Below are 118,065 nucleotides of genomic sequence, written 5' to 3'. Positions count from 1 at the left end.
AACTGTATATCACGAGTCACATTTATCATTTATTGATTTAAAGTTTATTCCTTTAAATAAAGTTCTATCTTTCGAAAGTGCTTAGATTTATCATGCGTTTTTTTTTTTCAAATATCCAATAATTCAACACTAATATCATATTTTGTTTTTTGAAATAAGATTTTAGTTTATATAACCTATGATATTGAACCTTATACAGAATAACTTGAACTAAAAATAACACTACACGTATCTTTTAGTACTTACAATAAAGCTACTAAGGTTATCTGCTGCCGTCTTTAATTTTGAACTAGTGTTTAGAGAAATGGTTGGCAGATAGACGAACATTACCACTCGCTTATAACGGTAAGAAACTATCACTTCCATAGCGCATCCACAGCGTAAAGCACGAGAAACATTTCGTAGCATTGCACGGATTCGAACGCAGCTCAACTCATCCCATGAAACTATTTTTGTACTGATATTCTTCTTTAGAACTTATGAATATTATACAATAGCTTGTTATTATTTAGTGTTAAGCACAAAGCTACTTTATAGGACTCTGTTTTGTCCACCGCGGGAATCGAACCTATACATTCCGAGAGGATCTCCATCGTCCAAGTTATTTTTATTCTCCATAATTAGCCGCATTTTTATATCAGTATTAAATTGTTTAATATGTCTAAAACTTTCTCATATTGGTCGTAAGTTTAATTATTTTGTAATTAATATCAAATGATATATTTAGTCAAACCATCATTTTTATATCAATAACTTAAAAGCTTTTTTGAGAAACCATTTATCTATATATGTTTGCAGCTTTATCTACAATGAACACAGAATAACTTGTATTATCTAAACACAGATGTACTTTGTAATGATCTTATTGGGATTAAGTTTGGTCCTATTTTTGCATATATTTTTGTGATTATTTGTAAAATAATAATATTTACTATTGTATTTTGAAAGTTCTGAGTCTTTGCATTTTTTATAGGGTGTCTTAAATGGAAGTTTTTCTTTTTGAATAATGTATTGAACTACGTTTAGAAGTAAGTGTATAAAACGAAATCATATCAAAGATTTTTTATATAATATTAATACTTACATTTTTTATTGCTGTATTGTTGTGTCGCCTCACAGTGAAAGACTGTGAGTAGGAGTTGTTCGTTATTAAAAACAAAAAAAAGAAAGTTAGCGTTTTTAATATTACTTGCTATTAAATATATATCTATATGAATATCCTAGCAAATGCAAAAGATGACTAAAATATTCTTAGTAACTTTGTAACTAAATGTCCAACAATTACTGCATTAAAAAGAAATGAAAAATTGAATTCACCCACCTGTCCATGCCGGGCCGCAAAGAATGCTACACCTACTTTTTGTAACCAAGCGGTTAGGGAGCGCAACACGTAATCTGAGGGATGCGGGTTCGATGACCTAATCACACCAAATATGCTCGTCTTCTCAGCCAAGGGGACGTTATAATGTAACGGTCAATTCCACTATTCGTTGGTAAAATAGTAGCCCAAGAGTTTGCGGTGGGTAGTGAAGACTAGCTGCCATCCCTCTAGTCTTACATTGCTGAACTAGGGACGGGTAACACAGATAACCCTCGTTTAGCTTTGCACGAAATTCAAAACATACCGACCTACCTTTTGTATCCAGTGAATTATCGGATTATAATTAACAATTCATGTAAGTTTAAATCATAGACACATTTGTGCTTATACCTGTTTACATGAAAATAAAGTAATATATGAAATATATATATTGTTAGGTATTTTACGAATTAAATATATCCCTTGTGTAGGAATTTTTTTCATGATATTTCACTCATACTTCGAACAGATACACTTTAATAAGATATAATTTACACAAAAGTTTTGGAAACTAAATTTCGTCGTGTAACAATAACAGACTTTCTCTGATAACTCAAAAACTAACTGTGATGACTGAATCAAGCTATTCAAAACATTGTTTAAGTCGAAAAAGGAATTTAAGGAACGTATATTGACACTTTTCAAATGCAAAAGTGTTATATTTACCATGACCTCCGCAAGGGGAAACGAGGATATTGCAATCGGGTTCGTGTGGGCGTTTCTGTCTTACTGTCTATCTGTGTTTTCCGCGCGTATCTCAAAAAACAAATAGACAAACATATAAGAAAATTTTACACAGTTTGGGAAGTTAGTATGATACGGTACTTCCCAATTTTTGGATCACTTTCAAACCTCTTTAACAATGTGGAATCGGGCATTTTCGCGGTTTGGGGCTAATACCTCATTAAATTGTGATCAGATGTGTACAATTTCATGGACACACTAAAGTTAAGACTCCTCATCACAGTACAGGAAATGATCTGGATTATTGGTCATTCTGGGTTTGAGAAAGTTGTTCTCAACTTTCGCAGGTGAAATTGTATCTAATCCAATATAAACTCATGAAGTCTCGAAATAAAGTCGCTGGGTGAGAGTATGTAATCTCTCTCATTGCTTTTCTTTTATTTTTTACCATTTTCCGTATTTTAGTTTATACACAAATTATAAGTATTTATAAGAAATTCAGAATAACAAAGGCAGTCAACATAAAAATAACCATAAAATAGTTATATGTTGTATAATTTTGGGCAAGTCTGTTAACATTTCTCGATATCCAATTTAACAAATACAAAAAATATGTATATCGTGCAGATCTGCTTTTGCGTTAGCGCCCTCTGTAAATATTTGAAAAGAGTCTTCAGCAGAGATCGGGATTATGTACGAAAATTGTAGTACAGTTTGATAAAAATTACAGTGATAGTATTTTATTATACTTGATACTTAATTTGACCTAATAATATGAAACATTTTTACATTATATCAATTATTTATTTATCAAACCAGCAGAACAGCAGTTGAAAAGGGTAAGAAAATATTTAAATTTAAATACGATTTCATTATCAATACTTAAATCATTGTTAATGTTATTGCGTTACCACTATTTTGCTTTATTATGATTGTACGAGTTAATTTGTTGAAATATGTGTAAATAATTAAAGCTCCAGTTGTATAACAATTATAAGTTTTATAATAATCATTTGTACTAATCTAACTTAACATTTATTTCGGCCGTTATGTAGTCTTTAGTGCGTAACTCCTAAGTTTAACGAATTCGGAATTGTATATCAGATAAGTACCCTAACTCTGTGAGAATGAGCAACACATTGACACTTTTTATCATTTGAGGTATATAATGTTTGTTTGTTGTAATATTAAATATTAATTACACCCTTGTAACAAAACAGAGAATATTTGTTTCAAAATTCCTTACAAATGTGAGAGATCAGAATGTTTATTCCATATCCTGTCCTGTAGTTATTACAAATTTTACACTTTTCCTTTCAAACATCTCACATGCGATTAATACAAAATTATTAAGAAACGGTATGTTATATTCTCGCCCAGAGTCAACAGAATTGTTAGTTGGCAAAATTCAAACATTTTAAGTAACCAAGACTACATGTGGTCTAGAAATTAGAATGTTGGATCTTGAATCAGAAAGGTATGTGCTACTGAACATATTTTAATGCTACCCTTGTTTGGTCAACAGTTTTAAATTAGCGTTGACTATACCTGAACCTGAGGGGTTGAGTATTAAGCAGGATTTGAAAACTATTCATTCAAACGTTTTAAAGTAGTGACTTTCAAAACAGTTTCTGTTATCAGTGTTCCATAAATCTAATCATGTTTAAGTAATTTTCACTGGTGTTTAACTCATGTATTTTTGCTCATAATGTTTCTAGCATTAGGTGAATAGCAAGTAAACATATTCTTGAATTGAATGTAATTAATTATCTTTAAATGTTACAGATTTATCTTTAAAAGTATTTCATTTTCCATGCTCAAAATCTTATATTTACAGACTCATTGTTTGCCACAGCTATTTAATCAGTTTCTTTATTTGTAATTTCCCAAACTTCTCTACCACTGTGCAAGCTTAATTTAACTGTCTTTAACCCTTAAACAGCATCTATCATCAATTGATGCTGCTACCTACAACATTCCTGCCATGTAAGGCACTTGACTCATAATCCGAGGGTCGTTGGTTCTAATCCCCATCACACCAAACATACTTGCCCTTTCAGCCATGGGTGTGTTATAATGTTATGGTCAGTCCCACTATTCATTGGCAAAAAAGTAGCCTAAGATTTGTTGATGGATGGTGATGACTAGCTGTCTTCCCTCTAGTTTTACACTGCTAATTTATGGAAAGCTAGTGCAGATAGCCCTCATGTAGCTTTGTGCAAAATTTAAAAACTAACAGACCTGCTGTTTAAGGGTTAGTGAATATCTTTAGAGTAATGGTTCTCAAAATATTTATGTTCATGGATCACCAGAATGGAATATATTTATATACTATGTTGCTATTTTCTTTTAATAATCATGGAACCATTCCATGGACCACAGATTGAGAACTAATGCTCTAGAGTTTCCTAAATTTCTAATATGTAATTCACTCTTACCCTGTAAATTATCTCAAAGGTCCATTTAGTCTGCCTGTTTTTTTTGGGTTTTTTGTGCTCTAAACACAATTAACATTTGTGTTTATATTTATATCCTCTAAGCATATTCCAGATAATACTTCATTTAAACAGTGGATAGTGATTAGTAATTCATTCCCAATCTAGCCTGAGGGAGCACCTCTGAAAAAACTGTACATCTATTTTCTATCCTTAAACAATGAAGAAGTTTTATATATTTAAGATTTATAGTTTTAAAGTAATTTCCTTCTGAAGCATAATGCTCTTTAGTACCAATTACTATAATGCCAACATATTATAATGCCCTATACCTTAGTAGCTGGCAATCAACTTCTAGTTTTAGTCTTTCTATGCTCTAGACTAAAAATTAATATTAGTATACTTGATGGGAGTAGTGCCACTATCTAAAACAGATGTCCATTTTATATCTCATTAGATACTGGTACCTGATTACTAACCAAAGGTGTCTATGTAATCTTAACATTTTTTTCTCAAATGTTAACCTTCAGACAAGATGTAGAAGTGAATTACTTAAAGAAAATGAGGTATATACATAGGGAAAAAGGTAGGCCAATTGGAATTGGGTGGGGCAGTATGTTTTACAAAAATAAAATTCACAGGTGACTGGACATTTTGAGGTTGTCTCTAAGCTCCCTTCTAAGTTGCCCCTGGAAATCATACATGGGGACTCAGTTGATGAGTAAGTGGTGTGGCAGGATTTGTGTTTTTTTATGAAATTCAAAAAATTGTCCTAATAGACTCTGAAAAACACAAAAACAAAATGGTGATTATTTAACTTCATTTTAGCACTGTTTATTGTTTTCAAATATTTTTGTAAATATGTTAGAAGTTGTTGCTTAAAAGCTTCAGAAACAGTGAAAGTTCCATAGTTAAAGAAGTTTTTTGTTGGGTACATCCTCATAAGGTCTGGAGGGCTCATCAACACCCCCAAAATGGAAGTGTGGGATATTTTTCAGAGTGAGGGTGAATTTTATGCAAGTGAAGGACTGGTCAGTAGTATGTTTCACGTAGCTTTTAAAATACTTGTTTAATTTTAAGGCAGTATTTAGTTGCAGAAAGGAGTTTGGGTAATTGAAAATAAACATATTGATTGGATAGATAAATTGGTAAAAGGGTATTTAAAGTATAACAAGTGTAATAGTTTTAAAAATAGTAATAGAAAATTCAATAATAAACTTATTTGTTATTATTCTAATGATATAAGTATCAGAAACAAAATGGATGAGTTAAGAGCTCAAAATAAAATGGAAGAATATCATAGAATATGAATTATTAAAACTTGGCAAGGCTAGAGACCATTCATTGAGAGTAAAAGTTATTTTTAAATGCTAAGTTACAAGTTATCTAATAAAGATAGGCTTTTAAAAGAAATGGCTGTTTGGCCTAAAGATGTAAGAACTTGTGGTAAAAAGATTGGTTTCTATATTTACAATTAGGGTTTTAAAATAATTATGTTTTTAAATACCAATAATTTATAGGACACTTAAGTTGATGATTTTAATAAGAAATTGTGTAATGAAATTACAGTATTGACAGGAGGCCTTAATTTTAGACATATTGATTTTGTGGAATTATCAATCCAATGAAAGCAATCACTTACTTGGATCTAAAATAAAAATGAGCCCACTAAAGTGTATTACTAATTTAATGGACTATTTTTAAGTTAGTACTCTATGTAGATTGGAAAGCATTGTTTTATCAGTTGGATGCTTTTGCTGCTAACAATATTTTTGGCCATAAATAGTAAGGGAGAGATTTTTTTTATTTGATTGAGGATGGGTTTTATACCAAATAGTCAGGGTGCTGGCCACTGGATGAAATTTTAGACTTAATAGGTAAATGAAGATTTAGTTTTAAGTATAACATTGTATAACATTTGGGAAATGACCACTGCATAAGTAGAATTGATTTTTTTTTTACTTGTTGAGATATTAGATCCAAATTATCAGTGAACCAATTTTGAGGTTAGGAAACAAATTTTATCAATATTGAATTTGGATAATGTGGTGATGTAGTGCAGAACTGAGAAATTTTAAGCAATTGATTTCTTATATTTCAAAGTATTTCTGTATGTAAAACAAAGAAATATGTAACCCAACTGTTTACTAAAACTTCAAGGAAAAAATTTAGGATAAATACCATAGGTTTAAGAACATTAAGAGATAGGATTGAAAACTTACATGAAATGTGGGGTTTTGGTTAGAAAAGGAATTAAAAAGTCAGTGATGGCCTGTGAGAAACATTTGGCTTATGATAATGAAACTAACAGCAAAGATTATTTTCAGTATATTATGGGATGGCAAAATGTTAAAGTTGATATCATGCTTGTATGCCAGTGGTATACGTTTTGTTGAAGATTATGAGATGACTTAGCTTTTAAATGTTTTCTTTTCTTTTAGTTTTTCAAGAGAAGGTATAATTGATATTTATGGCTTTTGATATTCTGTGGAAAATAGAACTGATTTGAGCCATGTAAACATTAATCCATTGGTAGTAAGTAAAAAGACGAAGAGATCAAAAATAGATAAAGCACCAGTAACAGAAAATATTTTCCCCAGAGTTTTGAAGAAGACCAAGTATTTGAGCCTCTCTTTAAATTTTGGTTGTTCAGTAGACATTTTGCAGATTCCTGAGGATTGGAGAATTTTTTTGTCCTATTTTTAAATGGAATGATGAGAGTTTTTTTTTAAAATTATAGGCCAGTTAAACTTATAACTGTAGAGGGATGAATTACAGAGACTATTTAATAAAAAAAGGTTTGACAAAATCATTTAGTGAAATGATATTAGAAACACCCAACATGGAAATTTGCCATATATTTTTTTAATTAGCTTTTTTTTCTCTCATGGTACTTGTTATTTTGATGATGGAAAGGGTGCAGATTTGGTGCACAAGTGAGTGTATTGCTGTGAATTGGAATTTGGTTTCATTTTTTGCTGGTCAAATTTCTTTATTGTTGATGTTTTATTTCTTCTTCCTTGTAGAACACTGTAGGCATTATTCTTTGAATTATTTTGATCTTCAGACTCTATTTAATCATATTCATACATGAATATTCTTTCTTGGAAAAACTTGTCACAACTTTCTTCAGCCACAGATCGTCTTATGATGACATAAGCATTACTGAGTATTTGAAATTGCAATAATGTACATTACTTTCACTCATATAAATAGCTATTCTGATTCAATGTTACCTTCTATATCCAAAAAATTTTGAATGGCACAAGTCTTTAATCTTCCACCCATCTTTGAATTGAGTGATTCAAATGCATTTCGCACACATATCATCATGAAAAACCCTCTGCCACCACACTCTCCTGACTTATGTGACACTCTCTATTCACTTCTACTGAACTATCACTTTTTGTTTCACAGTGTACATAAATTTATACTTTTTACCACTAATTTCATTTCTGAGGATTGCTGTGGGCCAGGACCCATCCTACTTGCTCCCAATATTCCTTGCTTTCCTTCTATAAAGGCAGAACCCATTTTTGGATAACCTAGATTTTGTCAGTTTCCTCCACCTTATCATGGACTGCCTGCCTTCCAGGTCTCTCCTACAGAATTTGCTAGGCCTGCCTCACTATTTTTAGACATATTTTAGCATATATTTTCAAAAGTTTAAAGGAGCAGTTCTAGCCAATGGTTTTGTTTGTAGACCATTGTGATATAGGTGATTTTACCTATAAATTTTCAGATAAAAGACAAAATTGTTGTTCATATATGTGACACATATTCATAAACATATCTCTCATGTCAAAATATTCATTCTTAAGATGTAAAACCAGTGCATTATCCTGGTACCTCATAAAAGTACAGTTTGTGCATGTTTACAGCTTGAAATATTTTGTATATATCTTTATTTTTCATATTATCACTTTCTCCTTTATTAGGATGGGCCAGACATTGATACGAGCAGCGAAATGGACATCAGCTCGAGAAGGTGACAGAGGAAAACTTGAATTTTCTCCACATAATGAAACCATTCTAAATTTGATTTCTCAGATGGTTGAAACTTTCAACACTGAATTTCCACAAGAATCAATGGTGGTTTTTCAGTCACCTCTTATATGGTCCACAAATCTCTGTCCTTCTCATTTTCCTGATGATGGTTACATTAAAACGTAAGTACTTGTGTTGTTGTTTTTAGTCTACATCATATTTAAAAATATGGAGTTATGTGTAGATATGTGTTATCTGTATGTCTGAAGTTTTAAAATAACTTTGTACTATATGTATGTTATGCCATGTACTAGCACAAACAAAATATATAATTTTCAGTACAACAAGAAATACTGGGCTACCAGTTAGTGACTTTCTACCATAATGGGGCTGGAAACCTAACTTCAAGAGGTTTTTAACTTACTTACCTCCAAATGGTAGTACTTTATTTTTCTTATTTTTATGTTTATTTTTCAGTTATTTTTTCTTTACTTTGGAGAGCAATCAACTTCCCACAACTCTCTGCAGGCAGTGAAGGGTAATATAGATGTGGGATGTTGTGGGCTTGAGCACCCACATCTCACCCTCCTAATTTCTATTTCTATATCTATTGCTGCTCTTTTATTTTATTTCTTTATGTGAGACTGACAAACAGAGGTTAAGACTGATAGATGGTGTATCCCTACACCAATGTAGGTCCTACTTTGCAATCACCTATGAAACTTAGGGTACATTTTATACCCCACACTACAGCTTGTTACCCTTGGATCTTTTCAATTAGTGCAACACTTTTTTGTTTATTATTTTTAATTTATTTTTGTTTTGGCTTGTTTTTATGTTATAACAAACTAATATAATTAGTAAGAGATTTGGATTTGCTGTTTTTAATGCAGTCCTTCCTTTTGATTTTGTTTACTTAACTTTATTATTAATTTTTTCTAAAATTTATATATACATATAATGTCTGCTTCTCAGGCTGACATGATAATTCTACCTACTATCTTCCAGATATGGTTCCTGGGAGGTCAGGTTTTGGTCAGAGGTGGTCCAGTTAAGTAAGTCCTCACTTGCATCCCATGTTTGTGGTACCTCTTTCTGTCAGATGCTTGTGTCAATTCCTGGTGGATCTGATGTTAGTAGTAGCTGGATACAGCACGTGTATTTCCACCTGTGTTGGGTTAGACATTCTCCTTCCACTGTGGACTGGAAGAAACCCACTAAATGCTGCCTGGGTTTGGACTGGAGATGCCATCTCACCATGGCTTTCCACCTGCTTACCATTTACTGGGTTTTGCTTCATAGTAGATCAGGTGCTGCTTCAGTTGGAAATATGTGCAAGAGGAGATGGATTTTAATACAGAAGCTTGTCTTCCCTTCCACTTCCTGTTTCCAGGTGAAGAGCTAGGCGATCTTTTGCATACTGGAAAACTGATGGACATTTTCAGATGTTGGATGAGGTGTCATGTGGTCTGTCACACCCTAGCTGTTTGACATTTAGGTGTTCTATGATGTTCATGATGCAGTTATAAAGAGCAAAGAGTACACCTTGATCAGATGTAGTGTGGTTTCCCACTGATGTGTAATATTAGTGTGGTTTCCCACTGATGTGTAATATTAGTGTGGTTTCCCACTGATGTGTAATATTAGTGTGGTTTCCCACTGATGTGTAATATTAGTGTGGTTTCCCACTGATGTGTAATATTAGTGTGGTTTCCCACTGATGTGTAATATTAGTGTGGTTTCCCACTGATGTGTAATATTTTCTCTTTTGGTTCCACATCTCATGGTCTCTCTTTGGCCACCTCCTAAAGGATAGTCAGTTTTTCTCTTCTGTGATTCTAGATATTTTATGAGAGGGCAGTATAAGTATTTTAGCAGAAGTTAACATTTCTCCTAAGTTGAAAATGTATTTCCACCCAGCCTTCCCTCTTGTGGTAATATGTAGTGTAAGTCTTGTGACTAATTTTGAAATAATTGAGAAGTGCAGATGTGGAGAGGGCACTGGTTACAGAAGGGACTGTGTCACATTCATAGTGATGGAGAGCTGTTGCATAATCATTAACATGTGTATGTGTAGAAGTGTGATGTTGCAGGCTAGTGGTAAACATTGAAAATTTTCACCAATAGAGAGCAGCACCATTCAGGAAAAGCTATTTTGTAAGAGGAGATTAAGTATGTCTCAGAAATACATTGTTAATATAGGGAAATGTTAATTTTGCATTGATAGTAAAAATATTAATAATGTTTTAAACCCATATTTAACTCTCTAATAAGCAACTTTAGTAAGGGGACTGAATAATACATTTTAACTATCCTTTTTCCTATGGGGTACTAACTTTCATTAGGCCTTTTATTTAATACTTTCCTTCTTAATCCTTTCATAATGCCATATGTATTAAAATTTCCCAGAATTATGATTTTTATTACTATTATTCTCAGTGGATAGCTGTGAAAATTTTTTGGAATTATGGGTTTTATTAATATTATTAGTACCAGTTATGTATGAAAGTTTTCCAGTATTCTGGTTTTAATTGTTATTATTATCATCAGTTTCATTTGCTAGTGTGGACAAAATTTAGCACTCACTGTAATCCCATTACAATACAACATGTTATATTTAGCAGAGTAAATGTTGTATTAATATTCAAAAATTTCTGAAATACTATCAGGCACTGCTCTTACTAAAACTCCCTAATGGACCAGGTAACAATTAAGTAAATAGAATTATTAGTTTTAATTAATTTCAGCAAATGTATTATCTTTATTTAAAAAAAAATTAATTTGCCATTTTAGGCAGTATATGACAAAATGTAAGATTGTTAAATGGATATAGATTCCGTACTATTGACATTTGGTATATATTCTGTACATCTGTTTATTTCTTATTTATGTTAGAACATAATTTGAAAAAGCTAGAATTTTTGTGCAGAGATAAAAAATAACTAATTTCATTAATTTTTTCTAGTAATACTAGAAATAAATTGCATATATATTACTGAATCGAAATTTTATTTCTCTGGTTATATATTATGCTTTATTGAGCTTTTTGTGCATGCAATTATGTAATAATTTGCCATCTAGCTGAACTATAATATAAAGTTTACACTACATGATAAGTGGCTTTTTAATTAATTAATTATGGAATTCGTGTACACATTCAATGTGTAATTGAAATTACTTGTTAAAGATAAAGTAATGGATATATTAATAACTAAAAACATAATCTCACTTTATTTGCAAAAGATTGATAATTTAATTATTTTAATCCTGTGTTTATGGGCTTGGCCAAATTGACCAACATTGTTTTCGATATGCTACTTCCCTCTTCTCACAAGATTAGCTTTTCCCATTTTGTGCTGTCCTCTGTATGTGAACATTTTTTAAAAATGCATGCGATAAGCCTTTCACATCAACCTACTGAAATCAAAGATTCAAACATATCTCTCATGCAAATCATAATGCATTATCTCTCCACTAAAAGGACAGCACTACTATCACATGATGCATGTGACTCCCTCTATGTGCCACAACTGAACCATCACTTCACCGGCAGTTAGCCTGTCATACTTCTCAGCTTTTTCTCAGAGTTTATCAGATTGGAGAATCCTTCCTTCGTCCTATCTAGTATCTCATTCGTTTGGGTGTTTTCTTCAATACCCATATCAGTTGGGCCCCTCCTCCTTTTTAAGCTTTTTTCTGTGGAACTGGCTGTTTAGAACACTCTCTTTTCTTTTTGCTTTATGCTTACAAGGTTTTATTGCTGTTGGGAATGTGGTCTTCTAGGACATCTTTCATATCCCTTGGCTGGATTTGTGATCACTTCAATGGAACTTTACTTGGGATCTCGTAAATGCTCCTATAACCCTTCCTTCCTATATTGTGGACAGTCTCATACATTGGTGGGTGTCCTGCTTCCTCTTCTGCAGCCAAATTTACATCTTTTTATGGATGCATACATTCAGGGCTATGGTGCAAGAGTCAATCACCAGAAGGATTTGGGTTGTTTAGTCTATTGGGGAATATTCTCTTCATATCAACATTCTCAAGCTCCTAGCTGTACATTAGTCTTTGGATCACTTTCTTCTCATCTCCAGAGATTGTTTTGTCATGATTCATTTTGACAATTGAATATTGGTAGTTCACATCAATCACCAAGATGTTATCGGGTCAAGATCTCTGTATTTTTTAATCTTGGATTTTCTCCTTTGGACTCGCAATCATGACATTCATTTAATGGTGTGACACATATCAGGTGTTTTCAACCTTCTTGTGAACCTTTTTTTTTCTAAACTTTGTGATTGGTGGAGTATTCCTTATATCAGTGCATTTGCCACCATTCTTAGTCACCAGTTACCTTTATTTTGACATCCAGTTACCCGTACTTGGGCTTTGGCTGTAGATATCTTCAGACAGGATTGGTCAAACAAGTTCCTTTATGTTTATCCCTCCATCTTCTTTCATTTCCTCATCCGTACCACTTTGTTCAAAGTCCTTCTGATTGCTCCTTACTGCTCCACTCAACCTTGGTTTCCCTGATTATTCCATTTAAAGTTCTACCTTTCCATCCCTCTTCCTTTAGTCCCAAACCCCAGTTGCCAGTTCTGCATCACATCATGTTTTCTGTTTTTTTCCTGTTCCTGGAGAGGAGATCTGGTTTCTAATTTCAGGTGGCATTTCATTTAGCTCATTCTGTTTGTCATTCACCTACAGCTATGTATCAATGTAAATAGAATGTGTTTATGCCATGTGCCCTGGCTCTGGGTAACCCAGTTTCTTGGCTTATGGTTGCCGATATCTGTGAGTTTCTTATGTATCTTCTTGGGAAGGGGTCTTTAGTCTTCTTGAAATTGGGTAACCATATCTCATACTTCCTGTTTTATTTTAGTTACTACAGGGTCATTTTTTCTGTCCTTGCCATTTTGATCTTTTCCTTCCAGAAATGTTGGCTGCCTAGGCATCTAATACATTTGGATTATAATATTAATGTGCTAATATGTTCCCTTACTTTTTACTGTTTGAGCCCATTGCCTTTTGCTTTTTGTTTTACCTATAACTTATGGCATATTTCCTTCTTTTCTTGGCCCTTGGGCACATTAATTGGATAGGTTTGCTATCAATGTCACTCAAACACCCCTCAGTGTGGATTCCTGTATGTGGTGAGGGGACGTCCCAGGGAAGTTTCTGTTCTTTCAGTTTATCTCCTCTGGGATCTAACCATAACCATCCACCCACGTGCTTTCCGTGCGTGGTGACTCGTGAAGGGGAGGAGAGGATCCTGGTGGTTAAGGGGTCCAATTCTAACACACTACTTTGGCCTTAAATTCCTGTAGATGGGCGGCCTTGGGGTGGCCCCCTTGGGTCAATCAGCTGGTCCACTTGGGCTAGGGTCAACCAAGTACTAGTGTTGGATGTTCTCAACGGGTGTTGTGGACATTATATCTGATGCTGGTGTTTGGATATAGTGATCACGAAACCCTGGCGTTGTTGCAGTGTCCTTGTTTGACATTGTACTGCGTCCCCTCGTAGGGCTCCATGGTGGATGAGGTCAGTGGGCACCGAAATTTCCCTCCCTTTATTATGGATACTCCAATTAAAAATCTTAATAAAATTGTGAAAAAACAGTTCATTGGTAAAGGACCACGTCTTGAAGATTCTGAGCAGCAATCTCCACTATCTGTACCACCTGTTGTACCTCATTTTCTTATATTGCACTCACTTTCAGACAAACATTTGGGGCAAATATCTCCTTTTTCATTCAGAAGGGGCTAGAGGGACTTGCTGACTCTCCAAAGTCAGTAAAGAAGCTTCAATTTGGTGACATATTGGTGGAAACATCCAAACCTCAACACAGTGAACTCCTCTTTCATTCAAAGGTGATAAGGGATATACCTATTGAGGTTACACCTCATGTTACTTTGAATTCTTCACAAGGAGTTATTGTTGAGAGGATTTGAAGAATACTTCCAGTGTCAGCAGTTTGGTCACCCGAAGACGTCGTGTCATGGTTCTTTGGTGTGTGCTCGTTGCAGTTGCAAGGACCATGATGCCTACGAGTGTGAAATGGACCCTCATTGCATCAATTGCAATGGCTTTCACCCATCCTACTTTCATTCTTGCTCTAAATGGTTGGAAGAAAAAGAGGTGCAGTTTTTGAAAATGATTCATAACGTTGCTTATCTTGAGATTCGAAAGTTGCTGTCCACCTCTTCATCTCGAATGTATGCTACTGCACTTCGTTCCACTACTACAGTGGGAGTGCAGACAGATCTCTCTGTGCCTCTAAAAGAATCATTTTCAAACCAAATGAAAATACTTCTGACCTCTATGGTTAAAAAGTTGATGAATCAACTTCACACACAACTCTGTCCCTTATATATATTCCAACAAATCCCAAGATCCACTTCCTTTGGTTCCAGATACAGGCATTTCTTTGGATACATCTTCTTCTTCCACTCAAAGATGCAAAATGATCATTCATTTACATCCTCAGTCACTAGAATTCTTTTCCAACAGCAAAGACTTGCCCAGTCGACCCAGGACAGGATCCATGGAGGTTGATAGATCTCCCTCGAATAAGAAAAGCAAGGAAAAAAGATGTGGTCACAAACAGAAGGTTCTCTACCCAATTTGCCTGCACATAAATAAAAATGGCCACCCTGATACAATGGAACTGTTGAGGTTTACATTCTTATCTGAATGACATCAAAACACTGATTGCTTCCTATCATCCTGTTTGTCTTTCCTTACAGGAAACATTTCTGAAACCTGCTGATACAGTCATCATTTGGTGGTTTTCTTTATACAGAAATGACAGGCTATGTGATGGATGAGTGCATGGAGGGGTGGCACTGTTGGTTGATCAGCATGTGCCCACCCTGTCTTTGCCACTTGACACACCCTTGGAGGCTGTAACCATCCGTATTTCCTTGGGTCATACCATCACTGTCTGTTCTCTCTACCTGTCACCTAGAGAGACATACGATCAATCAGATCTTGATGCTCTCATTGAACAGTTGCCGTCTCCCTTTTTAATCCGGGGGGACTTTAATGGACATCATCCACTCTAGGGAAGTGCTGTTATTGATTGGAGGGGTCATTCTGTAGAGTGTATGCTCTCTGATCACAACCTTTCTCTTTTCAGTACAGGTTCTTCTACTAATTTCCATGTGCCTAGTGTCAGTCCTTTACTGCTATTGATCTCTCAATTTGCTCCCCTTCATTATTTTCCCATTTCTCATGGAGGGTTGACAATAATCCGCAAGGCAGTGATCATTTTACTATAATCTTGAGAGAGACTGGCTGTGGTTGATGCCACCCGACCCATGTGTTCTGGTGGAAGCTGAATCAGGCAAACTGGCCCTCTTTCACTGCTCTCACAGAACTTGATTCTGCCATTGTCTGTAAGCCATCAATAGACGACTGTGTGGCAGCAGTAACTGACTGTATTATACAAGCAGCTGCTCAATGTATTCCTAAAACCTTGATATGTTTTCCACTATATCCTTGTCTGTGGTGAAATCCTGCCTGTCATATGGCACAGAAAGCTCAAAAATGAGCCTGAGATACTTTCCGTAGATATCCCACACTCTCGAACTGCATCACTTTCCAGCGGGCCTGTGCACATGCTCAATGAGTAAGATGTAAAAGCCAGAAGGAACCTTGGATTAAGTTCACAACCAGCATATCTTCTACCACCAGTTCCAAAGTCATATGGGACAAGATTCAAAAGGTCAGTAGGCAATGTAACTCTGTCCCCTCTTGATCTTACTCTCTGATGGCCAGGAAGTGGCTGATACCCAGAGCATACTGAAAGCTTTTGCTAGGTATTTTGGCACTTCTACTTCTTTCATCCCCCTTCTTAGCCCTCATGTAAGACCTTAGAGAGGATGGTTAATGCTCATCTTGTTTGGTTCTTCGAATCAAACAACCTCTCTCCCCATCCATTATGGGTTCTGATGACAGAGCTCCACTATGGACTACCTGATTTGACTTGAAACATCAATCAGAGAAGCCTTTCTCAAACGACAACATCTTGTATAAATATTCTTTGACATTGACTAGGCCTATGATACAACATGTTGGTATGGCATTTTGTGAGACCTCCATATATATGGGTTACATGCCCATTTGCCCATTTTTATTAAAAAATTTTTAATGGACAAGAGATTCTGAGTTTGTGTGGATTCGACACTTTCCTGTTCTTTCCACAGGAACTTGGAGTCCCTCAGGGCTGTATTCTGAGTGTCACACTTTTCAGTATAAAAATTAATGCCATCACTGAACAACTCCCTCTCACTGTTGCAAATCGGCTCTATTTCGACAACTTTCACATCTCATGTCAGTTGTCAAACATGAGGTATATTGAGCGACAGCTACAGACTGCCCTCAATTGTTTACTGAAGTGGACCACAGCAAACAGATTTACTTTCTCTCTCTCTAAAACTGTTTGCATGCACTTTTGCTGCCAACAGGGTATTCACACTGATCCTGAACTCTGTATCGGTGAAGTTGTACTGCCTGTGGTCTTTGAGACTAAGTTCTTGGGGCTTATCTTTGACTATAAGCTGACCTTCATACCACACATCAAGCAGCTATGGGTCAAGTGTACAACAGCACTGAATATCCTCTGTATCCTCTCTTTCACCATTTGCAGAGCAGATCGATGTTCTGTGCTAAAGATATATCATGCTCTTATTTGATCGAAACTTGACTATGGATCACTGGTCTATGGCTCTGCCAGACTATTGGCCTTAAAGATGCTGGACCCTATTCATCATCAAGGACTTTGGCTTTGCACTGGGGCTTTCTGCACTTCCCCAGTTCAGAGCTTATACATAGGGTCTCATGAACCTTCTTTACACCTACAACGTTTGCAACTGTCTTTACAATATGCATCAAATCTTTGATCCTTACCAAAGCATCCACCTGGGGTTGTGTTTTCCTTCCTCGATGGGCCATGCTTTTTCAGACCAGATGATCTGCCTTTGCTCCTTTTGGTTTTCGTATCCAGGCACAGTTGGATAAATTGGGTCTATCCTTGGATAACATTGCTGTATCCACTGGTCGGCTCATCTCACCATGGCTTCTTACAGTCCCCAATTGTGACCTATCTTTAAGTGATCTGAGAAAAGTAGACACTCCCAATTGGAAATACTGTCTGCTATTTGCTGAACATCTTTTGAACCATCCTTCTATTCCTATTTATACAGATAGTTGAAAATCAGGTGACTGTGAGAGCTCTGCTATGGTTTGTTGTGGTTAGGTGTTTGTGCGCAAAATCCCCTTTACAGTTTCTGTGTTCACTGCTGAACTGTATGCCATTTCTCTCACCCTGGATCACATGGAAGCTAAGCAGTATTCAAACTGCATGATTTATACTGACTCGCTTAGTTCTCTACTTTCCCTGGAATTGCTTACGTTGGTTCACACCCTGTTCTCGCTGATATTCAAAACTGACTGGCCCATCTCTCTTTAACATCTACTTCTATTCAGTTTTTCTGGATAGTGGGCCATGTTGGTATTTGTGGGAATGAGCTCGCCAACACTGCATCTAAGTCTATCTGCTCTGGCACTATCACTGCTATGCCTGTTCCATACATGGACTATGGTCCTATATTAAAGGCTCAGTTCTATGCCAGCTGGCAGTCGACTTGGAGCGAGCAATGCGAAAACAAGCTTTTCCAAATAAACCCTGTATTGGACTTTGGCCGTCTTGCTTCTGTAAGGATCGGAAAGTGGAAGTTGTTCTAACTAGACTATGTATTGGCCACAGTTTTTTAACTTATCATTTTCTTTTATCTGGAACTGATGTACAGTGTACCAGTGTGTGGTTTGTATGACACTCAGATTACAATAAGCCACATTTTATTTTCTTATCATTGTTACGATTCACAACAACGCCACCATTTTCACCATATTCTGTCCCAAGGTTTGTCCATGACATTAGGCAGTGTTATTGGTGATGGTGACACTGTCCACCTTGGTAATGTTTTTAGTTTTTTTAAAGGCCATTAATCTTTTTGATGCCATTAAAGTTTTTTAATTTACACTTTACACATTTTAATGTGGCTTCCATTTAAAAATCACAGTTCATCTAGTTCGATTTGAAATTAGAAACTGGCCATAACATTAAATAATTCAAAACCAGGACTGGAAAGGCCAACTTCAGGTGACTGACATTGGTTTTTGTACTTACCTGTTAGTCTTCCTGACAAGTTATGATTATTACAGTTATGCTTCAGAAATCTCCTTTACAACTTGAATTACTTTAGTTTTTCTCCTGACATTGTAGACTAGATGTAAACATTGGTTTTATGCTATTTATGTTTTTTTGAAACTTTGTTTTGTTTTAAATTTCATTTTTTGAATTTTACTAAATTTACTTTTAACTTTTTACCAGACATTTGGTGCAGATAGCCTAGCTGCTTTGTACCATAAAACACTAAATCAACCAACCAACCACTAAAACACAGTACCATCAAACCCATATAGCTGGTGTGTATCCTTTATTGTTATATTGCTTGCATGGCTTCTTTTCAGGGTTTTCATTTCTTTATTTTGTGGCAACCAGTTGAGTTCATTGTTTAATTCAGTTGGCTTATCCCTCTTTGTCCCCTTCTCAATGCACTTTGTTCCATGTTACCTCTTATCAGATTTGGCACCTCACTTTTTCCTTTGCTTCTTGTCTTCGTTAGCCTTTGAAGAAGATTTTGTAGTTTGGCATGTGGACCACACATCTGAAATTTATTTGCTATTACCTATATCAAGTCATGGTTTCTGCTTCCTAGGGATATTGCATACCATCTGTGGCTATACTTTAGACTTTGGTGCAACTAGGACACTGGGTAAGCCTTTATTAATGCTTAGGTATCCTACTAAAGAAGAGATACACAGTATAATTAATAACAACTCCATTCAGTTTAGATTAGGGAGGTGTTTTGCTTGTGCAGGTGACAGATATCGTTAAAAAGATGTTCCATCTTTGCATGGCTTATCTGGTGAGATGATGTTAGCTTTTGAGTGAACCATTGTAGTGATTTGAACCATTCATTCTACTCCTGCATGTAATTCAGTTTTCAGCAGTGTTGTTTTGGATTTAGAGGTAAACCAATTGCCCACACTCATATCATGACAATTGGGATCCCTCATCCTACTCCAACATAGATATTTGTTTTTGGAGGTTGATTTTTGGATTTAGAGCTGAATCAGTTGACATGATGTACTCACACATATGTTGTTCCAGTATATATGAAGTTCCTTCCTTTGAATGGGATTACTTATCTTAGCCTTACATAGAAGTCAGTTCCCAGCATTGAGTTTTGAATTTAGACCTGAACCAATCACTGTACATCCTTGCACATATGTTCAGAGGGTGCCTGGTACCTCATTCATTTTACCTTGAGTGTACTGCCCTAATGATTTTAGGTCATGGTGGGTGAACTTGCTTTTTGCTCTGCTTCTTCCACTTAAACTAATCTTCAATGCCTTTATGCTTAGGATGTTTGAGATGGCCTAGTCTGTTTGATTTGAGGGAGGTATGTTTGTATTTTGTTTTGCTAACTTGTGCTCTGTTTCCCAGTCAGTGAAGGTGGGATGATCCTCTTTCCTACTGCTGAATTAAATATCAGTTCCTGGCAGTTGAGTTTTGAATTGTAGTTACTTACTGACAGTATGATCCTCATCCTGCTCCCTCATGAATGCCCCTTCCTGGCAATTGAGTTTTGGATGCAGTTACCTTGCCCTCTATGGTCCGTTGTGATGTAGCCACGTTATGCTTTGGCACACATATATTCTATTCATCAGGGTGATTGAAATTATAATATATTGTGGTTCCGATCCCTCTCCAACTGTTCATTGGGATGTGCTCTTCCCAATTTTTTGTTTGGATCTGTTACACCTTTTCTACATCTGGATAAAGAGTATACCTGGTATAGAATAATAATATATAAAATGTAATTTTGTTATTAGAGAGTTCCCTTATGAGGGTTTCCTTTGGATACTTTCAAAGGATGCTTCTATTTCCTCCCTTACACCAACCCCTCCATCTATTCAATGTGGAATTTTAGCTGTGCATGTGAGCAAAAGTAAGGCACCTTGTCCACAGTTATAATTTTACTGCACTGATTATATATTTCCATTAGGTTTTAACTTTCACTCACACTTTCAACCCTTTCTTCCCACTGCCAACCAGTGCTTAGGTTTCTTCGTAAACTCAAAGAAATAGTTAAATGGAATAGCAAATGGGAATCACCAGAGTAACGTGTGTGTGTGTGTGGGTCTTTGGTGAAGATTTGTTACATGATAATTTCCATGTGAAATTCACTTAAAACATGAACCAAGTGGGAGTGAAAGGCCTGTGGTGTTTGAAAATAATTATTCAGATAGATGACAGCACTTAACAAGAATAACAAAGTGTGAGAACAGAAGTAAGTACCTGTCAGAAATATATTTTCAATGTAGGCAAATTACAACATTATGTCATTTATTTATTATTTTAAAAGCAAATAAAATGTATAAATAAGAAACTTATTATATTGCATAAGAAAACATAATTAAAAAAAATTAAATGAAAAATTCTCAGCAAGTTATCCTTGTGAGGTGTGCATACATTATGTTACTCAAAATTCTCAGCAAGTTATCCTTGTGAGGTGTGCATACATTATGTAACTCAAAATTCTCAACAAGTTATCCTTGTGAGGTGTGCATACATCATGTAACTCAAAATTCTCAGCAAATTATCCTTGTGAGGTGTACATACATTATGTAACTCAAAATTCTCAACAAGTTATCCTTGTGAGGTGTGCATACATTATGTAACTCAAAACTCTCAACAAGTTATATTTGTGGAGTGTGCATACATCATGTAACTCAAACTCTCAGCAAGTTATCCTTGTGAGATGTGCATACATTATGTAACTCAAAACTCTCAACAAGTTATATTTGTGAAGTGTGCATACATTATGCAACTCAAAATTCTCAACAAATTATATTTGTGAGGTGTGCATACATTATGTAACTCAAAATTCTCAGCAAGTTATCCTTGTGAGGTGTGCATACATTATGTAACTCAAACTTTTCAGCAAGTTATCCTTGTGAGGTGTGCATACATCATGTAACTCAAACTTCTCAGCAAGTTATCCTTGTGAGATGTGCATACATTGTAACTCAAAATTCTCAGCAAGTTATCCTTGTGAGGTGTGCATACATTATGCAACTCAAAATTCTCAGCAAGTTATCCTTGTGAGGTGTGCATACATTATGCAACTCAAAACTCTCAGCAAGTTATCCTTGTGAGGTGTGCATACATTATGTAACTCAAACTTCTCAGCAAGTTATCCTTGTGAGATGTGCATACATTATGTAACTCAAACTTCTCAGCAAGTTATCCTTGTGAGATGTGCATACATTATGTAACTCAAACTTCTCAGCAAGTTATCCTTGTGAGATGTGCATACATCATGTAACTCAAACTTCTCAGCAAGTTATCCTTGTGAGATGTGCATACATCATGTAACTCAAAATTCTCAGCAAGTTATCCTTGTGAGGTGTGCATACATTATGTAACTCAAAATTCTCAGCAAGTTATCCTTGTGAGGTGTGCATACATTATGCAACTCAAAACTCTCAACAAGTTATATTTGTGAAGTGTGCATACATTATGTAACTCAGTATTCTCAGCAAGTTATCCTTGTGAGGTGTGCATACATTATGTAACTCAAACTTCTCAGCAAGTTATCCTTGTGAGATGTGCATACATTATGTAACTCAAACTTCTCAGCAAGTTATCCTTGTGAGATGTGCATACATCATGTAACTCAAACTTCTCAGCAAGTTATCCTTGTGAGATGTGCATACATCATGTAACTCAAACTTCTCAGCAAGTTATCCTTGTGAGGTGTGCATACATTATGTAACTCAAAATTCTCAGCAAGTTATCCTTGTGAGGTGTGCATACATTATGCAACTCAGTATTCTCAGCAAGTTATCCTTGTGAGGTGTACATACATTATGTAACTCAAAATTCTCAGCAAATTATCCTTGTGAGATGTGCATACATTATCTAATTCAGTATTTATAAATTAAGGAATTGAAAAATAGATAATGCATAATTTGAATTATAAACTATGTTTTTATGCCAAATGTAACACTTTAAAATAGTCATGACATTCAAGATAGCTGGGTCCATGTACAAAAGAAATTAATTACTTTGAATATGTTCAGCTCTAGTATATAGTTCTTTCTCTAAACTGAAAGGAGAACTATTCAGTTTTTTCTGCTTTGGTCACTACTTATCTATAGGTAATTAAAACTTTGTGACAAAGAGAGGAGCTACAGTAAAATGTGAAGCTCATTACATTAGTCAGAAATTAATCTGTCTTGAAATGCTTGTATATGTTTATAGTTTTTGTATCCACCAGCTTTAAATATTTTGCCAGTTTATTTCATTTTTTTAATTAATAGAAAAAATCCACTATTCAGTTCACTGCAATTCTGTGAATTTTATATTACCTTAGAGAGACAACAGTAGAGTCTGAAATCAGAGGGAAACAAGCAAGTGTTCCACTACTTCATCTGAGTCTCACTAGTGCTGACAAATACATACTAAAGGTGTCATCATTTGAATATCTTTCATATGTTATGAAACTTGCAGGATGTAATAAAATCAAGGAAGCTAGAGCATGTCTTGAAGGTAAGTCAGTTTATAGTGAAATCTCTTTTTCACTGACTCAATGAAATTGGCCAACTCTATTTTCATGAAGATATATATATATATTAATAATGTTAGCTGTAGCTCTGATCTTCCTTTATGTATCTTCAACAAATTTGGCAACTTTTAGTGAATATTACAAATCTGTTGTAAACAAAATCAGATTTGTCAATATTTTTTTCACTAAAAATTGTCTATGATGTTATTAACCTTTTATCTAATTAATCTGAGTGAAAGGCCATCTTTTAGTTAAAAATAAAGACACGTTTTTCAACTTACAGTTTTTAAAATTTTATTTGCATAATTTCTAGAAACTTCTAAATAAATATTAAAATTTTATCTTTTATTTTCTTTACCACAACACTAACTGTAGAAAAATCAGTAGTGTATAATGAAGTAAAACAAGATAAAAATATGAATAAATATTTTTTGCTTAGGCAACCATAAAATTAACCAGAAAATTCCAAATTTCTTATACTAACAGTTTTAATTTTTAACCTTTTTACATCTGCTTCCATTTAATTTTATGGTTTTCTTGGACCAATTTCTCCATTTGAAAAGCAATAAATAACAGTGAGGGCCATTACTTTACTAAAGACTTGTTATGCTAAACTGAGAAATTTTTCATTTTTATATTTTAGTGTCTTTTCTCTAAACATATATAAAAATATGCTCAACCAAAGACTTGTAATATTTACTCTGTAATCAAGCAAGTTTACATCAGCTTTATACGTCTCACAACTCTAGATGTCCCAAAACTTATTCCTCTCACTTTCAAATGTACATTTTAGGACACAAATATATATCAATCACTGGATCTGAATTTTTCAAAACAATTGCAATTTACGTAGCTTTCTAAGTAAGCCATAAACAGGTTTTAAAAAAATATCTCCAGATATTTGGACTGGGAAAACAATGTATACAAAGGAACTGTTATTCACTGTTATACTGTGAGTGCCAAAATCAAATAACTGTAATGACACTTATACAGAGGAAATACTATTCTTTCTCCTGGTTATAAACATGTCCATTTGCCATATAATGTTGGTGAGCAAACAATCTCAAAAGTCAAAGATGGATTTGACAAATTTATTGATGTCTTGGCAAATCAAAAAGGTAGGAGGCTAAAATTTTATATTTCAGCTTGAAATTATGTAAAATTTGTTTCTAATTTATTTTAAACTGTATAGGTGTATTATTATAGTCACCGAGTTCTGAAGCTGAAAAACTGAACCTCAGACATATTACATGACAGAGAAAAAATGAAGATAGACAATTTTCATCCCAAGTTTAATCTTATGCATTTAAGAAGTGTTTCATTGAATTTTTAATGTAATGCTGAACAAGGTTGTGACATCCACCAAAGAACTAAGCTCATGTGCAAAGGGTTAAGAAGATAAAACATAACTTTGACCCAGTTTGTGTAAAACAAACTAATAAATTGCCTTCTTGGTTAAAAGCACTTTGCACTCAAATTTAAAACTGAGAATAATTAGATACAACACAGATATAGTGTGAATTTATTCTGTCCTAAGGAAAATGTGTTTAAGAGACAGTAGTTGTAATTTTTGCAATTTTCTAAAAAGTCTAAGTAATTTCAGCAGTCAATAACTTTGTACACAACAGTGCACAAAAACGTTGCAAAGCTTTATAGATTTTCTCAATATTTTACTGTATTTCTAGTGTTGAAAAAGTTAACCTGTTTTGGAAATTTTCTGACTTTCAAATAGAGCTGGGTGATCTTCTGGACTGTGATGTTACTGTGGGTCTCCATCACCTCACTTTGACTCTGTTCGATCCACTTTTCATGTGTTTCTTGTTTTGTATTTCCCTTAAAACTTATTTCCATTTCCTATTAGCCTGTGGACATTAGCGGTCTGATTTATTTGTCATCAGTGTTTTTTCATGTTCTCTTTATCTTTCTACATATCTTCTCATTTATCTGTATTATTCTTTCCTTCCCAAAACCTCAGCTGCTTGGGAGGGTAACTCCTCCTTTTTACTAATTTCCCTTCCTTCCATTTCCAACCTTTATTCTGATCCTGATCCATATAGACTTCTGTGTCCTGTATGTTCTTTCTGATGTTATATTCCCTGCATGGCTTCCATCCATGGTACACATTCTTGCTTCTTTATTCAATGGCAACCACCATCTGTTCATGAGTTTTCTCTTTTCACCATTGCCAGTTGGGTTTTTTTTAATCCTCTCTTTCATCATCATTCTCTACTTTTTTCCAAGTGTCTTCTCATCAAATCTGACTCTTTACATTTTCTCTGCCATCTCTTCTTCATTATCCACTGGATGAACTTCTTCAGTCACGTGTGTGGACAACTACTAATACATTTGTCTCTCACTGTTTTTATAGGATCACAGTTTCTTCCTCTTCAGGCTATCATCTTGTGCCTGTAGTCATTCTTCAGACTTCCTTGTGACTCTGACAATGTAAGGTAATTTTGATCTTTAATATTTTTCATGGATTTTATTTCCTTTTTCATGATAAGTACACATTATGTGAATCCCATACTGGTGAGTGGTGCCTGACCAGGTATATTTTAACCTTTAAAGTCTGCACTGTTCAACCGTTTGACTTGCTTATTATGTTCCACGGCTATGCAGTGCACACTGTTGAGATGGGGTGTTCTATAAGATTGCTTGAAGGTTATTGTTGTGATGGAATTGCTTCATAAATATTCCTATCCCAGACTGTAACACTCATGGACTTCATGGGTAAAGCAGTTGTCGATACCTGCTCATCCTTTCTGTATTTTGTACTAAATAAATTATTATGGTCTGCTTTTCAAGGTAGGATTTTGCAGTCACTCATTGCACTGCCTCAGGTGTTGATGTTCTTCCTCGCTCTCCAATACATTTCAACTCTCTTTTCTTCTAGTGGAGTTTCAGAGTTCTTGTCACTTTCCAGTTCCCAGCTGCTGGGATGATGTACTGTGGAGGCATCCTCTTGAATGTCTTAATAAAGTTGAAAATCAGTTCAACAGTACCATCAAGTAAGAGTAGGGTATTGGTGTTCCTCTGGTGTATATGGTGTAATAACCTGAACTATAAAATATACAAAAACCAAATGAGTGAGATGTCAAATTGCAGTTCACACCAAATATTGGGATCCCTTATTGTATCCCCATGTAGATTTCAGTTTCCAGTAGCTGGTTTTTAGATTTAGAATAGAATCAATCAATACAAGTCCTCACATGTACTACATATGTCTGTCTTCCTCCCTCGGTAATACTCCTTCTCTGTTGTGGATAACAATGAAGGTATTTGTTATTGTTATGGTTCTTTCCTTTCTGCTCTCCCTTGATGTATCTTACTCTGAGGATGTTATTGAGCTTGGGTTGGTTCTGGCTAGTTTCACTGTTGAGGAGTGGATTTCTGTATTGAAGACATTTTTTCAATACTGGATTTTGGATTTCCAGATTGATGTATCATTTTATATTCTTAATATGTGCTCTTCTGGAGTCAGAATGTTTTGAGATCCCCTTTGGTCTTTTGAACTAGAGGTGAAGATGGTGTGACCCTCATCTTACTGCCTTGTGAATGTTGGTTCCCAGCACTATGAGCCTTAGATGTAGTTGAATAACTAAGTTCAGTCTTTGCATCCAAGCCACTCTACACATGTGTGCAATTCCATTGTTTATTTTCTCACTCACACCTCTTAGATGTGCTACTCTGTTTTTCCACCCATGAGTGGTGAATATTCCTTGTTTATATGTGGTGTGGGCTCCCACATCAGATCTTTGAGTCTTAACTTTCTCGTCTCTGTAGTTAGAGACAATGGATGCTTTTTTTTTTCCTTCACACTGATCTCTCCACTTATTAAGTGTGGGATTCCAGCTATTTATATGAGGGAAGGTAATATACCATATTGGAAGTTATAATTTTCCTACACTGAAAAGGTATTTCTGATAGGTACTTACTTCTACTCACTTTTGCCAAAACTCAAAGTGATAGTGGGGTAGAATTGAAGAGAGGGAGTCACATGTATTAACAAGAGTGTATGGTACTCTCATTGGTGGAGGGTTGTCACTTCATTTGCATGAGATACACATTTGAATTATTCATTTCCAATGGAAAGAAGACAGAAAACTTGCGGCATATGTGAAAAAGTTTTTACATATAGACTGCAGCACTGATTGCAAGTCTCTCTGCAATCACTACATCACTTCGATGATTAGTTGAGATCATTGTTAGCATCTACCTTAGTTTGATTGTAAGCTTCTGCACTTTTTCTAGTCTCCTTGCTGGTATGTTAAGATTTGTTGTTTAAAGATGAATTGTTGGAGGACATTTGTATACCTGCTTTAGCCCTCTGCAAGTTGTGTGAGGCTCTTTTCTCCAACCCTTGATTTTTTTGGGCATTCCAGAGGTTTTGGATTTAAGGGTTGATGTTGCTCATTTGCATTCATTTTTGTTATTGTTGGTTTTTTGACTTTCATCTTCTACAAATGGTCATAGTTCTCCCATATTTGAGTGTTCTGACCCCTACCCCAAGAGCAGTCTAGTGGTACCCAGAATAAGATTATGTCCATATCTATGAGATTTGTCTTCTTTGTTATAATGCTGCCAGGAGCAATGGTGATTATAACTTTGCAGCCTGTGGGAGTTAGGCTCTGAGAATTTTGAAATGTGTGGAGAACGTTTGCTACAGATTCATGGGCACTACAAGTCCATGCATCAAGATTACTCATTCAGTTTACATCATCACTATTATTCCTCCAACCTGTAGTGTTTCTGCTTTTCACTGAACCTTATATTTCACACCTGTAAAGGAGGCAGTGGATAGAGAGTGTTACAATTCTTCTTAGGTTTTATTCTCATCTGTTTGCTCTGTTCACAAAGACAGGAGTTTGGCATTTGGTCATCACCCTTTCTCATCACCCATCACCCATTTGCATGAATGGATTAACAAGATTCCCACTGTCCCTATCTACTATCTAGCGAAACCACAGCCAAGGGAATGGGCTTGGAGATGCATATACCATCTTAATCTAGATGGTGGGATATTCCTAGATCTTCCAGAGTCTTTCCTCATTCTGCATTAATATTTTATACACAAAGACAGGAGTTTGGCATTTGGTCATCACCCTTTCTCATCTGAATCAGTTCCTAGATCTTTCAGAGTCTTTCCTCATTCTGCATTAATATTTTATACCAGGACTTTGGATGACTACGATCAATGCCACCAACACCTATTTGCATGTTCCCACAGCAGAATTGTCCTGCACTTTCTGCACAAATTTCTGGTGCTGCAGTTCAAGGCTTTGCTCTTTAGAATAGCATCAGTTCCATGTGTGTCCTGCCAAGCTGTGCAGACCTTTTCTTATCTCAGTTCCCTGTCCACACACCATTCCATGGACATCCAGTTACTGTTTGCATGAACTCACCATTTGGCAGAACGTCACACCCGGATACTGTTTTCTGAGGCAACCAAGGCGGGATTGTTTTATTGGCGGTGGGATATTCCTTCTCATTCCAACACAATATTTCATCTATCTGGATCAGTTTCTCAACACACATATCTCAGTTGGATTGTGTTGATTTCCATCTGGCTCCATATTATTATGTACATCTTGTTTGGGGATTTAGAAATCATTCACTAGTGTTTAACTTCTAAGGTTACCATGTGCCTGTTTTAGCTTATATATTTTCTCACAATGGTCATTTATCAACAGAAATTGCACTCATATGAACAATGGTGTATTTTGCGGAGGTTGAGCATACCTTGTCCAGACATGCCAATTATAGCTTGGTTTTTGACTTGGATCTTTGACAAGAATTTTGCATCTTCAACAATCACTCTATGTGAGGCAGCCTTATTGGCTACCTGTAGATACTCAAAAAGATGGTAGTTCTTAAGTTCCCTTTACTCTGTAGCTTCCTCAAGTCATTTTGGGTTCTTCCTCCCAAATTACCATTTCAGTTACCTAACTGGGATATAAAGGTGGTATTACATGCTCTTTTTCAACATCTGTCTGAGCCTTTCACCTAATATACCATGTATCACCTTTCCTTTAAAGTTTATTTTGTGTTGCTGCTGGCTGGCAGACATCTTTTGATGGAGTTGTTTGCAATACACATGCACAGGATACTTTATCATTCTACTTATGCCCTTCTGTACCCAAACAGGTCCTTTTTACCTTAGACATTGGCAGTAAAGGAAGGAGATAAATACCTTTTTCCAGTTCATTTGACCATTATTTCTCCCCTCTGTGATTTATCAGATCCCCATCTTTTATATCCAATGACGGCTTTGAGGTGTTAGGCTTACAATACTAAAGCTTTCAGTGATGCTGGAAATGTCCTTTTCTTCATTGTGATCCTTAATTTTTCTGTGATTTATCTCCAGTTACCTTGAGAGGGTGGGTATGTAGATTGATCCATTTTAGTTATTCTTGGGTTTCTTTGGAGGTGAGGAGACTTTTTTTAAGTAACATCTAATCAGATTTGTCACATTTCTATGTCCTTAGCAGTCTGGTTTAATTGATTGCTGGAGGACATTGCCCAAGCTGATGTGTGGACCTCCTCCAGTATTTTTATCTCATATTATTTGCATGATCTGGCAATATCTTCCTGTGAGGATTTTTGACTAACCTCTGTAACTATATTAACCACATTTGCTATATTGTAAGAAGGAGCGAGTACATTCATTACTAATTTTGTCTCTGTGTTTTTTTCATTTCCAGAGCCCCTCTCCTCTTTTCAGAGAATCTCATTCTGTGGTAAGTGTTGCTTAGTCAGATGTAATTTTATCAAATCAAGTCTGCACTAACAACCAAAACATAGTGTATTTTATTTATAATGCAACAAACTGTGTAGAAATGATGCAGGCCTGCTAGAAGCACAGCAGTATGTTTGTGAACTCGCACTGCTAAAAACCAGGTTTTGATACCCATGGTAGGCAGAGCACAGATAGCCCCTTGTGTAGCTTTGTGCTTAATTCTACACAAACACAAAATGATGCAGTATTATTCTACTATAATTGACTGCCTCCCATGGACTAGCATGAGTAAAGCATAAGAGAGATCATACCCACTCTTTCTGTTCTTTACCTCAAAATTACAAGAACTGACACACAATTTAAAACAGAAATCCACTGAAAAATCACCCATACTGGACTATACATTTCTTGGGACTCAGCACATGAAACAAAACAAAAACTCAATATACTAAGAAACCAAATAAACACAGCCATAAAACTCTGCTCACCAGATAAAATTAACAATGAATTAGACAAAATAAAACAATACTTCATCAACATCAATAAGTTTGCTCCACATACTGTAGAAAACATTATACGCACACACCTAGACAAAAAGCAAATTCAACCAACAAAAGTAAATGTACCCCACGATTTAAAAAAATCACGAAACCCTACATGGCTGCATATCATATATTCTTGACATTAGCAGAAAAATAACTGACATTTGGCAAAACCTAGTAACAAAATATGACATTCCAGTTAATACCAAATTTATTCAAAAAACAGTCACAAAACTAAGGTCTAAACAATGTAAAAACTACACTGACAAACACCACACCAACATTATTTATAAAATACAATGTGATAACTGCCACGACTTCTATATTGAAGGAACAAGTAGAAAAATGGAAACCAGATTCAAAGAACATGAAAAGTCATCTTCACACGTTTTTGAACACTGCAAATCAAATGAACACAACACAACCATAGAAAACAGCCAAATACTAAATAAAGAAACAAACATAAACAAACACAAAATGAAAGAAGCCTTTCTAATACAACAACTCAAGCCCAAAATAAACCAATACAAAGGAACACATTTATACCTGTATTAATAAATGTAATCAGACATCTAAGTACACCCTCTACATTCCTACACTCAATTACACAACTGCCTTCAAACATGTGGTCAGCTATCAGTCAATTACCCCTTTCTTTCTTTGTGAACCTGACAATGACCAAAGAAGGTCGAAACGTTGTTCTCTTCTTACATAGAGTTTTCTTTATCCACACCAGCCATTTATATATATATATATATTTTTTTTTCTCAGGATTGGTTTGGTTTTCAAAAATTTATGAAATTAGTTCACCTATTTCATTGTTTCCAAAGCATTATTCCTGAGGACTCTCCAACATGCATTACCCCAACCACCCTTACTATACTAGTGAAGCTAGGCAGTCTTTACCACTTCAAGTTTCCAGTTACTGGATTGATACCAGAGTGTATTCCTCTGAAGTGTTTGAATGACTTTCTTTCTTTACTCTTGGATTCTACTTGGGATACCGAGTGTTATTTCCCAGATGTTAGTAGGAGCAGCACCAGCCTATTTGAGAGCCTAATCATATGCTGGTTTTGATTTCAAATGGAATGATAATAAAATACAAGTTTTGGTGTGTATATGGTAGAGATCAGTTGGATGTGGAGCAGTTTCATTTCATAGAAGATTGCCTGAATCAGGGTCTGAATGTGATAAAGAGTTTCATATATTTACATTGTTTGTTTCTGGTCTGTCTTACAGTGAACCTTGATCTGATGAAAAGTATGGCTATCAAAATATAGCAATGAAATATTTTGTAGTTTACTACTGATGTGTCTGATATTGTAAATGCTACATGTTAACATTTGCTCTGTCTTACCAAATAATACATACACATGCACACATTTATATATATGATAAATGAATATAATATTTTTTCAGGTAATTAATATTATTACATGACCATATTTTATATATTTAATATTATTAGCCAATCCTGATCCAGTGGCTAAAATACTTGGAGACGCTTTTGCTACAGTGGAAAAGGCAGAAGATAAAGGATTGTTACGATATGTTGATATGGTCATAAAAGTTAGTATTTCTTATTTTATATTTCTGTGTAGAATTACAAATGTGTTAATGGAGTGAAATTAATTACATAATGTGAAGAAAAATGATGTTTACTTTTAAGTTAAATTAATCATTAATGTACACAAAGTTATTTCTTTCTACTTTCCTTAGAACTTAACAATATTGGCAAATACTTCATTTTTTATCATAAAACCAGTAGCATTAAATCATCTGAATTACATACAGTTTTATTTTGTATTTTTTATTTAAAAAACACTAAGTTCACAAGATTTACCTTGTACCATCAGGCATGTATATTTGAATAACAGAAAAAAAGATTATCTGTTAAAGTATCAACAGTAATATAAATAGAAGAAAAAAAATAAAAGAAGTTCTCTTCATTAAAAAACAAAACTCTGGTTCTAACCAGTATTGAGGTGTAAAGTTATTTTAATTGTTCACTTGCTTTTATTTTATAGCTTAATAATGTAATACTGCTATTGATACTGCAACACATGGTAGTTTTGTTTGACTTTTCAAAGATATTCATCGATAAAAATGTAGTTTTTTAAAAATAAAATAAAAAATAGCTTACTAAAACATAATTATCTGTTCTATTTGTAACTAAAATAAACTTTAGTTTTCAACTAATTTGTTTTGAGATTGCCAAGTAACATACAAACTTATTGATAAAAAAAAATCATTTATTGACCATGTATTAAAAGTTATGTTATATAGTCAGAAAAACACAGCTTCAAAAAATGTCGACACAAAGTAATTAAAAGTTGTGGTAACTCGTTATTGTAATTAAAGTTTTCAAAATCAGCTTTGTACCAGGTGCTTTTATGCAGTTATTATTGTTATAGATACAAATTAATAATTTACAAAACAAATTCTCAAAATTTCTTTTCACATTTTCTTGTAAAACATCTTTTAATGATTCAAACTAAATGAGAGAACTGATGGTTTTTATAATGATGCTGATATTGGGCTCACTTCAGTGTCTATAATACTTGCAGAGTACACTATGCATTATTTGGGTGGTGTTTACAAATATGGCACAGGGAAAAATGCTTTTTTTTTTTTTTACTTTTTCAGCTTCGAAACAGTAAGTTAAAGGTGTTTAGGATTATGGAGATTATTAATTATATTTTGATAATATTGGCTACTAACTAATTTTAATCAAGTTTTATGATCAGTTTGTGTTGTTAAGGTGGTTTTTTATCCACAAATGTTAGAAGTATATTGAACCTCCAGATTAATGTGTCTAATTTGGCCATTCCAGTGTGATTTTAACTCTTCAACAATAATTTTGTTATACAGAACAAACATGGAAATATGTTTCTGTGACATTTAATTTGACCTTTTCTCATGACATAATTATATATCCTGCAGAAGTATCATGAATATTTGAAGGATTTAATTATATTTATACATAGTTCTGTAGAGAAAAATGTATTACTATGTGTAAGTGTGAATAAATGGGTGTAAAAGTCATTGGATGCTTCCTCTACTAGTGTATTCCATAATAGTTTCTCTGTAAAGATGTGTGAGATCTTTTTCTTGTTGGAAATTTTAATTTATCTTAATGGTTGTGGCAAGTGGCATTAACAATGTAAATGAACTTACATACAACTTCAGTGGAGATTTGGCAATTGCCAACTAGAATTGTGGTTTTTTAATACTGTTTCCACTGCAGCGCATAGTCTGACTTATCAAAAAGTAACAATTCATTCACTTATTATTTTGTATATACACAATACTGGTTTTTATTTCCATATGATTTAAGCATTAACTAAAACCTGGAATTCATGATGACGAAACCCATAAAAATGTATTCTCAAGACAGCTGTTATGGGTTTTAAAACTTTTATTAAAATAAAGTATAGAACAGTGTTTTGACCTTCTTAGGTAATTTTCAGGTTATCAAAGAGAGTTTGAAACTGACCATTGCTTGGCACGTCTTGGGGACGAGAGTATAAATGGGTACAGGATTGTAGGGGTCATTGCAGTTTGATGTTAGGTTGTTAATTAGTATAGGTATAAAGGTGTTCCTTTACATTGGTTTAATTCTGGTTTGAGTTGTTGTATAAGTAGGGCTTTTTTAATTATGCATTTGTTTCCCTACTTAGTATCTGGGTGTTTTCTATGGTTATGTTATGTTCATTTGACTTGCAGTGTTCAAAAACGTGTGAAGGTGTTTTTTTGTCTTCTTTGAATCTGGTTTCCAATTTTCTGCTTATTTCTTCAATATAGAAGTCATGGCAGTTGTTGCATTGTATTTAATAAATAATGTTTGTGTTGTGTTTGTCAGTATAGTTTTCACATAGTGTGGACTTTAGTTACATACATGGGTTTTTAATAAATTTGTTGTTTACTGGAATGTTGGGTTTTGTTAAGTTTTTTTCCTAATGTTGGTTATTTTTTCCCTGATATTGGGGAAAAATGGTATGCAGCAGTGTAAGGTTTTGTAGTTTGTTGTATCTTGGGATTTATTAATGTTTGTTTGTTGTTGATTGTGTTGTTAATCTAGGTGTGGGTGTATAATTTTTCAACAGGTTTTGGAGGAAATTTGTTTATGTTGATGAAGTGTTGTTTTATTTTGTTGATTTCATCATTACCTATATCAGTTAAGCATAGTTTTGTGGCTGTGTTTATTTGGTTTCTTAGTATGTTTAGTTTTTGTTTGTTTCTATGCTGAGTCCAAGAGAATGTATAGTTCAGTGTGGGTGATTCTTCTGTGTATTTCTGTTTGGAATTGTGTATCAGTTCTTGTGATCTTGAGGTTGAGAAATGCTAGTTAGTTATTTTTTTCCTATTCACAGGTGAACTTATTGTTTGGGTGTATAGAGTTAACATGGTTGAAAAAACTAAATGTGTTTTCTATAGATGTGAATCCAGCAATTGTATCATCAACATATCTGTACCAGAATAGTGGTGGGTGTAAGGCTGAATTGGTCGCTTGAGATTCAGTTTGTGTCGTGAAATTATTGGTTAGAGCTGGTGACACAGGATTGCTCGTACTTAGGCAAATTATTTGTAGGTAGTTTTAATTATTGAACATAAAGTTAGTTTTGGTGGTAGTGAATTCTATAAGGGTTGCTAATTGGTTGTTGGGTATATCTTGGATATAAAGTTCTAAAGCTGTTAACATATTTCATCTAAAAACCATTGAAAAAATTATATGCACACACCTGGATCAACAACACAACAGCAATATTATTTATAAAATACAATGCAACAACTGCCACAACTTCTGTATTGGAGAAACAAGGAGAAAAATGGAAACCAGATTCAAAGAACAAAAATTAAACCACCTTCACACATGTTTGAACACTGCAAATCAAATAAACACAACATAATCCCTGATACTAAATAGGGAAACAAATATAAACAAATGCAAAATAAAATAACCCTACTTATACAGCAACTAAAACCAATATAAAGGAACACCTTTATACCTATACTAATTAGTAACCTAACATCCAACTACAACGCCCCCTACAATCCTGTACTGGTTTATACTCTCGTCCCTAAGACGTGTCCAGCATTGGTTAGTTGCAAACTCTCTTTGATAACCTGAAGATGACCTAAGAAGCTCAAAACATTGCTTTGTACTCTATTTTAATTAAAGTTTTAATACCCATACTAACTGTCTTGAGAATGCATTAAAACATGGAATAATAAATACAAGTTAATCAAAAGGCATAAAGTATTTAGATTTTTTCTTGCTTTGTTTCATTTATTGTGCTCTGCCCTCCAGAACGTGTAATGTTTCACATTGGATTATCAGGAAGAAGCTGACAGAAAATTGAAGCTGATGGAAACTGAAAAAGAAGAGAAAAGTCCTCAAGGAGACTTAGTGTCAGCAGGCCTAAATTCTTCTAGCCTGAGGCTATTCATGTTGATGCAGCAGCTCGACATTACATTGATGAAGGAAACAGTGAAAAGGATGGCAGAGTGAGCATACCTATGGACCTTAGCACTTATATATACATTGTCATCAAAGTAGAATATGCATAGGTGGATAACATTTAATATTCATTGTAAAACACACACACACACACACACACACATATAAAATAAATGTATGTATAAAATATTAAAATGATTTTTAATAAGTGATTGTTTTATTATGATTTGCAGCTGTTGATGAAAGAGTTATCCATTGATTTTCCTAGTTATTTTCAAAATACCCGTAGAGGTGAGAACATAATGTATATAGGTTTCTCAAAGTTTTCCCAGTTTTTGGTTGATAGTAAAAATATTTAATGACATTAAGTACATAAATGTGAAAAAAACTGTAGACTAGTGGAATATTTTACAAGAAACAATTCTTAAATTATAACACTTCAAATTAGTTTTCATAATCCAGAAGGCTGAAAAATAAAACAATTCACTGTGCTACTAGAAGTAGGGCTAAACAAGCTAGACATTTGTACAGCTACTTTAATATTTGAATATGATTACTCAGAAAATTGCTACCTTACTGATGTGGGCTCAAGTCATGGGATTTGAACTACAGGGTGGCCCGTAAGTCCCTACCCATCCATATGTCTTATGTATCAAGTGTATCTGTGTGGTGTCATCAGTATTCTTGTGCTCATGTACCCACGTACTTGTCACAATACGCTCTTCAAGTGTAAATGGGCTTACATTGGTCATATTTCTCTGAAAAAAAGAAACAAATGTATAATACATACGTAATTGAATATAACATAATGACATATGGATGGGAAGGTACTTATGGGCCACCCTGTAGAGTCAGATTCAAGTTGCAAACTTTTTTTTGACTTGGGACATGCTCATTTTAACTGGTAACTTGAATTAAATACTTGTTGACATTCTAAGTTAAAAAAAAGAAATACATTTTTGAATATTCCTGCCACAAACCTTGCCAAACAGATTTTGCAGACATGCTACGTGGTATTCAAATAAGGTTCAAGGTGCATGGGTCTTGGAGAGCAAAAAAATACTACTATATATTTGTATGTACCAGCAAATATTTTACAATCTCACTGTCAGGATTAAGAATGCTAAAGATGAATAGGGTCCTAACCCAGAACTTGGCTACCCACAATGCATGTACCTAAGTTATGTGCATCATATTCAAGTTAGAAATGAGACATGAAATTTTGTACTTTTTGGAGGGGTGGTAAATATATTAGAGAAAAGAAAATTAGTAGAGAAAACACATTTCTCACCTAAAGGGAAATTCAGGATGTTTTTTAATGTTGCCTTATAAAATAAGAACTTAACATTTATACATTATTAAAGTATGAATTATTAGCTACAATTTTATACTACACTAAGTGGTATAACATGAACAAAAAGTAGCTTAATTAAATATTAAATGTAAATTTGATAACCATAAACCCACTTTTGTGGAAAATAAAAGTTTGGCAGCAGCTTGACTGGTAATAAAAATACTTTAGTATAAATGTATTAAATTTCTGTAAGATTGTGTCATCCACAGATACAAGTAGTTTGAAAGATACATGAATATACATACAGTATGGAACAAAGGTGCATGACTGAAGAATGCTTCACAATTGAGTATAGTTTTCTTGGGACCCCAGGGTGTTGGTTTTGTGTGAATTTGTTTTGTTCTATTAATAGAGTTTCCTTTATTCATCAATAATTGATGTTTGGTTCATTGTTTGGAATTACTTTCTGTGTTTAGATATACTGAGGCTTTTGAATTGTAATCGTAATAAATTTTGAAAGGTTTTTTGTTACATTTGATGAATTTTGTTTTGTTTTTTTTCTCTCTCTTTTTTTGCCCCAGTGTAAAATTGTGGATAGTTGTTGCACATTATTTTATGAATGATGTTGGTATTGTGTGATTCTACATAAATTTTCTTTAATAGTGAATGAAGGAATACATAGATGGAGAAATCAACTCTTCTGGTTGGTCAACAAGAACAACCCCTTCAGGTTGTTTCCTATGGTAATAAGAGTGCTGGATGTTCCTGCTTCTGGTTTTTCCACTGAATGAGTGTTTAGCCATGAAAGCAGAACTATGTCCTTATAGTGCTAAGTTTAGTGAGAGTCTGCTGTAATTATGTGCCATCATAGAACTAAGTTTAGTGACAATCTGCTATTTCAGCTGATATTTCTAAACTGTAACAATTTGTATAGATAAATTATGTTCTGTTGCTCTCTTCTAGTCAGTGATATCATACACTTGAATTTGCTTGACAAATAATCTTCGAACGTTTGTGCAATCAAGATCACATAGTAAATACACAACATTAAGTGTGCAGTAGAGTGAATACTGAGATGGCAGCACTGTCTGGAGGAATCCAAAAAAGCTGTACAGATGTGTACATGTAGCATCTATGAAGCAATAAGAAAGTCTAAAAAAATGTAAATAGGTGGAGATTGCATTTAATGCTTGTCAAGTTTGAACTGTTGAAGTTTTGCATTTTGTTGAAAAATCTTAAGAACATACAAGTGCACTCACAGTTACTGAAATAAAGCTCATTCTATCATCAGTATGATACATGTGAATCACCAGCTCATATGAAGTGTACACAATATGCAAGTACACTGCTGGAGACCTCAGTATAGTTGGTCCAAAATAAAAGAAAGTTTGTTCTTCCTTTAACAATCTTTGTAACTTAATTGGATTTCCACAGCCATGAAGTTTTGAAAATGAGGCACGAACAGTGTATCATCTGTTTGTTTTGGCATAACATCAGATTCAAATGATGTCCAAATTATTTCATTTATGTATGTTACAAAAGATTCCCTCCAAACAAACTATCACTAAACCTGTGTAGAAACAAACTGAGGGCACATTATTTTGGCCTCCATAATCCACTAACAAAAAGGCATATTACATTTTCTACTTTATATTAACATTTGGCTACTTCACAAACATATTCTATTATTATGATTTAACTTGCAACTTGGACAGAATTGATTTGAGACTTGACTTCAGACTTGGCCTTAATAATTTGCTACTTGTCTTGGACTTTTACCAACTGCAGATGCTGTTGTGTAGACAAGCAGTAGTATATAGCTTCTCTACTTATATAATTATTGTTCGTAATGAATAAATTCCAGCTGTGTGAGAGAAAATTCACAACAGTGAATCTGATGCATTACAATTATGTATATACTGTATTACATAGGAGGTAAAATAGTAGTGTGTCATCTTTGTTCAATATAACGTAGTTTGATTTACAGTCAGTGTATTTACACAAACTGTATTAAAAAAGAAAGTCATATAAACTGATAAACAACTCATTTTTATGAATAGTAAATCAACATGTTTTTACACTTTTACTTCTATGTATTTCGACTTGTTAACTATTTAAAGCTGTATTTGCCAAACACAGACCATAATATTAATACATTCAGTATTGGCAGATAATCACACGTCAGATTTTACAAGTTGCTAACCATTTTTTTTTTTATTGTCACTGACTGTTACATCTCCAACATTTTATGAATGTTGAAAACTTATAATTTTTATTGCATTATGTATAAATCACATTCTTTAATAGATGTATAATCAAAAAGAAACTGTGATGAATGATCGAAGATTATCACTACAATATTTGAAATATGGATGTTTATGTATGATAGTGAAAAGTATGTAAGCCTTGTCGGAAATATTTTTTCTTTAAAGGAAACAAGTGAAATTATTTGATAAAAATGTTACCCTCATACACTTGAAAAAAATCATTATTATATATACTTGGAGTAAATTATGTTTGATTTATAAAAGAAAAATGTCTAAAGTGTATTAAAAAATGCACTTGTGTAATGTTATTCACGTCTATATATCAACTGCTGCATTGTTAAAGGTACGCATATTTTTTAACACTCCTACGAAAAGTGGGGCCATACGAAATTGCCATTTCATTTAATGAAATGAAATCAATAGTCAGTATTTCATTTAAATACAAATTTATTAGCCTAATATTAATAACCTTTCAAGTTGCTCTGGGGCCTATTAGGCTCCACATGGTTGTTAAAGTAATACAGAAACTATGTTTTATGGCACTGAAGGATGTAAGGTGAAACTATCTTGTTTTTCACAATTTTTATTTCTACCATTTTATATAACTGATACACTGTATGCAGTCTTGTTTTTCAACTTCCATTAGCATTGTATTCTTCTGCTCATGAAAAGTAAACATTAATTGTGAAATATGAACATTGACTGTTTTTAATGAATTTTTTAAATTTGCAACATGTACTGCTATTTAAGTATTTAACAGTGAAAGAAAAAACTTTTAAAATCAAAGTATGATTAACAAATTGTTAAGGAAGAAAGTAAGTAACAAAATAATGTCAGATTGAAAAACAAAGTGGAAAATTTAACCATCCATTTGTATATATGTAACAAATTAGGTCATTAGGCTTAACTCAAAAAGTCATTAGGCTTAACTATTTGTAATGTGCTTGTGAACTTCATGTTGGTTTAAAAAATAATTTTATAGTATAACAAAAAAGAGCATTAAACAGGATTTGTATGGGTGCTGAACACCCGGGAAGACCCTGAAAGTTGCTTTAACCAAATCCAGACCTAAGGTAATTTGAAAAATTGGCATTTTATTATAGGGTCATGCAAATCCCTGGATTTTCCTTTTTAATTGGTACTTTTCTTAATATACTTGTTGCATTTTATATTTTTTAAGCCACTACCTTCCCATATGTGTGTTGAGTGTGACCTAACTTAATGTGGAACACTCTCTGTATTTTTGAATTGGCTTTTACCCCCTTGTCAGTTGAATGTATTGTTATGTGAATTCTATGTTCACTATAACTGGTGGGTGAGGCTGTGGCTGTTCATTAATAATGGCTTAGTTAACTGTACATTTAGTTATTGAATGGTTTTGCCAAGATGTTTTATATACAAGCAAGTGTCACTTTAGTGATTATGGTCAAAGATTTTATTTCTGTTAAATATGCTGTAAAATGTAAAAAAAAAAAAAAGCAGTGTTTATCTAAGACATGGAGGTAACAATATCTATTGCTTAAAATTAAGTGCTTTTTTATGATGTACTCTATGAAAAATGTATAAAGCATCCTCATGAAAAAACTAGAATCATATATTCATAATTCATAGGATTGAAACACAATGTATTTGCCTTTAGTTTTCAAATGAGACCCCAAACTTGAGCCCTTTAGAAACCATTACAACTTTTGTCTGAAATCATTTATGCTAACTTCTTAATCATGCTTGCCATTTTCAGCCTGTGGAGGCATTATAATATGATGGTCAATCCCACCATTAGGTGGTTGGGAGTTTGTAATTTGGTAGTGTGGCAGATAGCTTTAGTAGTTTTGCCATGAGGAAACTTTCTTGTTTTCTGTGCATTCATTCTTGAAAACAAAATTTTCAAACTTTGTCAGATAATTATAATTATCAAATGTTTAATTTTATGAACTATATTGATGTTCTAAATTTCTTGTTTAATTTTAAACTTAGGCTTCTTGTAGAATATTCAGAATTCTAGGTTTTTACTTTATCTAAGTATGCATTTGCTAAGTAACTAAAATGAATTACAGTTACTTGATTTGTTTAGCTTAATCTACAAATAAACTTACATGCTGAAATACCATGTTAAAATATTGGGGTTTTATTAAGATTAATGAAACCTTATATTTGGAAATGATACTACTTCCACTCACCCAAAGCTACCTTAACCTTCATTTTCTCTCTGAGCATTGCTCAAATTTTTAACAGCTCACCATTCTTTTATACCTCTATATTTTTTGCATCACTGCAGCAACATATGCTGATCATGTGACAATTCTACACCAACCATATTGTACTAACTGTACCAGCACAGGTTGCTTCTACCATTGTAGCACAATTTTCACTTTTTTGATTAGTATTTTAATGTATAGATATAAGTTTTAACTCATTCATCAACTGAATAGTTTTGATTACAGTTAACTTTAATTTCCACCTTTCTTGTGTGTCTTCTTCAGCTCTGTATGTGTTTTGTAGAATGGTACTCTAGGTCTTTGGACTCACCTTTTCATGTACAAGCATTTTCTCTGGGCTTATGAATGACCAAGATTGGCATCACCAGTGCTTATTTCCACATCCCTATATCACCAGGGTCTAGTTTGGGTTTGTCTGGTCTTGTCGGTTTGTCCATCACAGAATGGTTTATCAGTTTCACATCCTACCCTTTGGCTTGCTTCCACCCTTTATGTCTTTTGTCAGTTGATCAGAGCATTTGCTCTAAGATTGCTTTTCATGCTCTAAGATTGCAATTCCACCATTATTAGGAGGACTGGTTTCTTCTGGCTCCTTCCAAACTGGAGTTAACCAGCCATATCATCAGCTACTTCTAGTGGCTGCTCAGGGTGGCTGGTTAATCAAATTGGAGACATCCTTCATGTGATCTAGCTAGTACCCCTGGTCCAACATTGTCCCTTAAAACTTTGTTCCATGGAACATTTTGTCCACTAATCCCTTTTAGCCCCTTTGTTTTTTTCTTGCAGGGTTTTATTGCTTATGGGGATGTTGTATTCAATGATGTTACTGGTCCCCCTTGGTTGTGCACATATGTACAAAACTGGGCTCCTCAGTATCAGTAGATCCTTGCACAGGAGCTTTTGTCAGCTCCTGTTACTCTTCCTTATATCATGATGGACAATCTACATTGATGTTTGGACAAGGTTTGAATAGAGAGGGCAGCACTAAACAATAATAGCTAACTTAAGAAGGAAGTACCTATCAGAAATATATTTTTGGTGTAGGAAAATTATAACATTTCAACTATAATACCTATTTCTTTTATATATTGTATCAAAAATATTGTTGTTGTTTTTTACAATGTAACAGTTTAAACACCAAAAGCCAATATAGACAAGTTAAAAGGAGTATGGAAAAAAAATGCAGTTTCATGACATTAGTTTTTAGTCCTGGATATTTTAACGTGTGTGATTATGAAAAGCATTTGAAAGTCCTTGATTTTACTTGGAAAAATAGCATGTGAACCCCAACAATTTACTGTGGTATTTAAAAAATTGGGCAGATATTTAATTTTTAGTTGAACGCTGTTTTCTCATGTGTTAGTTAATAAATCAATAATTCATCAAATGTCATGGTTAGTAGTTTATATTGTCATGTCAGTTTACTTACTAATTAGTAAGTTTGCTTTGTTTCAATCACAAGATACTAAGTACTAACTATCACAGTTATTTGATTGCCATTTTGTCACTACCTTTAGGGAAGTCATGGAAATAGTTATTTCTAGTTGTTATCTAAAATTCAGGAAGAAGTTAAATGCAAAGATTCATGGTGTCACCATTTAGCATCTGGTTTATATAACATTACCATTAACAGGTGAAACATTATCAGGTATTAAGAAATCAGCTAACTTTGTTTATAAAGGCAACCATGATAACTTCACAAAACACAATGAAAGAATGGCCACTGTTTCTCAGTGCATCACATTCTTGAGAAAGATCCACTTCTCTATATTAGTGACTAGCTTACTGGATGAAGCAATGATTCTGTTCCAGATGAGAGATTCTGTTTAATCAGCCCAAATCACAAAATGATAAGTTGAAAGCTAGAGCTTTACCATTCTCGAGAGGTCAGGCCAGTTATCACACATGAACCCAATCAAATGTGTGTGGTTCACCCTTGGTCATTTTGTATGAAAGCATCCCAACCAATCACTTCCTGTATATACCTTCATCCAAATTTTTTACTTGAAGTGGGGTACAGTCTTACAGGTCTGTTTCTCAGATCTTGTAAATGTGATGTGGAACTTTATTTCACCTTTAAATATTACAAAGGATAGCTTTATTACACTCTCGTGATAATCTTTGCTTCATGTTTGTTTATGTAATAAAACAGCATTATTTTTGGAATGGGTGTATTTACTTATGGGTAGGTTGTGTATTTGCTTTCTTGAATGATAGTTCATAGTTTTTTCCAAACATAAAACATACTTGTGTACAAGTGGTCTAACAAACTGATGGTGTAATTATGCAGCTTGATATACATTTTATATGTGAAAACTGAATTGAAGTCATAAAATACTGAGAACATTTCCTTTCAGTCAAGACATTGATGAAAATGTAAGGTTAGCATCAACAGTAGTTAATGTATCAAACGGTATTTAAAAAAAATTAAAGAAATGGAAAGAAAATTAAATTTCAGTCTGACAAGCACACATGCACTTCTAACCTCAAATTTTTCTGATTAACATTTTCTTTTAACAGAAAATTAAAATTTTCTGATTTTAAATAATGTAAAGGTAGAAGATGACAACTTAATCTTAGTTTGCTTTAAATTCACTTATCTATTAAAACGTGGATATTTTCTTAATGAATTTGTTTGTGGCATCACTACAGTATTAATTTTGGTCAATGTCTGATATAGGAAGAATGTTTTTAAATATGTGTTCCTGTGAAATGCTGAAACAAAAGTGCAATATTTATCAAAGTTAAGTTGTTCTCATAATAACTAAAGATATATAAAATTTATCAAAAGCACAAGCGTATTTCTCATATGACATTTTTTTCAATGAAATGTAGTTCAGTGTAGGAGAAATATTACTTATAAATTAATTATCATTTAAAGAGAAAGAATGAGACAGATTTTGTTTTAAGATTTACTTAATTTCTAGACTGAATATTGAAAAAGGCTACTGTGTTTGAGATTATGTATGACAAGGGTGACTAAGCCTATTCTTTTGTTATTATTTACTATATAAATATATCTTTAAAATATTCCTTTAAAGTCCATTATTTTGGTTCCAAACAGCCCTTATTTGTGGAACTTAAAGTTGTTCAAATGTTATTAATAATGTGTGTTGTTGTTGTTTTTTTTACTTTAGAGAAGTGCGGCTTACTCCAGAGAGTGCAAGCAAGGAAATTGCTTTGCTACAGTCACTCTGTGGTCCAACAAAAGAAAAACATGCTTTACAGTCACTGTGGTACACATCAGGTATTTTATCTATTTATTAGTTTTTACAGTTAATTCTTATAATGGTTAATAGTAAGTTGTTTAAGAAACTGAAAATATTGGTAAAGCATTTCACCTACTATTTTCAATATTTATCACAAAGTAGAAACCTCGTGTACTTGAATTAAATAACATATTGCATTAAGTTGTCACATGTTTTTGATATTTTTAGTTAAAGAGTATTGTGTTGACTATAACTCCTGTTTGTTCACCAGCTTGATCTCTAAAGTAGGGAATATAAATGAAAACTGACTTACATGTAGTACAATAAAATATTTTAATTATATGCACTAGAATGAAAGTAAAAATCAGATAATTATAGTTTGTAATTTCAGATAAACTGAATCCTAGAAATACCTCTACTTGTTACACAATGTAATATGTTTTGTTCATAATATCAGAAAAACATGTAGGTTCATGAAGTCTTAATATAAAACAATAAAAACTATATAATCCAAATACTTTCAAAAGGTGGATCTTTGAATGAAGCACTTGGGATACAGAGTTTTTATGACAGTAATTTTTTGTAATTTTGTGACTTTTGTATGATTTTACAAGCTATTTTTTACTTTATGAATATCTAACAAAACTTGAAGAATGGTAAATATACAGTGTAGAAGACTGTTGAATCACTCTAAGTCTTCTATGTACAGACATTGAAATGTTTTTATTAGAATAAACCCCTTTTAAATCAACTGAACCTTTAGTTTGTATCATCTTATGTTCGAATATGTTTGGTTACCTACCTAAATTAATTCTGTTACTTGATAAAATAGTTTTCTTTTTCTTTTAGTTTAAAGAGATTAACAGTTCAGTTGATCAAAATATTTAGTTTTATATATTTAAATGATGCATTTGCTGCAGGTATTGTATTTGACATGTAGTTAAGTCACCCATGGTATGTCTAGACTTAATGCCTTGCACCAGATATGTAAATAAAGAGAGTAAATACATACATATCCCATTTTAGTATTTTTGTACTTTTTGGCTGATGGTGTTACAGGAGATCTGTTTTCATCCTGTATCTGGTAGATGTCTGTTTTGTTGCTTCTTCTTTCACTTATGGGATAGTTAATGGTATTGGTAGTCTGTGCACTTTGAAATATAAACCTTACCTACTTGGTGAACCACTGACTTCAATATGACCTTCTGATTGGAAATTTAAAGCAGCAGAAATTCCCTATTGACCTTAAGTAAATATGCACATTGTAAGTCACATACGATGATAATCGGATAAAACTATATTTCACTAGCCAATTTATGTACATTGTCTCAACATAATAAAAAAATGGCATCCAGTGATTAAGAGTTTAAAGCATTGGAATATTTGTTTGTCACCTTCTGTACTTAATAAACCTAAGTGTATCTGATGATTGAAGAAACTCTCTGATGCCTTTATAGACAGTTATAATTTAACATGAACAAAAAGAAACTACAAAAACAAATTTCCAGTTCTGTGCTTTGCTCCTAAGTTTTCAAAACATCTTGTTGAATACCTTTGAGCAATGTCACAGGAACTCTGACTAGCAACTTTCTCAGGAAACAAAAGCACCTTCTCAGGCCACTTTATTTACTCCAATGTGACATCAAAATAATAATTCTTGCTCTATTCAGTGATGTTTAAATTTTTTCATTTGTCTGTTTTAAAAGGTAAAACCATTTGATGTGAACATAGTAAAAGGGTGGTAACCAAGGTAGTATGTACAAAAGTAATAAAGAAAAATTAAGAACTGGATAATATATTCTCAAGGAGTAGTTGTTTCTTAGCATTAAATCTATAAATTTGGATAGGCAGAAAAATTCTGAAAAGATAGGGAAGTGCATTTTTTATAGACAAGACATTTTTACATCTTTTTTCATGAATTATACAAAATAAATGATGAAAAATGGCAAAAAATTGATTCTATCATATTGATAGAATTAAATATCATTGAAATAGAGTTAAGTTGTTATTTCTAATTGAATTTTATATTTTGATGTACAGGTTTTCTTTGCATATTGAAGGTGTTCATTGGTCTGCATAAATTTGAAAGAAAATGAGAAACTTTGCAGTTTGAACTATTCTTAATAAATAGGTATATGTTAAATTGAAAGTTATAGAGTTTTATTTAGTCACAGTAATGTATTTGTACTGATTCACTTATATACTAAAACACGACAGTTTGAAAACATTCTTTATGACGAGAAACCTACTTGAAATAAAAATGTATTTCAGAACAGCTGGTATGGGAAGGTTGAAATGTTGTTCTCTACTTATCAGTAAAAGTGTTAATACTCATACCAGCTGTTCTGAAATACAGTTTGACAACATAAAAAATACTTAAAAATTTGTGTCTAAAAAAATTTAAAAGTGGCAACACATCATTTTGTTTAAAAGAATGAAATCCTCATCACACCAAACATGCTCGCCTTTCAGCCGTGGGGCATTATAATGTGATGGTCAATCCCACTATTCATTGGTTAAAGGGTAGTCCAAGAATTGGCAGTGGGTGGTGATGATTAGCTGCCTTCCCTCTAGTCTTACACTGATAAATTAGGGACAGCTAGCGCAGATAGCCCTTGAGTAGCTTTTCGTAAAATTCAAAACAAACAGAACAAATTATGTATATTTTGTGAAGCAATAATAACTTTTAAATTTTTAAATGGATATATGATTCCATGGTATAATTTTTTTTAAAAATTGTTTGTTAATTTCTTTCAAAAATATTTTATTTTTGGAAACATTAGAAAATAAAAGACAAATTAAATGGTGTACAAAAAGAATATCTCATCTTCGTCATTCATTAGTGATGTAATTATCAAACTTGACGTGTATACTGTTCTGTTACCTTTCAATCATTGAACTCTAACATTGTTTTATTCTTTAGCTTTTGTTAGGCTCACAGTATATGTTAAAAGATATGTAAAAGGAACTTGTTTAGTGATGTAGAGTTATGGTAACAATAAATTTAATGTGGCATTGTTACAATGGTTGAAAAATATGTAAACAAATTAAATATAAAGGAACATTGTTATCATACAAGAGTAATGTCTGTCACTGTCACCAGGTGCATTTGAAATGACTATATTAAAATTAATATATGATTTGTGCCTTACTCAATGTTTGAATAAAATGAAATGAACATTTGGTAAATATACATAAAATAAAACATTACAAATGCAAATTATTAATTAAGAGATCAAGTATGAAATTTCACTGATATCAATGCAAAAGTAAAATCAGTTAATTGCAAAGATGTGGATAAAAAATGGCTGGAGAAATAAAATAGTTTTGAAGGTATTTGAAAGTTCCGTGAATTGGTAGAGTTTGCTTTTCGCATGAACAATATTGTAGTTTTTTTTTAATCTAAAGTTTTTCTTATTTATGTTCATGAGAACAAAAATGGTGTTCAATATGTTTTGAAGTTACTGTAGCCAGAATTAATTGTGATGGAGTTTCTTGGCTAATTTGTACAGCATAAGTTATATGTTTTACTCATTCTAATTTTTTGCCCTTCAGATTTGTAGCATTAATTTTATGGATTTACAATGCTAGAAACAGGGTTTTGATACCCATAATGGGCAGAGCACAGATAGTCCATTGTATAGCTTTGTGTTATACTTCAAAAATAAACAAACAATCTAAGTATTTTTCATTAGTGAAAGTCATTCATTGGAGTAAAGAATTTTCGGTTAACTTTTTTGTTATAGCCTTTATGAGAACATGTAATTGTCAAACAGTAGAATGGGATGAGCATTTGGTATGTAATATCATATTTTGATCACATGTTTTATCTTCCTAGAATATATATCTGATAATGGATGTAGAGCTCCATTATGGAGGCAAGTTCATGGTGATATTTGTTATGTGGTAGTTAAACCTTTTGATGACCCTCCATTCTGTGTCACATTCTCAACAGCTGGTGTATTTCAAAATAAGGTGAGAACTTTGTCATAATTTAGAATTTCAGCCAACAGTTTTTAGTTTTTAAAGTTAATTACATATTTTAATAGGTATTATAATTTGAAGGTAGTTTTGGTTTTATTAGTTTCATTTTTTTATTTATAATATTAACTTAGTTTTTATTGAAATTTTTTTTCATTGGCAGTTGTATGAACTAAACACTTGTAGTTTTGGATTTGATCAGCAAATGGCTTACAAATGTAATTTTGTTGTATTCTGATTATGAAGAACCTACCCTATTCTTAGTATTATTAAGAGGACTAAAGAATTTTAAAGTATTCTTGAAATTTGTAGAGAGATAACTTGTACTGGTTGAAGCAGTGTTGTGTATGCTGCATGTTAGAAATTGTTCTAATCTTAATGAATAACTTGATAATTTCTTTGTGGGAAAACAATATACTATATGTTATATTGTATGTAGTATTTCCCAACATTCTGGTGTTCCATAATTTATAAATTTTTCATTTTTCTGACATTAACAGTAGTAATTATTGACTTAAAAATCCTAGAATTTATTATAATCTTCATACATATGGATCATTATTATGGAAGCTGAAATGCAAACTTGAGGAGAGACAATTTACTCTATTCAGTAAACCAGTTGTAGTAATACTAATCTGTATGTTTAATATTCTTGAATTCCTCCATTTGCTCTTTTGTTAAATAACCTACTTTCCAACTTCTGGCTGCAGGTGGCAAACAATAGCTGTATATATGGAACATTGTTGGCATGAGAATTCAAATATACTGCTTCATTGCAACCTTTAAAAATTGTATTGAAGGTTCAGTCTTTAGTTTTGATTTTATTTCATGTGTGAGACTTACAAATAAAACTTAAATTGGTAGATTGTGTATCCCCATTGTCACATGGGTCTATATGTACTTCTTCAGATACCTCACTAACTGATTTACATTATAAATAATATGATAGTTTAATTCTTCTGTCCATCATGTGAAAAACTTCTTATTTGTGGCCTAATTGTTTAAAAAGAATTTTTTAAAACTTCTTTCAAGGTAAGAATGTTGTATTATACAATGCTGTTTTTCTTTAGATGTCAAAGTTAACATAACTGTCGTGTGCTTATTATAAATAACTAAGAAATATGTAGAGAGTCTCATCAGGTTATTTCAGTGTGTGTGTATATATTTTATGTTTTTATCAAGAAGGTATCACTATTTTGATCATATAACTTTGAAGTATATAACTATCAATTTACTTTCTTTTATGTATAATATACTTTAGCCAGAGTTAATAAACAAAATAATACAGTTAATTTGTTACTAACTTTTTAAGCAACATTAATTGATCTATATTATTATTAACTGAGTACATTAATGTGCTATTTATTATCCTTTGAGAAACAGTGAAGTGTCCGTACTCAGTAGTAGCTGATGATACTATTTCATTTTTTTAAATAAGACAGTGCTCTGTGTATACAGAACTAGTTAGACAAAAACAGTTACTGTTGTAGGAAATAAACGTGGTTAAAGTTACAAGTGCACGAATGTCTTGTTTCTAGTAAAGGGATCAGTACATAGGATTTTAAATTAGTGCTGGTTTTTTGTATTATTGTTACTGATGAATACATACACTTAAACGCATCTCTACTCTTTTACATACCAATCATTTTTAATCATATTTTAAGCCACTAAAAACAGTTCAAAAAAGCAAAAATATCTGAATAAAAACTTTATGAAGGTGTTTTTTTCTGTAACAGGTAATATCAATCCCAAATGTAAATGATTACTAAACCCAGCTTTACAATCTGTGCATTAAATTTCAGAAAGGCTGTAGTGTTTTTTTCAAAGAGGTAACTTATCCAGAAGATATTTTAAGCATACTTCAACAGTCTTTTAGTGTATGCTGGCTGATAAGCATACTTCAACAGTCTTTTAGTGTATGCTGGCTGATTAATTGCTTTACCAGTTCACATAGTTCAAATAATAATCCAGCTGACTGATAAATACTGTTCATGAAAACATTAAATACAAACCTGCAATTCTTGAATTTAATTTACCAAAGTAAAGCACAGCAACGTAAAATCAGAGAAAAAAGTTTAGCTGCCATTATTACGATTAACATATTTTTATATATCTGAACATGTTTTGGTAGTGATGGTTGTTAGAAACTAGTTTTCATGTGTTGTGACTCTGAGCTATAAAGGGTTGACTAACTTTACAAATGTTTTCCAACATGTTATTGAAGCAGTTGTATTTTATATTGTTCAATTTGTTCTGCTTTCACTTGTTGTACATTACACTTATGGTTCACTGTACATGTGCTCAGAAATGTTCTGTAAAACCTAGCCGTCAGCCAACATTTTACTAATCTACCTATTTTACTATTTTACCTGAAAATACTAAAGTAGGTAGAATAGTAAAATAGGTATATCTGCCATATAATAGGAGGTTCAGCAAGTTAAATTGCAAAGTAATTCTGAATTTATGTAAAACTAACTGAGGCTGTACTAAGAAACAAATGAATTTGACACAAGAAACAATGAAACAACAATATTTCACATTAGGCTATAAGAGAAAAAGCCAATGAACGAAAAATGTCTCCAGGACTTCTGATTAAAAAACGTTATGATTTGGTCTTTTTATTTATCCTAACGTAATATGATGATCATATTCATAGTAAAAAGCTTGTTAAGCTAACAGGGGACAGCTTGTACATTTCAAAAGCTTAGTAGTAGAATACTGCTCTGTTAACAAAACATCCTGGGCTGAAGTCTTGGTCTCTGAATTGTTTTTCACTGAAACTATAACATACTCATTTTTTAAAATCTAAAATAAGATATTTGTTTTGTATTTTTGTGAATGCTGTAAAAGTGTTGTGATTTCCTTCATTTTGTACTTTATATAGCTTCCTATGGTTGTCAGCTGTTAGTGTCTTATGTTTATATTTTTTAAAACTTCAGGGCTATGATATTGCATCTGGAAATGTGGAATATGAGAAAGATGGAGAATTATATCGAAATCTCGCCACATTGCTGATAGAAAAGAACTTGCATTTTTCTGAAACAGTCAATCAAAAGGTACAAAAGGGATTTGTTGGTACTTGCGAGTATTACAGTATTAATAATTAGTTGAAAATACCTGTAATTATCTTTGCACTTGATTTTTTTTGTTTTTATTGAAGTAATGGGTATTACTCGTTGAACTTTATATATGTTAGTTATTAAGATCAGTGAAACATTTAAATACATTAATCTACTTCGATTTGTTAAATATTTGTCGTATTATTGTCAGAGTATATATTGTGAGACTATTATGTATATGTATTGAACTATAAATCCAAAAATGAGTTTGATATTCCAAAATGTTATGTGTCTATCACTGATTGCTATTTACAGTTTACTGTATATATAGCATAATTTCTGAAATGCAGAAGTAGCAGCAATTAGAATTTGGGTTTAGCTACAACTGTTATTAAACACTTTTGTTTTATTGACTTAATGTTATGACTTGCACTAATTTTAAATATGTAATATGTTAATATTTCTTTTAGACCCTGGAAATATTGTTTCTAAAAGAGAAAGTTACCATAAAAGATTGTTTTTCTTGTACTGTTATTGCCAGTGATCAAGTGTGTTGCATGTTGTGATCACTTGTATTTTGTAAATTTATGTTTTTCTAATTGTGTTCTGTTTCCATAATGATTAGGCAAATCTTTTTTTTCAACCATTTTTTAACAGTGTTTAACGAGCAGAGAGTTCATTATTGACAGAATACAATTCTATTTCTGCCTAAAGGTTACTAAAGGTTTAGATGAGAACTATTGAAATAATATTAGCAAATGTATTGTTTAGCATAAGGATGTTATCTGAGAAAACTGATTATTTTCAGGTGTGTTTCCTAGATGTTCGTTAACATGTGGAAGGATCAGTGAAGTAATAATCTTTATAATTTAAAATATGTGCAAAAAAACGTGTAAATATAAATTTTGTTCTTCCAATCTTCAAATCCCTAAGACATACACTGTATAGGAGATATAAATGAATGCATATGCTTCCATTAGCCATTCCCCAGAAGCAGTGGGTTTTCTTATGTATGCAGCTCAGCTAATGTTTACCTAGTTTGCTATATTAGCAGGAGTTTTTAAAAATGTATATGTGTAAGACACTATCAGTATAATTACTTCAAGTGTATGCAACCAGAATATATCCTTGTATTCAGTGATTGGTGAAAATGCCACCAGTATATTCAACTAAGCTGTGTAGCATTTTATAACACTTTACATACAGTTAGTTGTACATAGTTCAGTCATTGAACTGTGTGAGCAACTATAGTGGTTAATCAATCAGACAGAAGAAACATTTGTTCTTTGTTATAATGATGTAGGTAGTCCACAAAACCAACTTCACATTAAACTTTCTGATGTAGGTATCTGCTTGTAAGGAAAAACCTAGAACTCTAAACAACAATATAATGTCCATCTCTGAATCTACACAATATACATTTTCCACACTGGTTAAATTGTCTTGGAAGAAAATGTCACTATTGTATGCACTGAGTGTCGGTCGAACGGTTTCTTAACACTCACTCGAAATACTCTTAAGAATTTTTAACGAGGCATTTAAAACTTGTTAAGGCCAAGAAAAGTGTTCTTTATTTTTTGTTATAATGTATTTGGTTAAAGGTGGTACAGTAATAAAGCTTTTTAATATATCTTCTTTCAGAAATCTTTTTAAGGTATGAATTAAACAAATATCATAGTATTAATATACATTTAAAACTTACAGTAATGAAATATCCTGTGGAGAAAACAATCACATAGTTCTTATTTCAAGGTGAAGATTGCTTATTGAATATGAAATCAATATTGATTATAAAAATAATTATAGAAATCATATATGCAAAAACGGCTCGTTTGGGTTGAGAAAATATTTTACATAGAAGAGCGAACAACGTTTCGACCTTCTTCGGTCATCGTCAGGTTCACAAAGAAAGAGGTAACTGACCGGAAGCTGACCACATGTTTGAAAGGGGGTTGTGTAACTGAGTGTCGGAATGTAGAGGGCGTGCTTAGATGTTTGAATATAAAATTTTATATTATTTTTAATATAGGTATAAAGGTGTTCCTTTGTATTGGTTTATTTTGGGTTTAAGTTGTTGTATAAGTAAGGATTCTTTAATTTTGTGTTTGTTTCTTTATTTAGTATTTGAGTGTTTTCTATGGTTATGTTGTGTTTATTTGACTTGCAGTGTTCAAAAACGTGTGAAGGTGACTTTTTATGTTCTTTGAATCTGGTTTACATTTTTCTACTTGTTTCTCCAATATAGAAGTTGTGGCAGTTATCACATTGTATTTTATAAATAATGTTGGTGTCGTGTTTGTCAGTGTAGTTTTTACATAGTATAGACCTCAGTTTTGTGCCTGGTTTTTGAATAAATTTGGTATTAACTGGAATGACATATTTTGTTACTAGTTTTTGCCAAATGTTGGTTATTTGTTTGCTGATGTCAGGAATATATGGTATACAGCAGTATATGGTTTCATGATTTTTTGATTCGTGAGATATATTTACTTTTGTTGGTTGATTTTGCTTTTTGTCTAGGTGTGTGCTTGTAATGTTTTCTACCGTTTGTGGAGGAAACTTATTGATGTTGATGAAGTATTGTTTTATTTTGTCTAATTCATTGTTAATTTTATCTGGTGAGCATAGTTTTATGGCTGTGTTTATTGGTTTCTTAGTATGTTGAGTTTTTCTTTAGCTCATGTGCTGAGTTCCAAGGAATGTATAGTCCAGTATGGGTGATTTTTCGGTGGAATTCTGTTTTAAATTGTGTATTGGTTCTTGTAATTTTGAGGTTAAGAAATGATATTTGATTGCTTTCTTCCTGTTCACATGTGAAGTTAATGTTGGGATGTATAGAGTTAATGTGATTGAAAAAATTAAGTGTGTGTTATGTAGATGTGAGTACCACAACCGTGTCATCTACATATCTGTACCAGTATAGTGGTGGATGTAATGCTGTGTTAATTGCTTGTGTTTCAACTTGTGTCATAAAAATATTGGCTAGAACTGGTGATACTGGGTTGCCCATGCTTAGGCCATTTGTTTGTATATAGTTGTGGTTGTTGAACATGAAGTTTGTCTTTATCGTGGTGAATTCTATGAGGGTTGCTAATTGATTGCTGGGAGTGTTTATTTATGGGTTAGGGTCTCGGACATAGAGTTCTAAGGCTATCTTACAGGCTTCAGTGGGTGGAACTTCTGTAAAGAGGGATATAACATCAAAACTGGCCATTAAGACTTTATGATTAAGTTGATTTAGATTAGACTTGAAATTAAAAGAGTCTTTGATGAATGAGTTGGCTGATGATACATATTTGTAGAATGCCCATGCTATGTATTAACCAAGATTTTAATTAAACGATTCATATATGGACATTATTGGTCTTAATGGACAATCTGGTTTATGAGGTTTGTGGATGCCGTATATTTGTGGTGTGCATCAGTCGGTTTTACGTAAAATAACCAACATTTAGCAAAAACTAGTAACAAAATATGACATTCCAGTTAATACCAAATTTATTCAAAAACCAGGCACAAAACTGAGGTCTATACTATGTAAAAACTACACTGACAAATACCAAACCAACATTATTTATAAAATACAATGTGATTACTGCCACGACTTCTATATTGGAGAAACCGAGCCGTTTTTACATATATATTTCTGTACACACTTTTTGTTTTTAATTTGTTAGACTCAGTTAAGGAGAGATGTTTATTTTTATCATTAATTTGTTAGCTTTTAAAACATTAAAATTGTAATTTATGTTTTTGATGACAAATCAGAGTCTTCCTTATGATGTTTATTTTTATCATTAACTTGTTAGCTTTTAAAACATTAAAATTGTAATTTATGTTTTTGATGACAAATCAGAGTCTTCCTTGTGGTTTGGTGGTAAGTTTGTGTACTGACAGTACACAAATTTGGGGTTCAGTTCTCAAAGACAAAAGAATGCAAATAACCTACTGTGTAGCTTTGCACTAAAATAACTACAGTGATAGCAAAAAAAACATAAGTTGTATGTAGTTGTGTCAGAGTTGTGAAAGAATCATCTGAACATGACCAACTTGTATTTATTGTATTTTGTACAATAAAACATTTATATTTTCTTCAGCATTTTGTAATATAGCTTAAATTTCTCCAGTATGACTTTATATGCTTAACTACTTTATTCACAGTGACTGATTAAATGAAACTCTTAAAGAGAACACAGCCTGCTTATTTTTTTATCAGTTGGCTGTTATTGCAGAATTTAAAAACCTGGCATTCTTTAGAATTATATTATCAAGTACTAGTTGAGCTAGAAATATGAAAGTTGCTAATCATAACATTATTGTAATATATTGCAACATAACATTTTCAAACTTACATGAGAAAGCCACATTTGTATAATCTTATTCAAATTTGTTTGTACTCACAAAATTTAACTAAAACTAGAAGAGATTAATATATAAAAAAATTATTTTTACCATCATTTAAGCTTCATTGTAAGATATTAAGAATTCAACTGGCATTTGCCAGATGTGTGAATAACACATCATACACACACTATTAAAACTAATTACCAGGATAAATATGCAGAAAAATGTGTGTGTGTATATATATATGTGTATATCAAGTAATGGCACAATATTATTATTCATTGTTCTGATATTCTTAATGGTAATGTGGTCCATGTATGTTTTTCATATGCTTTCATGTCAAGAATTCTCATTATATGTTTCAAGTATTGTCATCTTAGGATTTTGCATTGCATTATCAAATAACAAGCAGAGCTGTGAAGCCAGTAGTTGAAGAATTCAGACATGAAGAAAATGATCAAATTGAAGTTGCTGAGAAAGTTATGAATGAAACAGATGAAGAAAACCAGCTTCTGTTGGACAATCCTGACAAGAAGAAGAAAGGTCATAGTTCTGTTTGTAAGGAAGAGAAGGCACCTAGTTACTCTCAAAATGAAGCTAAACTGAAAAGGGTAAAGAATTGTGGTAAAAAGGAAAGGTTAGTAATTTTTTATTTCATTTCGTTTCAATGTGATTAATTATGTAAGTGCTTTGAGAAAAAGGGCGTTAAAATGCCAACTTTTATGGCATTTGGTTAAATCCAACCGATAAAGTGATCAAGAGTAATTATTAATGTTGAGAAAACCCACTTGTAGAGAAAAATATATATGTAAAAACGGCTCATTTGGGTTGAGAAAATATTTTACGTAGAGCAGCGAACAACATTTTGACCTTCTTCGGTCATCGTCAGGTTCACAAAGAAAGAAAGAGGTAACTGACCGGAAGCTGACCACATGTTTGAAAAGGGTTGTGTAACTGAGTGTAGAAATGCAGAGGGCAGTGTTAGATGTTTGAATATATAATTTTATATGATATATTTATTATACATAAAGTGATCAAGAGTTTTATCTGCACATTAAAGAGCAGACTTGTGAGAACTGAGTTGTGCTTTAGAGCATAACAGTTAGAGTTTTTGAGTCTTGGCAGTTTCTGTAAGATATTTTTATGTAAATTGTAACCCTTATGTAGTATTATTGTTTTTGCAACTTGGAATGCTATTATAGCATTATTGTTTTGTGACTTAGAATTGTAAAATACTATTTTTGTAATATGAAACTCTAGTACAGTGCTGTTGTTACCTAGATCTCCAATATAATGTTTCTGTTTTTGTAACTTTGAATGCAAAATAGTGTTGTTTTTATATCTTGAAACAGTAATATGGTGTTATTGTTTTTGAAACTTGGAACCTTATTTTAATGTTATTTTTCCTAATTAGAACCATATTATAGAGTTGTTGTTTTTGTAAGTTGGAATCCTCATGTATACATATATATAGAGAGAGTAAATAATTTTATCACATTACAAAAGTTATGTACCAGTTTTATGATTAATTATTTTTATATATCTAAAATAATTTTATTGTTAACAAAATGATGCATAATTAATTTTTTGAACTTCTGTTACTCGAGAAACAAGTTTCTTTTGCTTAATACAAATGATTATTTGTTAATGTACACAAACATTTTTGGTAAATATCTTCTACAGAACCACAAACAAAAAAAATTCCTATCAGAAAATTAAGAACAGAAGTGAAGATCATCAAAAGATTTTTACCACAAATGAATTATCATTGTCATCAGGTAAAAAAGGGTCTCTGAGCATTTCCTCCAAGATCTCAGGTTCTAAAACAAGGAGTATATCTAGTAAAATCCCTTTCTCAGTAAAAGAACAATGGAGCAGCAGTGATGAAAGTAGCTCCAGTGAAGATGATGAAGATGGTGCTGATGAATCTTGGAAACAGTCAAATATTACAGATCTCCCTTCTGAATACTGGCAGATTCAGAAACTAGTGAAATACATAAAGGTTAGGAAATGCTATTAATTTAATAATAATTTTGTTTTTATGAATAGATGTTAAACAAAGTGTCACACATGTTCATTAATAACATTGGTAGTATGAAAAAATGGTTTTTGTTACATAGTTGTCCAGATTTCACAATGGGATGATAAGTAGTGTTATGGTGAGTTGACACAGAATGCTGAAGTTATGTTATGCAATGATATATTTATATTATATGCCTCTAAAACTAAATATTTTTTCCCAATCATCAAACTGTTTTACAGTTATGACAGAAAATGTTTGTACCCCTGTGTCCTGAGTGGTTTTTTGCTCATAACATAAAAAGTATCAGGAGTAGGCTAATAGAAGTATGGTATATTATAAATATTACACTAACACACAGCTAGATAAATTTCTATATAAATTAAATGAAAAATAAACTGTTTATAAGCAAATAACCAAAATTAGGAGGAGCAGAAAGTGTTTGTATATTTCGGAATGTGTGAAAAAACTGATGTTCCTCGTAAAAATTTTTTTTAGTTTGGTGAATAAACTACATAATACCATTCTAGAACTAGACACTGGGCTCATAATTATTGGAATTCAGCCAGCAAAATAAGTACTTCTGGCAATTTAGGGCCATCTCCGTCATCATCTGCTTGGTCATCATGGCGAACAGGAAACAACTGTCCAGTGATTTAAAAAAAACAAATTAATGTAACATACAAGTCTCGTATGTCTCTTTCCGGTATTGCTATGCAACTTAATGTGCCGAAATCTACTGTTCAAAGCATAATTGCCAAGATTAAACTTATAGGGTCAACTGCTAACCTCCCTCGTTCTGGACGCCCCACCAAAATTCCAGAGAGAACCAAGAGGAAGGTTCTCAGAGAAGTTAGTAGGAACCCTCGTTTAACACGTAATGACATACAGAAACTGGTAAGGGAAACTGGGGTTGAAGTAAGCACCTCTATAGTTATGAACATGTTATGTTCTTCTGGGTTCAAAGAATGCCATCCTCGTAAAATTCCATATTTAAAGCCTGTTCATGATTGAGGTATGCAAGAAAGCATGTAGATAAACCCTTTACCTATTAGAAGAGTATTCTTTGGTCAGACGAGATTAAAATCGAGCTTTTCGGCTACAATGATGTTCGCTATATTTTCGGTAAGAAGGGGTAACGAAATCTTCCGACAAACACCGTCCCTACAGTTAAACGCAGAGGTGGCTCAATCATACTATGGGGTTCTTCCAGCTCTTCTGGTGTAGGCAGCCTTCACTGCATCAACGGAATTATGAAAAAAAGAAGAGTTTGTTGATATATTAGGCACTTATATCAAGAATGATGCTCGGAACTTGTGACTTGGACGTTGTTGGATCTTCCAGCACGACAATGACCCTAAGCACACATCGAAATATGTGCAATCCTGGTTGCAGAGGAATCATATAAGCATTCTGGAGTGGCCATTGCAGTCACCCAATCTCAACCCAATTGAAAACGTTTGGCATGAGTTGAAGACCAGGGTTCATCTGCGTCATCCGAAAAACTTGCAAGAGTTGAAGGCTTTCTGCAAAGAAGAATGGACGAAAATACCAGTCGAGTACTATCAAATGATCATGGAGGGCTATAAGGAGAGATTGCACCAAGTAATTCACCTGAAAGGCTACACAACTGACCATTAAAGTAGATGCACGAACACTTTCTGCCCCTCCTATGTTTGGTTATTTGTTTATAAACAGTTTATTTTTGTTTAATTTACATAAAAATTTATGTAGATTTGTGTTAGTAAAATATTTATAATATACTATATTTTCATTATCCTAATCGTGTTACTTTTTAAGTTGTGAGGAAACTACTACTCAAGATGCAGGGGTACGAACACTTTCTGTCGTAACTGTACATATGTTCATCAGTGTATCACTTCAGTAGAGCTCTAGTTATGTTAGTTTCTAACATTGAATTGCTTAATTTCTTTTATATTTTTTCTTAGAGTTTATAAAATATTCAATTTTATGTTCATGAAATTGTCAGTAGAGCAAAAGGTTTGTAAAACAGCTTTATGTGAAGCTGGTTGGACTCTTTTTCTCCAACAAATTGCTGCAAACTTGAAATTCTTCCAGAACACTGTCAAGTACACCCTAGATTGTGACACCAATTTGACAGGTAAATTTGAAAATAGAAAAGGAAGAGGCAGAACACTTAAACTGTATAATACTGATGTTAAGTATTTTCATTTATGCAGCCTTCAGGCCAGAAGGAAGAATGCCACTGGTCTCAGGCATGAGATAATCGATCATGTACCAAGTGACAGAAAAATGTCCAGGTTTACAGTATCAAGAAGAATCAACAAGAATGAAATATTTGGTTACATAGCAGTAAAAAAAACATTACTTCAATCTTCAAATATTATAAAGATACTGAAATTTGCTACAATTACAAAAAGTGAACTGTTGATTAAAAAGGATGTTATAATGGATGAGTTCAAGTTTGAGATATTTAGTTCTAAAGGCAAGTTGTACTCTAGGCAAAAGAAAGGTGAAAGATATTTACCTCAATCCATAGTACCTACCATGAAGCATGTGGGAGGCAGTTTGATTATTTTAGGGTGTTTTTCTGTTGAGACAACAGGATATATTTGTAAAATAGAAGGAATAATGGACCAGTGCAAGTTCCACCAAATACTGATCCATTATGGTATACTCAGTGGTTTGTATTATTATTGGCAAAGTATACTACTACCAAGAAGATAATGATCTGAAACACTTATCCAAACCTATACAAAAATTATTTACTTAAGAATAAAACAATTGAAGTCATTTCAATGAAGCAATGGTTCCCACAGAATTCTGACCTCAACCAAATTGAGCAGATCTTGGATTTTATTGATCAAAACAAGACAAATCAAAAGTTATTTTATGGGAGTGTATTAAAGATTTTTGGGGCAAAATCCCAAAGGACACTTTGGTTAAGTATGTTGCAACATTGCATGGAAGACTGTCTGCAGTTACGAAAGTAAAAGGGGGACACAAAATATTAACTGCTTGCTGAACATAAGCACTTTCATTAAGTTCATGTTGTACTAAATATGCAGACTAATAAAATTTTGACCTTTCACCTGTGATTTACATTCAATTGCTTTTTGAAAGTAGCCTTAAATCTAAGTTTTGACTTTGCCCTAACACCTTTGCATAGTACTGTGCACAGAACATATTTGTAGTTAACAAAAATGATGGCTCTAGGGTTGCAGTTATGTTCATAATCATAACACAGTGAAGAGAATGTTTCTGATACAGTAATTTACCTCCTTTCACAAGTAGTTTTTCTCAACTTATACTGCCCTTTTAACTTTTCAGTTGCTGCTAGCCTTTACACTCCGATCTACCCTGGGATTCATGTAAGTTGTTTTGGGGATCAGTTACATTTGAGAGTCAGTATTGTGTGAACCCCACTGTACTCTGGAAGACTATGCTTTGGCATATCATCATTTAAGTTTTCCTACATAGGATCACAGTATTTAGAGACACTTGTTCCTTTTGGAGGTTTGTACCCCAATACTTTGATTTCATTCTCCTAGCCCCAGTTTTCCTGAATTTATTTCACACTTTCGTATCTTCTTCATTCCCTATCCCCCCTACATCTGTTCTCCAAGACTTTTCATCATTCTTTTGAGGGGTTCTTGGTGAGAACTAGGAATCTCCTGTTTTGCTCTCTGGTACACCTCTATTCTTTTACCATTTCTTTGAAAAAGTGGCTCTTCTATTGTCTTGCCCTTTTTGGTTGGAATTCCTTTTTATTTAGCATGGATTTGCCTCTCTTTACATTTGTGATTGCCTTTTTTTTTTTTTTTTTCACTAAGAGGTTTTTAAAGGCATTACCTACTCTTTTGAAACCAGAGTTGATTGAGTCAACATAGTTGCATACCTCCCTCTTCTCCTTTGCCTTGCATTTATCCCAACCTCCTGCTGAACCTGTTCCTGTGTCTTGATATCCTCCTTTCTCTCCTTTACTAGTTCTGGCCTCTTGCATTCTCGAGGTTTGCTATCAGTTCTTGAGGCACTGTCTTAGAGGTAACCAACAGTCTCAGTGACTGCATTATGTGTTTGGATCCTGTGTGGGTATGGCTTTTCCACTTTGCTTACATATTGAACACCTTCATCATGGACCTTTATGTTCCCAGAGTTGTCTGAAATGGTCTGGTCTCCATTTCCATTGTCATCCTCCATTGTCCCAGTATCCAGTTCCTTCTCTTTGGGTTGACATTTCTAGCCACCAGGCAGTTCAGGACCTGCTTTGTAAGGGTGTCATTATGGGGAATTTTTCTCATCTGTGTTTTCGTTCCTTGCTATTTGTCCTCACAAAGAATACTGGTGACTGGAGAGTCTTCACTGATTTTTCAGTATAATGTTATGAATGACAGAAAGTCCACTTTAGTTTGTGGCATGATCTTTGCTCTCACCTCTTTATATTATGTATCATCAGTGAAGCAATAAGTAGAAAAACCTAAGTAATTATTAAAACTTTCAAATATGAATTTTAATACAAATTATTAACATAAATTAACTAAAATATAAAATTGGAACTGAAATGTATTGTAATTGCTTATAAAACTAATATGTATAAGGAAAGAAAAACTAGTTAAGTGTTAGGGACCCCACTTTCAAGAATGGGCTGAATTTTATTTTGCCATATTTGTAAATGGATATATATACACATCAGCATTTACTGTTAATTTAAAAACATAATTAGATATTAGTCCAATTAGTCCAATCTTAAAAATGGACTAAGCTGTATTTTGCCATATTTGTAAATGCACACATCAACATTTACTGTTAATTTAGAAACACATTGATTAGTTATTAGCATGCCATTCAATTTAAAATTGGCACTCAGAAACACAGCTTCTACTTTGCAAGTGGACATCATGGATTATCTTAACTAAAGAAAATGTTACTACCATTTCCTGTGGTGGACAATTTCTGGGAATGTACACAACCTTTTATACTGTACACTGAATGTTTTGTCAACAATACATATAGTTGTTTTCTATTCCAATTTTTAAAGTTGAGTATCCTAATGATGACTGAATAATGAAATATCAACACTGAAGTTTTAAATAATGTATTAGCAGATCTTCAAGACCCCTTTTAGTATTTCTCATGATATTTTGCTTCATAACGATATTTGCCCTAGACTGTACACTCAATTACTTACATGAGTAAAGAAGACAAGGATTGCTGTCCATCCCTAATTAAAAATGTACTGTAGGTCACTGGATCAGTTTGCTCTACATATTAGGGGGTTGTGGTGACTCATTGCTCTGTATCTATTTTGCTTGGCCATTCACTGTTGTAAAAGGCATATCAGGCTCATGAATACTGAACAGTTCACCTCTCTTGTTCTTCTCTTTTATTGGATCAGCATGCCTTGGATTTCCATTGAGTGAAAAACCTTTATTTGGACTCTCAGAGGTTAGACCCTCTACTTCCTGTTTGGGGCACTTGACAAGATGCCTCTGTTCATCTTAATGAGTCTCATTTTTCCAGAATTCATCAGTTAGTTACTACATTGTAGGTTTGGCCTGTTTATATTCTTCACTTTCTGCACTGGCTTCCTAACTGCCCCAATGTTCTTCTACAAGATTGCATGCTACATCTTCCATTTGAGTTTCCAGACATCCTGGTTTGGCACCACAATCCATTGGAATACAAAGGCAATTTTGAACATACCAATGGAGGATCCTTCTCCAAGATAGGGTGCAGATTTTGGCATCTGTGATTATCTTATAACATCAGGCCCTATGGGATCTTGTGTCAGTTTGAGAGACATTCCCCACAGGTCAGTGGGTCATTCAAGTACTCAGGAGCAGATTGGTCCTTCATACCTTCTTCTCCTTTGTCTTTTATACCAGTAGGCTTTCCACTTCCCCAAGACTCTTTTGCTTCCAACTGTCAAGCACAAACTGTCCAGGATTTTCCACACAAAAAAAGCTATAAAGCATGTCACATCCTGTCTCATGGGATTTTATTATTCACATTTGGTAGTATCAAAAAGACAAGTAACCATCATCAACCTATTTTCGTCTCCACTGCTTTCTTCAGCCTCCTTGGTTTAAAATGGAGTTATTTCTTTCCCTTAAGTAGTTCTTTTTCACTTGGTCTATGGATGACAAAATTTCATGTTGCATATGCCTATCTTTATATCCTAATTGTCAAATATGTATCTTCTATGTATTTTCCTTCTTTTGCAAACAACAACTAAGTTTTTCAGTTTAGTGCTCTACCATTTGGCCCCACATTTTCTCCATACATTTTTTGCTGAATGTTTGTTTTGCATCGTTTCCACTCATCCCTACATTCACTCTCACTATTATCTGGATGATTAGTTTCTTCTTGCCCCTTTCCATCATTAAACAGAACTGCACACTCAAACTCAATTATCTGAAACTGCAAGAGCTGGTTTTCTTATCAAAAAAGAGAAGTCTTTTCTTACTCCCACACAGTAACTCTTCCATTTAGGTGTGTTTTTCAATTCCATACTTAGCCTGGCCCAATTTTTTTACTCTGCCTTCAAGGCTGTGGAATGGATGATCATTCAATTACTATTGTCTTTTTCTCTGTGAGCTAGCACAGTTCTGTCTCTTTTGGGAATGTGGGGATTCTTGGAATACTTCATTCCTTTAGGTTGGTCCCACATGAGTGTTCTTCAGTGGTTGTTACAGGACCTGTAGTTTGTCTACTAGTAAATTTGCTGGACATTAACTGGTGGTTGAACAGGAACAACACAACAGTAGATGTTCTTCTGCTATCTTCACAGCCAAAAGTACATCTGTTCACAGATATGTCTTTTCAGGGATGAAGTGCTTGTATATAAAATATGGAATTCCCAGGACTTTGGACAATTGAAGAAACTTCTCTCCACATTAAATTTTTTGAATTTGTAGCAGCTCAACAAGTTATGACTCAGAGGCTCAAATTGTTGTGAGGGAAGGTGTTAATGCTTCATTGGGACAATTCTTCAGTATTGTACATTTCAAAGCAATAAGACACTTTAGATCTTTGATTTCAATCAGTGGATCTTCCCTTTTGGATATACAAACACCAAATCATTCTGCTTTGCTTATTATGTCCCAGGGGAAATAAATATATTGGAGAATTAGTTATCTCATCCTAACAGGGCTCTTTTTATGGAATGGGTACTTCATCCTCAAGTTTTGCACTGGATCTACACTTGTCTAGGGACACCATAGGTCAATGCTTTTGCCACACACTAAATGTTAAGTTACTTTGTTTTCAGTATCTCACCCTCTGACTTTGGGAGAAGATTCTCTCAGGATTGGATCTGTCTATACTCCCTCCAATTTGTCTACTCTCCAAGACTCTGACTCTCTCCAGGTCCTGTTGAGTCCTTTGGTTAGTGCAGTATTAGCCAGGACCCCTGGTTTTCACTCTTCCAGTATCTTCAAGAGTGTCAGCCTCTTCCATTTTCTCCCTGGCCATATTTTTTACTTCAGCCTTGGTTGAACATTTTCTATCCAGCAGTCTGTATTAATTCACTTCATGTCTGACTTTTATGCAGCCACATCATAACATCAGGATTTGATGTCTTGAATGGTGTTTTTATTAACATTTTCTGTTTGACATTCTTCTTTGGAAGTTTATCAAAGAAATGGTTTACTTTATGCCTTTGCATCCTACTACTCTATGTCTAAATTTTTGACATGGTAGTTTGAAAAAGGTTTTGTGACTTTGTTTGTTGCCATGTATAAGACTGGGTTATCAACTGCATTTTGTTTTTTAAGAGAAGAAAAATATGTGTTCTTAATTTTGTCATTACTTTTGAAATTGTTTCAGGTTTTTCTTCCTTGTTACCCTTTCCAAGTTCCAAATTGCAGCATCAGAGTGGTTCGTCATACTTTAACACGTCCACCTTTTGGACCCTTGTGTTCATGTTCACTGTATCATCTTTCACTTACAACATATTTTGTTTCTGTTATTAGCTAGATAGCATCAAAATTCAAATGTGTTTGAGCTTCACATTTACAGGACATTGTGCAATTCCAAATAATGTTCTGTTGCATTCAGATAGGTCCATTATACCTAATTACCCTGGTTTGTTGTTGGAGGAGTGGATACTTTTTTGCATCTTTTCTTGTGAATTTTCACATATTTTAATGTGTATGGCATCTTGGTTGAAATACCTGCTGGAGAGAATTGTACAGGCTATGTGAACCACACCTAATACCTTTATATTGCACTATTCACAGAATTTAGCATTCACCTCCTTGGATAGCTCTTGGCTACCTCCCCTTCTCTCCCACCCACCCACCCTCACAACTATTCAACATACCCCTGGTTGATTGAGACAGAGGTGAGTAACTTCTTTCCTTATCAGAGACCGTTTCATCCTTCTCAGTTGGAGTCCACTCAGTGGCAAGTATTGCCTGGTCAGGTATGCTTTTCCAACAAACCCCACACTTACTACTAGTAGACTAATAGCTAAATTTTTAATAGCAAAGAGCTGTGTTCAGTTAGGGTGATTTTGACAAGATTACCTGGGTGCTTTCAGGAAGGAAACAATTTTTCTACACCAAATATAACGTGTAATACTGAACCACCACTCATGGACTCTCATGAGTAAAGTATAAAGGGACTTTGCCCATTGCTGTTAACCCCTAGATTGAACAAATTTGGGTTGGTTTGCTTTTCAAAATAGGGAACATTGTTCACCTGTTGCACTGTCTCTGAAGCTTCATTTTTCAGGACTGTCCAACACAACTTATCCTTTCTCCTGTCTTCTAGCAAGTCAAGGGACTCCTTACCACACTCAGTTTTCAGTTGCTGGAGTGGTGGATATAGGTCTATTCCTGCTCATTGATGTTCCCCCTCTATTACAGTCATGAAGAAGAGGACTTATCCTACTAATTTTAACTGTGGATAGTTTTGTTAGCTGGCTCAGCATACATTGGAACTTCCTTGTACTTCTAGTTCAGAGAAGATGATTCACTATATAGTTAATTCTCTTACGTTCCATGATTATGGATGACAGTCCTTTATTCCAAATAATTCTATACATGAAACATCACGTGTGTGATTTATTTGTTGAACTTCATTTGTTCCACATTCTCCTCATAATTCTGGGGGCAAGAGGTGTTACCTTGCTTCCTAGGTTGAGTTGTTAGGAATTTGGTTTGTAATTCCACACCTGATGATCTCTGTTGAAATTGAGTGAGGTGTGAATTGACACTGTAATTCTGAGTTCAGGTTGTTGTATTTTGAGCTTCTGTGGAGACTTGTCTTGTTGAATGTTGCTTGCCTTCTCTTCATAATTTTCATGGCTTACATGTAACATTCTGTAACTTTCAGAGTGAATACCTGAGTCCATAATTTTAAGCTTGGTTTGTTGCAATTTGTATTTCATGTTGGAGTCAAGATTTGTCTACTAAGGTGTTCTTGTTTCTCTTCATAATTCTGGTAGATTGACATGCAACATTCTGTAAAGTTCAGGTTGGGTTCTCTTCATATCATGTTCCTATTGTACAGTTATATCATATTGAGGTCTCCTATTCGCTAGCCACTACAACCTGGATGTAGCTTTTCTCTACAGCAATATTATTCCAATGTGTACACATAGAACCTTGTCTGTGTGAACAGTGTCGATTCTGTAGAGTGCTTTATCTTAATTTTCCACACCCATTTTGCTTTGCAAACTTTTTTTTTTTTGCATAAATCTTGTCAATGTGGCATTTTAGGTAAAGTGTGAGAAAAGGTGTGTTTCATAAGTTTACATTTTCCTGTACCAGAAATGTATTTATAATAATACTTACCTCCACTAACACTGTTCCAACCTTCTTCCCCATGATAGCCAGTGTTCGGGTTTGCTAAAACCAGTTCTAAAACACTAAATGAGAAACAGTTATGGGGATCTTATATACAGATTGGGTATAGAGGGCACATTGACATAGGTGGAGAGGGTCACAATATTAAAATCACAATGGGTGATATAGAGAGGCATAAAGATTGTAGCAAACAAGGAATGATTCATATCGGTTCTATGATGGGTAGAAAGGAGAACCTTTTATTAGGGTAAAGCTAAAGTGAGCAGAGAGGTAAGTCTTATCATTAATACATTTTCAGTATAGGAAATTGTAAACCTTTATTGATTCACTTTTTTTTGGTATACTGGAGTTTTATATACAGTTTGGTGAATAACTAAAAAGACAGGATGTCTCCATTCAATGATCTTTGGTTGCTATTAGTACGAAGTTTATCATACTACTTTTACAGTCTTCATGATAAATAAAATATGCTAATGAATATACATCCAAATACAATAAATACTAACCACATACATGGAGATGATAAATGGTTGTTTTGAAGGAAAACAATAAATATGATTGAAAACATATTGCTTCATTATGTTGGAAAAGACATTGGTTTGGTAAGAATCTAGTGAGTGTCTTTGTGTTTGTAAAACTTTACCTGTATTTCATAAAAATCAGTGTTTATTATATAATAATAACTGGATGTCATTTATATTGTTTTACATATTTATTACAAAATTTCTTCCTCAAGGCTTTGAAGAGACAATCAAATGTTTTTAAAGGTTACAGAAATTGAGGGATCTTTTTTTTTTCCATTAGTTTTTCTAAGTTACTCATTTTATTTTGTGAAATATTTACATTTTACTTGTATAAAAAAAATAACTGTAATTGATAAATTAAAATAATTTTATCACTTATTTTTTAATTCTAAAGGCAGGAAACCCAACAGCTACTGTATTGGCTCTCTGCATTTTACGAGACTATGACCTGACCCAAGAAACTTCCCAGCTGGCAATAAGGGAGGTTGGAGGACTTGATATCCTCTTAAACTTGTTGGATACCAATGAAATAAAGTGTCAAGTAAGGTTGACATGGATTTATTAGTTCATTGTGGGGAACTGTAATGAAACCTTTTTAAATTTCCAAAAGCTCATTTTTTAGTCTGTTTATTTTGTTTCATGTAGGTATGGAATAAAAACCATTATCCTATTTGCAAAAGAAATTAATACAAAATATGTGGCTAACCCTCAAAAGTATCACTTACACTGTTTTGGCACTTTTTCTTAACATCTCCTCACTTCCTATAAACAAATGAAGAGAGTATTCCATGTGATTTTTGATTATAAACAGTCTGGTGATTAAATGTTTTAATTTATTTTGAAATTCCCTTAAATTTGAAGATGTAGTGGTATAATTATTAGTTCAAAGGGCAGTGAGTAAAAGCAAGAATTTTGCCTTTTAAACTGATGTGATATTTTGTGTTTGACTTGTGCTAATATCAAGGATTGTTTCTTTTGTCTGCTTCCAATGAACGTTAAGTCGTCAAATTCTGTCCGCATTAGCAATGATAGTGAGTGTATTTTGCCACTGGGATAAACTATGGTCACCAGTTGCTGATAACAGCAAGTATAATGCATGATGTACAACTAAATATATATTTCATCATATTGTCAGCAGTATGCACTTTGTGGCCATTCATTGATTTAAGATCTTTAGAATTAAATCTAATGTTTGTAATCTATCTCTGACATTTGTGAACCATTTGCAACCATACTCCTCAATGAATGAATTATAACCAAATATAAAGTAGTACAAATTAAATGCCATACAATAAGTTTAATGCATAGAACAGAAAGTTCTTAAAGCTTTAGGAAGTAATGTTTTATTTAAAGGTATATAAATGAAGCTTCTGTGATTAAAAACCTCTGCAAATTGCACACTAATTGTATGTGAGATGCGAATTCAGAAAGAATGTAATCAGTATATTGGGTTTCATGATTTGTATTTCCTGTGCAGAGCTCTTGGTTAATGAGCCTTTTGCATTCAAAATCAGAGTTCCAACCCTCTATGATGTAAAGAACAAACTGTGATTCAGAGAGCTATGAAGTCCAAATAAACATTGTACACTTTAGAATTCCAAAGCCTGGGATGGTCAGATGGTTAGGGAACTCAATTTGCAATCTGAGGGTTGTAGGTTTGAATCCTGTTCCACTGAATATGCTTGCCTTTTCAGTTGGGGACATTACAATTGATGGTCAATCCCACTATCGGTTGGTAAAAGAGTATCTCAAGAGTTGGCAGTGGGTGTTGATGACTAGCTGCCTTCCTTCTTCTCTTTCACTGCTAACTTATAGATGGCTAATTCAGATAGCCCTTAAATAGCATTGGGCAAAATTCCAAATAAACCAACTCATAATTCAGAGGTACAACTGAGTATGGGATAAAGAATAGATTGTATGTTTTGAAGAAAGAGAGATTCACTATTTAGGTTAAGTGTAATATGAGCTAGAGAGCTGTAATACATCTTGTTTGATTCAGAATATTAGTACCATTGTAGGTCTTGGATTGGATCTTAATGATCAAGGCATCTATAAGTACCCTTTGACTAGATGAAACCTGAGAATTCAAAAGAAATGTAAACAGTGTAAACCATACCTTAAAATCATCCTTTGTGGATGAACTTCTCTTAATGTAAATTAAAGTTGTCATTAACATGTTTAGGTAAATAAAATGTAATAAAAAAGGTTATGGGTTTAAGTTGCATACCTGTAGTCATGCAAGGACATACTCTTGTGAGAAAGGTCAACAGAGATTATTGAAATATTGATGAATATTTTTGCTTATATGGTTATATGACACACTTTTCTAAAGGCATTAGCAGATAAACAGTTGAAACATAGGATAAAAATTAATTAGTAATTGGTAACTAGCATAACAAATTAATAAATTAGTTAATAGTTAGACTTAGATGATCTTGTTGACCACTAACATGACAAGAGACATTTGTTTTGTATACTTTAAAATGCTCCAAATTTGCCTATAAGCTTTACCCTGAAAGAGAAATTACTTTGAATATTTAAAGGTTTATTTTATCAGATTTTTTTAAATTTTGTTCTGTTTGTTTGACTAAAAGAATCTTAATATGTTTTTTGAAAACCCAATTAAAGATTGGAGCATTGAAAATTTTACGAGAAATTGCACAAAGCCCAGCAGTTAGAAAATCTATAGTGGAATTAGATGGACTGAAATCCATGGCATCAGTTTTATCAGATCCAAACTTACAACTTCGGTCCCTTGTGGCTGAGACAATAGCATATGTTGCCAAATATCGTCAAGCTCAGAACATTGTTCGAAGACAAGGAGCAATTCCTTATCTGGTAAAGTAGGTTATTTTGAGTTATGCATTTTATGAATATTTTATTATTTTTAACATAAACTAGTGCAGTCATAATGCAATTATATCAAATTCTACAACACAGAAAATAGGAAAGTATAAATGGTGAAAATATTTTAATAATAAACATTTATTAAACTTAAGTGCATTTTTTAAGTAACACTGACAATTTAATAATGTCACCAATTATAATCGTATAGTGAGATATAAGTACACTGTATATTTAGAAAGACCAAATTTCACAACATAATTACCTCTCCTCACATTTATAGCTGTTACTTCACTGTTACGGTTTCATTCTTTGCTTATCTGAACATTGGTCTGATTTTTTACTTTCTTGATTCAATATTTTATACCCCATTTAATTGTCTTTGGTGACGTTTGTATTGTGACACTCTTCACCTACATCAATGCAACCTCTGTCCTGAAACTGCATATAAGTACATCATTCAAATAAGGTTATTGCTATTTCTCAATGAAATGTCACTTATGGGTTTTCCAGTACTCTGATTGTTTGGAGATACTTTGAGCATCTTCCATGTTACCTAGTTGATTATCCAAATTATTTGGAAGGAGTTGTTTTTTTCTGTTAAGAGTGTCAATTATTTTATTCTTAGTGAGATGGAAACATATATTCAGCTCTTTTGTGTTTCCTCTGGCGGGTTCTGAGGCTTCAGTTGAGAGCAATTCTTGATATTCTGAAGAGAATTTAGATTCCCTTTTTCTTGCACCTTTGTTTAGTATGTTGGCTTTTCAGTCCCCCTGTTGAACAGCAGTGAGTTTATATACTTGTAACACTGGAATCCAAGGTTTGATTCCCTATAATGGACACAATAGATGGCTTAACATTGTTTTGCTGTAATTAAACAAATTTACCTAGCCAAATGTTGTTCCATTGAACGGATATCAACACAGTCTCTTAATGTCATATATAAACAAAATGTTGGTTCATTGAGAGTGCAAAGTTTTAGGTCTTTCCCCAGTTGTTTTTTTAGTCTCCACCTTACTTTCTGGCTGAAAGGTTTGGGAATGAATTTTTAGTTTTGTTCTCTATCCACAGATGTAGTTCATGCTGACAGGTTTACTTTTCAGTGACTTGAAGGGACAATTATACCTTATCCAACATGGTTATCAGATCTTCATGATTTAGGCTACCACCACCAAACGGAAACATTTTCCGATTCTCAGATAATACATCTACTACTCAAATTTCGGAGTTCTAAGGTGGAGTTGTAGTTAACCTGAATAAATCACTGCCCCCTAATGGAACAGGGTCAGTCTACAGACTTACAACTCTTAAAATCAAACATTTTGGTTTTTTTTCATTTCATTATTTTTGGAAGACTGTCAGGATTACCAGCTTTGTTGGTGACAAGCTGTAACCATTGTTAACATGCATATTGATTCAATTGTTGGCTTTTACATTCATCCTTGTTTTCATTGGAGTCTTGAATTTCATCAGCTTCTTCAGGATATCACAGTTCTGCTCCTATTGATGGGTATTGACCCCTGACATTAGCCCCATTGTATATTGGTACCCAGAATAGATTCTGTCCATATCCAAAGTTAGATTGCTGCCAGTGGTTTTGATGATTATTGTATGTCTTCAAGGAATGTGGGGACTCAGCATACAGAATTTTTGGAAATGTGGTAACCTTAAATACAGATTCAGAAGCATTACAGGTCCATGAGTCAGGATGAGTCATTCAGTTTATATCTTCACCACTATTATTCACCAAACTGTAGGGTTTCCATATCCTGCAGATCCTCAGGATTTGAAAACTTAGTTATAGGGCTGTCAGAGTTTGGTTGCTCTAGGGGTAATGGGAGTCATACTCCAAAGTTTCATTTCTATCAATTGTTGGGCCTAAGACAACAGGAGATTGGTGTTCCGTCATCAATTTTTCTTTTCTGTATCAACACCTAGATTCTTCATGGTTTGCAAGCTACTCATTCCATAATCTGAGTTGATATTTTTTTTACTGGTATTGTGGATGTGCATGTTCATTGTTGGCAGCTTCCATTTGCATCCTACCTCTGTTAAAATTTGTTGTGCACGAAGGTCAGGTACTGCAGTTCTGGGTTTTTACCATCAGACTTGCATCAGATTCATATGGGTTCTGCCATATCTTATAAGCTTTTTTCTTGTTATCTCCATTTCATCATATTGTACACACACACCATTCTATAGATGACTGGTTACTGCTTGCACCATCTCATCAACGGTTAGAACATCACATACCAGTTTCTTTCAGAAACAATTATGACGTACTTCTTTCTGGCAGCTGAAACATCTATTCTTACTCAACTTCAGTATGTCTTCATTCTTCCACTACATGGATGTGTTTTTTTTTCCTCTTCTGAGATTATGGGTATCATTGAAATCCCTTGTGTCTTTCAGTTGAGAGCATGAGAGATACTTTTAATGGTCTTTATGCAACCAAGGAATCATAAACATCAGTTTATTCACTGGATTCCCTAGTTTCCTTAATTGGGATCTTTCCTCAATCTTCAATGTTTGTTATGTGTGGACACTACTAAAACATTGGTTCCTCTGCTGCTACCTCACATCTGTCCCATCTCAATGTGTCCCATTGTCTACACACAACAATAAGGCTTCCCTATGCAATATTTTAGTCTTCCTTGTTGTTCAAAGGGTAACACATCTTGGTGTGGGTTTGTAAAGGGGAAAACAATCAGCCTTCAATCTGACAGGTGAAGAACATACCTGTTTTGGATGTAGTGTGGTTCCCATGCCAGGGTGGTAGTCATCTTTTGGCATGACCTTGATCTATGCAGACACTTTCTGTATAGATAATACCCTCACTGCCTTCTCCACCTCATCGCTGTGGGATTCTAGCTGTGTAAATGGAGTTAAATATACATTTAAAAATTAGCAATTTCTTAAATAAAAATGCATTTCCAATAGTACGTCATTCACACACATCTGCCCTTTCTCCCTACTAAGAGCCAGTGTTAAAGATTACGTTCTACTCATTCTCAAAAAAGTGATAGAGAGCACATTGACATAGGTGGAGAATGTCATAAGACAAATATTGCCAATGGCAATTAATTGGGATTAAAACTGGATCAGACCAATGCTTATATTAACAAAGGAAGAAACTAGCAGTTGAATGATAGCTATGAGTGTGAGAGGAGACAGGTGTTATTGGAAATACATTTTCGATTTAAAATGTTAACAACTGTCTTACAAGAGTTACTGAAACATCAGAGGAATGTTTTTTGTTTTCATTTCAGTGCTTGACATTTTACTTTTAGGAATACTAAAGATATAAAATAATCATTAAAATCTTGAAACAAATATTAATTTATCTATGCAATTGTTGCCCAGTTTTAATCATTCAATAATCTTTATTTTTTGAAAATATATCCAAAAACTTGAAACATAAAATAATAAGTCAGTTTATTGATTTCTAGATTGATTTATTAGATGTTCCTCAGTTAGTGCTCAAAAGCCCTGAGTCAGAACTCTCAGATAATCAGAAACTATGTATCAAAGGAGCTCAGACTGGTGCTCTTGCTTTGTGGAGTCTTAGTCACAGTAAAAAGAATAAAAAAGCTATTAGAACAGCTGGAGCTGTGCCTCTCCTTGGTCGACTCTTAAAGTGTCAACATCAGGCTGTGCTGATTCCAGTTGTTGGAACACTACAAGAATGTGCTTCTCAAGTGAGTGTAGAAATTACATTTAACAGATTTACTTGGTTACAGTATATTATTTGGTAACAGAATCCTGTAAGGTTTCTTAGCTATTGTTAAAACTATGGTTTTACAGTTTAAGATACAATACATAACTTCCACTTACATACAGCTTTCCTTATTCAGTGTTGCTCTCTATATGCAGACTTTTTGCTCACCAATAGCCTTAAGGTAACCACCTAAACTCATGTGTTTCCACATGATATTTGTCCATTGTTGCATGCAACAACCCTCTATCAATAGGAATAAAAGACACTTTACCACTGCAGTTGACCCTCTCTACACTAATTATTCAATCATTACTTCTCAATTTCTCACTCATGCATTTTTTTTTTTTTTCACTTGTGAGTGCTATTGAAATAGGCATCTTGTCTTATAGAAGTATCAACATATCAACAACATTGTTGTGGAAAGTTTAATTTTGCAACTTCATTTTTATGTCATTCTGCATCTACAGATTTTATTTGCTTTCCACATTACGAATTTCAAGTTACTGTCACCTTTACTTTGTTTGTTGAGGATGTTATGTCTGTTGTATGATGGAAGATGTAGAACTTCTTCTGACCCTCATACAAATGTCCCCTCTTCCTGTGAATCCAGCTAGTGATGGCAAGGGATTTTACAGTCTTTTCAATCACCTACCTTTACCAATGCTTCTACCAGTACTGTCATGGATATTTTATCGTTTATTCTTGGACTTGTTTCTGGTGTTTGTAACATACTTCCTCTGTCTCTTTTGTCATACGATTCTTCACCTTCCCTGCTTCATTTGATCCCTTCTTCTGTCTATTTTTGTCTTCCTCCAAACATTCAGGCCCAGGCTAAACAGTTTTTATCTTAGTTTTGTTCTGGTGCTAGTGTGCCTTGTCTTTCTCACCTGATTGTTATATATGCCTCTGCTTGTCATCTGGCTGGGGTTTCCCTTTCTTTGTGTACTAAACTCTGAAGTCTCTTCTTCAGGTTTTAGGTTCAAATGCTCTGTTTTTTGTTCAGTTTCTTCAGGCCCAGTTTTCCTACCTTTCTTCCTTTTATTATCATAAGCACAATCTTTATTCTATTTATCTGTTTCTGAGGAAATTCACTGTTTCCCTGAAGAGTTTTTAATTGATACAATAGCACATTCTTTACTGACCTTATCACTTCTTTCTTTGTTGCTTTGTTACTGGGATTTGTTGGGAGGGACACCATACTTTTTTAGGTGTGCTTGCCTTCCTCTTACCTCAGTGATCTTTGCATGGTTCCTTTTCTGTGCTGGGGAGTTTTTGGTGGAGTGTCTGATTCTCTGAAGTCATGAGTTGAGATAGCATACTTACATACTTTATTATCGTCACTTGCTTCATATTTCTCTCAGACTTCTTCTTTACTCATTTCTGTCCTCTGCACTCTCACTTTCTCTTCTCTCCCTGTTACTCCCATTCCATTGCTTCCATCCATTCTTCCACTCTGCATATAATTTAGTACTGTTAATCTCAATAGTGGTTATACTCTAGGCTTGAGGATGATAGGGGCCTGTTAAGCTCAGTTTACAGATCTTTGGATTTAATCTGCAGCCAGCTGTTGGGTGTTGCAAATTTTTCAGAGAGCCTTACCCTTCATTTTTTTTCTCTTCTTCTTGCCTGTATCCTATTCATGTTCTTTCCTCTCTTGCAAGAGATACTGTTTCTTAAAAATATCTGTCAAAGGCAGTGTCAAACTTATTGTCCAAGGACACTGTCAAATGGCTTTCTCATCTTATCTCCTTGGAGATTGTAGGTCAATGATTCTCAGAAGAATTGACCCTTCATATCAATCTCTTGAAACTCTTAGTAGTTCATTGAAATTTGAATCATTTTCTTGTATTTATACATAGTTGTTTAGTTGTGATCCATGTGGACAACTCAGCTGTGATTTTCTATGTCACAATGCACTCAATCTCGCTTTGTTTCCACACCCTCAATCTGTTGTTCTGGGTCTATTCTCTACAGGTCTGACTGGTGGTTCTTTCGTCTTATTCTTCTTTCTCACCTTTGTAATTCTCCAAATTCTTTGTTTTCCCAACAGAAAAACTGGAATTTGAATGTAATTCTCCATTCCCTTATCATCTCTTCCTTCCTTTGAACTTTTGACTTCTACGTTGTACCATCTCTCTCTTAAAACCTATTTCCTCCTCCTTTTAACCATGGTCATTGACTTTCAATTCATGTGCCACTGATATCAGTTCTTATTCTTTTTCATCACTTCTGTGTCTTCCTCTATCCTGATTACACTTGTCACCCTAAAATGTCTGTTATGTGTGAGGGTGACAGTATGACCACCATGAGTAAAATAAGGAAGGAATTCTTGCCTATTCTCCATGCATAGTTTAAAAAGCAGTCATTGCCTGATTTTAAAAATATGTTTTTATGGTCACCTGTTATGCTGTCTCATGGCTATAGGATCCTCCGGACTCCCTAGCTCCCTCTCTCTCTCTCTAGCAGATTGGATGTTTAGAGACCTTCCTCCTACTGCTGCTTAGACGACAAATTCCTGGTTTTATACTGGAGTTTAATCAGCATGTATAGTGAGATACATTACAGTCACACTATATATGTAGTACTTCCATTAAGCTGTTGTAGATTTGGGGGCTATGCTTGTATCTTACACCCGTTATAGTTACCCTTCTCTTATTTTATTCATGATTGAAGAGTATACCCTTGATAAAAACAAGGTGAAGTCTCCCACAGGATAGGGTTTGCACTCCAATGGTTCCCTTTGGATGCTTCCTAAGTGACTCATCTAGGTTAAAGATTTTGCACTAATTCCTCCACCACTTTAGAGTGGGCCCCTAGCTATATGTGAGTAAAGTTTATGTACTGTATCAGAAATTAACATTTTCAACATGGAAATTCCAATTATGCTAGGAAGTTTTTTGCACTTCTATTGGTGGAGATTTATCACATTTTCATTTGCATGCAACAATGCAGCAAATCACATAGAAATGTGAATTTAGGTGTGAGCCTCAAAACCACTGACGACAAAAAAAATTGATTATAGAGGGCAGCACTGAATCAGAAAAGCTATATATTTATTATCTGTACATTTTTAGTGTTGAAAAATGTTGACTTTTCACTGAAAGAAGGAGTGTTAAACTTTTTAACCATAGCACTTCAAAAACAATTTAATCTTGTAGTGGTGTATGATTGAAACAATTTCTATTACTACTTTCCTAGTTTTCTACAGGTTATATGTCTTTTGTTGTTTACTTGTTTTGTCTTAAGTGGCTGAAAACATTTTAGTTGAGTGTTGAATTAAATTAGTTTGTATATTGGCATAATTGGAGATCTTCAAAAATCATGCTATTATTAATGCTTTTTTTGGTTTTCTGTGAGAAAATCTACTAATGCAGAAAGTGTTTGAGGTACATACATGTTTGCTTAGAGTCTGTGTTCTTTACACACAATATTTAACAAGTGTTATGAATTCTAATCTGATTTTCTTTTATCTTGTTACGTTAAGCAATCTGAAATCAAACAAAAAAGTCTAACACTATAACTGTTTATGTGAACAGAAAGTTATAAAACCTTGTAGTTGAAAGAATCTTGATAAAACAATGATTAAAAGAAAATAAATATATTTTGAGCAAACATTCTGTCTATGGTTATGCAAATACATGAAAAAGTGTACTTGTTTCAAGCATCATTATCATAAAGTATTTTATTTTAACAGTTGTCTGTATTGGGTTGTGTTTCATAAACTGTGTTATTGGTAATACATTCATATAAATCATGTCTTGTAAACTGGTAACTTAAATTTGTGGAATTTGAGCTAATAAAATTGTTTTTCATGTGTTAATTAAAAAAGCAAACTTGACTTCTACAAAGTTTTCAAATTACTAGGCATGCATACTTCTGTATTACTTAACTCAACAAGAATCTTATAATGAACTGGTTATGTTGATACCAGTGACTACAGACCTTGAAATTAGTAACAGAAAATAGCAAACCCATTACATCTTATAAAAGCGTCAAGTAAAAGGCAAGAAAAATGTTGACATAATAAAAAAATTCATAAAATTTGTTCCTTTAAGTTTTTATATTTCCTGGTGAATAACATCAAAGATTAAGATTTAGTACAAAAATGAAACTGCCGATAACTAGTGTATTTAATAGTACAATCACCTCATCTTGCCTCATTTGAGGTGCTAGCTACAATCAAATTCATTAGTTCGCTGTAACAAACCAAGGTGAACATTAAGAAAGTGTGCTGCAGTTTTGAAAGTGTAGATCTATCTATTCAGGTACATTTGAGTGAACCTGTAAAGTGTTATCCTTTACAGACAACTGTTTACTTTAGCTTAGGAACCCAACTTTAACTTAAAATAAGAATATTGTATAGAATAGTAAGCATTCAGTAAAACGTTTTTACTGAATCTGTTTAGGTTATCTAACTTATTCAATAATGTCAGATTTAAAGACAATACAATTGCACTTTATATGTTCCTACATTAATAACTGAAACAGTACAGTCATAACAGGGAAAATTCAATGTTTGTAAACAAAAGTTGTTAGGGTTAGTAACAATTTGTTACTGTTAAATAGTATGAGTTCATTTTGATTTTAGTTTGTAGTGGAAGTTGAATAAGAAATACATGCAGAATAAGAAATAACTGAGGCATGATTTATAGCTTTGAAAGCTGCCTATAGTTTTATGAGTTCATTGCAAAATATTTAATCAGTTCAAAAACCTGATCTAAGTTTTTCTTTTATTCCTTAGTGAGGACACTTGCGATGCACCCCACTTGTGTACCATGTGTATCTTTAAGTGAAAGAATCTTTTCAGTATATACCTTGACATTTGCCATTGTGTTGTCCTGATTAACATACTTACAATGGCTTTTTATTACATGTACTTGATGTCTTGATTTTGAGGACAGAAATATAATGTTATTAGTATTGTGTATGAGGATATCTAATGGCCATGTTGTATCAAACATTAGCACGACACACTGGCTACATGGGTGTTACACTTTTGGGTGTGGAACTAATATTTTCATTTACATTTTAGACACCATGTGTTATGAACTACTAGACATCTCACCATGAAAATACTATTTAATAAAATTTTGTAGGACTATTAATATAAGTTTAAAGTTGAAGAATGTATATTTTAAATATAGTTGATTTGTAGGTAAGTTACAGGACTGCTATTAAAGCAGAAGGAATGTTAGAGGACATCGTCCATCATCTGAGCTCTGAGAATGTAGATCTCCAAATGCACTGTGCTGCTGCAATTTATAAGGTCAGTATCAATGTGTTTAATTATGTAATAGTAGTTTAAAAAAAAAAAGTTTTAAATTTGCCGAGAAAAAGGAAGTGATCTTAAGCTAAACCGTTCTTCATCACCACTCATTTTGAGATCTTTCTTCCTCCTTTAATTTGAAACTGAATATTACTACCCATAATTAAATGTATAAAACTCTTACCATAATGGAATTATTATAGACACGTTACTTTTTATCATTTGTAACCATATTATACAATTCCTAATGAAAATAAAGTTAAAAATAAATTTTTGAATTTTAAAATATTTTATCTGGGTTTATGTACACATGTATTTTACTTAGTTGCTACTTAATGAAAATAGTTGTAACATGCACTCAAACAATTTTTTTTTACATTTGAGAGTTCCCAGTGGCACAGCAATATTTCTGTGGTTTTGATATCCGTTGTGGGCAGAGCACAGGTAGCCCATTGTGGAACTTAGTGCTTAAATCCAAACAATAATGTTTGAAGAGTATCATTTCAATATATTTAATTTGTTTGGCCAGTAAACTTTTTTTTATAGCATAGATAGTAAGCTAATTGAACTCTTTCCACATAAGCTTTAAGCATGCACTTTTTTATCTGATTAAAGAATGTATTGTGTTGATTATGTGTAAGAACCAGTTTAAATTCATAGAAGTGAGTGATTGTTAAATGCATCTATAATCATTCAACATTACAAACACAATATAGAGAGAGATACTGGAAAACCTGTTGATTTACATTTTCAAGGCTCTGTAGGTTATATGCAAATACAAACTGTACAATGGACAAAAGTATTTTTCATATGACTTGTCAGAGTTTGAACCAGACTGATGTCACCAATTCAGAAATATATTTTGAATGCAAATAATTTTCTAATATATGTGTGTGTATGTATAATATTATTTTTTGGTATACAATAAACTTTTACATTTCACTAAAACTTTACTGTATTTTGTGTAGATATACTTAGTAAATTTAGAATTATAGTTATTAGTCTTTCCCCAAAATAGAGTCAAAACACTGGATCAAACCTGTACACATTCAGTTAAAGTCATGGACACAAAGATACTGTTCATTTGAGAAATTATGGGATGCATTTTGAAATGGTACCTTGCAGTTGTGAGTTTTTTTGGAGTTAGTTGCCATTACATGTGGGGTCATTGAATTCGTTTTTAATTGTTTAAGCACTTCAGTAGACTGATCTGTGGCTTTAAAAGTTGGATTTGATCATCAGAATTATGCAAAATTATATTTTTTCCCAAAAAAACTTATTGTTAAGGTAATAAAAAAAATTCAATGCATAAATTAGTTTTTGCACACAAATACTTACCACATAAAATATAAATAGAATTACTCATTGTAATTAATGTGATACAGTGAGATATTGTCAGTAAGGAAAATATTACTTGTGTACAAATTACTTAAAATTTGTTGTTGTTCTTATGCACAATTTAATAGAGTTGGAAAACTGAAGCATATATAAAGGTCTAGATCCGGCATATTTTGCATTACTTGGTTATTATTAAACTATTTTTTTGTGACAAAGATATAGTAACATTTTTACAGTTTATGAAAGTGTTATGATATACGTAGTGTTTCTGCTATTATATCATGACAGATGGTCCCTAGTATTAGTGTGATTGAAATATTGTATGTTACACATTTTCAGGGAAAACATTGCTTAATATACCACATGTTGAGTAAGAATGTTACCAGCAGTCTTACAGTTGTTGTTCAGGTGAAATCTAGAGGTTATGATTATACCTATATTTTAATGGAAATGACCATTCACTTGAATAGCAGGTCACTTTTGGTAAATGCAAGTTTTCTTGATAACTGAGAAACATTAACAGATTATCCCAGTCTGTAACATTATTTGAATAATGTTTTCAAACAAGCCCCAAAAGAATAAAGGGTTATTTTTAATGGGTAAATAAAATATAGAGGCACGAATGTTGACTTCATTTAAACTGCATGTTCAGTATGAGTTGGCCCTGAGAACTAGCTGATCATAACCTAGTGTTGTTTGTGTTACGTTTAGTTTGTTCCAAAGAGGTGTGTAATTTACTTAAAAGACTTAAGTGGTATAATAGTTATAGGAATTGTTAATTAATTTCCATAAAGATAAAATAAAAAAAATAACAAGAGGTAGATGGAAATAGAGAATATAATAATGTGAAATGATATATATAGTAGATAACATCAATATAAAGAAATTTAAGCAAGGATAACATTAATAATGTAAATTGAGTTTAATTATGAATTTAGTTTAGAAAATCTTTTTAGGAACTTCTGAAAGTCACCAATCGTAGGATAAACATTGATGCTGCTTGGTGTTAAAGTATTTAATAGTGTTACCCAGTGAGCTTTAATTTACCTGTTTCTGTTAAATGTAAAATTTGTCTTTATATTCATCAGTTTAATATCTTCAAAAGGTGTCCAAGCACAATAAAGTGTTTTGAGACTGAAAATGTTTGTTTGTTTTGATTGTTGATTTGTGGTTATTAAATCATTTCTATATAGTTGTTTTGTTCCAACCTACACATTGGAAGTTGCATTTTCAACATTTTGATTGTCTTTATTAGAAAATTTGCCCATTTCCTGCATGAACTTTGGCATCACTTGCTATTGCAAAGATGATTTACACCTGGTTTTGACTAAAGTTTACTTTAGCATGAACATTGAAGTGCACCAACTCGCACTAAATATCCAGTTTATGTAACATCACCCTCTCTGTCTATATATTTCATTGCACTCATTAAACACAACCCTTTATCCTCTTGAAGAAGAATTATCAACTAGTTGAAAGTGCACCAATTTTGTGTCTCATTTGCAAACATTAGAAATTTTGTAGGTGGTCCTGTGTGTTAACTTTTTAACCTGAATCATTATTTGAATAATGTAGTCTGTAATTTCATCTAGTTAGACATTTATGGAAAACAGTGTCACTTTGAACAATTGAAGTGAAGTATTTAGTGAAAGTAACCATCCATGATAACTGAAACAGCAAGTGCACACGCTGTTTCTTGTGTTACACTGATATGATAAAGGTCGAGAATTTTGTTTTACACTCTGTGTTCAATTTAATATTGATCTAGTCAGTACAAGATTTAGTACCTCACTGTGACGAATGTTTCTTTTTGCATCTCTAGTTATTAAATTGACCTATAAATTGCTACTCTAGCATTAATTCTGTTTTATCTCAATATGTCACACATTACTGCCACCCATTTCAGAGATTGTATCTTTGGATGTTTTGCTGTTATATAGTGTTATTCAGTCCTGATTTCAATTTAATAGTTGGTAACACCTACCCCATTATGCTAAAACTGGTAACATTTTTTTTTTCCTGAAAAAGTGGTTTCACCAAAAAAAAGTGACCTAGACATGCTCATCAGACTTCAGTCTTGTGGAGCATGTATGGGTGCCCTTTAGAAACATGGTGCATCCTATGATTTTTAAATGCTAAAAATAATCTTGAAAGAGCTCTTTTCAAATGGCTGACTGAGAATGCTTTGGGACCTTATCAACACCCTGATTTCATATATGCAACATTAGTATTTGGCTACTCACAGTCTATATTAAAGTGAAATATTATGAACAGTAACGTTCATAAATCACCCCTCACAAATATTCACTTATATTTCAGACTGCATGATGGATCATCAAAGATTAAAACGCTGTTTTGTCAATTACAAAATTTTAAGTCTCAGTTTTATAACTACTACCAGATTTATTCTATAACTTTTAGTGTGCTGAAGATTCCACTGTTCGAGAACTTGTTGGTCGACTGGGAGGTTTGAAGCCTCTTGTCAAACTAATCTCCAGTGCAGAATTCCGAGACAAGAGAGAGTTAATGTCAGCAGTCGCAGGAGCTATCTGGAAATGTGTTGAAAGTCCTGGAAACATCAGTGAGTTAAAAACTCTTGGTGGGGTGGAGCTTTTGGTGGACTTGTTACACAACCAACCAGAAGAGGTAATGAAATGTTGCTTTTGTGGTAGGTCTTTTATAGCTTCGAGCTTTGTTACATGTGACAGTGCAGGCCCACTGATTAGAAAATTTATGTTGATATATCTGTGATAAGGTAAAACAGCCCCACTGTTAGAAATTAAACCATTTTCAAAATCAAAAACATTCACAGATTTCTGATTTTAATTTTGTTTAATTTTGTGAAATACCTTGATATCACTGCAGTTACATATTTATATAGTTGAAAACCTTAAAATAATTACAGTATTTTTCTAGATTCACTTTGTAGGAGTTTTAGTTTGTTTAAATTGTCCATGTCAGCATGAAATTTATTCTTGAGCACTGCCACAACATCTTCTGGGCTCAATAGGTGGATGTGCCTCAACAAGAGATGTCAAAAATCCTGTTATCATGATCACATCCACAGCAGCTACAAAGATAACAAGTTGATCATCTTGGAACCTTGCCTATGCAAGTAACTAAGGGAATAATGGTGATTGGTGATTACATGCCAAAGAGTAGCAAAGTTCAAGGACATGGAACTATCTTCTGGAGTTCTGATGAACTCTGATCTGAATAACAGTTGCAGTGATAGGTAAAAAACTTGAAAAATGGCAGAGTGAATCCTTCAGTTACACAAGACGTACTGCCATTCACTATGTGGTTTCTACTAATGACGTGGGAAGTCGCATTTCAGTAAAGTTTTGTTTTGGAAAGTATAAAGACAATTATCATATCTTATGCTATTTCCTTTAAAAGTCACCAAAATCTGATAAGCTCAAATATGTTACATCTGATTACTGTCACCTAGTCTCCTGTGGTTAAAGGAGAGATCCTATGTTAAAAAACAATCATCATATCTTATGCTACATTAAGATAACAAGAAAAATACCTGAAAAGCCTCAACAATAATCCAATTGCAAACACAATGTACTACTCTGCCACCTACATTAGAGATCCAATGTTAAATGCCAGTTAATTTAGTACTGTTAATGGAAACAAATAACTTTAAATCTTTTAAGAAATTTATTAACATGGTCAGCAAGATTAAAGTAAGATTATATTTTTTATAGAAATCATTGAAACATTTTCCTAGCATGATTAGGCAAGAAAACTAAACAAAATACTATAACTCTGTTTTATGTTACAGGGAGTTATCTTTTGCTCTATTACATTTTTGGATAGAAAAGAAATAAATACGTCATCTACTAGCAGTTATTACTCTAAGAAATTCTAATTATCGAAATTACGTGTTTGTTTGCTAATAATGCATAAATGAGTTAAGAAATATATTACTTAATTGCTGTCTTTTGTGATAACATTATGATTGATTTTGATTTAGAGAGAAATTGAAACTTTAACATTAGTTTCTTAGTTAACTGAAATGGTGGGAATGTATTATGAGTTTTAATAGTTATGTTAATGCCCACCTTTGTTTAAGATTATTCGATAACTAATAATAAAGTACGAAAAATTCTGTTTTAATCTTAAAGAACTGTTACTTAAGAGTAAAATTTATTTCAAAATATCAGCACCAGATAATATTTGATCTTGAATGTGCATAAAGGTGAGAAAATAGTGCTTACAGCATGCTAAAAAGTCAGATGTTGAAGTGTTATCTTTTTTGTGGCTAAAAACAATCCTCTCTGTAACATTAAACACACCTCCATTTTTTGTTCATGTTTCATACATTTACTATGACTGTACGTTTAATATATTTGACATGTAGGTACTAATAAAAGTGGTAGGAGCTTTAAGTTGCTGTGCTGAAGATGAAGCTTGTCGTGTTACTATTAGAAAAGCTGGAGCTATAGGTCCTCTTGTCACACTGCTCACAAGAACCAACCAGAGTCTCCTGGTAAATGTAACTAAAGCTGTAGGAGCTTGTGCTGTGGATCATGAAGGAATGTGGTTAGCAAATTGTGTATTAGTAAACGTAGTATCTTAGTTTATAAGTTAATAGTTATACACTGGTTAACTTCATCTTTTTTTTTCCTTAACTAATTTTCTGACTGAATTGCACTTTTTCTTCACATTACTTTGCTTCTTTGGTTTTAAACTTCAGTCACTTGATCACCTATGTTTATATATTGATCACCGAGGCCTTGAACTCTGCAAAGCACATGAACAGTGCTGAGTGAACAATGTTCAGTTAAGGTAACAATAAAAATACTTATAAACCTTCAATAACAGTGTAATTACAAAAGTAACCTAAAGTGTAACTGTTACCGAGTTACGTAACCAAACCTGTCACAACTATCCCCTTTAATTAGATAGATAGCTTTGATGGTCATTTTTGGTCATCTGTTGTTGATATTGTGGTGGAAAAACAAGACCAGCTTGCTGTTTATCCACCTCTTCTAGTATGTGAATAAGCAAACACATAAAGTAAGTTTTTAGTTCTGTCCATAGCTTGTATTTTAAGAGATGTTTTGCGTGAATGTCCTCCAAATAAGAATGCTGTCAAATGTAACATATTTTTCTGCAGTATTATCAACAGTTTAGATGGTGTTCGGCTTTTGTGGTCACAGTTGAAAAGTAGTAGCCCTGAAGTTCAAGCCCGTGCTGCTTGGGGTCTTTGTCCTTGTATACAGAATGCTAAGGTAAAATATTACTGATTTTATAATTATAAAATTATTGCAAATGAGAAATTGATATACAAGAAAAAAAGTTCTGCATAAAAAGAAGGCAGGGATCTAAAGCAACTGATGAAAAGCAAGATACCCTATTGGATGTGTTAGTTGTCAATCATGCAGTGTAAGAGATTATGTATTCTCAAGATGGCTGGTATGGGTATTAAAACTTTAATTAAAATAAAGTACAGAACAACGTTTCACCTTCTTAGATCATTTTCAGATTAATATAATATGTAAAAACTGCTCGTTTGGGTTGAGAAAATTTTTTACGTAGAGGAGCGAACAATGTTTCGACCTTCTTCGGTCATTGTCAGGTTTTTTTCTTTGTGAAATGAGCCATTGATACATATATATTTTTCTCTACAAGTGGGTTTTCTCGACATCACTGATTTTCGGATTGACATTCTCACTTCAAGCTGGTTTTTTGTCATCATGAAGTGTAAGAGGTTTTACTCATATAAAAATGTTTGCCTAAATTGATGTTTTTCTTCTGTCTTGTAGTCTTCTGATGGATTGTTGTTTAAAGTCCCCTTAATTTTATCATATGTCTTATGAAACACTTTCAGCTAAAAATGAACTTATATTGCACTGTCAAGAATAAATTAAAAAAAACGATTTTTGCTCTCCAAATGATTTATCTAAATACTTATGATCACTGTGACTTCATCAGAACCTCTATGACACTGCAATGGCAAAACAAAGGATAAATTTGAAAAAAAAAAGTTTTTTTTTTTTAATAATTTGCATTTTAATCATTTAATATTTTCAAAATTAATTTATTTATTTTTTTCCCTTTATTGGTTTCCATGGTATTATAAATAAATTTAGTATTCTGAAAGTAGTTTAATCTTGAAATCTAAATTCAAGAAAAGTCTAGTGCAGTCTACACTTTGGGTTATACTAGTTTCAAAGAATTCCACTCCTTTTCAGTAACCCTGAACACAAGTTAACCAGAGAGAGAGATAAGCTGGACCTATAACATAGTGAAGAGTGGTGATAGGTGGTTTTCATGGTAGTTGTAACCATTGATACTGATATTTGTTACTGGTATTGATACCAATATGTTAATCATTTCGTTTCTACTTCTACATAAATTATTTGGTAACATTATTACTAATTGCAGCGCATAAGGAACACTTGAAGAAAAATGTTAAAGTGGAAAAAAAAAAGGTAAATGGCACTTAGGTAAAAGCTTAATTTCAGTACTGCTGATGTGCTTACTTTAATTGTAGGCTTAATGTGTGTGTATATACATATATAACATAGATTTAATACAGAAGAGATATATACACGCATTGTTAGTCATATTATAAAACTCGCTAACTAGCAAGAGCTATTAACAATAATAACACATAATATAATGTAAATTGATACGTTAATGAGTGCCTTTGAAAGTAAAATGAAATATATTTTTTCTTTTTTTTGTTTGATTAGTATTTATAAGGGAGCAATATCAAAGTTTTTTATTTATTGATATTTTAAATATTTGAAAAGAAAAAAAAACTTGAATTTAAGACTATAGACCAAACAAAAATGAAATTTATTGAATATGTTTCCTCAGTAAGAAGTGAAGTTTTCCTTTAATATCAAACTTTTATTTTTATCCTAAAGATGATTAGGACAGTAAAATATATTCTGTGAATCTAAACCCTTTTCCTTTTTAACTATTTGAAATTATCATTTCTTAGTCCTGGTGGTTAAATTTGTGTTTAGTTTGTAATTTAATAAAGTACTGTCATTCAGTTATTTTCTTGTCATGAGCATTTGGCAAAGCATAGTAGTTATAACAAATAAAAATTTAAAGTTTTGGTATGTGTGTGTGTTCTCCACGCTTCACAAAATCAGTTGTTAGATAAAAGCTTTCAGAACAAACTCAATTTCACTCATTTTTCAACAAACGTTGTTGATGGGCAGAGAAGAAAATTTTCTGAAGGGCTAGATTTTATTATTTATTTAACAGGTTTATTGTGTTTAGTTCATAAATTAAATTACACAGTCAAAAATGTATTTTATCTTCAACTATATAAACCTTAAAACCTGTTTTAAATCACCATGTGTTACTGTTTTGTATACAAATGAAATCTGTGAGAAAAATAAATTCAGACAATGATCTTATATGTGTGTTAATGAATATTTAAAGAAACTTTCTCACTTAAGACATGGTTTGCCAATGAATAAATGACTAACATATACATTAATTGTATACTGTGCAGTTAGCTATATGAATGTAAACATCACATTTGTATAGGTTTACTACAAATTCCTTAGACTTATATTAAATTTATACCTGTAAATAAATATAGAAGAATGCAGCACAAAAATATTATATTTCATATTGAGCTTTTTATTAATAATAGTGGATCTTTGTTTTAAAACTATGTTATTATTTTATGTTTACGAATGTGACATCCTTTTATTTTTATAGGATGCTGGAGAGATGGTTCGAAGTTTTGTTGGAGGATTAGAGCTTATTGTTAGCCTATTGAAATCTCAACACAAAGAAGTATTATCAGGTGTATGTGCAGCCATTTCCTACATTGCTCATGATGAGGAGAATCTAGCTGTCATTACTGACTATGGAGTAGTGCCATTGCTGGCTCAGCTAGCCTATACAGTTAGCTATTTTTCTATTATCATTTGAAATTAACTCGAGTCAGAATAAGTTTCTTTTCCTTGTTTTTTGTAATAAAGTAAGTTAGCCTTTGTTCTTTATATTTCCAACACATACATACTTCCTCTCCCACTTATAGCTATTATTTGTCTTCTAGGGTTTCCTTCTTTGCACACCAAAGGAGTGGTCTGATTTTGTCTCGCTTCCTCTGGCCTTTTGTACCCCACTTAGAGCTATTATTTGTCTTCTAGGGTTTCCTTCTTTGCACACCAAAGCCTGATTTTGTCTCGCTTCCTCTGGCCTTTTGTACCCCACTTATAGCTATTATTTGTCTTCTAGGGTTTCCTTCTTTGCACACCAAAGGAGTGGTCTGATTTTGTCTCGCTTCCTCTGGCCTTTTGTACCCCACTTATAGCTATTATTTGTCTTCTAGGGTTTCCTTCTTTGCACACCAAAGTAGTGGTCTGATTTTGTCTCGCTTTCTCTGGCCTTTTGTACCCCACTTAGAGCTATTATTTGTCTTCTAGGGTTTCCTTCTTTGCACACCAAAGGAGTGGTCTGATTTTGTCTCGCTTCCTCTGGTTTTTTGCACCCCTCTTAATTGCCCCTTATGATAGTTTTCTCATGACACTCCACCTACATCAATGCACCTTTTATCTTAGTACTGTACAGAAGCATCTCGTTCAGATATTGTTATCATTATTTCTTGACAAAGTGTAACTAGTGCATTTCTCAGTTTTATGATCTTTCGGGGATACTTTGTCCATTATCAGTGTTATATAGTTGATTTTTGTAGTAGAAATTTATAATAAATTTAAAAAGAAAAGATTCCAACTGGCAAGCCAATTTACAGCATTTATTCCCAGATTATTTTTTCTAACATGGAGGCAAATCAGGTCTCTTCTAATATCTAGTATCACCCAATGTTTGTAATGAGATGTAAACATATATTTGGTTCTGTGGTAGTCTTCCAGAGGGGCTTTTAAGTTGCAATTGAGGGCAATTCTCAACATTCAGGAGAGAATTTAGGTTGGCTTTTTTCCTGTGCCTGTTGACTTTTCATTTCTCCCTGTGGAACAGTGGTGAGTTTATGGAATCTTGGTTTAATTCTCTACAGTGGACACAACAGGTGGCCCAACATTTTTTTTTTATATAAAATAGAATTACTTAACCAAATGTTCTTCCAATGAATAGAAATCAACACAATTTTTAATTCTTCTTTGATGGCTTTGATTATCTGAGAGCCAATTTTTAGTTTGTCTCTTTGTCCATGAATATTGTGGTTTACCTCTGAGTTATGTGAAGGAACAGTTATGCCTTGTCTACAACATTGTTGGAACTTTGAGAATTTAGCCTATCACTTCCAGGTGGAAGCATTTTCTGGCTCTCAAATAATACATCTGCTCTTCAAAATTTGAGGTTCTGATGGGACAGGGTAAGTCTATGGTTTTCCAGCTCTAAAAGAAACTCTTGTTTTCTTTTTAAGTTGTGTTATTGGAAGACTCTCCAGATCACCATCTTCATAGATGACAAGATGGAACTATTGTTAGCATGCATATTGGCTCAGTGTTTGGCTTCTGCATTCCTCCCTGTTGTTATTGATACTAGTCTACAAACGTTATGTTGGAGTGATTTGCACTGTTTGTTCACTGACTGCTTTCTCATTCTCTCTACATTATCAGACAAGTTGTTATTCCTCGAGACATTGTTGGACAGTAATGGGGTTCAAGTCCCTTTTCATCTATTCATCTGATCACTATTTCTGATTTCTGTGTTCAATCAGAAATCAATCATTGCCATTTTCAGTGAGGGTTTTAAAGGTTTTGTTGTCTGCTCTAATGTCTTTAGAGATGCTAGACAATAACTTTTTTCTGGAACTGTCTTTGAAGCCAAGGATCCTTCTGCAAGCCACAACTAATCAGATTTGACACATTTCTATATCCTCAGTAACCTGGTCGAATTGCCAGCTGGATGTCATTGTGAGGACTGATGTGTTGACCTCTCCAATGCTTTTATCTCTCAGTACTTGCCTGATCTACAGTCTCCTCATCAGAGAGTTTTCACCTAACCTCTGTAGCTATCGTAACTATTTTAGTTAGATTATACAGGGCAGTGAGTATTTTCATTGCCACCCTTCCAGGTCTCTTAATTTGTTTTGACAGGATCCAATTTTGTGGCTAGTGTTGACCAGATAAGTGTACTTCCATCTAACCAATTCTGCACTACCACTCACTAAATCATTATATTTTATACAGGTTGTAGCAGGGTGTGTAGAAACAAGGTGTTCAGTGTGACCATTTAAGAGTTGACCAGGTGTTATTACAGTACTATACTAGACAACCACTCATGGATTATCAGGAGTGAAACATAAGAGGATCTTGCTTGTCCCTGGACTGAATGAATTGAGTTTTGTTTGCTTTTAAACGTTTAGAAAACTTGCACTGTTTCCAGGATACTGTTTCTCAGGACTCACCAATGTGCATTACCCCCTTCCCCTTAGATTCTACTAGTGGAGGTAAGGAGTTCTTACTTAACCAAGTTTTTTTGTCACTGGGATAGTGGACAGAGGGTTTTCTTCCAGAGTATTAGAGTGAATTCCTCCACTCTTGAAGAAGAGAGCAAAGTTGAGGTCTCTTATCTTTGGTACCTGGATGTTTCCCCCAGATGTTGATAGGAGTGGCACCAGGCTATACAGGAGCTTACTTGTAATACTGGTTCAGATTTGATGCTCTTTTGTCCAAGTGGGATGCGCCTTTCCCACACTGTCAATGAATGTGAATGAATGTTCGTAATTCCAGACCAGGTGAGTACTGTTTCCTTTGGTTGAGTAAGGCATACATGAACCAGTCATTTCTAGACTGGGATGTTGCCTTTTGAACTTCTTCAGGTTGAGGAAAATGATTCTTCACTTCAGTATTTTTACATTCTTGTTGTGATTCTGGTGGCTCATAACATATCATTCTATTGCTAAAGGTTTGGATCCACTTATATATATAATGCTGTGATCCAATCTCTCTAGTCACTAATGTGGGATATAGGGACCAGTAATCTTTCATTCCAATCCCAAGTAGTGGAACCTCAACTGTCTTGCTGGGGCTTGCATGTAGTGATGATCATTCATGTACAATTTCACCTACAATACAAAAATTATGTTCAGGGTGAAGAGCATACTTGTTCTGGATGTAGTGTGGTTCCCCCTTTATGGTGCCAATATTCTTTTGACATGCAAATGATCTATGCAGACACTTTCTGTACTGGTAATGATCTCACTGGTCTTTCCATCTTCTCAATATGAAATTCCAGCTGTGACTTGGAGGTTAGGTATGTATTTTTTGGAAGTTAACATTTTTCTAAATTGTATTTTCAGTAATACTTATTTGCTTTCACATTCTTCTACACTTATTCTAAGAGCTAATATTAAATATTGGGTTGACATCAGAAAGTGATAACATTATGTGAATGAAGTGCTTATAAACAGTACCAAGATAGAGAGTGCATTGATGTAGGTGGAGAATGTTATAAAACAAGTATTGGCAAGGGCAATTCAGGGAGGTACAATAGACTGAGCAAGAGGCAGACCAGTGCTTACATGAACAAAGGAAGAAACCCTAGCAGATGAGTAAGAGTTATAAGTGTAAGGATTATTATTGGAAATATGTTTTTAAGTTAGGAAAATGTTGGCATTCTTAGCATAATTGTTGAAAAAGTACAAGCTCTATGTAAATAATACAATTTTGTTCTCATTATGATTTTGTCTTATTGTGTGAATCACAATATCCATTGTATTTTTATCCTTGACATGGTGTACCATGTATACAAATTGTTAATTAGTTTGTGTATTTATATCTTACATTTTGTTTGTATTCCATAGAAATTAATTTAAACAGTCCGTAAATCACAGTGACATTGTAGAGTCAGTTACAACTTTACTCTTCATATATTAAATTCAATAGGCAGAAATTGCATTTAATTTTTAAACTGTAGTATAATTTAAACTTGCTATTTGTTACTAGTTAGATTATATACTTTTATAACAGTTATTAAAAGTAGGTTTTCAACTAAAGCAATTCCACTCATCTACAGTTTACAGCCTGTGAATTTTCAAAGGGTCATTTAATCCACTGAAAAGTTTTGATAGTTGTGTGCTAATTTTATTAGACTACAAAATGCAGTCCTTTAGTTCAGAAATATATGCATTTTAGTGAGCTTGGTAATCTTAATTGAAATTTCTCCATATACCTTTTATAAAACTCAAGATAAAAGAACAAAATTTGATAAATATATTTCATTCTGACAAAAAGTGTCAGGATTTTCTAGTACCAAAAATCAAGGCTTTTGACATTCTTCCCTAATTTTTCATCATGTCTTGCTGGTTGACAACAGTGCCACATCTGCATTTTTTAAATGATAACACCCAATATTTTCAGTTAGAATCACCAACCCACAAAATATATTCAAGCTTTGGCTGGGGGCATTATAATGTGTCAGGCAATCCTGCTATTCTTTGATAAAAGAGTAGCTCAAGAGTTTGTGGTGAATGGTGATGACTAGCTGCCTTCCCTCTAGTTCTCTTCTAAATTAAGGACAGCTAATGCAGATAACTCTTGTGTAGCTTTGTGCAAAATTCAAAACAAACCAAACCCAGTATTCAAAATAAGGTGTGTTTGTCCCATATTTATAAGTTTTCCTTCCTTTTTTTTTTCTTTTTTTTTCTCGTGCTTTTCTTTCCCACTTTCCATCACCCATAATTCCACCTGGATATTTTAAAATTTCAAAGTTGTTTTTCTACTAACTGGATGCGGACAAAGGGGAACATTTATCCCTGAAAAGAATCACATACTGATTTATGTATGTGTGACATGTCGTTTGCTATAAAATGAAACATTTTATCATGAATTTATAAAATTTAAAGCCTAAAAACATTTTGATTGTTACAAACATATGCATACTTTGTATGTATAAAAACATGACAGACATCGAGATTTATTGATTTATTTAAGTTATGAACTTGAAAATAGAGAAACACATGTGAAGTTGAATCTAGAGAATGAAGATGAATAATCTATATAGGTTTTATGTAACTGTTATAGTCAGTTCCAAGTTGTGAACTTTTCCGTTGGACTTAAAATCTGGTCACCAATGAGACACTGGAAATTTTTTTTTTTCTTTTATCCCTTTTGAATACTTTATAGCATTAAAAATCCAGTTAATAGTAGGAAATGTTGATAAAACTGCATCAGGGTTTAAATGGTCAGCACAATCATTAATGAAGTAAAGAACTTCCCTTCGATAGCATAGTTCTTCCCTTCAGCCGAGAAAGGATTTTCGACTAGAAGGAGAACATGACTGCTACTGTATATTTTATAGCAGTAGCAGTCTACCAAAACTAAACATATGGGCCACATGTATGGCCTTTAAATATCCTCATGGGCCACAAAAAAAAACCCTGTCATCAGTCATAAGGCAAAAGTTGTACATTTAAATTAGAATCAACTACATATTAAAATATTAAATATATTAAAGTTATAATAACTCTTCTGACAATTTTAAAAAGTATGATTAAAAAAGTAATTAATTAATATGATTTTATGACATGAATGCATTCAGTCATAGTCTTCTGTCCATTGCTTACAAATAGCATGAACTATTACACATTTATGTGGTTGCAGAAATTTTCTTTCTCGGAATGCAGTGGGGCCTTAGAGTGACCACTATGGGCTTATCCACCACTTTTTCATTAGGAAGTTGCTGATAGGCACTAATTCAGCTGTTCAAGGCTTTCATTGCTTGATTGTTAATATACAACAAATATACACAGTTCAACTAGCATGGAAACCTGTTCAGTATAAGCCTTAGAATGTAATAAAATAGCATTTATAAAGCTCCCCCAGCATATCTTCAGAAGCAATTAAGCTTCTTCCAGGAATTTTTTGTAATTGTATTGAGTCCTTATTATAAACCAAACTTTTGGCCATTCGGTCAGTAATGCCAATTTCCCAAAGACATTTTTAACAAGATTTTGATACTCACAATACACCAGTATTGTCAGTATTAAAATCTTGTTGAAAAATGTCTTCAGGAAATTGGCATTACTGTCTCAAAGGCCAAAAGTTTGATTTGAATCTGTGGATGTCCACTGCTTGTACTAAATCATACTGTACAGGAACCTTGGAAACACTAGGACATAATGCACATTATTATCCTTAAATTTTCTGGTTCTATATCACATTTAGTTGTGCCCATCAGTACTTTGAATGAAATTTGGTATTTCAGTGAGAAAGAGAATGTTTCATCAACTGTAAATTCTGAGTTTAGGCACACAGACATACAATGTTTGTTTATTAGTTTAGGCACACAGACATACATTGTTTGTTTATTAGTTTAGGCACACAGACATACATTGTTTATTAGTTTAGGCACAAAGACGTACATTGTTTGCTTCTGAGTTTAGGCACACAGACATACATTGTTTGTTTATTAGTTTAGGCACACAGACATACATTGTTTCTGAGTTTAGGCACACAGACACACATTGTTTGTTTCTTAGTTTAGGCACACAGACATACATTGTTTGTTTCTGGTTTAGGCACACAGACATACACTGTTTGTTTATTAGTTTAGGCACACAGACATACATTGTTTGTTTATTAGTTTAGGCACACAGACATACATTGTTTGTTTCTGAGGCACACAGACATTTAGTTTAGGCACACAGACATACACAATGTTTGTTTATTAGTTTAGTTTAGCACACAGACATACATTGTTTGTTTATTAGTTTAGGCACACAGACATACATTGTTTGTTTCTGAGTTTAGGCACACAGACATACATTGTTTGTTTATTGAGTTTAGGCACACAGACATACATTGTTTGTTTCTGAGTTTAGGCACACAGACATACATTGTTTGTTTATTAGTTTAGGCACACAGACATACATTGTTTCTGAGTTTAGGCACACAGACATACATTGTTTGTTTATTAGTTTAGGCACACAGAGACACATTGTTTGTTTATTAGTTTAGGCACACAGACATACATTGTTTGTTTCTTCTAGGCTCTCAAAAATTTATCACAGTAGTTTCAGTGATTCATAAGTAGTTTGTCTTTTCGTGTATAAAAGGCTACTTACTGGCTTGAGCGATTTATAAAAAAACTTAGTTGCAAAAGAAACTGTTAACAAATGCTTGACTGTGCTGTCATATTGCTTTCAATTTTGCTGATTGCTGAGATTCATAAAAATAGAGTTTGAGAAAAAAAATTTTAACAGTGTGAGATAGGAATTGAGAACTTGGAGATGCATATTCCAGTGAGCTAAAATAATAGTTCATGAACTTAACCTTTTCTTTTTCAATATGTATGTGGTGAAACATATGAATAATGGTTTTATTTTGATCATATGCAGTTTGTATGACATTGCTTTCTAACTCAAAGAAATAAACTTTTTTAATCCATTTCACACATCTTATTTTATAGGCATTGTGAAACAACTGTGTAAAATAGTCGAGTTACTAGGTACAGAGAGAAAAAGTGTGTGTTATACTGTCAGTGATGACGAGAAAACCCACTTGTAGAGAAAAATATATATGTAAAAACGACTGGTTTGGGTTGAGAAAATTTTGTATGTAGAGGAGCAAACAACGTTTCAACCTTCTTCGGTTGTTCGCTCCTCTACATAAACATTTTCTCAACCCAAACCAGCCGTTTTTACATATATGTGTTATACTGTGTTATGAAGTGTGAAATGAATACAACATAAATATCAGGATGAGCAAATGAAGACATTAAGAATAATTAGGTTAGTTCAGTGCCAGAACGTTTCCTGTTTGTTCCCTTCAGTTCTCTGAGTGAAATTTGAATTTCAGTGGGAGATAAGATTTCACCCACTATAAATGTTTATTGCAAGTACATAGGTATGCATTGTTTGTTTCTTTTAGGCCTACAAGAATTTCTCAGGGTAATTTTGATGATACAATTATGGAAAAATTTTTTAAGAGATTGCATCTTGCTTTATTTTTAAATAAATTTCCTTGAAGTTGAAAGTGGAAAACATTAGGTTTCATGATCTACCTCCTTGTTACATTATAAAAGTTATGCTACTGTGATACTTTTGTATATCATGACACATTCCAAAGATTTATACGCTTCTTGCTAGTAATTAAATTATTTAGTTTTCATTCCAACACATACTTTGAGCAAATAAAATTTTTTGTAAGAACCCCTCTCCAAACAAAACAAACAAACGTGAATTATATTTAGTGTGTAAGCTTTTGTGTTCTGATTGTCATTTAACAGTCTTTTGTATTTCTATTTTCATTAGAAGGACAGTAAGCTAAGACAGTATCTAGCAGAAGCCATACGTCGATGTTGTGCTTGGGGAAATAATCGAATAGCTTTTGGTGATGCTGGTGTTGTGCCACCTCTAGTAAGCTATCTGAAATCAAAGAAAGAGGAAGTTCATGAAGCAGCCATTTGTGCATTGCATCAGTTATCTTACGAGCCAAGCAACTGTGTGACCATGCATGCTAGTAATGCTGTCCCTGTAAGTAATTGTTTTGTTAAGAGCTTGATAATTTCACTAAAGTATATTTTCCTATTCTTATAATTAGCAACTTGTGAATGTTTTTGAAATTCAGTTATGAAGTGTTAATTTGGTATGATATCTTCTTGAGATGCTTAGTGGGAATTATTGAGAATCTATGCTTGAAACAAAAAACTGTTTATAATGTTTAACAAAATTTTTATGATATAAAAATACAAACATACTTTATCTGTTGAATATAAAGTTGATATTGACTTTAAAACCTTTATTGTTTATTGTTGTATACTAACACCTCTGTCAGACTTAGCGTGAATTAATTGTCATTAGAAGCGTAATTTGATCACAGTCAATTTTAAAATAAGAATTTCAAAGAGAAGGCCAACAATAAATACAAATGTATATTTACACATAGTTTGGTAGTTCAGTTGAAGTAGCATATATCATCCATGCTGTGAAATCCCCATAATTCACAGAGGCCACAGTGTATCAGTAGAACTTCTCCATTATTCCTAATTACATCTATTGCTACTCTAACTGGGTCCATATTCCAAAAACATGCATTAAAACGTCCAGACATGGTACTTCATCATAAATGCCAAGTTTGGTCCTGCTAGCTCTTGATTATATTATAAGTACAATGCTTTAAAGAAGTGTTTATCTACCATAAAGTTTTCACAATTCATTGCCATCTGAGCTTACAATCATGGGGCTTTATGTTTGGAATCTTAAAAAGCTCATTCAAGCTGAGAAAGCTAGAAAAACTGGTATTAGGTGAGTAAGATTTTCACAGAAAATTTAAATATTATAAATTTCATGAGTATTCAGCTCATTTGCTCCAGTAACCCTACATCAGTTCAGTGCAAAATATTAGTTTGAAATGTTCACAAAAGTAGCATATAGTCTCTCTCTAAGTGTAATCAAAGTGGTGTTGAAATGTTCACAAAAGTAGCATATAGTCTCTCTCTAAGTGTAATCAAAGTGGTGTTGAAATGTTCACAAAAGTAGCATATAGTCTCTCTCTAAGTGTAATCAAAGTGGTGTTGAAATGTTCACAAAAGTAGCATATAGTCTCTCTCTAAGTGTAATCAAAGTGGTGTTGAAATGTCCACAAAAGCATATAGTAGCATATAGTCTCTCTCTAAGTGTAATCAAAGTGGTGTTGAAATGTTCACAAAAGTAGCATATAGTCTCTCTCTAAGTGTAATCAAAGTGGTGTTGAAATGTTCAAAAATATAGTCTCTCTCTAAGTGTAATCAAAGTGGTGTTGAAATGTCCAGCATATAGTCTCTCTCTAAGTGTAATCAAAGTGGTGTTGAAATGTTCACAAAAGTAGCATATAGTCTCTCTCTAAGTGTAATCAAAGTGGTGTTGAAATGTCCACAAAAGTAGCATATAGTCTCTCTCTAAGTGTAATCAAAGTGGTGTTGAAATGTTCACAAAAGTAGCATATAGTCTCTCTCTAAGTGTAATCAAAGTGGTGTTGAAATGTTCACAAAAGTAGCATATAGTCTCTCTCTAAGTGTAATCAAAGTGGTGTTGAAATGTTCACAAAAGTAGCATATAGTCTCTCTCTAAGTGTAATCAAAGTGGTGTTGAAATGTTCACAAAAGTAGCATATAGTCTCTCTCAAAGTGGTGTTGAAATGTGTAATATAGTCTCTCTCTAAAGTAATCAAAGTGTGTTGAAATGTTCACAAAAGTAGCATATAGTCTCTCTCTAAGTGTAATCAAAGTGGTGTTGAAATGTTCACAAAAGTAGCATATAGTCTCTCTCTAAGTGTAATCAAAGTGGTGTTGAAATGTTCACAAAAGTAGCATATAGTCTCTCTCTAAGTGTAATCAAAGTGGTGTTGAAATGTTCACAAAAGTAGCATATAGTCACACAAAAGTAGCATATAGTCTCTCTGTAATCAAAGTGGTGTTGAAATGTGTAATCAAAGTGGTGTTGAAATGTTCACAAAAGTAGCATATAGTCTCTCTCTAAGTGTAATCAAAGTGGTGTTGAAATGTTCACAAAAGTAGCATATAGTCTCTCTCTAAGTGTAATCAAAGTGGTGTTGAAATGTTCACAAAAGTAGCATATAGTCTCTCTCTAAGTGTAATCAAAGTGGTGTTGAAATGTTCACAAAAGTAGCATATAGTCTCTCTCTAAGTGTAATCAAAGTGGTGTTGAAATGTTCACAAAAGTAGCATATAGTCTCTCTCTAAGTGTAATCAAAGTGGTGTTGAAATGTTCACAAAAGTAGCATATAGTCTCTCTCTCTAAGTGTAATCAAAGTGGTGTTGAAATGTTCACAAAAGTAGCATATAGTCTCTCTCTAAGTGTAATCAAAGTGGTGTTGAAATGTTCACAAAAGTAGCATATAGTCTCTCTCTAAGTGTAATCAAAGTGGTGTTGAAATGTTCACAAAAGTAGCATATAGTCTCTCTCTAAGTGTAATCAAAGTGGTGTTGAAATGTCCACAAAAGTAGCATATAGTCTCTCTCTAAGTGTAATCAAAGTGGTGTAACTGTACTTCAGTGTAAGTGCATTTGTTCAAGCCAAAACTCACATAGTGATATGAAAAACCAATTAAGATCAAGAAGCTTTCCAAACAAGTCAGGGATAAAGTGGTAGAGAAGTACAGACCAGAAGAAGGTTACAAGAAAATTTCAAGGTCACTGATTGTTCCTTTGAGTGCAGTGAAGTCCATAACACTATGTAACAAAATTTTTACTTTTTCTTGTTTCTGGACAGAAAGTTTTATTTCCCAATTGCTTATGCCTAAAGTTAATGGAAAAGACCTATTTTTCTCCTCAGACTTTACTTTTGTGACTTGGGAGTGTATAATGAAAACATAATGAGAGACTGTATTTGGGGGATGATACGTGAAAATGATTTATATTACAGTCGCAAATCTCAAAAAACTACTCACTTCTAAACATTTTTGTATAACTTTAGTATAAGTACATGCAAATCTTCATTCATATGTTGTTTTATTGAGACCTTATGTAAATGAAAATGTGCAAATTTGCCAATTTTTACACAGAAAATAGGTTAATTTCTAAATTTCATTATCCAGGTCACAAAAGCAAAATTTGAAGGGAATAATGGCCATTTTTGTACTTTTACAACATAAGCAATTAAGAAATAACATATACTATCCAGGAACAAAATTTGTGTTACATAGTGTAATTAATAAATGGAATGTGCTTCATATACCGCCCAGTCACTACCCAATTCAAACCACCCTTCCAACTAAGCAGATAAAATGGCTTTGTGAAGCCAACAGTGACTTTGAAAGACTTGCAAAGTTCCATGCCTTAGATAGTTGTCAGTGTTCATACATTGACAACATCTTAGTCCCTACACAAAACTCGCTGGTACAGATGAGTGACAAGAAAGAAGCCAGTACTGAAAAGAATAATCTTAAATCTCACGTGGAGTTTGGAACAAACAACTTAAATGATAATGCACACATGTAGCAAAGGTTTTTGTGGTCAGATGAGACAAAAATTGAACTTTTTGGTCTAAATTCAAAGCTTTATATTTGGAGCGAACCCAACACCTCACCCAGTTAACACCATCATAACAGTTAAACATGATGGTGGTAGGAGCATCATGTTATGGGGATGCTTCCCATCAGAAGGGACTGGGAAGTTCATGAGGATTGAGGGGAAGATGAATGATGCAAAGTGCAGCCAAGAATCTAAAACTGAGTAAAAAATTCAAATTTTAGCTGAACAATCACCCAAAGTAAATGCTGCATTGGTTTCAAAAGAAAAAATTAAATGACTTGGAGTAGCACAGTTAAAACACGAAGATTGCAATCCATTAACAATCCTCAACAAACTTGTCAGAATTGAAGAAATTTTGTCAGAAAGGATGGGCAAAAATTATACCAATACGTTGTACAAAGCTGGTACACACCTATTTAAAAAGGCTCAGAGCAGTAATTATTGTCAAAAGTGCTTTCGTCAACTAATGACTTAGGGGACTGAATCAGTGAATTTCAGCTTATATATTTTTCTTTGCAGGTTTTGCTGACATTCAACCTCCTTCACACACATAACAATGTTAAGCTTGATCATTAGTTTTGAATAAAATAAGTTCATTAAAAAATTGTTTACATTATTTATATTTCATCAAAATGTGATCTTAGTGATTGGGGGGGAATAATTTTGCAAGGCACTGTATAAATTCACTCTCAAAAAAATGTTGCCTTCTGGATGCTGAGGGAGACCAGGAGTCCAAGAACAAAAAATGTGTTGCCAAATTCAAGTTAAATAATCTTATAAACCTCTTTCTATATTTCCATCATGCCTGGATGACCTTCATGACATACATTTTAGCCCTCTGTGTTTCATATACCAATAATAATAGAGATGTTAAGCAATGTAGATAAATATTCCCCACAGCAACTTTGAATCTACTTAGTAAGTTTGGGCCTGTTACTCTCAAAACTGTGAGAAACATTTGCATGCAGACTAAAATCTTCAAAAACGTACATTGTGAATTATTATCGGATTTTGTTAGTGTACTTGCATATAAATTTTACTAATGGCGTGTTTCTGTAGCAAATAAACTTTTATTCTCACCAACTAAAATACAAGGAAGGATTGTTTTCTGCCTTTTTTTTTCTGTATTTTTCTTTGTTAACTTTCTGGAAAAGAAATCATAAAGTGATTACCATTTCTTCTGATGGTGAAACTCATAACTTAGTGATTGTACAATACCTAACTAAATAATAACGTACATGTTTTTACTTTCATGCTAACTTCTTTGTACTTAGTTCAAAGGACCTCTTTTTCTTTTAATTGTACATTGTTACTTGTGTTTGTTATAACTGAGCTTTTATTGATTCATAATAAAACATATTTGTGACACAATCATTTCAACATGGTGTGTGATAACAGGAACGTGTCAAAAGTTGTTTTTATATTCACTCACATTTATCTACAATACTGTTCTGAATAACAATCTACTTTGTTATGACGACCAGTTCTAGACCACAGTACATTTTGGAACCAGGTCGATTGCTCCACTGATTGTCACAAGTGGTGATTGTTTTTCAGTATGTATGTGGTGAAATATGTGAATAATGGTTTTCTTTCAGTCTTATCCAGTTTAAATGACTATTTCCTAACTCAGAGAAATAAACTTTTTATTCTAGTTCACACATCTTATTTTATAGGCATTGTGAATTATTTAATTCAAGTTTATATTTTGAATATAAACCTGCTATAGAAGACTACTGGCTAAAGTGGTTTATAAAAACAGAATTGCAAAGAGGGGAACCAGAAGAACTGGGGGTAAAGAGTATAACACTTTCTTTAACAAGGTGCAGCCATTGTGGATAGATATAAATCATTTTGCAAGATATTGTTTTAGTGAATCAATAAAATGGTGTCATTAATTATTGTTAATTCAAGCATCACTTTTTCTATAGTGATGATACACTGTTATACTAGTGCACTATAGTATGTTTTACTGAATAAATGTTCATTCCAGAAAGTACACATATATCAACAAATGTTGATAGAGTTTCTGTATCCTCCACTCCCATGAGCGTACGTTATTATGAAATGATTTATTCAAAATGTTATTAAATTTCTAAGTGTATTTATGTTGTATTATACAGTGTTTTTCAGGTAATCAATTTGTATAAGTAGTCATACGTATCATGAGTATTTCAGACATACTTAATTTAGTGTACAACAAAGGTTTATATAGCTTATGAAGTAAGCTCCACACATTCTTATTAACTGTTTAACATGTAATTTAAATTTCTTTAGTATTGTATAATACTTATAGTGTTTATAAGGTCATTAGATACCTTTGTTGTAAACTAAAAATGTTAGTTTGCAATTTTCATTCTACACAGATAGTAACATGATTAGGTTACCATGCAGTTTCTACTCCCTTGGATAACTAATACATTTTTTATTACTTTTAATAAAGTAAACTATTTAATTATTGTAAAACTACAGTAAATGAAACATTTTAACTTTTGTAAAGTTGTATATTAAAAAGGAAATGTGCTGTTCGCTCGTATTCTATAAGGTAAATATATTCTGCTCTTTTATAATGTTTCCTAGCTCAATAGTATTAGTTAGAATGTTTTATAAAGTTATAATTATTACAAGAATTACTTTACATCTTTAATCATCATTCACCTATTAATAATCTTTCCATTATGTTACACAGTAAAAGGATTGTTTCAAAACTTCTGGATTGAAAAGCTGTAATTATTTACAGTTTTGGTAAAGAAAACGTTAGTATTATGAAGAAGGAAAAACGTTTTCTCAATATTTCTGAAGAGTACCAAACAGAGCTTAGAATTATTAAGAACTACCAATTATTTCAGTAACAATTGTTTTCCACTTTAATAAAGTATTATTGGCATTAATATTATTATCTCTTTCAATTTCATTATTATAAAAGAAACCATAACAATAAATTATATTAACATCATATTTAAACAAATTCTTTCAGCACCTCCTCAAGTTACTAGGATCTGTTAATGAGATAATTCAGGAAGCAGCAGCAGGTTGCCTTGGAAACATTCGGCAGTTGGCCATGGCAAGTGAAATGTTGTGATATTCATTGTGAAGATTTCTTAGCACTGTTCCAGTCATTATTTGTAATGTTTTAAAATTTAAGTACAGTTTATTTATTTGTTACACAAATTATTTATATTGAAGTTTTACATATTTTACCTTCGTTATCAACTGTTTCTCTTAGACATCACACATTTTATTAACTATTTCAAACACAATTTAAAATGTTTTATTATCGTATAATGCTTGTTGTTCATTCAAAATTGTATTTTTACCTTAAGTAAAACATTAAAACAATGTGTCCACTAACTCTCACTTGTGAAAGCCGAACCTCAAATGAACTCATAGTCAATTTTCAATAGCAATCTGTTTTCAGTTTATTCTGAAGAAATTATTTCAAGTATATTTACATTGTATTATCTGTTCTTACTGGACATCTTAACAAAATTCTATTCTTTGAAACTAGCACGTTGTTACTTCATAGTTATAAAGTAAACTATTAAATTATTGAAACAAGCTGTCAGAAGACTTGGAAGTTAGAGAAACTGGTTTTGACACATTTGTGTATTCTCTTTAGTCTCATGTGTTTTTTTTTATCCAGATCATCCTTCTCTGAACAGTTTACAAAAATGTTAACTCATTATTCTTTTCTAAACCAAAAAGTAACTTTTCATATATTTAACAAAATTAAACATATTCCATATTCCACTTTATATGTATGTACATTTGATTCCTTCAAATAAAAGTTCTGAATCATAGTTTGGTCAAGTGCAAACCTGTGCACATGTCAGGTCTGTAAAGGCCAAATTATTAAACTAGTAATGAAGTTATTAGTGAGTGCTTTTGGTTATTTGTATTCATTCGAAAGTATTGTCTTATAACAACAAGCTTTTATAATTAACATGGCAATTGTTGTGAAATAAATGTTGGTTCTGCTATACCATGTGGTCTAGAAAGATATTTACACTATAGTGTGAGGTCTAGACAGATACTATCTTCATCACCATTTTAACTTTCATTTATTTAAAACTGGTACCAGTTATTATAAATAATGCTTTTAAACTCATAAAGTACAAAATAACATTACATAATGTTGTGGGGGCAAATATAATCAGAATGAGGTAACTTCCAACAATCAAAACTATTGCAACTATAACCTAAATTTAAGATATGTTTTTGCAACATGCAACTTATTATTATTATTTGCAGAACAAAAATATGGATAGATATAAATCATTTAGGAAGTAATTATGTTTTATTGAATCATTAAAATAGTGACTATAATAGTAGCAGTGTAGACCACATACTTATGTAAACTCTTATCATGTCAACATTTCTGACAAATTATTCTAGAGTTTTTACTTGATTCTTTACTTTATGCAATACATACTGATTATTCATGAACATTAATCTGTTTTTCATACCAAGCATCTGATTAAATTTACACAAATATAAATGCACTTATAAAGATATGTTACACCACAATTTATGTGTAACCAATACAGATACATACACTTTGTGCTGCAACATGTGTAAAAAAAAAACATACAAGGCATAATCTTTAATTTTATGTTCTGCTAAAAAGTGTTACAAGTTTCAAGATTTTATTTCTTAAACAATTAAGTACATAGGTTTCTATAACACCAGCAGATGTACAATTAAGATGAAATGTCAACATCATATGATGTTTTACTAATATAATGATGCATCATTTGTCTACTAAGACTTGAACTTTCTCCTGGATTAAAGACTATTATAATTTCATTAACATTTTCTTGTATAAATATTTTTAAGGTACCATAATTTTTTTTATTAGTCTAATGTGTCATGTTTTGTTTGCAACTTAGTTTGATCAGATTATGTTAAACTCGTTTACAGAAGGAATTTGTGATAGCACGTGAAGCAAACCACTAGTGTGTGTATTCTATAAGAGTTGTATTCTGCACTTTTGTTAATATTTCCTTGATTAAACGGTGACCATCGTCAGTTGATGTTTTTCTAGAAAAAGGCAGTCATCATCAACTGATGATTTCATACTTTGTGCAGAGTACAGCTATCATCAATTAATGAACGATACATGTTAAAAACATTAGCTGGCAACCCCCACGCACCGTAGTGACTGTACCAACTTAAAGTGAGTCATTTTTTCAGTGTAAGTCATGGACCAGAAAAGGTAGGGTGCATATACTAAGGAAATGAAGGGAAATGTTTTTCATCAAAAGACGAAATTGAAGTATCAGTACGTGATAATTATTCCAATGAAGAAGTAAGCTTTTCAGACTTTTCATCATCATCAAATTGAACTGTTTCAAGCTGTGAATGTTATTTAGTAGTGAATAAGAATCCATTGGTTCCCAATTTTCATCCATTCATTCATTCTCTTGGTAGTATAAATGTTGGATTCACAGATAAATTTAAGCTCACAGATGAAATACAGAATGCTCATGTTTTACTGCTGTATTTGATCAAAATATAATGAGTCGTATTGTATGAGAAACAAATATTATGAGTTTTGTAAATCCTTGAATTCTGAAGAAAATGGGATTTACACTCCCTCTACTTCATGAAGTAAGAAATGGGAAGATGCAACTGTTGAGGAATTGTACACTTTTTTAGCTCTGGTGATGCTTATGTCACATAAAAAAGCATGCATTAGCAGATTATTGAAAGAATGATCCCCTTACAGGAACTCTAGACTTTCCAAAATACATTACTTGAAATCGATTCAGAGAGATTCTTAGATATCTGCACTTTGTAAATAACAAAGAACCAAATGCAAATGATTAGTTATTGGAAAGTTCAAGAGGTGTTTACAATGGTGAAGAATAAAGCTAAGAAATCTTCTTCTCCATTTCAAAAGTAGTTATTGATGAATCTTTGATTCTTTTCAAGGGTTGCATTGTTTTCAAGCGAGTGCCAGATTTGGAATAAGGATCTTTGTATTATATTATTGTGAGACAGGAATTGTAATAGATATGATTATTTATTCTGCAAGTGATGGAGATGTCCCCAAAAATCCCTGATTAGGAGTTTCAGGATCAGTTGTCAAGCTGTTGATGAAAGACTACCTTGGAAAAGGTCATATATACTGAAAATTATTATACAAGTCCAGAATTATGCATCTTTCTGTATGAAAATAAGACTGGTTTTTGTGGAACAGTTAAAACTAATTGGAAGAACATGCCTAAGCTTGCACCTCTGAAGAAGAGAGATGTTGAGACCAAGAACCAAGGGAATATTTCAGCACTTCAATGGAAAGACAAACGTCCTGTTACTTTGCTTAGTATAGTGCATGAAGGTGAAAAGAAACACAGTGGAAGGGATGATTACAAAACTAAATCAATACCAAACCTGATATGATTTTAGATTATATTATCAACATGAGGCTAGTTGACAAAAATGACATTCAAATTGGACAAACTGATTGCCTTTGTAAATGTATGAAGTGGTTCAAGCAGCTGTTTTTTCACCTAATTGATATCTCAGTTTTGGATTATTATAACATGTAACTAGTAAAAACTGGCCAGAATCTATCATTAAGGTAGTTTAGTTACAATGTAATTTGCCAATTATTGGAAAGGTATGGAAGGGTGACAACTTTTCTCAGGAAGACAGCCTTACTGTTCCAGGTAGACTTGTTGGAAAAGCAGCATTTTTCTTAGCACTTTTTAGAAAGCATTCCATCCTCAGGAGCTAGAAAAAGTGGACAATAACAATGTCACATATGTACACATACGACAAGAAAAACAAAATATTGTGACTACTTGGTGTGAAAAATGTAGAGTAGCAGTGTGCATTGGAGAATGTTTTCATACTCTAATAAAATTTGAACTTGTAATATGCTTTCTTTTTAATTTCTTTCATATTTTGTTCAAAATTCATAATAAAAATGTTAAAGATTATGTTTGAGAAATTTTTTTCCCATTCTTTTTATATCTGTGGCAAGTTGCTACCTACAACATACCTGCTGTTTAAGGGTTAACGGTATTAGTTAGAATGTTTTGTAAAATTATATTTGTTACAAAGATTACTTTACATATGTAAGATTAGGCTAACTTAAATAAAAATTTGTATTATTGTTGGGATTATGATCAAACATATTGTCAACAGCAAGAATATCCAACTTCTTCAATAATTAATTCTGAACCTTTATAAATACAGTATATTAAATTATCTATAATTATTAATGGGTTGATTTTTAATTGTGATCTGCATGGTTAGATTAATTTGTAAGTTTGCACATGTACTGTAGATAAGAGTTTGTTTCCTCATTAAAGTAGAGAATTCTAGTATTAACTTTATCATAATATCTAAAATTTTCCACCCATTTCCTTTTAAGACAAACTTGGTTAATTCTACAATTCATGTGTTTTCCACTGCCTTACTTAATGTGTACACATTTTCACAGATTATTCCATTTTCATATATCTTTGTGTGAGCACATTCAGATACTCAACTGTCACAAGCACATGAGGAGTGTGTTTATAATTGTACTGTCATCTGTGTTATTTGTCTTTTCTGGTAATCAAATAATTACTTTGCAGCCATTGTCTTGACTATTGACTATTTGCCCATTGAGGACCTAGCTGAAGATTTTGGTTTTGTATTAATAATACAAGGTTCATTGATGTATTTAAGACCAGATCTGCCTGAAGTCCATGTTTTTCATTGCTTTTCAGTAACTTAAGATTTCAGTTAATGTTTTTTTGTTGTTTTTTAAATGACAAGAGCATTGAGGTAGAAATTCATTTGAAGTGAACTTAGTATATAATTTGGATTTTCCTTAAAAGTGTTCTAAAGGAACTGGACTCCAGTGTTTACATGAAATAAATCAAACATTTAAGCTCAACTTGTATTTCATATTCTGCATTTATTCATTTTGTTTAGTTTACAGGAAGACTGGTCTCATAGTTTCACATGTTATGCTTGCCTTTTATTTTGTTCTGTATTTTGTTTGTTGGTTAAGCATTTGTATTTTGCATCTGTGTCTTGTTTCTTTCTTTGGGTAATATACTCAATTGCTGATGGAGGAGTGGGTAATATACTCAGTTGCTGATGGAGGAGTGGATAATATATTCAGTTGCAGAAGAAATTTGCTCTAACATCCACTATCGTTGAACATCCATTCAGTAAAACTGACTACTTACTCTAGGGTACATCCACAAGCTGTGAAACATCACACCTTTTAAATGGTATTTCAAACCATTCAGGTCTAATTTTAATGAACCGACACAGATATATTAACATTTCTTATTAAAAGAGTATTACACTTTGTAGTAATACTTTGTCACTTTGTCTTTAAGCCATTTTAACCACATTTTTCAACTTTTTCAAAGTACATTTTACATTACAATATCTTAAACTCCAAAAAATATCAGAAGTGTTTTTGACAACTAGATGTATCTTGAAACAAAACAGGCCAGATACTTGGGTTGTTCCATCCATAGGAAAAGTGTATACATAAAGCATAATTTAGAATATCTATGTCCTTTAAAAACACAATAGGGAAATAGAGAAACGTTTTTTTGATTAACCAAAAAATATCTGAAGTCCTAACTTGAATCCAGATTCCTCAGGACCAGTCTACAAGGTAAAGCTATATTAATTATGTGAATTAAGATTTCATGTTCAATATACAACCAACAATTGCAATATGATTCTCTCTTTGTATTTAATTTCAACTTGTACACTTATGGAGTTTTGAATTCAGCTTTACAGTGTAAAGGATATGTAATTTCTTATGATAGATGCATGTTATAGCTGATTCACAGGTGCGTAGTACTCCAGTAAGGAATTTCAAGTTTAACCCTCCTGTTACATTGAGAATATAGGTATGTTTATTATATTTTGGGCCATATCTACCTGATGAAATTTGAAACAAGTTAAAACTGTTTTGAAAATTTTTACTTATGTTAAATATTATTAAATAAAGTTATAGAACACGGTGTTACGTCAGTTAGACTCAAAACACAACAGAAGTTTTGAGAATAGGCATGACATAATACAAAGAAACTCACACAAATAGTAAGCTGCCATTAAGTAAAGGGCTCATAACCATTAGTCTTTGAACTGAGACAACACACCTGTAGTATGGGTAGTAGAGTGTAATAACTTTAGGTTCATATTATGCACTTACATTATTATAACAACAATGCAGAGAATGTCTTTAGAGGTGTGACATGATTTGATGGACTTTCTTCCAAACATCTCGTAGTTGTAAGACCTGTTAGAACAATTACTTTACAGCTTTGATTAAAATCCACTTATGACTGTAATTTATTGATTATTCTTTAGGACATCATGATGCTCTCACTTCTGAGTCATAAGACAATGTTTTGTTGTTAGCTTCCATTCCAGGTGTTTTATTTTTGCATTTTGCAGGATATATTTATGTTGTAAAATGTCTGCTTCTAAAATTAAAAAAAAAGACAAATATACTTTGACAGTTGACACAACTTATTAGGTATATGATGTATCAAGTGTTACTATGGGTGTGTGCCTTCATATATATATTTTGCTCACATTCTACACTGTGTGTGTTTGTACATCACCCATTACTCTTAATGCTGTGTGACACTGGTAGCACAGACCAATATAGGTTAAGTGTTAGAACTGTTAGGCTTAATATAGAAAGAATTCAGTTTTCCCCTGTTTTAATTAAGGTGTACTCTTTCACTGCTAACTCACAAGTAATGTAATCTAAACCTGCAACACCGGCCTCAGTCCTTTTTCACATTTATCTCCCTCATTCCAATCATTAAGTCTATTAGAGTGTGTTAACTTATGCTTAATGTACACAACATTAATATGTATCTGTTTATTGAACACCTTTTGCCTCATTGGTTGAAAATTTTAAAACATGATAAAAGGTGGATCTTGACATTTCACTAACATCAGTTTTCTCAACAATCTAGTATCTACTGTAATTGTATCTACAGTTCAAAACAATGTTATAAACAAAAAAGAGAGTACAATAATTACACATTCTTGTTGAAAGTTTAAAATGAAGAGAACAAACTGTAAATTATAAAGTTTCCATTGCCAAATAAATTGTTTATCATTTCAAGATTTTGTGGAGAGAGATTGTAAACTCTCTCTCGTTTCACATAGTAGAGGTTTCTCATTGTACATTTTAAATACAAAATTCATTAAATTCTGTGGGACATTCAACAATATTGTTGCTACTTCTTATTTGTTATAAGTTTCACAGAATATCTAGACCCTCAAAAATTTTTCAGCTGTTACAAAATATTTAATGTAATTTATTTCTTTTTATGTAGCTAGCCCAATGAATTTATTGCAAGGGTTAGTTATATTAAGGATGGTTAAATTTGTTAGACACAAAGTATTATGTTTGGCATGTTTTCATTGAGTTACATTCAAAATTGTTATTTTCACGAAGCATCCTGGTATCATTTATTACTTTACTGTGTTAAATATAGATGTAACTCATGGATGGATTAACAAGTTGCTTTGGGCAAAAGACTTGATGGGGAGAAGTGAAGAAAACAAGCATATTATACTAAGTAATTTCATATTTTAAAAATTATGTGTTTCTTTGACAGTAGTTCAAGCAGCCAACTAGTGTTTATTTTCCTTAGTTAAGGTACTTTTATTTATTGTAATTTTGATAAACAGTGTTGGTTATTCTACTTTGTTTAACAAATGTAGTGATTTTTTATTTTGTTTTATTATTATACTTTTATTATAAGGACTGTTTTGTGCTATTGGTTTACTTAATCTAAATCTCTGAAGCTGGACAATCCTCATGAAATGTTATTGGGATTAGAGACAAAACAATCTTTATCAGTGAGGGAATCAACCTGATGAAACAAACCACTTTACTTTACAAAAGCAGAAACATAAAACACAAATATTTAATCAACTATACTATACCAGTTTGATGATTTTACTTTTGTTTCCAATATTCAGTTTGCTGTTATCAGACATAAATATTTAACATAACAGTGTGTGAAAGGAAAACAATAACTTCAAAGATATATATATATATGTGTGTGTGTGTGTGTGTGTGTGTGTGTATTTCAGAAATACATTGCAAAAAATGGATAAAATTATAGGTTAAGGCAATGTGTTTGTAGTTCATAATGCACGTATTAATACTCTTTTCTCATGATTAATAAATTTAGTAAAAAATGTAAATAGTAAATAAGTATGGAAATGACATTGTACCAGAATAAACCTGTTTATAATAATAATTAACATGGTTGAAATTAAAATTATAAGTTATACAATAAAATAAAACTTTTAACAATTCACTGTTTAAATTAAAAGATACGCAAAGGAGTTTCTAAGACTTCAATGTCCGTTGTATCAATTACTATTAGTATCTATTTTAGACCTTTATATGTATCTTTTTATATATAGATTGCAAAGGCCAATCTCTATCGCTATTGACACAAGGGTTTGGTACATTAATCAAGATTTATTTTTCCTATCTAGACTATGTAACTTTGCATGTGGCTATGCAAAGGCACTAAGTACAAGTATAAACTGTGCAACTACAAATACGTTTACAAAATGGTTAGGCTAAATGTTTTATCTTTTCTGTGTGAATGCTTTCTCACCTTTAGTTGTTTTGATAACATTAAGTACAGAGCTGATAAGATTATCTAAAAATTGCATTGCACAAATATATAGTAATGCTTTTAAAATAAATATTACTGTACATGCATGAGATAAACTAATGGCATTGATTGTATTAAATTATATTCTGTTTGGTCTACCTAGATTTCTTTCTTCCAAAACTGCAAAACACTACTGAAAATAAATTTGACAAATCAATGTAAGAAATTTGTATAATGCCTTAGATGGTTTTAAAGTGTACAAGGTAAAATGTGAAGTATTAAAAATAAATGGGTTGTTATGATAGACCCTGGATGGTAATGATATTGTTGTATAAGTTAGTGACAAAACTACAGTATCAACCAAAACATAAGTAATATGTTACATGAAATTACCTTTTAGAATCTCAACTGTGACCTCGTCAGAAAACACGAGTTAAGAACAAAAAGAGAGAATGAATTTAAGTAAGTAAGCTTTTGCCAACAGAACATTAAGCTCTCACATACATAAGTTGCTGAATTATATATACATATATGAACTACCTAAGGAAAACTGACCAAACATTTCTTATGCCCAACTGTTCCAAATTACAACTTACTACTTATTTTGTAATCCTGGCTAAGTGAAAATAATACATCACAATCTTTAAACTGGAGTTCCAGTACACCTTAATATCACTAACCTGTTTATTGTAAAGTTAAAAACGAGATAACTCATTAATCACACCACTTAGCAAGTTTACCCTGAGGATATGTATCCTTTTGCACCTCTGAATGAGTGTATTCAAGTTATAATGACCTTTTGATTTCTCTTCAGTACATCAGAGAACATTGTGTTCTAATAAATAGCTTCATTATAAGTTTAGTTACTAATTAAGTATTATTTTATTACAAGTAACGGTTTTCATGGTAAGGAAGATTACTTTTGTAAACAAATACTGATAAACTCAAGGAAGATTACTTTTGTAAACAAATACTGATAAACTCAAGGAAGATTACTTTTGTAAACAAATACTGATAAACTCAAGGAAGATTACTTTTGTAAACAAATACTGATAAACTCAAGGAAGATTACTTTTGTAAACAAATACTGATAAACTCAAGGAAGATTACTTTTGTAAACAAATACTGATAAACTCAAGGAAGATTACTTTTGTGAACAAATACTGATAAACTCAAGGAAGATTACTTTTGTGAACAAATACTGATAAACTCAAGGAAGATTACTTTTGTGAACAAATACTGATAAACTCAAGGAAGATAACTTTTGTAAACAAATACTGATAAACTCAAGGAAGATAACTTTTGTAAACAAATACTGATAAACTCAAGGAAGATTACTTTTGTAAACAAATACTGATAAACTCAAGGAAGATTACTTTTGTAAACAAATACTGATAAACTCAAGGAAGATTACTTTTGTAAACAAATACTGATAAACTCAAGGAAGATTACTTTTGTAAACAAATACTGATAAACTCAAGGAAGATTACTTTTGTAAACAAATACTGATAAACTCAAGGAAGATTACTTTTGTAAACAAATACTGATAAACTCAAGGAAGATTACTTTTGTAAACAAATACTGATAAACTCAAGGAAGATTACTTTTGTAAACAAATACTGATAAACTCAAGGAAGATTACTTTTGTAAACAAATACTGATAAACTCAAGGAAGATTACTTTTGTAAACAAATACTGATAAACTCAAGGAAGATTACTTTTGTAAACAAATACTGATAAACTCAAGGAAGATTACTTTTGTAAACAAATACTGATAAACTCAAGGAAGATTACTTTTGTAAACAAATACTGATAAACTCAAGGAAGATTACTTTACTGATAAACTCAAGTAAACAAATACTGATAAACTCAAGGAAGATTACTTTTGTAAACAAATACTGATAAACTCAAGGAAGATTACTTTTGTAAACAAATACTGATAAACTCAAGGAAGATTACTTTTGTAAACAAATACTGATAAACTCAAGGAAGATTACTTTTGTAAACAAATACTGATAAACTCAAGGAAGATTACTTTTGTAAACAAATACTGATAAACTCAAGGAAGATTACTTTTGTAAACAAATACTGATAAACTCAAGGAAGATTACTTTTGTAAACAAATACTGATAAACTCAAGGAAGATAACTTTTGTGAACAAATACTGATAAACTCAAGGAAGATTACTTTTGTAAACAAATACTGATAAACTCAAGGAAGATTACTTTTGTAAACAAATACTGATAAACTCAAGGAAGATTACTTTTGTAAACAAATACTGATAAACTCAAGGAAGATTACTTTTGTAACAAATACTGATAAACTCAAGGAAGATTACTGATACTGATAAACTCAAGGAAGATTACTTTTCAAGTAAACAAATACTGATAAACTCAAGGAAGATTACTTTTGTAAACAAATACTGATAAACTCAAGGAAGATTACTTTTGTAAACAAATACTGATAAACTCAAGGAAGATTACTTTTGTAAACAAATACTGATAAACTCAAGGAAGATTACTTTTGTAAACAAATACTGATAAACTCAAGGAAGATTACTTTTGTAAACAAATACTGATAAACTCAAGGAAGATTACTTTTGTAAACAAATACTGATAAACTCAAGGAAGATTACTTTTGTAAACAAATACTGATAAACTCAAGGAAGATTACTTTTGTAAACAAATACTGATAAACTCAAGGAAGATTACTTTTGTAAACAAATACTGATAAACTCAAGGAAGATTACTTTTGTAAACAAATACTGATAAACTCAAGGAAGATTACTTTTGTAAACAAATACTGATAAACTCAAGGAAGATTACTTTTGTAAACAAATACTGATAAACTCAAGGAAGATTACTTTTGTAAACAAATACTGATAAACTCAAGGAAGATTACTTTTGTAAACAAATACTGATAAACTCAAGGAAGATTACTTTTGTAAACAAATACTGATAAACTCAAGGAAGATTACTTTTGTAAACAAATACTGATAAACTCAAGGAAGATTACTTTTGTAAACAAATACTGATAAACTCAAGGAAGATTACTTTTGTAAACAAATACTGATAAACTCAAGGAAGATTACTTTTGTAAACAAATACTGATAAACTCAAGGAAGATTACTTTTGTGAACAAATACTGATAAACTCAAGGAAGATTACTTTTGTAAACAAATACTGATAAACTCAAGGAAGATTACTTTGTAAACAAATACTGATAAACTCAAGGAAGATTACTTTTGTAAACAAATACTGATAAACTCAAGGAAGATTACTTTGATAAACTCAAGGAAGATAACTTTTGTAAACAAATACTGATAAACTCAAGGAAGATTACTTTTGTAAACAAATACTGATAAACTCAAGGAAGATTACTTTTGTGTAAACAAATACTGATAAACTCAAGGAAGATTACTTTTGTAAACAAATACTGATAAACTCAAGGAAGATTACTTTTGTAAACAAATACTGATAAACTCAAGGAAGATTACTTTTGTAAACAAATACTGATAAACTCAAGGAAGATTACTTTTGTAAACAAATACTGATAAACTCAAGGAAGATTACTTTTGTAAACAAATACTGATAAACTCAAGGAAGATTACTTTTGTAAACAAATACTGATAAACTCACTTTTGTAAACTACTGATAAACTCAAGGAAGATTACTTTTGTAAACAAATACTGATAAACTCAAGGAAGATTACTTTTGTAAACAAATACTGATAAACTCAAGGAAGATTACTTTTGTAAACAAATACTGATAAACTCAAGGAAGATTACTTTTGTAAACAAATACTGATAAACTCAAGGAAGATTACTTTTGTAAACAAATACTGATAAACTCAAGGAAGATTACTTTTGTAAACAAATACTGATAAACTCAAGGAAGATTACTTTTGTAAACAAATACTGATAAACAAATACTGATAAACTCAAGGAAGATTACTTTTGTAAACAAATACTGATAAACTCAAGGAAGATTACTTTTGTAAACAAATACTGATAAACTCAAGGAAGATTACTTTTGTAAACAAATACTGATAAACTCAAGGAAGATTACTTTTGTAAACAAATACTGATAAACTCAAGGAAGATTACTTTTGTAAACAAATACTGATAAACTCAAGGAAGATTACTTTTGTAAACAAATACTGATAAACTCAAGGAAGATTACTTTTGTAAACAAATACTGATAAACTCAAGGAAGATTACTTTTGTAAACAAATACTGATAAACTCAAGGAAGATTACTTTTGTAAACAAATACTGATAAACTCAAGGAAGATTACTTTTGTAAACAAATACTGATAAACTCAAGGAAGATTACTTTTGTAAACAAATACTGATAAACTCAAGGAAGATTACTTTGTAAACAAATACTGATAAACTCAAGGAAGATTACTTTTGTAAACAAATACTGATAAACTCAAGGAAGATTACTTTTGTAAACAAATACTGATAAACTCAAGGAAGATTACTTTTGTAAACAAATACTGATAAACTCAAGGAAGATTACTTTTGTAAACAAATACTGATAAACTCAAGGAAGATTACTTTTGTAAACAAATACTGATAAACTCAAGGAAGATTACTTTTGTAAACAAATACTGATAAACTCAAGGAAGATTACTTTGTAAACAAATACTGATAAACTCAAGGAAGATTACTTTTGTAAACAAATACTGATAAACTCAAGGAAGATTACTTTTGTAAACAAATACT

At 32.8% G+C, this 118,065-nt stretch overlaps 1 protein-coding gene across 2 annotated transcripts; it reads left to right on the top strand.

Moving 5' to 3' along the window:
* The first annotated feature begins 2,718 nt into the window (after positions 1 to 2,718).
* gudu (Armadillo repeat-containing protein gudu) lies at positions 2,719 to 105,568 on the top strand. Of its 2 annotated transcripts, XM_076488431.1 has the most exons (20): positions 2,719 to 2,883; positions 8,418 to 8,648; positions 22,980 to 23,155; positions 31,918 to 32,018; positions 35,791 to 35,957; positions 44,825 to 44,934; positions 48,735 to 48,871; positions 51,817 to 51,933; positions 56,661 to 56,917; positions 57,964 to 58,282; positions 69,013 to 69,159; positions 71,247 to 71,456; positions 74,912 to 75,160; positions 80,336 to 80,446; positions 84,206 to 84,430; positions 86,154 to 86,335; positions 86,913 to 87,027; positions 89,486 to 89,674; positions 97,992 to 98,213; positions 104,688 to 105,568. In XM_076488431.1, the coding sequence occupies exons 2-20, from the start codon at positions 8,419 to 8,421 to the stop codon at positions 104,790 to 104,792; spliced, it is 3,369 nt and encodes a 1,122-aa protein (XP_076344546.1). In that variant the 5' UTR covers positions 2,719 to 2,883; position 8,418; the 3' UTR covers positions 104,793 to 105,568. The 2 variants fall into 2 exon arrangements, with proteins under 2 accessions (XP_076344546.1, XP_076344552.1); XM_076488437.1 differs by lacking the exons at positions 2,719 to 2,883; positions 8,418 to 8,648; positions 22,980 to 23,155 and having other exon boundaries at positions 35,761 to 35,957.
* Positions 105,569 to 118,065: the final 12,497 nt, after the last annotated feature.

The sequence above is a fragment of the Tachypleus tridentatus genome, chromosome 1 (genome assembly GCF_004210375.1).
Source record: "Tachypleus tridentatus isolate NWPU-2018 chromosome 1, ASM421037v1, whole genome shotgun sequence".
In the NCBI taxonomy this organism is placed as follows: domain Eukaryota; kingdom Metazoa; phylum Arthropoda; class Merostomata; order Xiphosura; family Limulidae; genus Tachypleus; species Tachypleus tridentatus.
This window is presented reverse-complemented; position numbering and strand designations above follow the sequence as displayed.

What these genes read in the sequence shown, in the direction of transcription:
- gudu (XM_076488431.1), top strand. Translation starts at nt 8,419, where the DNA reads ATGGGCCAGACATTGATACGAGCAGCGAAATGGACATCAGCTCGAGAA. An exon ending in ATGTTGATATGGTCATAAAA is followed by an intron (nt 32,019 to 35,790) that starts GTTAGTATTTCT and finishes TTGGATTATCAG; the next exon opens with GAAGAAGCTGACAGAAAATT. An exon ending in AAGGAGCAATTCCTTATCTG is followed by an intron (nt 71,457 to 74,911) that starts GTAAAGTAGGTT and finishes ATTGATTTCTAG; the next exon opens with ATTGATTTATTAGATGTTCC.